Below are 144,179 nucleotides of genomic sequence, written 5' to 3'. Positions count from 1 at the left end.
CAAAAGCAAGTGATTGACATTAGCTACAACATCCTCATTATGATGCATTAAAACATGGCCTTAATTAATCATCCACTACATCATCATCTGCTAGTTCCATGCTGACGCAGTCTATGTGGAGTCTTAGCTCATCAAAAGCAGTGATAGCTGGCTTTCGGAAAATCAAAGAAAAAAAGAGAAAAAACTCATTTCACCCCCCCCCCCACTCTCAGTACCCCCCCACCGTAACTCATCTTTCCCTTCCCTCCCCACGGGCATCAGATAAAACTCTCGCACTCTCTCCCCCCCCCATTTTCTTTACATACCATCCTCCCCCTCTTCCCCCCCCCCCGATTTACCCTCCCCAACCAGGCAGAAATTAGGAAGAAACCCCTCCAACCCCTCTCTCGTGCTCCCTCGGTGTGAGACGCGTGAGACCACCCCCCCCCCCCCTCACTCTCCCTCACACACTCTCTCTATCCCTTATCCCCTCACCCCTCACCCTCCCCCTCTCCCTCTCACGCCTTACGGCAGCACACCAACTCTCTCTCTCTCTCTTTCTCATCCGGATGCCGCCAGCGCAAATGTCTCTCTCTCTCTCGCCTTGCAGCAGTAGCCACACACACACACACCCCACCACACCTTCCCCCCACCTCTCCTCTCTCTCCCATGCGCAGTCCGCAGCATACCACACACCCACACACACTCGCCTTTCGGCAGCAGTTGAAACACACACACACACCCCCCCCACTACACTCCTCCCCCTCTCCTTCCGCCATGCGCAAACAGTCCGCCATCCGCCACAGGAAAAAAAGAGAGAAAAATATATATAAATTATATATATATAAACATTATATAACCCCCCCCCCCCCCTTTCCCGTGTTCCCACGCACGCATGCCCACATACATATACATATACGCACTCACCCACAAAAAAAAAAAAAAGATATACACACACACATGCTCCCACACATACATACATACACACATGCATAAATGCCTACCACATCGACAAAGGGAAGAAGAAAGATCCAAAGCACGCGCCGCCAACGACAAAAACAAAAAATGCGTCGAAGGCATGCCCCGGCCGACTCCGAAAAGAAGTACGCTCGACACCAACGCACCAGCAGCTCGCCATTCGCCGGCAACATGCAACCTCGATGCCATCTCAGTAATTTTAGGTTATTTTACCATTATCTTCAGTTTTCATCCAAGCCATTGTAAATTTCCCTTTTGTAAATATCCTCTCTCTAGGTGAGGATAACAAAGGCCCACCTAGAGATTCCCATCTTTTAATAACCATCCCCAAAACAAAGCAAGGGTCAACCACTCCGGGCCCACCACTTGCTTTGTCTCCCCGATTAAGATTACCCTAACCACACTGGGATTACCATAATCCAAGCAGCCAACACCTATAAATTGGCACTGAGAGGTCACTATCGGGGGGGGCGGCACTCGGGGGATTCACTAAGTTTTACCGTATGGTATCACGTGAGTGTACAATAGGGGGGTTATAAAGCGGAGAAAAGGTGCATTTTACAAAGGATGGTCCCGTATATAGGGGTTAAAAAGGGGAATTTGGTGCACGCAGGTGACATGTCCTTATTATAAGTAGTGAATCCCCCGGGTTATGGCAGAGGAAGGGAAGCTCAAGATTGAGAAGTTCAATGGAAAAAACTACCAACATTGGAAGATGCAGATTGAAGACTATCTCTACCAGAAGGACCTCTATTTGCCACTAGGCGGTCTTGCAAAGAAGCCCACAATGATGGCAGATGAAGCATGGATTGTCCTTGATCGAAAGGCACTGGGAACAATCCGGTTAGCTTGCCGTCAATGGTGGCCTTCAATGTTTTGGAGATGAAGACCACGGAGGACTTGATGAAGTCACTTGACGACTTCTACGAGAAACCATCGGCATCCAATAAGGTATTTCTTATGAAGCGCTTGTTCAATCTAAAGATGGCAGAGAAGGTTCAGTTGCAGAACACCTAAATGACTTTAACACAAACATAAGTCAACTTAGATCGGTGAAAATCAATTTCGACGAAGTGCGAGCTCTCCTTATACTATCATCTTTACCAGATAGTTGGGACAGCCTTGTGATGGTTGTAAGTAATTCTATCTCTGGTACAAATACTCTTAAGTTTGATGATGTTGTGGGTGTTCTCCTAAGCGAGGAAATACAAAGGAGAAGCACAGGAGAATCATCAAGTGCTGCATTGTCAATGGAAACAAGAGGAAGGCCTAAGGAGAGGTTCAAAAGCCAAAAGGGTCGTGATCGCTCAAGACGGAGCAAGTCACGCACAAAGTCAGTTCTTGAATGTTGAAACTGCGGCAAGAAGGGCCACGTTGTCGAGAAATTTGCGGTCTTGCCAGGAAAGCACCGGGCTTATGGCTGTGAGAGTTTGTGAGAGAACTCAACAAAAACTATATGAAGGAGTTAAACCATAGATGCCATGAAGACTAGGGTTTGGAAAGAAGTGCAATCAAAGAAGACTCACCCTTTCTCTCTTGCACTCACACACACACACAAAGAAAGAACGCAAAAGAGAATGTCAAAACAATACAAAGATGAAAACATCAAGGCTATGGTCATATCGTATCATGGGTAATATGAAAGGGTTAATGGATGAGTTAATGGCATTCAATCTTGACTGACCAAATAGGCTACGAATTGTTCTTTGGAATTGTAGTTTTGTGCTTACCATAATATAGATATTTTGTCTAGTGATTGGGATTAATTGTGTGTACAAATCCTCTTGGTTCATAGCAAGATAACTACACTTACATCAAAAGAAAAATTATAGTCTATGAGAGGTAGTATGATGGGATCCGGTGATAGAAGTATTTCATTGAGCCTTTCAGGGCCGAAGAGAAACACCATACGTTGTTGAAAGTGTATTTTACGGCTAATCCATACGTTAATTCTAATAGATCGTACAGAGTGAAAGCGATAGAAATGATCATCATGTGGGTTATTCATCTAGGATAGTATGTGAGAAATGTAGATATGAGAGAAGTGAAGAGATGAGAAGTTTCCCTCCCAAGCCCTATTCTTGCCCGTAAGCAATAAGGATACTGCGGGGAGAGATGTACCTGTAGCAAAGAGAACCTAGAGAGGATGAATTACTAAGAATGAGAGAGATAGGTTTGGTTAAGGAGATGAGATTAGATACATATATATATGTTGGATTAGAGATGAAAACGAAAACAACAAGAAATCAAGAAAACATCAATGTAGAACACATCTTACTTGAAACCCTTTGGCACCATTATTGATGGGAGAGAGAAGAAGAGTGGATAATTCCACTTTGATTGATACACCAAGTGCAAGACCTTCTTTGATTAGAGTTGATCTTCCAAGGTTAGCTTGTTGCAAGAATGGCTAGTCTCCCTCTAGGAGAAAGTGTAGGCTTGGGCTTATGTTAATGGCTAAGTACAATTAGGCATTACTACTCACTCCCTCAAGAATTCCTCTCATCAATGGCTTGAATGCTTGAGTTCCTTCCAAGGAAGAAGAGGTCCCCTTTTATAGGTGAAGGGAACCCACAAGGGTTTACACAAGAAGAGAGGAGCCAGTGTGAACAGGAATTGGAAAAGTTGGAAATGAGCTGTCCCTACATGATGTGGGCAGACTGGGGTCCAGTATTTTTATCATATCTCCTCAACCGTAGCTCCAAATAAAAAAATAAAAATATGGGCAGAAACTTCAGCTCATTAGCTACGATTTTCATTTTAAAATCATTCTCCAATTCGGATTGGAACCTTGTGTAAAAAATTCATCAAAATAGGGTCCATTTATGGCAGCAAAAGTCTTCGTGTGGTCTCCTTAGCCTTGACTTTCATTTAATTCCCAAGGACACCTCATGCCATATGAAAGCATGACATTTCTCCTTGACAAAGTTTTGTAACCATGCTTGCAATAATGCATTAAAATAAGTGTATCTTTGAAATCATGCCACCTAGTGTCCCACTAGGATTTGATTCTCTCCTAGTAGCTATTTAAAAAGAAATATAAGAAAAGTATAAAAAATACATAGAATATATATATATATTGGAGTTTACCCTAGATATAGGATCTAGCTAGGGTGTGAGATGATAATGAAATAGTAGAAATAAAGAATCAATGCTTTTTGCCCCAAGTTAAAGAGGTGGAGCTATTGACACTTTTCCCATAGTATTTTTTGATGGTAAAGTAAGGATATGTTACCCTTGAGAAAAATAATAGGATGAGATAGAAGGCTCATTATTATACTTAAATATGCATATGTACATTATAGGAAAGATAATTATGTATCTAAAAAATTACAAGATAACTCTTGTAGCATGCGTTCCCACTATGTACGTGTCACAACACGACAACGTCAAGAAGGATTGCTGGTCCAAGAAGAAGAAGGAGACAGAGTCTCAAGACAACAAGCCAACATCGGAGGCCAATGTGGCAGGTAAAGTAGAGAAAGATGTTCTAATTCTCTCATTAGACAATGTGTCTAATTCCTAGATAGTAGATTCCGGGGCTTCATTCCATGCGACACCACACAAGCAACATTTCCAAGACTACACCAAAGGTAATTTTGGGTATGTATACTTGGGAGATGATGAAGCTTGTGAGATTGTCGGCAAAGGTACAGTTTCTGTCAAAACTGCTAATGGAAATGAGTGGAAGCTTAAAGATGATAGGCATGTTCCTTCTCTTCGCAAAAATTTGATCTCTACAGGACAATTGGATGATGAAGGTCACAACATTGCATTTGGAAACAAAAGGTGGAAGATCTCAAAGGGATCTTTGGTGGTTGCCAAGGGAGAAAAAGTCAGTACACTTTACTTGTGTACTGTTAGCACGCAACCTTCAGCTTGTGCAGCAACTACAGAAGTTGACAATGTGGTGTAGCACTATCGACTTGGGCATATGAGTGCCAAAGGAATGCAAATCCTTCAAACAAAGAAGCTTCTACAAGGTTTGAAAGAAGTGGACTTGAAGTTCTGTGAAGATTGTGATTATGGTAAACAAAAGAGGGTAAAATTTCAAAAATCAAGAAATGAAAGAAAAAATAAAAAACTTGAGTTGGTTCAATCTGATGTTTGGGGTCCTGCAAGTACACCATCTCTTGGTGGCGCATTGTACTATAGACGATATTGTGACTAGAAAAACATGGGTTTATGTCATGAAGAATAAATCCAATGTATTTTCCATATTTCAAAGGTGGAAAGCCTTTGTGGAGAATGAAACAAGTACCAAGGTTAAATGCCTCAGATCCAACAATGGAGGCGAATATTGCAGCCAAGCTTTTGAAAGTTTTTGTGCTAGCAACAGCATTCGGAGGCAAAGGACAACCCCAAGGACACTTCAACAAAATGGGATTTCGGAAAGGATGAACAGGACAATCATGGAGCGAGCACGAAGCAATGGCATTCGGAGGCAAAGGACAACCCCAAGGACACTTCAACAAAATGGGATTTCGGAAAGGATGAACAGGACAATCATGGAGCGAGCACGAAGCATGCGGCTACATGCAGGCCTATCGCTTGAGCTTTGGGCGGAAGCTGTAAGTACGTCTGTGTACTTAATCAACCAGTCACCCTCAACGGCATTGGATGGGGAGTTCCAGAAGAGGCATGGACAGGTAAATCGAGAATTATGCATTTCTCAAAGTGTTTGGGTGTGAGGCTTTCATGCACATAGATAGAAGCCTAAGATCAAAGCTAGATGCAAAGTCCAAAAAGTGTTTCTTCATTGGCTATGGAGAAGGTGACTTTGGGTATCGCCTATGGAATCTTGAAGATGGTAAAATCTTAAGGAGTAGGGATGTAATTTTTAACAAACAAAATATGGACAAAGATTACTTGGAAAGAAAACAAACAAAAGAAACAGGTGATGAGTACATGGAGCTTGAGGACAGTGAAGACTCAAGGTCTGCAAACGGTGACAATGTGCAACAACGTCAACCAAATGAGGAGCCTCAACCTATTCCCCAAAGATCTACAAGAGCAAGTAGACCTCCAGAAGGTTTGTTCCTTCTTTCAACCATCTCTTGATCTCAGATTTTGGAGAGCCGGAATCATACGAAGAAGCTATGCAACATGAATCCAAAGAAGAATGGACGAAGAGCATGCAAGTGGAGATGGACTCACTACATTGCAACCAAACATGGGAGTTGGTTGAGTTGCCTAAAGGTAAGCGGGCACTTCAAAAAAAAATGGGTGTACAAGCTGAAGGAAGAAGAAGGTGGGAAGAAAAGGTACAAGTCTAGGCTTGTGGTAAAAGGGTTTTCTCAAAAGAAAGGTATTGACTTCAATGAAATATTTTCTCCTGTTGTAAAAATGAACTCAATTAGGCTTGTCTTAAGCCTTGTGGCTTCTCATGATCTAAATCTCGAGCAAATGGATGTAAATACGGCATTCCCTCACGGTGACTTAGAGGAGGAAATCTACATGCTTCAACCAAAGGGGTATGAAGTAAAAGGTAAGGAGAAAATGGTTTGCAGATTAAAGAAGAGCTTGTATTGTTTAAAACAAGCATCAAGACAATGGTACTTGAAGTTTGATCGATGGATGCTGGATCATGGATTCACAAGATGCAACTCGGATCACTGCGTCTACACGAAGAATTTGGGAGATGGGAAATTCATCATCCTAATATTGTATGTTGATGACAAGTTGATTGCAAGTGTTGACATGCAAGACATCAAAGACCTAAAAGAGGAGCTGTCTAAATATTTTTCAATGAAAGATTTAGGTGCTGCAAAGAGGATACTTGGTATGAAAATATCAAGGGACAGGACGAAGAAGACAATAAAGCTATCTCAAGCAAATTACATCAAGAAGGTACTAGAAAGGTTTGCAATGCAAAATGCAAAACCAGTTTCTACACCTTTGGCTGGTCATTTTAAACTAACGAAGGATATGTGTCCAAAGACACAAGAGGAGATAGCCTATATGTCTAAAGTTCCATATGTTGCAGCGGTAGGTTCTCTAATGTATGCTATGGTCTGGACAAGGCCAGACATTGCACATGCAGTGGGAGTTGTGAGTAGGTTCATGGACAACCCAGGTAAAGAGCATTGGCAAGATGTGAAGTGGATACTTAGGTATCTAAAAGGGACAACAACAAATGCTTTGTATTTTGGAGGAACTGATATTTTTCTAGAAGGATATGCTGATGCAGATATGGCAGGTGACAAAGATACTCGAAGGAGCACTACTGACTATGTGTTCACGATTGGAGACACAGTAGTAAGCTGAGCTTCAAAGCTGCAAAAAGTGGTCTCACTTTCTACCACGGAAGCAGAGTATGTAGCAATGACGGAGGCAAGCAAAGAAATTCTATGGCTTCACAGATTCTTAGAAGAGCTTGGATTCAAACAAGACAATTGTGTCTTGTACAGTGATAGCCAAAGCGCTATCTATCTTGCGAGGAACTTAGGCTTTCATTCAAGGACAAAGCACATTGAGGTGAGATATCACTTCATACGCACTCTTTTGGAAGAGGGACAGCTAAAGCTAGGAAAGGTGCATACAAGTGAAAATCCTGCAGACATGTTTACAAAGGTGGTCAACAAGGAGAAGTTGAGCTTTTGCTCATCTTCAATCGGCATTCAAAGATAAGAAGCCAGGATGGAAAGCAGACACAGGTTTGGTTTGAAGATCAGTCTCCAACTGGGAGATTGTTAAGTATGGAGCCTGATTTACCCTTGTAATTTTCTGTGGTAAAAGCGCACATTTGTAAGGCCCCCATTATGAGGAGAAGCTATCGTACGTGAAGGTAAATCACTCACCGGAAACCAAAATTTTCACAGTCAAAAACCAGGGGCAACTTTAGGGGCCTCGGGGACGGAAGCCCTCGAGACTTTTTTTTTCCCTCGCTGGAATATTATGGCCGGACGGCGGGCGGCGGACGGCGGCCGGAAAGTGGTCGGAAAAAAACCGGTCGGTTGGCCGATGGTCGGTAGTCAATGGCCGGTGGCCGGTGGTCGAAATTCAATGGTTGATGGTCGGTGGCCGAATTCAAAAGCGGACTTGTCTTCTCAAGGGCGGCCACACATGGGCGGATTGGAGGATCCGATTTGGATTTATCTACACAAGGGCGGCTACACATGGCTGCCTCTCATGAGAGAGGGCAGCCCTTTTGGCCTATAAAAGGAGGCCATTTCTACACACATTTCATAGAGTGTGAAGTTGATGTAACAAGGTGAGTGTGAGGTGGTGAGAGTGAAGCAAGGCGGGAGCTCCATTAAGGGTATAATCCCTTTGTAAACTACTTCTTGTTTTGAAGTACTAAAGCCATTGAGTGGCTGCTTTCCCATGGACGTAGCCCACATTGGGTGAACCACGTATATCGTGTGTACTCTCTCTCTCTCTCTCTCTCTCTCTCTACTCTATAATCTCGTGTATGTAAATCTATCTCTCTCCATTAAGTAATCTACTCAATTATCTATTTAGCTATGTCTTATTTCCTAACAATAATGGCATACGTATTATTTTTTCCAAAATTCCCAGACAAAGTGCTGTCAACAGAAGCATTAGGAACATGTGATTTACCACTCACAGAAGGACCATGAGAAGTGGCTACATTGCTATTACCACTTTTTCTTTGAGCATCAATAAAGGCCTATTCAATTGCACATTGGCATGTTCAACTGCACACTATTTAGCCCTGTTTTTTCTTGAAAGTGACTCTTACAATAGCAATGTGCATAATGCATCAAACTTGACAACATCAATAGCATTGTGCATAATGAATCAAACTTGACAACGTCATGATTTCCTTGTGTCATAAGTCTCCAAGTACTAGCAAAAGTATGGTAAGAATTTGGCAAAGCATCAAGAACAGTTTGCACAAGGGAACTATCAATTTGCCTACAAAAATAAGTTGCTCACTTAATATCCTTGACACCAGCAAGGAAAGTTTTCATTTCATCTTCCTCATGCATAATCTTCAACTCCAGCTCTTTACACAACAATGCAATTTTAACCTCATTATGACTTGCATAAAGACCATCAAGAATATCCCAAGCATGTTTTGCAGATTTAGCTGAGCGAATGGAGGAGTAATAGTGTGCTTTATAGATAACGCAAGTAATTCATGAGCTTGCACATCTCTAACATCCAAATGAGCCTACTGAGTTGTAGACAGCAGCAACCCTGCCACCAAAACTTGCAACATCGTCAACATCACCTGTATCCAAATAACTAGGCCATACATCATTGCCTTGCATAACATTCCAAATTCCCTTTGACCCAAGAGTTGCATCATGTAAGCCCACAAGGGGTAATTGTCCCCATCTAATTTATCCTCAACAACAAACATCTTGAACATATCTCTGTTGTTGTCAGCCACGGTGGCAAGTGCCTGCACTTTAGGTGAAAACTACCCAAGAAGAGGAGAAACAAAGCGAGACCAACACATGCTATATGGAAAAACTCAAAGAAGAATGTAAGGGACCTATTGTGAAAAAAATGTCACTGACAGAAATTTTGCACAAAAGGAGAAAATTGCCCGTGCATGACTGACTGTAGTGGAAACGGAGGCCAAAATGAGTCTGACTGGAAATTTTGAGAAAGTGAGTAGGCATGGGTTGGCGATGCTGGAGACTAAGCTCGACAGGATGCAACATGCTCTGATACCAATTGTAGGAAATATGATTGCAAGGAAACACACACAGATTGGAGAAGATGAAGAAGGTCAAGGCACACTATAGAGAGTAGTATTGCTTGGTGCACAATGAAAAGATAAGTTAGCCCTAGAACGATGGGCATATGCATGGGAGAAAAAACCTCTTAGTGAGAGAAAAAATGCCTCGACGGTCCTAAGTGTGTTCACACACATCACTACCACATATGCATGGTAACAAAAGTGAAGGAAGCTTTACTTTGCTTCAAATAATACATAGAGATATGTCCTATGAGAGAGTTGCCACAAGATGAGAGGCTATCAATTTCTTTTATAGAAGGCTTGAAGAATGAAACTCTCAAAAAGGTATGCACTTGAAAGCATGCACAACATTTGAGCAACTCACAAGAGAAACTCTATATTTAGGGGACAATTGTAAGGCTTGCGGAGAGGTAATGGAAGATGAAAACAATGCGACCAGTAGTAGTGCCTCTTGTATGAGGAGTGAATCCACAATGAAGAAAAGTGTTCGAATTCCAAACTTTTTGAGAATTGATCAATTGGTCGACAAAGTGACTAGGAAAATGAACCAAGTCAGTGGATCGAACCCAAATGTATCACAACAACAACTGACAAAGAGATGTGACACATGTGGAGCGGATCATCTCCCTACATGGTGTAATGCTCAGCCAAAACCAACAATAGTTAATACACACAATGTGTCTTGAAGTGGTGTGCGATTGAGCAAAAGTGGACCAACTACAAGACCAGTGAGTGTTTCTACAAAAATAACTATGTGAGGGAAAGGCCATATAACTCTTTGCGGGTGCAACCATTGTCCACACTGCTGAGATACCAAATAAGCCCAATGTCAGGGAAAGGCCATATGACCTCCGGTGTTGCAACCAATGCCACCACCTTCAAAATACCAAATAGGCCCAAACAAAACAACCGAAGGGGGAGATAAGCCTAAGCCAATTTTGGTCCAGTGATCTCATTTACCTCAAGAGAACCAAGCAATTTTTAGATACACATAGTTGGTAAAAACACTTGCAATTTGAAGAATGTTGCCATCAACTTCATATTATGAAGAAACAAGTGAGACCTACAAGAGAGAACCTGAGAGTAATGTATATGTTGATGAAGTTCATCTTTATTGGCCTAGTACAAATGATGTTGCAAAGCCACCATATCTTGTGAAACCAACAAAAAATCATAATACAATGAATGAAAATATACTCATGTTCATAGCAAACCAAAAAAATTTATAAACCTAGAGGTTATCCTCTTAGGTTTGGACAGCCAATGGGGCCCCATAGCATCCTTGCTAGTGGGTCAAATGGTATGAATGTGGAGGTGATCATAGGGCAAGATTTTTTCAAGACAAAGGTGAACATAAACAGGATTTTGAATTTTGTGATGGATGTGCAATCGATTATGTTCTTCCACACTGTCCCAAAAATCTTGATATAACAAGGGGAAAGCGACGATGGAAATCATTGTGAATTTTCCATGCTCAAGTGTATATGAAACTAAGCCTACAATTCCAATAAATGTGGTCAAAAGAGCTCAAGCTCAAGAAGCTTCTAGAAACATGCTTGTTGAGGATGAACACAAACTACCTGTTCAAATAGAATTTGAGAGTTTAACAATGAGGACTCAAATAAAATTATGGAAACCAAACGAGACAAAATGAAAGCCAAAAGGCTAAAAGAGAAAACTGCTTTAGAAGAAAGTTGCAACAAGCTACGAAGTAGCTAAAATATGAAAAAGAGAACAAGAACCAAACGAAAGAAGCAATGTCATCCAAAATACCATCGAGAGGTTCAATTTTGGTGGATAAGGTTATAGAAACTTTAGAGGCTCTCTTGCAAGCGTATGAACCAATTAGAAAATGGATTAGAGATGGTTGACATATCTTCATCCTGAGATAGAAAAACAAAGACTAGAAATGTGCAAAAGGCTCATAGAGATAACTCGAGCTCAAACGGAGCCAGAGAAACTAGACATCCCTAAATGCGAAGGGTTAATACACAAAAGGGATGAAGAAATTGAGCATAAAAAAATTGAAACAAATGATCAAATGAAGCCAGAAAGAGAAACACCATTGGACACAAGGGTAGTGGCTAATACCACATATGACTCCAAGGCACAAGTGATGATGCCAATTATTGAAGTAGAAGAGCTGTGGCCACAAACCTTATGCGAAACAATACAGACTAGAAAGGATGGTAATGCAATTTTAAAGTCTGCACCTATCATTGAGATCAACATGGATCACAAGTTTTACCTAGGAGACATAAAATCTCTATACAATGATGCAAAAACAGAAGCATCTGGAGAGAGTTAAACAACATTGAAAACTTTTCCGTCTTTCATAGGAGATCATGAAATAGAATTGGAGGTTAAGGTAGTTCCTTCTTAGTGGAAGCCAATTTAAAAGATGATGGACACCAAAAGACTACATGAACTAATGTCAAACTCCTATATAATGCACGATAACTCTCTTTGAGTTATTACAAATTAGATCGCATCTATGGAGAGAAGTGGGAAAAAACTTTGAGAAGATGGGGCTAAAAATTTCTCATTACAACATTCCCTTGGATGAAACAATGGGTAACTGATACCATATAAATCAAAGGCAAAACGAGTACCTTTGAACAAGGTGGGTGATTACTCTGAAGGGGAAGAAGGAAATACCACCTTGCCAATGGAGCACAAAGCGGTAAAAATGATATCTATACTTGAAAGTGGGGCTGGAGCGGCCATTTCCACAAAGAAGATATGGGAGAAATGGGGAAGACTAGCTCTCAAGAAAACAAGAATGAAATGGGAAAATGGGGAAGACCAACTCTTAGGAAAACAAGAATGGGAATTGTAATTCGCAGACGATTATGTTGAGAGACCTATGGGTATGTTGGAACAAATTATAGTAACCTCTTGTGGGATAGAGTATGAACATACCTTTGCAATAGTGGATTTTGGCAGGAGGAACAACTTTGATGTCATTTTAGGGATAGCATTTATGTGGAACTTCCAAATGCAAGAGCTTGGCAAGAGACGATTGCATCTTAGAGATACTAATGGAAGACAAAGATTATATCCTAGATCCATTTCTTGAAGAATTGGTTGAATCTTTTGGCTAGAATCAGATGTTGGCTACTCTAGACGTATGTGTGAATGAAGTAACCTCTATGAAATGTTGTGATGATGAGGGCTATGACATAGTACCCTTCCAAATGGTGAGTGTTATCTTGGAATCAGGGTTAGATATTGGGGATCTAGATACACGAGAAAATGTTGAGTGTAAATGCATAATTGATGAGATTTTTATCAGGGATGTAAGCGTCAAAAACAAGGAAGAGTTCCAAGATTTACAAGATGATGTTCTTCTAGAGGTAGATGCAGAGGATGAGCTATCAAGTAGCTATGAGAACAAACCGGAAAAAAAAGAGGTGATCTTCTATGATTTAAAAATCTGGAAGACAAGAAAGGTAATGCTCAAAACAAGTAAGGAAATGCCCCTTCTTGTTGATGGAGGAGAGAAAGCCTTCATGAAAATCTTCATCATGTTGCAACAAAAAGTAAAATTTGAAGGGCGACAAGCCTCAAATTACATTATCTCAAAGGTCTTGAACTTGCGATACTCAATGTCGGCATCTACTTGAAACATCGATGCTAGTAAGTTCTCAATCTTAAGTCTACATTTCATTTTTCCAAATTTTCAAACAGTAACAATTTTTACAGTTTCGTAACCTATGCTCTGATACCACGTGTGAGGTTCCAACCCCATTGCCAAAACCTTTTGGCAATTTGAGGGTACCTAACAAGTTGGTAGACCCTAATCGCCTGAGAAAACAAAGTCAAGAAAGAATTGATTTCCAATGGATGGCCTCTCATCACCAAGTAGCTTGTGTCCAAACCATTGAGGAGAGTTCCTAGCTCTGTCTCGTGGGGAAAGCATGAACTAATTACAAGAACCTTTTGCATCCCTAATCCACACCTTACAAACGAGAGAAAATCCAGATACCTTTTTTCCCATAGCTTTCAAGGGCACGTATATTTTGGACTTCTCAACTCTTGGCATATGGAGTTTCTAATTTCACTTCTCCTGAGGGAGTGGAGAGTTTCTTGACTAATTGAGACTACTCATCGTTGATTGGAAACCTGAGCCAGTCCCCACTTTCCACCCCACACTCACACTTTTTGCTTGTTTCCTAATTACAACCACATGATTGTTCATACACACGATTCCTTTTTAACATGTTTGTTAAAACAACATACAACTCTTCTTCATTAAAATATCCAAACCCCAAGAGTTCATTCCTCTTGGCAAGAGTTTATTGCTCCCGGTGTCTTTAGTTGCCCATACAACTAAATTGTCCTGCAACCTGGGTACAAACCCGTAGTGACTAACTTGCAATTTGGGCACTAACGTGCAAGTACTATCTTGCATTTTGGGCACAAACCCGCAAGATGTGTGCATCCATATGCACTTTTTTGCGTTCACTCCAAGCTGATGGTTATATTGTCTTGTGGGTGACTACCATGGGTCTATACCGTCTTGCACTTTCCTTTATGGGTGAATCTGGGCTTTGATCTAGGTATATATATATAATCATCAATGAAGTCACAAAGTATAGGTAATTTCCCAAGGATGGAGTTTGCATGTGCCCACAAATATCGCTATGCACAAGCTGGAACTTGCATGTGGCCCTAACTAAACTATCCTTTGGAAAGTTTGAACGCTGCATTACCCAAAATACAGCCTTCATAAACATGCTTCACAAGTGCTTCAAGACGCAGCAAAGAATAAACCATATCAGATTTCTACAAACGCAGCAAACTAGCAAAATTCAGATGCCCAAAACATGCACGCCAAAGTTTTGCAACTGAAAAGACAGCCTTTGAATCCGTAACTGTATTTGCAAAAAAAAATCACACTTGTCATACAAAGTGATCCTATACATCCCACGGCATAAAATGCAAGATGCAACACTTTCGTCACCAAAATTAAGATCATGGACTATACATTTGTCATCCACAAATTCGACAACAAGACAAAGTATAGAAAGTGCAAATACAGACAAAAGGTTCTTTTTTATCCTAGGAATCAACAATGCATCAACAAGTGTGAAATATTTGCCATTCGTGGCAATTAGCACAATATTTTCAACTCCTTTGACTGGATAAGAGGCATTTAGGTAAGATTGAGGAGCTCAATGTGTTACAGTCTCCTAAGATTAGAAATGTTTCTAGGGTCCATATGTTCTAGTCTTTAGAGTAGATTAGTCTATATTCTCAATCAGCTCATGGATTCTAGAGTCGGTTTCTACTGATAGCCGTTTTTCGGCTCTTTGTAATTGCCACAGTGAGTTACCTCACCCTACCAAAATCACCCAAACACTGTGGCTATCCCTACCATTTCACTGTACATAGGCGTGCGTGAGTCACGGGACTTTTCCCATATCTTCTTAAAAAAACCCTCAATTAGCTAGCCATTGGGCTAGTTGAGCCAAAAACATAAAAAATATAAAAAATATAAGTATATTATGGCCCATGCGTATGTAAATATTTCTTTGTATATAGTGCCTAAATAAAAAAAAAATTCATAATTATTTTGGTATTTATTTAAATATTTTTACCTAGGTGTGTGTTATTTATGCTCTGTACATTGTCTCACCATTACCACAATTTTTCTTACCATTTTTCATACTCTTTATTCCATATAGAAATTTTTTCATGTAAGCTTCTCTTATATTTGGTGTAACTCCACCCCAACAAAAATCCAAAAAAACTAGTTTTATTTATGTGTATATTTTTTCACTATTGTGATTTTTCCCTTCCTACATCTATTTTGTTTTTTTTTTTCTAAAAAATTAGAACACCAAAAATATTTATCTTTTTATGGTAGCCTCATAATGAGAGAGATTTCTTTTGACCCCTTTATATTTTTTCCACTTATATTATTTATATTTGACATGTACATATTTTTTAGACCCCTCAATATTTGATTTTCTTAGTTGTACTATTCACTTATATCATGATCTCAACAATATCTTCAATTATAGATCTACCAAATAAGGTCAAGGGTAGGTGGCATGCATACATGCACTATGGAGGGCTCACCCTTGGAGGTATTCAAAAGAATCATCCAAAGAAGGACCCCACAAAGACCTTGTGCAGTGGAAAAAAACGGTCGGTTTTGCTGAATTTTTAAAGTTCACTTGCTCTCCGAATTTGAAAAGGTGATACAAACAAAAGTTGTAGCTCGTGGGCTAAACTTTTGCCTCAAATTTTTTCATATTTTTTTGAGCTACGAGCTGTGAGCTATGATTTTATTAGTGGACCCCATTTTTCCCATGCTATGCAGCCACACTCTCTCTTCCACTTTATCATTTTCCTCTTTCACACACACTTCTCCACTCATCATCCCCACCTCTCTCACCACTCCTCTCTGCACCCTACTCACCTTCTCCTCAACCTTGAAGAATAAGAGAAACCATGGTGAACTCATACCTCCCACACACAATTCCATTCCAAAATTGACCACCTAGTCTCATTTTTCCTCCTCCAATTTACCCATATCTATCAAAAAAACCACAAAATTCAGCCTCTTCTCTTAAAAGACAGCATCATGGTGGTTGATTACTCAGCTTCAATTACCTTGTCTCTCAAGGAAGGTCAAGAGTGGAGAAAAAATGTACCGTCAAAGCTAGTGGACCGTCAACAAGCGTCAAAATTGGCCCTACTCAAGACACTTGGAGCATCAACCTTGTAAGAAATCCACCTTTTCTTACCTCTTAAGAGTTTTTCTTCCTTATTTGTATCCTACATGGATACTCCCATTGTAAATATCCAATTCCATTTGTAAATTAATACTAACTCTACTAACACTAACCCACTATGAAAAGTCCTATCACCTCCATTTCTCTCCTCTCTCTTTCTCCACCAACTTCTTGATAATTCCAAGCAAAAGAAATTAGATAAATTGCTGAAATTCTAACCCAACCATGGTTAGAGGAGTAACCCTAGCCTTCAAAATTGCTATAAAAGGAGGGTGTAGCTAGCACAAAAGGGGGAGCCATAAGCAAGAGCACTATGCTATAGCTTGAGAAGCCAAGCTCACAACCTCTCTAGAAGGAGCTCTTGAGTGGAAGCTCATTGTCTTATGCATGTGCATGTGTTGTAATAGGGGATTAGCAAGGGAACTCTATGCCATTGTAAGAGAGAGAGTGATCATTCAATTGAGAGTAGGAAATCTATCATTTCTCCTACTAGTGTAAGCCCAACATTTGCTGAATCAAGGAGGGTGGATTTGGACTAAGCTTGGATACTTTGTCTCCCTTCCAACGTGAAGTAATGGACAACAATGATGCGTAAGTGTCTTGGTGTTTTTTGTTAAGTTCTTGATAGCTTGTCTCTGGTGTTGTCATCAATCTAGCCATAAATCCCACATACTGTAAGAGGGCGACAGGGTGGAGAGGACTCCCCTGGCCTTAAGACAGTGATTGGGGTGGCTTTTCTTGTGATGTGTTGTGGTGAAATTTACGCAAGCTATGTTGAACAAATACTAATCTCACTTTGATTTGTCATGACAGATTTGTAAGAAGGCATTAGTGCAACAAGCACCCCCTTCCCCCTTCTCTCTCTTTCTTACATATATATATTTATGTTTGCTTGATCATTAACGATACACTTCAAAGCAGCCCGAGCACCATCTTTCTCTCTCTCTCTCTCTCTCTCTCTCTCTCTCTCTCTCTCTATCGTGTTTTAGTGTGTAAGAGTGTTCCATTGGTGTTAGGGTTAGTGTAAATTCCTTGCTTGTTTGTGGGTTGCTCTAACGATTCTCCTCTTTTGCGTCCTAGTTCGCTCTTAAACTAGGTGGTGCCCCTTGTGTAGTTGGGATTTGGCTGTGGGTTTGTTGTTTTGGTTTGTGTTGTGTTGTGCCCCAGCCCCATTGAGCAGCACGGGAGCCTTGAAGGGTGTCTAGAGGCCACTCTTCTTGTTGCTCGCCCCGGACCGCCTCAAATTGGTGCCCCCACTGAGGACAGGCTTGTGTATGTTTTGTGAAGGCTCAACCTTTAGCATAATCAAGTAGCTTGCATGAATCACGAGAATTCGTATGATCCCTTCATTCCCATTGCAAGGCAAAAGGTACACATAATTGTTAGTACTAAGTTGCAATTTCAGCGAGTAATTCGTAGAATTTTAGGTCCTCTTAGGTTAGCCGAGATAAACACTTCGGTAAATCCTTTTAGTTTGCCTCTCATTAGGTACAATATTAGCTTGGACGTCTATATTTTTGTGTTATTTTAAGCATTAGGCCATGGATAATGGCCCAGGAATAGAGGTTTTTCCCTTTCATTTTACTCCACACATTAGAATAAACGTTGCAATTAGTAGAAAGATCCATTTTCAACAACAAATGGTGTTCATGTTTGGTGCCCAAAGAGCAGGAGAAATTCTTGCATCACCAAACCCTGTCATTCTACCTCTCATCAACTACCACACTTCTTTTGATGTACATGTGTTCATTTTATTTTAAAATGAAGTGCAGCTCGGCAAAATAGTGTGTATGTTTGTTTTTTCTTTGTCCAAGTTGTTACAAGAAACAAAAAAACGATCATTTGTTCTAACTGGGAATGTGTGTGCAGTGAAAGTTCAATCCTTAGAGATCTAGCTCTATTACCAATTGAGTTGCAGGAGCAAGTAGTAAGGCGTCTCCCTCATAACAAGAGGGTGGTGAAGTTAAGACGGAAGGTCCTACGCGTTGATTCCATTTTCCTCTTGTTGTTGGGCACTAAGGAAGACCGCGCATTCATCCAACTAGTGTGTGCCCTAAGATTGGTAAATAGAGTGAAATTTGGCGTTTGGCGAGTGCATTTCACCATTGAGGAAGACTCTTCAGGAAACTTGCGGCCAGAGTTCATGCTTCATAGACTCACATTTGGTTAATTTTTCCCTCATTTGCGTCTTATTAATAGTCTTCCTTTCGCTTTCAACAAAGGAGATAGGGAGCTATTCAGAGCTTGTCTTAATAAAGAGAGCATAGAGAAGATTGCAAATTTGTATAAATTCTCATCCTTCTCTACTTTCTATGACACTTTGTTCATAGAGACATTGTAAATCTCTTTATGCTTTTGAATGATTTAACCATAATCCTAAGGAGTTTTTGTCCAGGAATTTTGTAGCACAAGTGGAGTCTTTAAATCTTGCAAACTTGATTGGACTTGATGAGGATGTTCTTTATGAAATTGTGAGAAGGTTTCCTCACTCCGACTGTGTGGAACTCGAAGGAAAGGAGCTCCTAGTCAATTGCTACTTTCTCACGGCCTTCGACGAGCATGAAGATCTAGTTTTTATACAAACCGCTTGTGCGTTGGGAATTGTAGAGCAAGTGCAATTTATCACTTGGGACGTGGTTGCTCTTTTGGATCCAGAAAATGAAGTTCTAGAGATTTCTATTTATCGCCTTAGCTTTGAAGAATTTCAACCCTTCTTAGAGCTCATCAATAGTCTACCTTTTTGTTTTGATCAAACAAATCGAGACCTTATTGAAGCTTGGATAGCTGAAGAAGAAAACCTAGAGTGGTATTTTCTTACTTCTTCATTTGCAGGCGAGTGGTTCTAAATCTCTATTGTATCCCTTATTGTAACTCGTGTTGTAATCTTTCATAATAATGGAGAGCCAACGCCAAATGTCTGGATATCCTCTTTTCTTTGGAGAGCCTGGAGAGGATGCAGAATTATTTTTAGCAAATTTCAAGATGTCTTGCCGTATCAAGAGGATAATAACCGATCAAGAACGTGTAGAAATGTTTGAGGTGGTCCTTAGGAAAGATGCTAGTACTTGGTTTGACTCTTTGCCTGAGGAAGTTAAGGGGAATTACACAGAAGTTTTGAATCGTTTTAAGAGATACTTCTTTGATCCCCAAAACACTCAAAAACTATGGCAAGACATTGTTTCTCATAAGCAAAAAGACTTAGATGACTACTACTTGTACAAGCAAGAGTTTCTACGTCTTTGGGCTCTATGGATACGAAATGTTGCTAACCCTGGTGATGGTGCAGAATTTTTAAAGAAGGAGAGGTTCATAGCCGGACTCTTTCCTGACCTTCAGGTAAAAGTTGAGGCGGGTGCACCTGCTACTTTTGATGCAGCTGAAACTAGGGCTGCTGAGAAGTATAGGAAACTCAAGTGCTTAAGGGGAGAGGTTCCAATAGAAGGTCTTATACCCAAAGGTAAGTCACAAGCATCAACATCTAGGGAGCTTCCTGAGGTAACGGTTGAAGTGATTGAGAAGTTAAATGAATCTTTAAGCAGCCTGTCAATTCACCTTTCACAAGCTGTAGGTCCAAAGTGACAAGCAAAGAAGTCAGAAGAGAGAGAGCCACGACCTAGGAGAGTCTTGCAATGTTGGAATTGCGGAGAGTCTGGACATGGGATGTATAATTGTCCTTGGCCCCGTGGGGAGCCAGGGAGACCTAACTTGAATTACCCAGTGATGAATGCAGGTGAAGGAACTGGTCAACAACCAAGGCTTCTACAAAGGCCAAATGGACCAAGACCACCTCCACAAGGGGTAGAAGGAGTTCCACCTTTGCCAGATCCAAATGTGCATGTGGTAGAGGTGACAAACTCAAATGAGGTTGACATGGAAGCAAATGGCATTAAGCGTGGCCGAGGAAAAGGTAAAGAGAAAGAGGGTGTCCCATCACAGAGTGACCATGGACAAGGCAAGAAGGCAAAGGAGACCAAGGAAGCTAAGAGGACTCGACGTCGTATCAATCTCCAAGACTTCCCTCTTGGGCATGGTATGGCTCCATACAACCTGTTGGAAGACATGAGGTAAAGGTCCTGATATCTCATGGCCTCAGTTTCTTGCATTATGCCCACAAGTTAGGAGGGATTTAACAAAGGCAGTTAGCACTAGGAGAAAGGTAAAAGAGAGTTTTCCTGTTGTAAAAATTGCACATGCTGAAATGAACGAGGATATTACACCTGTGCTAGATTGTTACATAAAAGGAAGATTGGTTAGGAAAGGTCTAGTGGATGGGGGTGCACAAATTTGCATCATGACAGAAGGGCTCATGCAAAGACTAGGCATGCACATCCATGAGACACCTGAAATCAAAGTGAAAATGGCAAACAATAGCAAGGCTAGGTGCGTAGGCATTTGTAAAAATGTTTTTGTGGAGGCCTTTGGCATTAAGAAGGCAGTGGATTTCTATATCATGTCTACCAAGGGAAATGGTTACCCATTTATCCTAGGAAGACCATGGCTAATGAAAATGCGAGCTTTGCAGGATTGGGAGAGTGGAAAGCTAATTTGTAGGAATGACAATCACAAGAAGGTTGTCTTTGACATGAAGGAGCAACGCCAAGAGGAGCTCCATGAAGAATCATCTCGAAGTGAGACGGAAGAAGATTGGACTGAAAACACTTCAGAAGAAGAAAGTAGCGGCAGCATTACTGAAGAGGAGTCCTCCATTGAAGTCATGGGGGTAAGGTTTAAGCCAAACAACCAGGAGACCTCTTCTCGAGGTTTGGAAGAGGTAGGTTCCCAAGAGAACCAAAAGGTGGAAGATGAAGGAATGTTAGAAGGTATGTTGTCTACAACACTTACAAAGGATGAAAGAGAGGAGTTCAAATGTGTGCTAAGGAAATTTCCGAGGCTTTTTGCTAAAGACTACACCGATGTGCGTGGAGTAGATGTTGTTCAACACAAGATTGAGTTGAAGCCAGAGGCCACACCTAAGGCTCAAAAGCTACGAAGGCTAGGAGTCATTAAGAAGCAGGCTCTACTCAAGGAGGTAAGAAAGCTTCTAGCAGCAGGTTTCATTTATCCAGTGGAGAATTCAGAGTGGGTCTCTCCTGTTGTTGTCACTCCTAAGAAAAATGGCAAGTGGAGGGTGTGTGTGGATTACCGTCCCCTCAATGAGGCAACAAAAAGAGATCACTTTCCCCTCCCATTCCAGGATGAGATACTAAATGAGGTAGCTGGTCATGAGAAGTACACTGTGTGCGATGGTTACTCAGGTTACTTTCAAATAGGGATTGCATTGGAGGATCAATTGAAAACAACCTTTATCACTCCTTGGGGTTGTTATGCTTTTAGAGTCATGCCATTTGGTCTGACAAATGCTCCTGCAACATTCCAACGTTTCATGAATATGGTGTTTCAAGCATTCTTTGGAAAGTCAATTAGGGTGTTCATTGATGATTTCTGTATTTATAGCTCAAAATCATTGCATCTACACAGGGTAGAAGAAGGTTTAAAGAAGCTCTACGACATGGGAGGTCAACTCAACCCCGATAAGTGCCATATAGGTGAGGATGAAGTAATCTTGCTTGGTCATAAAGTTTCTTACAAAGGCATTGAAGTGGATCCTTCAAAGGCAAAGTCTCTTATTGAGCTACCATCACCCAAGAGTCTTAAGGAGGTCATCTCATTCATTCAAAAGGTGAAGTATATGTCACGCTTCATTCACTTAGCCTCGGAGTTGCTTCATCCTTTGCAAAAGTTGACACAACAAGTAGAATTTGCATGGTCTGATGAGCTTGAAGAGTATTTTTGTAACATTAAAGTCATTTTGTCAGAGCTACCAACACTCATGCCTCCTTGTTGGGAGTACACATTCTTTGTTAGCTCTAGTGTTGGAAGGGAAACAATTGGTGCTGTGTTGCTACAACAAGATCCCCACAGTACAAGGATGCGACCCATCTACTTTGCTAGTAGGGTCATGAATGCTTTGGAGAGAGACTACACAGAAGCAGAACTCATGATGCTTTCTCTCATGTTTGCGGTGAGAAAGTTTAGATCCTACCTGCTACCAAAACCTTTTGTAATTCTCACTGCAGAGAATTTGTTCCCTTGGGTGTCATCTCAAATGAATCTTAGTACTAGGATCTCAAAGTGGATTATGGAGTTGCAAGAGTTTCAATACTCTTTCAAGGTAGAAGATAGTGTGCGTGCACAATTGGCAGGGATTCTCACTTATAGGGTGCATGAAAAGGAGATTAAGGTTCCTGAAGTAAAGACCCTACCATTACCACCACCAAAAAGTATTCCTAATGCTTTTACCTTGTTCTTTGATGGAGCTTTTCGTCGAGCCACAGGAAAAGCAGGGGGAGGGCTAGTGTTGCTCAACCCAAGTGGAGAGGTGGTCATGAAAGAGAAGGTCAATCTACCAGGTTCAACTAGCAACAATGAAGCAGAATAAGACACACTAATTCATGGTTTGAAGATGTGCATTGGCCAAGGGATACAACGCCTCATGGTAAAGGGAGATGCACTTCTCATTGTTAAACAGATTTTAGGCATTTGGGCATGCAAGAATGAAAGCTTACGGACAAAAGTTCATGCCATTCGTAGATTGTTTAATCAATTTGAAGAAGTGCAACTATATCATATTCTTAGGAAACAAAATGAAGATGCCGATTTACTTGCACAGCAAGTAGTTACATGTGTTGAGAAAGAAGTGCAGGTCATCATGGTGGCAGCAACTGTCAAGCAACCGAGATACCAGGGATTGGAGTCATTGACTCCCATTATTAGCTACATTTTGGAGGGCGAGTTTCCACAAGACTTCACGAAGGCTCAGAAGAGGAGACTCATGAAGAAGGCAAGCATGTATCTCTTCCTAGAAGGCTCCCTCTATCAAAGAGGGAGGGATCAAGTATGCAGAAGAGTACCAACTATTGAGGAAATTCCAGCCATTCTAAAAGGTTTGCATGAAGAAGCATGTGGTGGTCATTTTGCCCAAGAATTAACTGTGAAGAAGATTTTGCTTGCGGGGTATGTTTGGCCAAGTCTGCATGTGGATGTCCAACATTGGTGTAAAAGTTGTCACAATTGTCAGGTAAATGGGAATAGAAGATTGGTTTATGGTCCAAGGCAAATCGTGCTTGCAAATGGACCGTTTGAAAAGTGGGGCATTGATGCTATGGGTCCTCTGCCTAGGACAAAAAATGGTAAACTCTACATTCTAGTGGCTGTAGACTATATGACTAGGTGGGTGGAAGCACAAAGTGTGGCAAAGGTAAATGAGAAGACAGTGAGTAAATTCGTCTACACTCACATTTGTTGTAGATTTGGCACACCTTTGGAGATTGTTTCTGATAATGGTCCAGGGTTTAGAAATGGATTGCTCACAGAAGTCTGTGAAGAACTTCACATTCTACATCGTCACAGTACACCCTACTATCCCCAATCAAATGGTTTGGTAGAAAAAGCTAATGGTTTCATTGCAGGCATCATTAGAAAGATGGTGAAAAACAAGACAAAGTTGTGGGATGACTTCTTGGATGGTGCCTTGTGGGCGTATCGAACCACATATAGGGAAGCCACGGAGTTCACACCATTTCACTTGGTCTATGGTCAAGAGGCTTTACAGCCAATTGAGCTAAACATTCCAACAATGAGCCAGTCCCCACTTTCCACCCCACACTCACACTTTTTGCTTGTTTCCTAATTACAACCACATGATTGTTCATACACACGATTCCTTTTTAACATGTTTGTTAAAACAACATACAACTCTTCTTCATTAAAATATCCAAACCCCAAGAGTTCATTCCTCTTGGCAAGAGTTTATTGCTCCCGGTGTCTTTAGTTGCCCATACAACTAAATTGTCCTGCAACCTGGGTACAAACCCGTAGTGACTAACTTGCAATTTGGGCACTAACGTGCAAGTACTATCTTGCATTTTGGGCACAAACCCGCAAGATGTGTGCATCCATATGCACTTTTTTGCGTTCACTCCAAGCTGATGGTTATATTGTCTTGTGGGTGACTACCATGGGTCTATACCGTCTTGCACTTTCCTTTATGGGTGAATCTGGGCTTTGATCTAGGTATATATATATAATCATCAATGAAGTCACAAAGTATAGGTAATTTCCCAAGGATGGAGTTTGCATGTGCCCACAAATATCGCTATGCACAAGCTGGAACTTGCATGTGGCCCTAACTAAACTATCCTTTGGAAAGTTTGAACGCTGCATTACCCAAAATACAGCCTTCATAAACATGCTTCACAAGTGCTTCAAGACGCAGCAAAGAATAAACCATATCAGATTTCTACAAACGCAGCAAACTAGCAAAATTCAGATGCCCAAAACATGCACGCCAAAGTTTTGCAACTGAAAAGACAGCCTTTGAATCCGTAACTGTATTTGCAAAAAAAAATCACACTTGTCATACAAAGTGATCCTATACATCCCACGGCATAAAATGCAAGATGCAACACTTTCGTCACCAAAATTAAGATCATGGACTATACATTTGTCATCCACAAATTCGACAACAAGACAAAGTATAGAAAGTGCAAATACAGACAAAAGGTTCTTTTTTATCCTAGGAATCAACAATGCATCAACAAGTGTGAAATATTTGCCATTCGTGGCAATTAGCACAATATTTTCAACTCCTTTGACTGGATAAGAGGCATTTAGGTAAGATTGGGGAGCTCAATGTGTTAGTCTCCTAAGATTAGAAATTTTTCTAGGGTCCATATGTTCTAGTCTTTAGAGTAGATTAGTCTATATTCTCAATCAGCTCATGGATTCTAGAGTCGGTTTCTACTGATAGCCGTTTTTCGGCTCTTTGTAATTGCCACAGTGAGTTACCTCACCCTACCAAAATCACCCAAACACTGTGGCTATCCCTACCATTTCACTGTACATAGGCGTGCGTGAGTCACGGGACTTTTCCCATATCTTCTTAAAAAAACCCTCAATTAGCTAGCCAAAAACATAAAAAATATAAAAAATATAAGTATATTATGGCCCATGCGTATGTAAATATTTCTTTGTATATAGTGCCTAAATAAATAAAAAATTCATAATTATTTTGGTATTTATTTAAATATTTTTACCTAGGTGTGTGTTATTTATGCTCTGTACATTGTCTCACCATTACCACAATTTTTCTTACCATTTTTCATACTCTTTATTCCATATAGAAATTTTTTCATGTAAGCTTCTCTTATATTTGGTGTAACTCCACCCCAACAAAAATCCAAAAAAACTAGTTTTATTTATGTGTATATTTTTTCACTATTGTGATTTTTCCCTTCCTACATCTATTTTGTTTTTTTTTTTCTAAAAAATTAGAACACCAAAAATATTTATCTTTTTATGGTAGCCTCATAATGAGAGAGATTTCTTTTGACCCCTTTATATTTTTTCCACTTATATTATTTATATTTGACAGGTACATATTTTTTAGACCCCTCAATATTTGATTTTCTTAGTTGTACTATTCACTTATATCATGATCTCAACAATATCTTCAATTATAGATCTACCAAATAAGGTCAAGGGTAGGTGGCATGCATACATGCACTATGGAGGGCTCACCCTTGGAGGTATTCAAAAGAATCATCCAAAGAAGGACCCCACAAAGACCTTGTGCAGTGGAAAAAAACGGTCGGTTTTGCTGAATTTTTAAAGTTCACTTGCTCTCCGAATTTGAAAAGGTGATACAAACAAAAGTTGTAGCTCGTGGGCTAAACTTTTGCCTCAAATTTTTTCATATTTTTTTGAGCTACGAGCTGTGAGCTATGATTTTATTAGTGGACCCCATTTTTCCCATGCTATGCAGCCACACTCTCTCTTCCACTTTATCATTTTCCTCTTTCACACACACTTCTCCACTCATCATCCCCACCTCTCTCACCACTCCTCTCTGCACCCTACTCACCTTCTCCTCAACCTTGAAGAATAAGAGAAACCATGGTGAACTCATACCTCCCACACACAATTCCATTCCAAAATTGACCACCTAGTCTCATTTTTCCTCCTCCAATTTACCCATATCTATCAAAAAAACCACAAAATTCAGCCTCTTCTCTTAAAAGACAGCATCATGGTGGTTGATTACTCAGCTTCAATTACCTTGTCTCTCAAGGAAGGTCAAGAGTGGAGAAAAAATGTACCGTCAAAGCTAGTGGACCGTCAACAAGCGTCAAAATTGGCCCTACTCAAGACACTTGGAGCATCAACCTTGTAAGAAATCCACCTTTTCTTACCTCTTAAGAGTTTTTCTTCCTTATTTGTATCCTACATGGATACTCCCATTGTAAATATCCAATTCCATTTGTAAATTAATACTAACTCTACTAACACTAACCCACTATGAAAAGTCCTATCACCTCCATTTCTCTCCTCTCTCTTTCTCCACCAACTTCTTGATAATTCCAAGCAAAAGAAATTAGATAAATTGCTGAAAATCTAACCCAACCATGGTTAGAGGAGTAACCCTAGCCTTCAAAATTGCTATAAAAGGAGGGTGTAGCTAGCACAAAAGGGGGAGCCATAAGCAAGAGCACTATGCTATAGCTTGAGAAGCCAAGCTCACAACCTCTCTAGAAGGAGCTCTTGAGTGGAAGCTCATTGTCTTATGCATGTGCATGTGTTGTAATAGGGGATTAGCAAGGGAACTCTATGCCATTGTAAGAGAGAGAGTGATCATTCAATTGAGAGTAGGAAATCTATCATTTCTCCTACTAGTGTAAGCCCAACATTTGCTGAATCAAGGAGGGTGGATTTGGACTAAGCTTGGATACTTTGTCTCCCTTCCAACGTGAAGTAATGGACAACAATGATGCGTAAGTGTCTTGGTGTTTTTTGTTAAGTTCTTGATAGCTTGTCTCTGGTGTTGTCATCAATCTAGCCATAAATCCCACATACTGTAAGAGGGCGACAGGGTGGAGAGGACTCCCCTGGCCTTAAGACAGTGATTGGGGTGGCTTTTCTTGTGATGTGTTGTGGTGAAATTTACGCAAGCTATGTTGAACAAATACTAATCTCACTTTGATTTGTCATGACAGATTTGTAAGAAGGCATTAGTGCAACAAGCACCCCCTTCCCCCTTCTCTCTCTTTCGTACATATATATATTTATGTTTGCTTGATCATTAACGATACACTTCAAAGCAGCCCGAGCACCATCTTTCTCTCTCTCTCTCTCTCTCTCTCTCTCTCTCTCTCTCTCTCTCTCTCTCTCTCTCTCTCTCTCTCTCTCTCTCTCTCTCTCTCTCTCTCTATCGTGTTTTAGTGTGTAAGAGTGTTCCATTGGTGTTAGGGTTAGTGTAAATTCCTTGCTTGTTTGTGGGTTGCTCTAACGATTCTCCTCTTTTGCGTCCTAGTTCACTCTTAAACTAGGTGGTGCCCCTTGTGTAGTTGGGATTTGGCTGTGGGTTTGTTGTTTTGGTTTGTGTTGTGTTGTGCCCTAGCCCCATTGAGCAGCACGGGAGCCTTGAAGGGTGTCTAGAGGCCACTCTTCTTGTTGCCCGCCCCGGACTGCCTCACTACGTGATGTCTCATAGAGAATGATTCTCTACATATGCATATACTCGTGGTAAAGTAAAGCTCAGTGATGTTGATAGCCCTTTTATGACTATCAGTACATGCCATAGTGAGTCTCCTTGCCTTAGAAAAATCACCGAAACACTATGGCTATCCTCAATTTTTCATTGTAAATATATGTGTGTGCATTAGGGGACTTTTATACACATCTCCTTGAAAACCCTAAACTAGATAGTCAATAGGATATCCTCACTTTTTCAATGTACATAGGTGCATATACGTTAGGAGACTTTTCCTATATCTCCTTGAGAACCCTCAGCTAGCTACTTACTATGCTAGTTGAACCAAAAAAATTAAAAATTATATTATGACCCATTTGTATGTAAGTATTTCATCATATGAAGGACCTAAATATAGGGCTTTGTAAGGTCTCTACCACCCTTAGAGAGGGGATTCCCATGTAAAGGAATAATATCAAGCCATTTTGGTCATAAATAAAAAGTTTCTATTTTTGACAGTTTTTCCACCTCCGACGAGCTACTGATGTATATATTAATGTAAGCTTTTCAAAACAGAAATTTTTACTTTTTTGTCACTTTTGTCCAAATATAGTAAGTTTTGAGGTGCTTACACCCACCTATACGTGATCATCTCGTCTAAATCTACCTTGTCCTGGATTTCCATAAAAATAGTTGTTTGTTTCAAAAACTCCTAAATATAGTAGGTGTGTACATCTGACACCTTAATTTGTTGGCCCAAGCCGACAACTAAATCTACCCTGTCCTGAATTTTCGTAGAAATAGCTGTTTGTTTCAAAAACTCCTAAATATAGCAGGTGTGAACATCTGACACCTTAGTTTGTCGGCCCAAGCTGTTTGTTTCAAAAACTCCTAAATATAGCAGGTGTGTACATTTGACACCTTAATTTGTCGGCCCAAGCTCATCTTTTAAAAGAAACTTCTAGAATTAAATTCTGATAAGCCAAGCTCACTCTAGATAATTAATTTTCATCTTAATGTTAATAATTAAGTCCTAAGTCTAAGGTATATATGTGTATGTATGTGCATGTGTATGTATGGATGCCCATGGATGACCCGAAGCTATGAATTCATCTCTTATGGAATATTTGACTATGAGCATGGGGAGACTACATGAGGTGTATCGCCTAATGTGGCATGGAAGGAGACCTTGTGGTAAGTGGGGAGCTTGTGACCCCGGGGCGGTCACTTATCAAAAGCTTCCTATATCACGTGTGTTCAAGAGTTTATTAATAATACCTCAATATACATACTATATTTACACTACCTGCTTATTTAAAAAACCCCCACCTCCCTCTGTATGTATACATTTTGATCTTTTAATAATCCTCTTCGGTTAACTCACGTGATAGCATACACATTCTAAAAAGTGACCGCCCCGGGCTTGTGACACCTCTACTCATCCTTTTAGCAAGAGGGGTCTCACTCCTTGATTACATAATCATTTGTGTTGACTACATGCGCAATTCTTTATTAATGTAGCCTAGATGCTTGCATGAATTAGCTAATCATATTCAAAAATTGTATCCAACTAAAATGATGGATTGTACTTGCAAGAAAATGTAAGTGATTAATCATGTGATTAGTGCATAAAGGGATGGTGAAATGTGTATGTCCCCTTAGACCTTACATAAATTTTTCCTACCATAAGCATAAATCATTAGAATAGAAGTGTAAAAGTCGATCTAATTTACATTCCATCAACCTTATTATCAAATTGGTTTTTGCACAATTCGTTCTTACACATTTTCAAGTTATCTATTAGAGGTGAGATGGCCCCAAAAAGGACCCATGTTAGCGAGACTCACAATGATGAGACTGGCACTAGCCGAGAAGCTGATAAGGAAACAAAAATTGCCTTGGAGGATGTGCGACGAAACTCGCTAGGCACTGGTCCTACATTAGACAAGGTTAGAATTAATTTAGCTAAGTATTTGCATTCATGTCATAGACACCCCATAGACGATAGAGTAGGAAAAGGAAAAACAATCTCTATGGATCATAAAACCATCACAAATTACGGCATATGTTTTATATAGTTTTCTTTGTAGTGAAAGATTGTTTGGAGTGTAGTCTATTTGCTTGTAGGAAAGAAATGTTTGCCTAGTAGAAAAACTCTCGAACGTTCTTCATTCAAAAATCCTATATTGATATAATCAAACTCCCTTTCATATCCAGGGAGGAGGGCATAGTATTGACAAAATACCACGACATCCCCACTAGCGTCATCAGTGCCCAAATAGGGGGTGTAGAACTAGGTACTAACATATGCTCTCAAACACAACACCACACACACACACACACACACACGCACGCACGCACATGAGCATACATCAACACAAAGCTCAACGTACTGAGTTTCTGTCATGACTCCGGAGATCAAGGGCAGACTCAGCCATAATGAAGCCTAGCACTAAAAGAAGCATTACATCGGAATGCATGGGTATATCTGCTTAAAGCTTAGTCCAAAGTGTTTATGTGCTTCAAGCAATTTCTGGCTATGGCTGAAAATGTGTCTAAATGCACTATGGGCACCCTCCGTTCCGATCGAGGGGGAGAGTATATGTCTTATGAATTCAATGCATTTATGGTTAGTCATGTGATAAAACACCAATGTATAGTGTCATATACACCTCAACAAAATGGTGTTGCTAAAAGGAAGAACAGGTCGCTGACGGAGAAGGCATGATGTAGGGTCAAGAGTCAGGCTTTTCCATATTTGTTTTGGCTCTAGGCTATCATGTGTGCCACTTATGTACTTAACAGGTGTCCTACAAAATCTTTGCAGTCTATGACTCTATATGAAGCATGGCATGATAGAAAGCCTTTTATTGATCACATGCGCGTGTTTGGTTGTTTGACTTATGCTTTGGTGCCACACACACATTACGGAAAATTTGATGATAAGGCTATCAAATGCTTTTTTTTTTGTTATAGTGCTAAAATCAAAGGTTATAGGTTGTACCATCCACAAACAAAGTGTATCTTGATTTGTATCTTGGTTTGACGGGATGTTGTGTTTGTGAAAGCTTATGTTCAACCCTTGTTGTCATGTACTAGAGATAGTAATGTAAGCTCACACAACATTTATGATAGTTTGTTGCCTCTTTTCACTTATGAAAATTTGAATCTAAACTCAAATGAGGCAAATGTACAATGTATGGGATGTTTGAAAAATGTTACAGATCGGCCTATTACTGATGAAGATATACATGATGTACTTGATGTGGAAAGGGTTGAGAATGAGCAGGCTAGAAGTATGCCAAAATGGCAGGTGCATACTTTGTGTGACAATAAATTGGATGCACTTTTCTCTAGTCATACTCGTTCAGGTTCTCAGCATGCATCTTATGCATTAGATTGTTATGCTTTGGTTGTTTTCAATTTATGTGATGTTGAGGAGCCTCTGTCTTTGGATGAAGCACAGAATTCAAAAAGTTGAATGACTACCATGCAATCAAAATATGATGCACTTATAGAAAATGGCACATGGACTTTATGTGATTCACCTCTTGGCAAAAAGGCCATGCGTACAAAGTGGGTTTACGAGTTGAAATGCAAGCCAGATGGTGAGATTGATCATTATAAGTATTGAATTTTGCAAAAGGATATGCACAGTAGAGAGGCATAAATTATGAAGAGACTTTTTCTCCCACTTGTCGTATGACTATTGTGCATTTTCTATGTGCATTGGCAGCTCATTTTGATTGGGATGTACATCAATCATACATTGTTATTGCTTTCTTGAATGGTGACATATTTGAGGACATTTATGCAACATAGCCTCGAGGCTGTCATTAAAGGGCAGGAAGATAAAGTGTCCAGATATAAGAAAGCTTTGTATGGGTTGAAACAATCTCCTCGTGCTTGGTATGAGAAAGCTGACACTCATTCGATCAAACAAGGCTTTCATTACAGTCCAACAAAAAGCACATTGTATGTAAAGCGTGAGGGCGATGTACTTCTCATTGTTGTTCTATATGTGGATGATTTGTTGATCACAGGTGTAAATGAGGCACATATTGTTGAATTTAAGGCTGATTTGAATGCTACTTTCAAGATGAAAGATTTGGGGTCGTTGCATCATTCCTTGGGCATACAATTTAAACAGTGTGATGATGGTATTTCTTGTGTCAAACAAGTTACATAGAGACATTGCTAGGTAAGTTTGGACTTGGCGATTGCAAACCTATTGCCACTTATGTGCTAAAATAGAACAACCTTGCACATATTTTCACAAAGGCATTGTCTCGTGAGAAGTTCGAAGCTTTTTGTAAATATTTATGACACTTTCCTATACTCTATGTGCCAGCTCTCGTTCACTGTATCACTCCCAAGGAGTATTTGTTACCATATACATTTGGTAGTGATGTGTGTGAACACACTTAGGACCGTCGAGGCATTTTTTTCCTTCACTAGGACGTTTTTTTCCTCGTGCATTGTATTTACATCCATCACTCTAGGTCTATCTTATCTTTCACTTTACACTAAGTAATACTACTCTCTATTGTGTGCCTTGAGCTTCCTTCATCTTCTCCAAGTTATGTGCGTTTCCCTGCAACCCTATTTCCAACAATGACTTTATATGCAAATATGCCCCATTCCATGGTAAAAGCCACCTTATGCTGATCTTTTGAATCAATGGCTAGTTGGTTGTAGCCTAAGAATCCATCTAAGAAGTTATTACCTTCCTTTTCAGCCACTCTTTCTAGAAAATGACGAGTGATATGACTAGGATAATTACCCATGTTATCCTTTTTAAGGTTAACACACACTCTTAGAAAAAACACATCCCTATATTCCTCTAAGTTCTTGATGAGAGTTTCTTCTTCTTTCTGAGACAAGAAAATGGCTATATATATAGGATTTGGTTTCTCCCTATGTCTTTCTAGGTCAATCTTTTTGGCATGCTTTAGTCCTTCACAAGATTTTTTTGGTTCCCTAGCTATCTCGACGTGGGTTGTTCCACCATGATTATTTTATCTTGTAAAGTATATTTTTTATAATGTGATGGGACACTAATAGCCTCAGTGCCTTTGTTGTCTCTTTTTGACTCCATCTCGGTGGTCCAAACCTCTTTCAAGGTCCATTTCACCTCCCAATATTTAGCTTTTGTTTTTGTTTTTATGACGGTTTTTATGACGAAAGGTTTTCTTTATTTTAATTTATATGTTTTTGGAGCTTTTTGTATTGTTTCAGTATGTTGCCTCAAGCTTCTCCTTTTTTTGAGATGAGGATATTTATCATTGATCTTGTCATTAATATAACATCTTTCACATTAACCATCTTAAAAAGCTATGTTTTCGTGTATAATTTTGTTTCTCCATAGGGAGGGGGTCACTGTGTATAAATTGTGTATATCGTGTGCATTCAGGACCATTTTTAAAAATCCTAATTACTAATTTTTGATAAAATATATATCCTTCTTTATTCAATCCATAATTTTTTTTTCAATTTCATTTTACGATACCCTGAATATGTGAGAAAAGACGAAATTTAGTAACCCCTATTGTTATCATGAATATAAATTTCTAACCTTCTAAAAGCATTTTCCAACTTAAATTGGATATTTTTAACTTTCATAAGAGTAGAATAAGTAGGATACATCACTGACAGTGTGTACAAGCCCCAAATCCTTTCAGAGAGTTTATAGAAGGTTGTAGCTTTGAAGAGTAATCTGAATATTTGTCTGATATTTTATAATGAACAAAGTCTCAAAATCAATGTTTGAACACACAACAAGCATTGGAAATCTAAAACTCATAATTTTGCATATTTATCCAATATCATGATATTGGACTATTGAGCTCAAGCTGGACTTTGATTTTGCACATAGCTTATACATGTGCACATGTTGCATACCAAATTTTGGGCAATTTGGATTTCAAAACTAAGACCAACAAAGCAAATGAGTTAGAAAATGCAGACAAACCAAAAATTATTGGAAATTGCTCAAAATTGACCAAGCATTGCAAAAGCACATGTGAAGAGGTTCCACACCCAATCCTCAACCTGGGATTAGGGAAACATGATCATGGACGCGTGGCAAGATGAACTACTCAATAATGGAAAATAATGAAAGGTACTCAATTAGTGAGTTGTTAGGATAGTCAACTCAAAGGCAACAAGCTCTCGATGTTCATCTTCTTGTTTTTTTGTGTAGCGTGCTGTATAGCCTAGTACTTTTTAACTCTTGCAACATGTGGCTTGAGGGCCTCTTGACAATTAGTACCTTCATATAAAGATGTAGTTGCACAGCTAAAGGATATTGATCATAATAAATCTAAATAATCCGCACACAATAGTGGAGGAGATAGAGTAGAGGAGTGGGGGAGCCTTTGCAAAATCTTCTACTGATTGTATCTTGATGCCTTATTGTATTGTGCTTTTTTGCAACAAAAACGAGCAATATTTTCTAGCATTGAGAAAAAAAAATCTTGCTTTCACTCCATTAGTCGTCAATTTCTTCTGAACATCCTTTACATTCACCAACCTCTTCTCATCCTGCTCTATTTTAACGGCCCCTCCATACAAGCCCATATACCTACGCACAACCTCTAATGCGATGATGAAACTTTTGTATGTTGGTGCAAGCCAAAGAGTCCACACAACTACTGCTAGTTGAAGAGTCTGCATATGAACAAGTGCATCACCTTTTTTAATGATCCTACACAAGCCATGCATTGTGCTTACAATTAGCCACTTGAAATAGCCTTGTCTAGTCATATTATGTATAAAAAACTCTTGGGTTTTGAACTTAAAAGTGGTTGCTTCCGGGATACTACTACCACCAATCTGTGACTTGATAAGAAAGTCATCTTCAACATGGGTTGCCTCATGGACAATTGAACTATAGACCACACTACGTCCAAGATCCCATTTGTGAACTTTGAGCACATCACGTCCAAACTTTCCAAGGCAATAAAATTTTGGAACGAATTGTCCACACAATTTCTTTCCAGATGCATCTGCCTTAAACTGCGACTCACAAGTTCAAACACTGATAACTTGAACTACGACACATGAGTCAAAATCGTGTATAGGGCCTCTTGCAATTGCCTTTGTTCTTACAACATCAAGACCAATGGATATGCATCTCCCTCGAGGACATCATGTGTCCGCTAATAGAGTACTAGTCGTGTCAATTAAAGAGTTGCTTAAGAATCACCTTTGCTGCTGGATATGTCGAGACCCCACTTTGCAAAGCAAGAGAACCCGCCCTTGGGTAGCATCTCAAAGGGTGAGGCGATTGGACCTCGTCACTATATGGCATGGCTCTGGCTCAGAGGGGATCTAGGGTCCAAATTTTGGGGAGACGAGGCGGCTTTAATCTCGGCTGTCGAATCATGCAGTGAACTGGGGGTGAACTAAGGGCGGGTAAACTAGGGGTGGGTGAATTGGGGGTGAACTAAGGGTGAACTAGGGATGCATAAACTAGGGTGTGATCATGTGCCATGCCCACATGGACAGCGATGTACGCTAGCGTGGTGGTAGGGCATTCGTGTGGAAACCGAGACGTCCCGGGTTTGATCCACACCCCACAAGGTGGGTGAACTAGGGGTGAACTAGGGGTGAACTCGGGGCGTCGTTTTTTACCCGATTTCACCCTTAGTTCACGCCCTAGTTCACCCCTACTTCACCGAGTCGACGAACGGTTGAGATTTCATTGCGGTTTCTGCTTCTCTTTCCCACCATAGATCCCCCTGGCTGGAGTCGTGGCTGGAGTCGTGCCATATAGTGACGAGGGCGATTAGAGGCCTTCTAGTCGATATTGTCTGACTCATCTCAAACACCCTTGCTCAAGCTATCGTTTGCAAAGTAGCATTTCAAAACGCCCTTCATCCGTTGCACAGTTAGAGATCGACAGGGAAAAAAATTCAATGGGCTCACATTGGCCCATTCACTTGAGATGCCTAAACTTTAATAGTCCATATGAGAGAGAGACCTTCAAGAAGGTATCAGTGATCACCAATGCAAACAAAAAGACTGTCCTTCAAGAGTTTCATACATGCCAAAAGAAATAATCAATACTATTTAAGGTGGAAACGAGATAGATGCAACTTGTAGGGTAAGGGGGTCAACGGTCTATTGCTTGGACAGGCGACCCCCCAAAAATAAGTAAAACCGGGACCACTGAAGGAGCATCGAAATGTAGGGGTCTTCGTGCCTAGTTTAGTTGAGAAGGGCTTTCCATCGTGGATTCGTGCTGTCAAAACTGACCTCTGATTTGGGCCATGGCAATTTTTCTTTGGGTGCGACTTTTTGGTACACGCGATTGTAGAGAACCCCATCGATCTCAGCCTATGAAGGGTTATTTGCACCAATTTTTATGTTGTAAATCAATTTTGATGACAATTACAGATTGCGTCCCTCCATGCCCAAAATGGAGGAACACAGGAAGAATTCGTTCGTCGCGGGAGCTTAAGGTTAAACCTATATAGTACACAAGGCGGATAGGTGCGATAAGTATGGTACATAAAAAAATGTTAAAAAATGTAGTGTAGTATGGGTACTCACTGAGTGGGAAAAAATTGTTAGGTCTTGAATAGAAATAAGTGTGCATGTCTACTTATGCATGCTTGCGTACATGTAAATGCATGTATACATACATACGTACATGTATATACTACACACATACGTACACACATCAAATATATACATACTGAGTGGGAAAAAATTGTTAGGTCTTGAATAGAAATAAGTGTGCATGTCTACTTATGCATGCTTGCGTACATGTAAATGCATGTATACATACATACGTACATGTATATACTACACACATACGTACACGCATCAAATATATACATACATACATGTACACAACCATAGATATATGCATGAATACACACATTTATGTGTATTTGTGTGTGCATTTAAATAGCAATAGTACATAAAATACTGAATGTCGATATGCTATTTATCGTACGATATAGAAGAATGACAAATACGGATTTCGAATGCAACCTCCATAATAAGAATTTATTGCTTTACTTGGGTTTACTTACTATCAGTTAACGCATGTTTGCGATTAGGTTTAGTCTCTTCATGTATAAATCAGGTTCTCAACCTTGAACACTCGTTAGGGTGGGGTTGTTTACTGATGATGAAATTTGGGAGCAAGTCAAGGACTTAAACTTGGCTGATGAGTTATGTCAGCAAGTTACTTTCATGGAAGTGACAAGAGGTACTCTTTTTGGTACATCTTTGTTGTGATAAACTCGTTTACCTTGCTCATGAACGTTCTAAATGGAGTCTAGACACTATGTTTGGATAGGAACCGATACCATCAGATGGTTGCAAATGGACAACAATGTAGAAAATCAAAATGTTACTCCTGGTTTCATTGAACCTCCTACTGAACTGGGTTCCGCTCAAATGAACCGTTGGATCCATGAGGGATGTCACGGTGGAAAACATTAGTGTTCTTATGAAGATACCATCACTTGTGTTTTCGCGGATGAAAACGCTTCTCCAAGGGGGGAGTAATGTCAAGACAATGGTAGAACCGAGCAGCAGGCAAAGGGCCAGGGAGTGAATGGCTTAGTACGGCTAGGAGCCGAGGGCTAGGCATGCGTTAAGGGGACCTACTTGCAAGGGCCAAGGGCTATAAGTAGGGAACTTCTCTGAAACCCATGGTATGTCTTTACCACCTCTTGTTTGAACAAAATATGCATCAAACAATTGTCCCATAATTATAAACTTGATTGGACCAGCATGTACATCGAAGATCCAAATGCCCTTGAATTTAAGAATGTCATCGTGAGCACCAATCGCCTCTCAAAAAATTGAATTGTAGACCACACATGTCCAAGAATCTGTTACCATATACATGTGGTAGAGATGTGTGACTTAGGATCGTTGAGGCATTTTTTCCGTCACTAGGAGGTTTTCCCCCCATGCATTGTATATACGTCCATCACTCTATGACTAACTATTTTTCCACTGCACACTAAGTACACTACTCTCTATTGTGTGCAGGCTTACATGATGCAACATGTTTTTGTGTCAAAGGGCGTGTGGCATGTTCTGCATCGCATTGATGTACGTCATGGTTCTAAGGATACAGGGATATTCTGGATGTTGCAAGTTTTGATGGCAAGGTTGTAGCTGCCAGAACTGAGTAAGCTTGTTGGGATGTAAGAGATATGAAAGCTCGTGCATTGATTGCATTATCTGTGAAGCACACTATTACTTCTCACATAAGTTCAACTAAATCTGCAAAACAGGCGTGGGATATTCTGGTTGGTGTTTATGCAAGTCGCAATGAGGATCAAATTGTTTTGTTGTGTAACAAGTTGGAGTCAAAGATTATGCATGAGGAAGATGAAATGAACACTTTCCTTGATGGTATCAAGGATATTAATAAGCAACTTATTTCTGTGGGTGAAGTCATTTCTAATAGTTCCCTTGTGCAAACTGCCCTTGATGATTTGCTAGATTCTTACCAGACTTTTGCTAGTACTTGGAGACTTATCACCCAAGGAAATCCTGAAGTTGTCAAGTTTGAAGCATTATGCACATTGTTGTTGCAACAAGAGTCGCTTTCCCAAAAAAACAAGGAAAAGCAGTGTGTAGTTTAACATGCCTTTATTGTTGCTCAAAGAAAAAGTGGCAATAGTAATGTAGCCACTTCTCATGGTTCTTCTGTGAGTGGAAAGGCACCTGTTCCTAATGCCTCTAATGGCAACACTTCGTCTGCAAATTCAAGTGAAAGATGAGTTTCTATTATTGTAAGTTCAATGATCACTTGATCAAGCAGTGTCTGAAATTGAAGGCAAAAGAGGCTAAGAAGAAAGAGGCTACTTCCACTACAAAAGCAGAGATCGTTGAATCTTATGTGAAAGGAGCTTGTGATGCTAATGTAGATGCAGAGTGGGCTTTAAGTGTAGAGTGCACTTATGATCCTTCTATCCATGATGCATGTATGTCAGCTGCTGCAGATTCTCATGTGTGGTACTTTGCAATGGTGCTACAAAGCACATTATCTCTCATCGTGACTTGTATACCTCTCTCGAGGATGTTTGTTACGAAAATAAGTGTAGAGTGCACTTATGATCCTTCTATCCATGATGCATGTATGTCAGTTGCTGCAGATGCTCCTGTGTGGTACTTTACAGTGGTGCTACAAAGGACATTATCTCTCATCATGACTTGTTTACCTCTCTTGAGGATGTCCCTTACAGGAATATAGTCACTTGTGCAAACAATGCCTCTAATCCAGTTAAGGGAGTTGAAAATATTGTTCTAACTGCTGCAAATGGCAGTTCTCATAAGGATCGATCACAATTGAGCAGGTGATTTAGAGTCCTATTTTTCCACATATGCTCAATTTCATCATTGTATTAGACAATAAATCTTTTGTCTTATCCTTGTTCTTCTCATGACCTTAAGTTTGTGAGCATTTAATGTCGAACTTGGAAACATTGCTTCTTCATTTGCTTTCAATTGTGCACTTTCTAGAATCGGAGCCTTTAAAATAGCTTATGTCAATATATCAATAATAACATGCTCTCATGGTTTCTTTTATTCCTTTATTTGCACTTTTGCATCATGACTGATGACAAATTCATTTGTCCCAGCTTTTGCATTAACAATTTTCACAAGCTTTCTTCAACATGTGATGCATTGTATGTACCTGGGATAAAAAAGAACCTTTCGTTTATATATGCATTTGCTTGGTCTTGTTGTCAAATTTGTGGATGACAGATGTACAATTCAAGATCGTAGTTTTGGTGAAGAAATTGTGGCATCTGGCATTTTATGTCATGGGCAAGCTCACTTTGTATGACAAGTGTGGGCAGAATTTTGCAAATGCAATTGTGGATTCTAAGGCTAAACTTTAGCATGCACGTTTTGGGCATTTGAATTTTGCTAGTCTATTGCATCTGCAAAAATCTGATATGGTTGCTTCTTTGCCGCCTCTTGAAGCACCTATCAAGCATGTTTGTGAAGGTTGTATATTGGGTACGATGCACCGTTCTAAATTTCCAAAGGATGGTTCAGTGAGGGCCACATGCAGGTTCCAACTTGTGCATAGTGATGTCTATGGGCCCATGCAAACTCCATCCTTGCGCAACTACCTATACTTCGTGACTTTCATTGATAATTACTCTCGGCAGGCATGGTTGTATCCGCCAGAAGCAAAGTCCGAAGTGTTTATGTGCTATGGCTGAAAATGTCTCGAAATGTACTATGGACACCCTCTACTCTAATCGAGGGGGGAAGTTAATTTCTCATGAATTTAATGCATTATGGCTAGTCGTGGGATAAAACACTAGTGTATAGTACTGTATACACCTCAAAAAAATGGTGTTGCTGAGAGAAAAAATAGGTGACTTATGGAAATGACAGTGTGTATGGTCAAAACCTAAGCTTTGTCACATTCGTTTTGGTTTGAGGCTACTATCATGTGTGCCACTTATGTACTTAACATGTGTCCTAAGAAATTTTTGCAGTCTATAACTCCATATGAAGCATGGCATGATAGAAAGCCATCTATTGATCACATGCGCGTTTTTGGCTATTTGGCTTATGCTTTGATACCACAAACACGGTGTAGAAAATTGGATGATAAGGCTGTCAAATGCATTTTTGTTGGTTATAGTTTGGAAAGCGAACGTTACAAGTTGTACCATCCGCAAACAAAGTGTATCTTGGTTTCACGAGATGTTGTGTTTGTGGAAGATTTTGTTCAGCCCTTGCTGTCATGTACTAGAGACAATAATGTAAGCTCACAGCACATTTATGACAGATTGTTTCCTCTTTTTAGTGGGTAGAAAATTGAATGTAAATTCAAATGAGTGAAATGTACAGTCTATGGGGTTTCTAAAAATGTTACAGATCGCAGCCTATTACTGATGCAATGTACACGATGTACTTGATGTGAAAAGGCTTGAGAATGAGCAAGCTAGAGGTATACCAAAATGGATGGTGCATACTTTGCATGACAATAAATTTTGTTTGAAATTGAGTCTTCATGATGGTAGTGATCCTGCCGATGTCACTCTTTACTAAATTTTTGTTGGATGTCTTATTTATGTATGCAACACGAGATTGGATATTCAATTCGCAGTCTCACAAGTTAGTATATTTATGCATAGCCCACGGTCTAAACATTGGCAGATTGTCAAGAGGATCTTTCGCTACTTGAGTGGCACTTTACATCTTGGGTTGTTTAATCCCAAGGAGGGATCATTGCCCCAAATTTACATGCTTTTTCGGACTCATATTGGGCTGGTTGTTATGACACGTCAGTGTCCACAAGTGGTTTTTGTTTCATTCTCCACAGTTCATGCATATCATGGTTGAGCAAGAAGTAACCTATTGTGGCCACTTCCAGTTGTAAGCCTAAGTAGAGGTCAGTCTTCACAGCTATGGTTAAGTGTGTATGCCTTATGGCTGATTTGGGTGTTGTACAGGACACTGCCAACATCATCTACCCTAACAGTCATAGCGCATTGGCAATTGCGCCAATGCGGCCACTTCCAATTGTAAGCCTAAGTAGAGGTCAGTCTTCACAGCTATGGTTAAGTGTGTATGCCTTATGGCTGATTTGGGTGTTGTACAGGACACTGCCAACATCATCTACCCTAACAGTCATAACGCATTGGCAATTGCAAGAAACTCAATTTTTTATGCCAGCACAAAGTACATTGAGGTGCATTACCACTATATCAGAGAGAGGCTCTCAATAGGAGAGATCAGCTTGGCTTATGTGCAACACAGGACAACCTCGCAGATCTTTTCACAAAGGCACTGTCTCGTGAGAAGTTTGACGCTTTCCGCAAAGCTTTGGGCTTACTCCCCTTTGTGAATTGATCATGTCCTCAGGGCATGGCACTTCCCTATACTCTATGTGCCAGTTCTCATTCACCGCATCACTCCCGGAGGGGATTTGTGACCATATACATGTAGTAGTGATATGTGAACACAGTTAGTACCACCGAGGCATTGTTTCCCTCACTAAAAGGTTCCCCCCCCCCCCCCCCCCCCCCCCCCCCCCCCCCCCCCCGTGCATTGTATATACGCCTATCACTCTAGGGCTAACTTAACTTTCCATTTCACACTAAGGATACTGCTTTATGTTGTGTGCCTTGAGCTTCCTTCATCTTCTCCAAGCTGTGTGTGTTTCGCTGCAACCCTATTTCCATCAAAATCCCCATTCGAAATATGACCACATCACGTCCAAAATTTCCTAGACAATAAACTTTGAAACACATTGTATCCATAATTCAACCAACAACAATGAATTTGTATACATCTCCATAGTGTTTTGTATATATCATGTTGGTTCCTTGCCAAATGCATATTCCTTGAACTCCGACCCACGGGTTTAAACACCGATAACATGAACTCCAACACATGGGTCCAAATCATTTGTAGGGAGCTCCTTTTGCCCCTCGCTGACACTAGCAAGCCTTTCTCTAGATGAAGCAAGTGGCAGCAATGACCACCTGACTAGAAATCTAGTATTATTGCCTCTACGGCCGCCACCGTGTGTGCCATGCCGATCTCCTCTACCAAATCTTTATCACCGCTATCCCGATCAAGCTTTTCTTTGCCTCTGTCTATTGCGAGCTCTTTCCCTTGCCTTCCAATTTGCACTCCTGAGACAACCATTATAATCTCCATGGTGGGTCATTGATTCAATGATCGTTCCAAAAGGGTGTGGTTCAAATCTCACTCTGGAGCCACATCTTTCTTGAGGACTTCAAGTGAGTTGAGGAAGCTAACTCAGTACTAGTCCATGCACTTTCCAAAGCCAAGTTGATTGAAGCGATCACCTTTGCCAATGGAGACTACCACAACAACAATACTAGAGGAGCTTTTAAAACAATGTCCAAAGGAAGACTCTCCACAGAACATATCAAAATGCTACCTTAACAAAGTCTCTCCAAAGAGCATAGCAAAATGTTTCCTTGAACAAAGTATCTCCCCACACATATCAAAATTATGCCTTGAACAAAGTCTCTCCACACAACATATCAAAATGTTGCCCAAGCTAATTAGCACTAACCGACAACTCACTTGTGCATTTCAAAACGCTATCCTGTGAAGAGCTCCCCGACTACATCCTTTCAAGATGTTGCCGTGTGAATACCTCCTATAATTGCAACGTTTCAAAATGGACCGATAAAATGGAACTGCCACCGCTAGTGTCTCAAGGCGCTATGTCCAATTTACCCACCTCTGTAGCACGAGTAGCAACATTTCAAAAAGCTAGCACCAACAACTCTCCCACCATGGTAGCTTCTCAAAATGCCAACCTTGAGGCTTCAAAAACATCATTAACCCACAGATTCTTCTTCATTTCTTCCTCTTAACGCACTTATCCTCTAAAGATCAACGAGCTTGGACTCTTAATGCCATGTCAAAGAATTGTAGAGCAATCAAGGAGAGAGAGAGAGAGAGAGAGAGAGAGAGAGAGAGAGAGAGAGAGAGAGAAGAAGAAGAAGAGAGTTTTTTCGTCGTAGGAAACTATCTCAAGAGACCTTATAGATCTAGCCATCGGGGGGCTGAAAAGATCTGTTAATCAAGAGGGAAATGGCATAACCAATCTACCACACTTGGGTGATAGAAAGAGAGAGGGAGAACTTGTGCTTATATACCCCCCTTAGCACAAATTGCCCTACCCGAGACTTTGACAAGTAAAATAAATACCTCAAGCCAAAATAAATCTTGGGATCACAATGTTGAAATGCTATAACTTTAACAACTTGTGCCTGTGCTTTCTCAGCACAAAATGTTTTCCCATAGACAACGGCCTTTATCATAGAGAGAGCATATCATAATTGCAAATTTTTCAAACAAAAAATAAGAGTTACAAGCTGGCCACTCATCTTGTCTATGACTATTATTTTGAGAGGGCAAAAAAAGAAAGAACTCTGTGTCTAGTAGATGCCAAATTTGGAGTAAGAGACAAATCAATGTACATGTTTGTGTTCTCCAGCCAAGGAGAATTTGCTCACATATCATTTGCTTGAATTTTTATGATTGTATGACCTGCGAATTTCGTCTCTGATCTGCAAGGTCACATGGTAGGTAGCAACCTCTCATGAATTCCAACGAGTGGGGAGATGGTCCATGGAGAGCTAAGGTACACTATACATAAGACATGATGTGTGAGAGGGCGGATGCAGCTCTAGTTTTAGGGGTAGAAATGCATGTCTATATGCTCAGGGTCATACAATCATGAGAGTGAAACAAAGTAGCTAGCTTCATCCTGTAGCAAGCTGGATGAGAGCTGTTGGTTGGCTATGGGTGGCTATGGGGTGAGAGCCGCATGTATGAGAGCTGTTGGTTGGCTCGTCTCTCTTGAGCAGCCTGGTGACACGGAGTCTAGATCTCCTAGATATAGAACCCCCAGGCGAGAGAGAGAGAGAGAGAGAGAGAGAGAGAGAGAGAGAGAGAGAGCAAAGACCAGTGAGTTCTAAAACTATACATTTTCCATCTTTTTACTAGACTCTTTTAGATGCTTTTGAGCCATTACCAAAGCATAGTTTATAACAATTGAATTGTTTTACAGCAAGCTGTATTTAAGTTATCAAAAACCTTATGCCTAAGCAGTTTCCATCTTTTCTTTCTTTTGCCTTTCGTTTTAAAGCCCTGTTCCTCTTTCGTTTGCAAGTACATCCACTTCCTCATCGGGTTAACCTCGTACAATCGTCATACCATCAACTACAATAAGACATAACACATTTTCTTTATATTGCATACAAATGTAATATATCACATACACTCTGCATGACACCCAATTGCCACAAGACTCTAGAAGTGATTTCTTACTGTGCAGGGTTCGAAGCATCTCTTCGAATTCCTCAGGTTCATAGAGCTCTCCCAACTCCTTGAAAGATTGTCCCACCCACTCCCCTCTTCGCCAGCAAAAATCTTCCGCCTCATCATCTGGCAACCTGCAAAGGAAACCATGATGCATATATTCTGAAGCATAATACAATATCAGCCGTGGAGTAAAACCAGCTTACACAGAAGTACTGGGCCGCCCGATTTTTATAAAATCTTTCGCTGCTTCCTCGAACTCTTGATCAGTCATACTACAATGAATAAGCAAAACCATAAAATCAGTTTGTTTGAGAAATCAATACATAATGCTAGTTAAGAAATCAATTCATAACTATAAACTCAGTTTGGTCGCTAGTTAAAAAATCAATGCATATTTTTGACTCATTGTTAGCAGATCACCTTCTCCAATCCCTCTTTTTCCTGGGTCTACTCGGAAGAGCCTTGACAGTAGGAGACACACTACATATGAGATAAAGCAGCAGCCAATTTCAAAACAAAGCACTGCATCTCTATTGAAATTCAACAGCAACAGTAAATTTTTGCTTACCAACTCCAAGGTCTATCTGTCTCAATCAAGGGTGGGCAGTAGTATCTTGTCCCTTTTGTACAAACAAAACCAATTTAAGATACCCCAATCAAAGAGTGATAAATTATCCAAACTTCAAGCATGTTCTCACAGTAAGTGGTATCTTGTGAAATTATAAAACTAGAAAAGTACCCCCGTCCACAAATCAACAAAAACAAACCAAAGTTTTGCTATGCACATAACATTGCTCAAACAAAGCTGCAATCATGTACAGCATGGGAAAAGAGAGCATCCAGCAAAAGCAATTTTTATCACTAGCTACGTGGGCAGAAGCACATGGTTCAGCCAAGGGTTAATAAGAAAACAATACACAAGTACACACCGGTTCTGACTGATACGTACGTAAATGAAAGTACAACACACCAAGGGACTTAGGTTCTAACAATGATCCACATTTTAGGGAAGGTCTATCTACCAAGTCTTTAGGCCTCAACATCTCCCTTACACCATATTACTCTCAAGTCGATTGGTGTCAAGAATGGTGTTAAGAAGAAACCATTGCACGGATCATCCAGAAGCTGGTAAAGAACAAACCATAGAGAAAATTTTCTCTATGATGGAAACTTTTCGGGCAACAATAATTACTCCTCATTTTTAGTACATGCGAAAGAAACCTTGTTCAATCAAGTAGCATTGGAGGGACAAGGACAAGGTGAAGGGCTACAGTTTGATAGGATGTAGTCTTTGGTACAGCCAAACTGGTATATGGGAAAGTGCTCTCAAATCTTACTACATGAAGGCTGTTAACATCTCACACAACATAGTGTGATTCTTCACAATTAACCATAATTTCACAACGGGAGAGAGAGAGAGAGAGAGAGAGAGAGAGAGAGAGAGAGAGAGAGAGAGATAAGGAACAAACACCACGTGCCAATAGAAAAGAACAGATTGAACAACTTTAAGCACTTCAAATAACAACTGAACTGAAAGAGATGCACGACACGAGACAGGGAGTGGCGGAGTTCCACCCCGAGAGAGCACTCGCCCCAAACCTTGGCGCTCCTTTCGGTATTTCGTTACATTGCTTGAACTGTACAATGCCGGTACTCGCGCTCTGCGCCTTCACCCAGAAGCGTGCTAGAGACTGAGCCCTCTACACATTTAAAGGGCCTTGGCCTATGAATAGCAGTTATATGAAAAGCTTCGAATTCAAAGCATCTGGCCTCAAAGGAATCTTGCCCAAAAGCTGCCAGCGCAAATAAGGAATTCCATACATTGCCATGTCTGCACCTGTCAGCGCAAAACACGAAAATCCGTACAGGTGCCAAGTCACACAACCAACGGAAAATGCAGGTTTTTGTACAATTCTGCCACGTCATCGGTCTTTACGCAAGAGTGTGTTGGTCCTACTTTATTTAATCTCTCAAGTTCTCACTTGGGCCTCCTCGGACGGGGTCCCATAAGTTGGTGGGAACTCTTCTTTAAAAATAGGTTATTCGGCAAGACTTTGTAAGTTGCTTCTACTTCTTATGCTGCTTCTTCTTAGGGTTTAGACCCCTCCACCAGGATCTGCAAGTCTGGTCTATTCTTTAGTGGCTTGGCATGTCAGCAGTTTGTGACATCCCTCCTTGAAAGAAAGTAATCGTCTACGATTACATCATATCTACAAAACAACTCAAGTTAGCTCAACAAAATTCTGAGGGTCATTCGGAGGGACGCTCCGACGGAAAATCCAAGGGACAATCAGTTTTCTCATTCTAGATTGGAGCTCTTGATATCTTGGGTCGTTGGCTTCCCAAAAAAATCTCATCCAATAAGGAGTCTCACTCTTGATTGGAGCTCTTGATATCTTGGGTCGTTGGCTTCCCAGAAAAATCGCATTATTCCAGACTGGAGCTCTTGATATACTGGGTCACTGGCTTCCTAGAAAAATCTTATCCAATAAGGAATATTTTCAGTGTTTGGCACATCACAATGCAACACAAATGCTCACATATGCATGTTACAAGACACAATGAACAGCACCTCTGAGCACTCCCCTGAGATATGAAGCTACTCAACGACTACCTCATCACTCCCCCCACATGTAACCTAAAAAGGTCGGGGCCATGAGTTCAAAGGAACCGTACAACCAAACACTCCCAGGACCCCAGCCTGCGTCGCTTGGATGTTCAAGCATACAACCATACGCTCCCTAGACCTCCCGTCTGCATCACTCGGAGGTTTTGTAGCATACAAAATAAAACGCTCCCCAGACATCCCGTCTGCGTCGTTCCGAGGTTTTCAAGCATACAACGAGACACTCCCCAGACATTGCATCGTATCGAGGTTCAGACAATACCAAAGCAACATTCCTCACTACTCCACTCGGGAGTAAAAATACCAATCAATGAAATCAATATTAAAACTAGAGCCAAATAATTCAGATCGGCACCAAGACAGGGTTAAAACAGATACCATCCATTTCAAACAATACTTCCTCAAATAGAGTTGAAAAGTATCCAACTACAAAACATTGAACAACTAGAAAATTCATTCGGGTTTTTGTTCGGACAGCCGAACTTTGAGGACGACTAGCTTGTCCTTCTGCATCAAGGTAATGGTTCGGTTCCGGATGTGGAGAGTCGCATCATTCTTGTCGTGCCAAGGCATGCCCAAGAGAACGTCGCAATTGCCCACCTTCATAATGTGGTCCATGATAATCTTGGATAGTGACTGGAAGAGCACCAATGAGCGGTACCACTTTCTGAGTTGCCCGTGGCTAGCTCGGCTTCAATCTCTTCTTCAAGAATTCTGGATGGATAAAGTTCTATGTAGCTCCGGGGTCAAAGAAAATAACGGCTTTCAAGCCGTTGACTTTTCCATATACTCCACACAATTCATTTTTACTTTCAAGGCATATTCCATAGATATCAAGGACTAGTTCAATAGCGGGTCTAGCTCCCTTGGCTGGAGGTGGCCCTAAGGATCTTTCTGTCATGGGAGCAGAAGGTTGCTCTAGAGACGTCGAGGCTCGCTCAAGACATGTAGTGAATGTATGCCTTGTTTGAAAACATTCGAAGCATTGGCCTTCTTCTAAAAGGGTTTCTTGTTGACACTCTGTTAAACGAGGCCTTTAAGGTTAAGTTTCACGAGACTCCCGAGAATTTGTTAGTTGTTGCCAAGAGTTTTGGTTGGTGGCTAGAGTTGGTTCTTTGGTAAAATTCAACTTTCCCTTCATTAGTTTGTAGCATGGTCCATAAGTTCTTGCATGGTTGAGACTTGCTTGGATAGACAGTATTCCTACAACGGTGATGGTAGTGCAATGGTGTATCGCTCGCGCTGGTCCTCCAAGTAAATGAACTTAAAGAAGGACACCGGTAGGTAGACATCGAGAAATCTTTGGTTATAATCGTCCAAGGTCTCTATGGAAAGCCCAAAATCCAGACTTAAAAGAGAGAATTCATATAACTACGTGCAACTATTGTCTTGAAAGCTTGCCAAGTCCTTGGAGCATGCGGTTGCTTCACGATTGAACTCCACCATTGCATGACATTATCTTTAAGAAATCCCACTTCTCTAGAAAACTTGGATTCTTCTATATAGTTCCCCAAAGCATAGTGTCGAAATGCTATACGAATTGCAATGCTTTCTTTTGATCTTTCATCCCGGAAAAGGTGAAAATTTTGATTATCGAGCCGCCATCCTTGAAATCTTTCGGTTGGTTAGGCCCGTGTCCCACGTATGGATAACAACGTTAACAACGTTATCCATACGGGCTCCAACCATTGTAACCTAGTGAAGGTGGTAGTGTGGGAGGTGGGGGCACAACGGTGGCAAAGACGGTTGTACTGGTTTACGGTCAGATAGCTGCACCATATTCCTGAAGACTCCCCCGATCCAAACAGACAGCTGGGACGGTTGCCGGTTGGAAGCTCTTGTATTTTCAGGTATGGTGCATCAGAGGAGGTAACGTGTAATTCAAAAACTGTTGAAAACTTTGAAGCATCGGGAGATTCTGTTGAGGATGCTGCGAAGCTCGTCAAGGAGAAAAAGCAAGTATTTTGCCGAATCCATGAACCCCATGTCTTGGGTTCCTAGTGGCTTATTCCCTGTAAGATAGAGCGATGATGACGGGAGTGCGCTCGATGCGCGATGAAGTAAGGGTGGGAGTGGCTTATAAGTCTGGGGTCGGGACATGAAGATTCTTTATTGAAATCTCGAAGCGTCGGTTTGCTTTGTCTGCTCTTTTATAGGACCGGTATGCTTTCAGAAAAGCACACGCCTGCAACTCTGATACCACTGTCACGGGGATGGGCACCACGTGCCAACAGAAAAGAACAGATTGAACAACTTTAAGCACTTCAAATAACAATTGAACTGAAAGAGATGCACGACACGAGCCGGGGAGTGGTGGAGTTCCACCCCGAGAGAGCACTGGCCCCAACCCTTGGTGCCCTTTTCGGTATTTCTTTATGTTGCTTGAACTCAGTACAATGTTGGTACTCGCACTCTGCACCTTCATACGGAAGCGTGCCAAAGATTGAGCCCTCTGCACATATTTATAGGCCCTTGTCCTATGAAAACCAGCTACATGAAAAGTTTCAAACTCAAAAGCATCTTGCCCAAAAGCTGTCAGTGCAAAATAAGGAATCCATACACTGTCATGCCAGCACCTCTCAGCGCAAAACGTGGAAATCCGTACAGGTGCCACGTTAGCATAACCAGTGAAAAATGCAGGATTCCGCACAACTCTACCACGCCATCAGTCTTTACGCAAGAGAGTGTGCTGGTCCTCCTTTATTTAATCTCTCTAGCTCACTTGGGCCCATCGGACGGGGTCCCATAAGTTGGTGGGAACTTTTCTTTAAAAATAGGCCACTCGGTAAGACTTTGTAAGTTGGTAAAACTTCTTCTTAGGGTTTAGACCCCTCCACTGAGATCTGAAAGTCGGCTCCGTTCTTCAATGGCTTTTGACACGTCAACAGTTTGTGACCCAGAGAGAGAGAGAGAGAGAGAGAGAGAGATGGAATGTTATATTAATGTCTTCAAAAGGCCAAAATGACGTGGATGAATGCTCGTTGCTTGATGTGCTCGTCCACCCCTCATGTCACGAGGACGTGGCAGTTATTAACCATGTCACAGAGATGTGGCAACTGCTAACCTTGGTTGTTGGTTTCTTTCCAATGGGGTTTATTTTATTTGTTTTGAGACCCTCTTTTTGAAGTAGCAAACGGTCGGACATTGTATGGCCAATGTGAACGGTAGATTCACCCGCAGACGGGAAGTGGTCGGCACTGGAATTCGTATGGTAAGAGGATGTCTAGGCTCAGAGCAAGATCATATAGGTCCCCCCGTCGCACTTAGCAAGTTGGTGGATACTAGGAAGTGAACTCAATTAAGGCGTAAAGTCAAGGTGGGACTACCAACAAAAAGTATCCGACAGTTGGGCCACATTGCATTTTTGGATGCGGTCCCAATGAGGATAGATGGTCAGAAGACCAGTGGGAGCCCAACGGAAGCATCTCCTAAAATTTAGGGAACTGCTATTTTGGGCCGTGAAATGTGTTCGCGTCATTACCTCCGGTATGACTAGGGGAACACTTTATAACTCTGCCGCGAAGTCAACTGACGCGTCGGTTGGGATATTTTTAAGCGGCGAACCCGAAACGGGAAAATGCTTGAAAATGCGCCAAGTGTCACATTTTCGTGAACTTTCCTCTTGCAGAAAAATGGGCGCTGATTTTTATGCTGGGAGAGGCCTCATTTCAGCTTTTGTCACAGGTTAAGAGCTATGGAGTGCTTCCTTTCCCTCTCATGTACAGTGTGGTGCTAGGAGTGATGCCCTGCACACTACACACTGCTCTCTCTCTCCCCTACGTGCAGTTATGTGATGCCCCACAAGAGGGCTACTCATTTGACTGATGTACAGTTGTGTGGGTTCATGCTTTTGTGCTGAGGCAAGAGCCTCCTTGAGCAGGAACAGGGGTAGCTAACTGCTGCTCCAAAGCAGGCACTGGTGAGGGTCATAACCTCACCGTACAGGTGCAAAATCAGCGCCGTGTATGCGCTGTAATTTCACTGTTTTTCAGCCATACGGACGCCAGGACCATTGGGAATCGTGCCCCACTGGCAAAGGACAGTTAGGGGACTGTTTGGGGCTGAAAACAGGGCAAAAACCAGTAAATACAGCGTGCTGAATTTACTGTTTTTGGACAGGAATCAGAGGGTATACGACAGTGCAAGCGAGTTCCAGCAGGGGAATTGGTTTCGCGCAAGTTTTGGGGCTGTTATGCTGCCGAAATTTGGCCAAATCAAATGGTATCTAGGTGGATACACGTGAAGGATTCCCAGGACCTTACCTTGTAATTTACCCTCCTAAAGAATAAAGAAATACCTAAAGGGGCGCCAATTTTGGGGCCTACAGGTTGTCAGCGTCTGCTCGGGGCATTCTAGCTTCCGAGCTGTGCGTGTGATTAAGTGTTAATTCCCATTACAGGTTCTCATTGCAAAGTGCTCTGTGTGTGTGTATAAAGTAAAGAATTTCGGGTGAAAGCCAACGCCTACCGCCCTACGGGCCGGTTTCATGGTTCCATTGCCGGGATATCAATCACTTTTTCCTCAAAGAGTGAGCCTAGATTGTTCAGGGTAAAGACACACAGTGCAAGAACGCGGGGATTACACTATGGCCGACAAGGGGAAGGGAATTATGGAAGAGGGTTCCTCTCCAAAGGACAGGCATGAGATTCCTATGGTTTTTGAGATTGGCGAGAGCTCACGGCCACGTCAATCTATACCTCCTGTCAACGTGAATGTCCCTCCAGTAGTACAGGGCTTTATGACAGGGCAACTTGAGGATGATGCGTTTAAGACTCAGTTAGTTGCCGCGGTGAATGTCTTTTCGCAACTGGTGCAGAATCCGAGGTTTATGGAATTCTTGCAAGCGCCACCAGTGCAACAGCAAAATAGGCAACCTACACCGCGTACGGAGCTTGTTGAAGCTCAAGCCCAGGTACTTCATAAGGCGCAGGAGGAAAGGGAACACTCGCATGTTGCGGAGTCGGGGGCTCCAAAGCAGGTTCCTCCCGTGCTTGAACAGGTGGCTAGAACGCCTATTCCACAGGTTATGCCAGTTCAGCCCGCCACCTTTCAGAGCCAGCATGCTGTCTTGAATGGACAGGGAGCTGGATACCAGGCTATGCACTCAGTTTTTCCACCACCCACGGTACATCCTGGGTATTTCGGGGGTGGATAAGTGTTCCAAAGTATGGCTGGTTATGCGTCTGGAAGTCAGCCGTACATGCCAGGAACAGTGTTCGGGGGTATGCAAGGCATCATGCCGAACCCCATGTATGGTACTATCGGCATGCAGCAAGGTTTCCACGGCAACCAGGGCCAGTTTGGGGTGCCACAGGGTCATTTTGGCATGGCTGGTTTTTCTGGACAGCAGCCAGATATCGCACCTCTTACGCAAAATGTGAATGGCCAAGGCGTGCCGATCATGCCTAGTACAGTGCCCATGTTGCAGACCATTCCGTATGACAACTTGGGGGCACTAGAGAAGCCGAAGGCTTATAAAGAAGGTGGTGCAGCGGTAAAGTTCAGTACCTTCAGTGGTTTCGAGGACAAGACAAAGGCACTCACTTTCCTCCAGCAGTTTGATACAGCTTATGCGGGAGGGAATTTTACAGAGGCCTCGAAGGTTAGGAAAGCTGCCACTTTCTTAAAGGACAATGCGCTTACATGGTGGACGACATTGTTAATGCAAGGACAGGCACCCGCCACTTGGGTTTACTTCAAGCAAATGTTTGCATCTGCTTGGCTATCAAATGAATTTGAAGCCGATGTCTTGACAGATTGGCACCAGCTTACGGCAGCTTCGTGCAAGAGCTTGCTGGAGTACAATAGGAGGTTTTGTAAAGCATTACTCTCAGTGACCTCCTACAGATTTGTGCCACTGACAGAGCAGATAGAGAAGTATTGTTGTGGGTTGCCTAAAGGGCTTCGTGATTACTGTACAAAGAACAGAGTGGCTACCCTTACTCAGCTTATGGAAGTTGCGAACACTGGTCTTGCCCTGTTGAAAGGAGAGGACAGTGGATTTCCGAGCAGTGATAAAGGAGGGCAGCAAAAGAAAAATTCAGCAAAGAAGCCCTTTGTGAAAACGGGTCCTGATGCGTCACAGGGGTCAGAACAGGTCACCAAAGACAAGGATTCAGCTGGGACTTCTGGAGCACAGGCAAAGAAACAGAAAAGGAAGCCTTTTGTGCGCAAGTCGCTCGAGGAAAAGAAGGTCCTAATGGCTGAGAACAAATGCTTTATATGTGAGCAGCCTGGTCATATTTCTATCAATTGTCCACACTCAGAGTGTGTTACTCCCATCATTGGAAAACTGCGTCTGCATATTCAGTCGTATGTGGACACTGAAGAGTTTTACATCATGCCGCTGGAAGGTTGTGACGCCTTGTTGGGGATCCCGTGGATGTTCCGAGTGCATGGAGTCTTGGATGCCTACAACAAAAAGATCACTGTACAACATAGGGGCAAAACTCACATCTTGGATGTTAAGCTTAAAGGAGAGTCAGTCCCTATTGTATCTGCTTCTGCTATCACTTCTGTAATAAAGAATCATCTTTCTGTGTACTTGATTTTTGCACGTGATGTCTCAGATAGTGATCAGTCAAATTTATCTGTGTTAGATAAAGAAAGGTCAGCATTTTTGCAAAAGTTTAGTGACTGTTTTTCTGATTCATTACCGTCACAATTGCAGCCAGAGAGACCTGAGGACCATCGGATAGATTTGGTGCCAGGGTGTAGCCCACCAAATAGACCTCCCTACAGGGTTAGTGCGGCGCAGCAGAAAGAGATTATGGGCCAGGTTGAGGAGTTATTAGAGAAGGGGCTGATTCAGCCTAGTTCTTCACCCTTTTGCTCCCCAGTGCTCCTAGTGCAAAAGAAGGATGGCTCATGGCGCATGTGTATTGATTACCGTGTGTTGAATAAGAATACCATCAAGAATAGGTTTCCTATTCCTCGCATTGATGATATTCTCGATCGTTTAGAGGGTGCTGCAATTTTCAGCAGGATAGACCTTAAGAGTGGGTACCATCAGATTCGTATAAGCCCAGAGGATGTGCACAAGACTCCATTTAGAACGACATTTGGTCTTTATGAGTTTCTAGTGATGCCGTTTGGGCTAACAAATGCTCCTGCCACGTTCAACAGAATGATGGACCGGATTTTCCGCTCGCATCAACAGTTTGTTGGAACATTCTTCGATGACATGATTGTGTATTCGAAGAATGAAGAGGAGCATAGGCGTCACTTGACCATTGTGTTCGAAGAGCTGCGCAGTCACAGGTTACTTGTCAATCCTAAGAAAAGTGAATTCTTCCTCGAAGAGATCCACTTTCTGGGCCACATAGTCTCAAAGGATGGTGTTAGAATGGATCCCGCAAAGGTCGAAGCTATCAAGACATGGCCAGACTTGAAGACTGTGCACGATGTCAGAAGCTTCTTGGGATTGTGTTCCTACTATAGAAGGTTTATCAGAAATTTTGCAGAGATAGCATCGCCTCTTCACGCATTGCAAAAGAAAGAGGTCACTTTCAGATGGACCCAAAAAGAGATTTCAGCTTTTAGTCTCTTAAAGGAAAAGTTGACTTCAGATCCAGTTATTGTTTTGCCAGATCTCAGGAAGTCATTTGTGGTCCAGTGTGACGCGTGTGGCAGTAGCATCGGAGCAGTGCTAATGCAAGATGGACGGGTAGTAGCCTATGAAAGCCGAATTTTGCAAGGGCCAGAGAGGACTATGCAAGTCTATGAGAAAGAGCTCTTGGCCGTGATTCATGCGCTTTCTAGCTGGAAGCACTACCTCTTAGGTGCTGATTTTGTTGTCCAAACAGATCATCAGACCTTGCGATAATTCTTGACACAGTCAAAGTTATCCGAAAAGCATATGCGATGGGCAAACATTCTTTCCATGTTCCACTTCCAGATTATGCATGTGGAAGGCAAGAAGAATGTTGTGGCTGATGCGTTATCAAGAAAGCCACAAATTTCAGCTGTGTCAATTCCTTATCATCATGAGTTAGATGACATGAAGGAACAGTATACTGCTGATGAAGATTTTGCAAGGATCTTTGAACAGTTACAAGAGGGGCAACATCACGAGCACTACCTCCTCAGAGATGGTTTTATGATGATGCATGGCAGACTTTGTGTCACTATGCCACTGCGACATAAGGTCATGGAAGAGAGTCATGTCCCACCGTATGCAGGGCATCGTGGCATTGATGCAACAGTTATAGCGGTAGAGACGTTCTTCTATTGGCCTACCTTGAGGAGAGATGTGGATGCCTTTGTGCGAGCATGCATAGTTTGCCAAAAGGTCAAGTTTGACAGGCAAAAGGCACCAGGGTTGTTACAACCACTCCCGATTCCGGATAAGCCATGGGAAAGCATTGCTATGGACTTTATCTTTGATCTTCCAAGAACACCAACAGGGAATGATGGTATATGGACCATTATCTGCAGGTTCAGCAAGCAGGCCCATTTTATCCCTGTCAGGAAGAAGATAAAATCTGATCAGATGGAATGCTTGTTCATGTACAATGTGTTTAAGTACCATGGTATGCCACAATCGATTATCAGTGATCGTGATCCTCGCATGACCAGTTTGTTCTGGAGAGGATTGTTTGAGAACATGGGTACTACGCTCAAGTTCTCGTCTTCGTTTCATCCACAAACTGATGGACAGTCAGAAGAGGCCAATTCTACTGTCTTAGATCTGCTGAAATGCTATGTGTCAGATAATAAGGGCAAGTGGGAATAGTATTTGCCTATGCTTGAGTATGCGTACAATAATACGGTGCATTCGTCTACTGGCAAAGCACCTTTTGAAATTGTTGAAGGCGGCAAAAAGGTTCCTCCCATTTTGCACACAAAGGACAAGATCTTTGAGACAGATCGATATGTTGAGAACATGGATGAGATGTATAAGAAGATTAAGGTTGCCTTGGAGAAGACTCAGGCAAAACAGAAAAAGGCTGCTGATCGTCACCGTCGTGAATTGTTACTATCACCTGGTGATTGGGTTCTCTTAAGGTTCGAAAAGGCAAGGTTAAAGAAGATGAAGGGCAAGGAATGACTGTTTCCTAAGCTCAGCATGCGTTACTATGGGCCTTTTCAAGTGCTTGACAAGATCAGCGATGTGGCTTACAAGCTGAAATTGCCTGATGCATGGAAGATTCATAATGCGTTTCACGTGAGTCTTCTAAGACCCTTCGTGGGTGATGTGCCAGAAGATATGCCAGTTGAGGATCAGCCAGAAGTTGAGGAACTTGATGAGATCCTGGTACCTGAGCAAGTTTTGGCACATAAGGACAGGAAAGTTAAAGGACAAGTTGCAAGACGCTATTTGGTGAAGTTCAAGAACTATCCGCCTATGGATGCAAAGTGGATGGAAGAGCATGAACTGTCAGAGTCACCAAATGTATTGCAGCTTTACCTTGAAGCCTTTGGGTTACAGCCTACTTATGCCCCAACCCAACGTGTGCAAAGGAGGGGTAATGATAGAGCTAGTACATCAGATGTACATATGAATTCAGTGCCATAGATGAAAATGGCAAAAGTATGAAGGCCTCATTAAGTCATTTGTATCTATGTATGTTACGACCTTTCTTGCGGATACATGCGATGATAAAAGAGTGTTAATAGCACAAGATCATCACTGGCGTGTATTTATGGTATGCAATCGAGGACGTTTGCGATTTCAAGAGGGGGGTATGTCACGAGGACGTGGCAGTTATTAACCATGTCACAGAGATGTGGCAACTGCTAACCTTGGTTGTTGGTTTCTTTCCAATGGGGTTTATTTTATTTGTTTTGAGACCCTCTTTTTGAAGTAGCAAACGGTCGGACATTGTATGGCCAATGTGAACGGTAGATTCACCCGCAGACGGGAAGTGGTCGGCACTGGAATTCGTATGGTAAGAGGATGTCTAGGCTCAGAGCAAGATCATATAGGTCCCCCCGTCGCACTTAGCAAGTTGGTGGATACTAGGAAGTGAACTCAATTAAGACGTAAAGTCAAGGTGGGACTACCAACAAAAAGTATCCGACAGTTGGGCCACATTGCATTTTTGGATGCGGTCCCAATGAGGATAGATGGTCAGAAGACCAGTGGGAGCCCAACGGAAGCATCTCCTAAAATTTAGGGAACTGCTATTTTGGGCCGTGAAATGTGTTCGCGTCATTACCTCCGGTATGACTAGGGGAACACTTTATAACTCTGCCGCGAAGTCAACTGACGCGTCGGTTGGGATATTTTTAAGCGGCGAACCCGAAACGGGAAAATGCTTGAAAATGCTTGAAAATGCTTGAAAATGCACATGATTTTGTTGAATTTTTAAAAAATACTTCCACTTCGATCCAAGAAAAGTTGTCTTCATCAAAGTTGTAACTGACGAGCTGAAGATTCTGGCCATATTTTTTTTATAATTTTTGCATCTACGGTCTAGGAGATATGGCCAAAATGGTGGACGCCAGTTTTTTCAACTGTGGTGGAGACCACCCCCCTACCTTTACACACACACACCCTTCCTTTTCCACATTGAGACCTTCTTTAAAATCAGCCATTAGTCTTCTCACCCTCCTCTCCTTCCTCCTCTCTCTCAAGCTCAAAAACCCATCAAAGTTCCTCTTCTAATCACCTCTCAAGTCATGCTTAATCTTGTTGTAATTCATAAGTTCTCATTCAACCCCTTTCTATTATTACTAGATATGTATTGATTTTATGTAGATTCTTTACATTTTAAAATAAGGAAGCTCTTGGACTCAAGCTATGGAGGAAGGAGTGAAGACAACAGAAGTGATGATGGAGCTAATTGGTCAACAAATCACTTGGAAGGAGCTTCTTCATTGGTTGAATGTCCCTAATCAAGCTTCATTTGTACAAATTACACTTGTATCTTAACCTCACTCCTAATCACTCTCTTTCCTATATAAAGAGGCCTTCCCCTTTGTAATTTCAAGCCTCCCTCAGCCCATTGAGCCTTTGTATCACTCACCATGGGGCCGTAAGCTCATTCATTCACTCTATTCTTGCACATCCTAGAGTGCAAATTGTTTCATGCTAGTAACCTCTCCTCCTCTTACTTATGTTAATTAAGAGAAATGTTTTATATGCGTGTGAGAGTGCTTGATGTAATCTTGGCTAATCCTTGAGTGATTGTTTGGTAATCTATATGCTATTTGTGTTGGGAGTGTTTGAAGTCATCCATTCCTTGTACACACACCACGGTTAATGCTTCATTCATAGTGATCTCTCTCTCTCTCTCTCCTCTCTCTCTCTCTCTCTCTCTCTCTCTCTCTCTCTCTCTTTGTGTAGCGGTCCTAGTCCACGCTTCCAAGACTAGGTGGCGCCCTCATCTCATTTCCCTTGTGGCGCAATGGAGTTTGTTTTGGTGTAGAGGCCGCCATTCCAAATTTCCTTCGTCTTAAATTGGTGCCCCCACTGAGGAGTTCTCAAGCAGCGCTCTATCAATCCTATGAAGGAAGATCCATCAAATTCTCCGAGACTTCCACTATGGTCTCCCCAAGAAGCTCGAGAAAAGAAGCGTCTTTATCTACAAACGGCACGTATGCGGATAAAGAGAGTTAACTACACACACCCTTCTTTGCTTCAAGGAAAATCTTGTAGTCATCAAGTCCCTAGGTCAAAAAACTGTGTTGAGTGCTTTGTGGCTAGTGTGAAGACACTTCCTTTGAAGCCTCGACTTCAGGTGGTGAAAGCACTCTCAAACTCGGGTATTAACAAGTTTTTGGAGGGGGAGCTACACATCAATGGGGTGCGGTATTGGCAAGAGGCTACATATGGTGATGCACTCCAACTACTACTAGCAAGAAGGCTCAAGGTGGTTGAGAGGGTAGCCATCGAACCCTATGAACTCTACAAAGCTGAAGATGGTCACACCAAAGCTAGGCTAATCACTGGTGAGCAAATTCTTCGCATCTCTCAAATGGTGGGATCCAAGAGAGCCCAACTTCAATGAAGTGCTTCATGGAAGTTTGTAATTAATGCACCAATGAATAATCCCATTTTCTACAACTTTCAATCAGTTCAGAATATTAGGGTGAATGTGCGCATTGATAGAAAGATTTTTTTCCAACTAAGATTGGTCTTCTATTTTGGAGCTGAGAGGTTGAGAGAGATATTACTGTCCCCTGACCCTATAATATTTCCTATGTTGGAGTATAATGTATCTTTTGATGTTCACATCTTCATCTTGCTTTAAGCATACTCCATGAATCATAGGGATTTATATGGACCTTTCCAACCTCTTGCTAGACAAACTGTGCATATAATAGCTAGCACAAAGCTTAGGTTCCAAAACATCATAAGGGACTTACTAGGCCCTCGTCGTCTAGCTGAGATTAATGCATCTATCAATCCATTTATTCTACCCTTAATAAGATATGATTTGGGCCTAGACGTTTTCATCTTTGTGCTGTATTGAGAGGAAGGCAACCCACTTTTATGATGGCTTTCCCAAATTTTTTTGGGCGTAGTGGGGAAAATGCTGGGGATTTTTTGGATAACTTGGAGATGGCTTTCCTTGTCTCCGGAAGGGATGACGAAGCATTGAAATTGAGAGCTTTTCCTTTGGTGCTCAAAGAAGAAGCTAGGGTATGGTTCCAGGCTCTAGATCCAACCCAAAGAATTGATTGGGAGGGATTGAAGGTGGCTTTCCTACGAAGATTTCAACGAGCCAATTCGGCAGAAGAACTATGGCAACGGCTTCTGTCCCTTCATCAAGTTGACCCTCATGGTTATGCAACCTATGAGGAAGGTTTTCTGAAACTTTGGGGGCAATGGTCAGACTCACTAAACCCTGGTGAGCGAGCTCCCAATTGCCTCCAAAAGGATCGATTTATCTCAGGTTTGTACCCCTTGCTAAGGGAGAAGGTAAAGGGCAAATTTCCAAATGCTTTTGAAGATGCCTTAAGAATTGCTAGGGAAAAGAATAGAAAGATTCTCTATCAAGCCCAAGCTGGCCAGCTAGATTTGGGAGGCAATATCACAACTATGGAAGCTTCTCACATACCTCCAAATGTGCCTAATGCACCAGACCTCAATAGAGGTCAACAAGAAGATATGCTCCAACAAATAAACAATTTTACAAACCAGCTAGAGGGGTTGAGAGTAAATCTTGTGCAGGGTGCAAGAAGGCCTATTGAGGGAAATGGTGGGAATCGGCCACCAATGCGACGTCAAGCAAGGGAAATGTTGTGTTACAATTGTGGGGAAATTGGCCACGGCATGTATAATTGCCCTCATCCCAGAAGATATGACTACCCTGTCTGAGGTCCTCGACAACAAGTAAGTCCACCCCGTGCTAGAGCTCAAGCACAAGAGCAACCGCAACCTCAAATTTTGCAGCCACCTCGTGCTCAAGCTCAAGCCCCTGATAATCAACCAAATGTGAGCATCATAAGGATGGAGGAGGTCCTCAAGGGCAGAAGCAACCAGGAAGAAATAGCTAAAGGGAAGATGAAGATAGATGAAGTGGCTACAATGCCTATCAAACGTGTGCGTGTCCAAGATGAAGTAGGTAAAGAAACAAGCAAGGATGCAAGCAATGAAGCAAGTACATCTCGGGCAACTAAAGATGAAGCCAAGAAGAGAAAGACCCGTACTAGGTCTCAAATTGACATCTCTGATTTCCCTATGGGATCTCGGACACAACCTTATGACTTGACAGCTGATGTGAGTTCTCAAGGACCAAAGATTACTTGGCCACAACTACTTCATATCTCCCCAAAGCTTCGACGACAATGGTCAAAAATGGTGAGCACGAGGGCAAAGCGAAGTAAGCTAGTAAGTGTAATCAAAGCATATGGTCTCAAGGATATAGTGCCTTTGGTGGAGGCTCAAATCAAGGGACTGTGTGATGGCTACTCTGGCTACTTAAAAATACGCATTGCAGAGGAGGACCAGAAAAAGACTACTTTCATCACACCATGGGGATGTTTTGCATTTCGAGTCATGCCTTTTGGTCTCACCAACGCTCCAACCACCTTTCAACGATTCATGAACATGGTCTTCCAACCTTACTTTGGTAAGTCCATAAGGGTTTTCATAGATGACTTTTGTATTTACAGCTCCAAAAGTATGCATCTCGGCAAGATTGATGAAGGATTTACTCGTTTAGCTAAGCTGGGTGGACAACTAAACAAGGACAAATGTCACATTGGGGAAAGCAAGGTTACACTATTAGGGCATGTAGTGTCCATTGATGGAATCGAGGTAGACCCTGAAAAGATAGAAACATTGCTAAATCTACCTTCCCCAACTTCCATCAAACAATTAATCTCCTTCTTGCAAAAGCTAAGATATTTGAGTAGATTCATACACTTACTCTCCCAAGTGATATTTCCTCTACAACAACTGACTCGTCAAGAGACGTTGGTTTGGAGTGAAGAAAGTGAAGGGCATTTTAGAGAGATTAAAAAAATGTTAGGGTCACTCCCTGTAATCCTCCAACCTTGTTGGGAAGAAACATTCTTTGTAAACCCTAGTGTGGGAGAAGAAGCCATTGGTGCTGCCCTCCTACAAAAAGATCCAAAAACCTCCTTTATGAGGCCTGTGTATTTTGCTAGCCGTCTCATGGAAAACACAGAGAAGGCCTACACCCTAATGGAACAGCTAGTGTTAGCTCTCATGTTTGCGGTAACCAAATTTCGGCCATACTTGCTGCCGAAGAGGTTTGTAATTATCACTGTGGAGGATATGTTTCCCTATGCACTACAACATATGGAAATCTCTGACAAAATAGCAAAGTGGGTGGTGCGACTTCAAGAGTTTGATTATACAATACAGGTTGAAAGAACAACTCGAGCATGCTTAGCCGACATTTTAACAAACAAGTGCTATGAAAAAGTTTGCCATTTGAAGAGAAAGGAACTTCCACCACCTCCAGCTCTAGAGGCTTTGGTCAATGCTTATAGCCTCTACTTTGATGGAGCATACAAGAGAACCAAGGATAAGGCAGCTGCAGGCATCGTGGTCTTATCCCCATTGGGAGAGAGGATCCATGGTGAAGGAATCACTCTAGAAGATGTCCACTCCAACAATGAAGCAGAATATCATGCTCTAATTCATGGCCTTTGTTGGTGCCTCGATAATTCAATTAAGAGATTTAAACGCTTTTGGTGACTCCGTGCTTTTGGTAAGGCAAATGCAAGGTACATGGGCTTGCAAAAATGCCCGTCTCTCTACTAAAATGAGAGAAGCAAAAGCTCTTATGAGGAGATTTAGGGAGGCACAAGTACATCATGTACCAAGAGACCAGAACAAGGATGCAGACCACCTAGCATCATCAAAGTTAAATGAGTCAATAGTGGGAGCAGTGGCCATCAAACTTCCACTTCAGCAAGGCAAGGAGGACTTGGAAGATATTATGTACATTCTGGAGCAAGGAGAGGCTCCTAAACACTTGAATGCAGGGGAAAGGAGATGGTTAGCTAGGAAGGCTACCAGGTATCGCATAGTAAATGATGACTTGTATTGTCTTGGTAAGGATAGTGTGCTTAGGAGAGTTCCTTTGAAGAATGAAATTGAAGAGATTTTAAAAGCTTGTCACGATGATATGTGCGGAGGACACTTTGCACACGACGTCACTAGTAGAAAGGTTTTACAAGCTGGGTTTACTTGGCCAAGTCTTCATCGTGATGTCAAATATTGGTGTCAAACATGTGATGAATGTCAGAAAGCAGGACCACGACGGCTCATAGCTGAACCTCAGAACCCAATAAAGGTATATGGGCCCTTTGAGAAGTGGGGAATTGATGCCATAGGGCCTCTACCACGCACTCAGTCAAGTAAAGAGTACATCATCATGGGAGTAGACTACATGACTAGATGGGCTGAGGCTATGCCGACCAATAGAATTACTGCTAAGGATGTGAGTCAGTTCATCTTTGACCACATCTGTTGCCGGTTTGGCACCCCCCTTGAAATACTATCTGATAGAGGACCAGGGTTTAGAGCAGACTTGGTAGGAGAACTCATGAAGAAGCTAAATATTCAGCATCAACACTCTACTCCTTACTACCCTCAGTGCAATGATTTGGTGGAAAAGGTAAATGGAATCATTTGCAAAATTCTCACCAAACAGGTACATGCCAGGCGCCAAGATTGGGACAAACACCTGAATGGAGCTCTATGGGCCTATAGAACCTCCTTCAAAACCACATTAGGGTACACACCCTTTCATTTGGTTTATGGAAAGGAGGCACTTTTGCCCATTGAAGTGAAGTTAACAAGTCTTCGAATATTGGGTAGCCAGGTAGGCTCTCAAAAGGAGAAAGTACATCAAAGGATCATGGATCTAGAGAGGCTGCAATTGGATCGTGAAGAAGCCATCAACCACTATTCTCAAGAAGCAGAGAAGCGCAGAGAAAAGTTCAACAAAAAGCTAGCATCCAAAGACATCAAAAAGGGATCTCTGGTGCTTCGATATGACAATCGCTTCGACACTCGTAAGGATGGAAAGTTTCTTTTCCGATGGGAAGGCCCGTTCTTGGTCACCAAAAAGTTCAAAAATGGCTCTTACAGACTTCAAGACATTGATGGTAAAGTGCACAAGACCAGGACAAATGGATGGCGTCTAAAGCCTTATCACATCAGGATAAGGTTAGCTCAAGATCAAAGAAAGTAGGCTAGAGGCATAAATACCCCTAGCCAGGTTTGGGGGGGCTATGATCCGAGCCTATCACAAATTTTTGTTTATCATATTTTGTTGGTTTTCCTTGCTTCTAGAGGTTTACAATAAAAGAAAGAGTGAGAACAACCTCTTGGAAAAATTTTAAAAAAATGATTTTTTCTTGACTAGTTCACCGGAGGTGAAAGGTAGAGGGAGAACCTAGTGGTAAAGGGAAGGGAAAATATGTAAATGTGAAAAGAAAAGATATGATGTGGTTGTGGAGCCATGCACCCATGATTCAAGGGTCATGAGTGGCTCATATCATCATGGCTTTGGAGCCATATGATGATTCAAACAAATGGGACCCAAGTGGAAGACTTGGTAAAGGAAGAAACCAGGCACATGATTTTGTTGAATTTTTAAAAAATACTTCCACTCCGATCCAAGAAAAGTTGTCTTCATCAAAGTTGTAACTGACGAGCTGAAGATTCTGGCCATATTTTTTTTATAATTTTTGCATCTACGGTCTAGGAGATATGGCCAAAATGGTGGACGCCAGTTTTTTCAACTGTGGTGGAGACCACCCCCCTACCTTTACACACACACACCCTTCCTTTTCCACATTGAGACCTTCTTTAAAATCAGCCATTAGTCTTCTCACCCTCCTCTCCTTCCTCCTCTCTCTCAAGCTCAAAAACCCATCAAAGTTCCTCTTCTAATCACCTCTCAAGTCATGCTTAATCTTGTTGTAATTCATAAGTTCTCATTCAACCCCTTTCTATTATTACTAGATATGTATTGATTTTATGTAGATTCTTTACATTTTAAAATAAGGAAGCTCTTGGACTCAAGCTATGGAGGAAGGAGTGAAGACAACACAAGTGATGATGGAGCTAATTGGTCAACAAATCACTTGGAAGGAGCTTCTTCATTGGTTGAATGTCCCTAATCAAGCTTCATTTGTACAAATTACACTTGTATCTTAACCTCACTCCTAATCACTCTCTTTCCTATATAAAGAGGCCTTCCCCTTTGTAATTTCAAGCCTCCCTCAGCCCATTGAGCCTTTGTATCACTCACCATGGGGCCGTAAGCTCATTCATTCACTCTATTCTTGCACATCCTAGAGTGCAAATTGTTTCATGCTAGTAACCTCTCCTCCTCTTACTTATGTTAATTAAGAGAAATGTTTTATATGCGTGTGAGAGTGCTTGATGTAATCTTGGCTAATCCTTGAGTGATTGTTTGGTAATCTATATGCTATTTGTGTTGGGAGTGTTTGAAGTCATCCATTCCTTGTACACACACCACGGTTAATGCTTCATTCATAGTGATCTCTCTCTCTCTCTCTCTCTCTCTCTCTCTCTCTCTCTCTCTCTCTCTCTCTCTCTCTCTCTTTGTGTAGCGGTCCTAGTCCACGCTTCCAAGACTAAGTGGTGCCCTCATCTCATTTCCCTTGTGGCGCAATGGAGTTTGTTTTGGTGTAGAGGCCGCCATTCCAAATTTCCTTCGTCAGCGCCAAGTGTCACATTTTCGTGAACTTTCCTCTTGCAGAAAAATGGGCGCTGATTTTTATGCTGGGAGAGGCCTCATTTCAGCTTTTGTCACAGGTTAAGAGCTATGGAGTGCTTCCTTTCCCTCTCATGTACAGTGTGGTGCTAGGAGTGATGCCCTGCACACTACACACTGCTCTCTCTCTCCCCTACGTGCAGTTATGTGATGCCCCACAAGAGGGCTACTCATTTGACTGATGTACAGTTGTGTGGGTTCATGCTTTTGTGCTGAGGCAAGAGCCTCCTTGAGCAGGAACAGGGGTAGCTAACTGCTGCTCCAAAGCAGGCACTGGTGAGGGTCATAACCTCACCGTACAGGTGCAAAATCAGCGCCGTGTATGCGCTGTAATTTCACTGTTTTTCAGCCATACGGACGCCAGGACCATTGGGAATCGTGCCCCACTGGCAAAGGACAGTTAGGGGACTGTTTGGGGCTGAAAACAGGGCAAAAACCAGTAAATACAGCGTGCTGAATTTACTGTTTTTGGACAGGAATCAGAGGGTATACGACAGTGCAAGCGAGTTCCAGCAGGGGAATTGGTTTCGCGCAAGTTTTGGGGCTGTTATGCTGCCGAAATTTGGCCAAATCAAATGGTATCTAGGTGGATACACGTGAAGGATTCCCAAGACCTTACCTTGTAATTTACCCTCCTAAAGAATAAAGAAATACCGAAAGGGGCGCCAATTTTGGGGCTTACAGGTTGTTGGCGTCTGCTCGGAGCATTCTAGCTTTCGAGCTGTGCGTGTGATTAAGTGTTAATTCCCATTACAGGTTCTCATTGCAAAGTGCTCTGTGTGTGTATATAAAGTAAAGAATTTCGGGTGAAAGCCAACGCCTACCGCCCTACGGGCCGGTTTCACCTCACCTCCTCGCGCTGCCCTCCCCACAACCCTCGCGTTGCCCTGCCCTTCCGACTCCGACTCCCACACTGATCCCCCCATCCCTCCAGCTACAGACCGCCATCCCCGTCGCCCGCTGTCTCTCAGCCCCCCTGCCCGCCCACCCCCTTTGCGCACCATTCATTGCCCCCCCTCCCCCTCCCCGTCTAGGCCTCACTCTGTTTAGCCTCGATAGTGGTGTTTCTTGAACATTACTCGCCAGAGATTCTCAGAGGGTTGTCTTCACTCAGCTCCTTTCCATCATAGCAGCTGACACAGATGGAGGCTCATGCTCCCTCCCAGAGGGACTCTCAAGAAGCCCCCTCGCTTGACCCTGCAAAGCCCACCATCCGACTTGCTCTTTCGCCAACAGAGCAAGCGAGCCTCGGAGCAGAGGTAGAGCGCCTCCAGGCGACCTCCGTCATTTGCAAGATCATCCGCACCCGGCCTAGCAAAGGAAAGGTGTGTGATCTCCTCCATGCCCATCTTTTAGCAGAGGTGGATAAGATCCTCGATGTTCAGCTTCTCCGACCTGGCTACTACCAGATGGAGTTTGAGACCCCCAAGATGACGTCCAAGCCTCAAGGTCATTGCAATGTCCTCTCGCCATCCGAGCAGTTCGAGCTCATTTTCGACAGTGGCGCCATGGTTTCGACCCAGCTACCGATGTTCTTGTCGAGGAGGCAAACCCTCCCATCTCAATCGGCTTCCACGGCCTGAGGAGAGAATACCTTCTGCTCTTGTCTAAGATTGGCACAGAGATTGGGACTATCTTGGAGACACCTCATACTACAGCCTCTGTAGTTGCCAAGGTAGCTGGCATACCCACAGTACGGGCTCTGGTCCCAAACACCCACATTGTCACAAATTGCTGACGTGTCAAGCCACTGAAGAACGGAGCCAACCTTTAGATTCCGGCCAAGGGGCCAAAACCCTAAGAAGCAACAGCAGCAGAAGAAGAAGAAGTTTTACAGACTTACAAAGTCTTGACGAGTGGCCTATTTTTAAAGAAGAGTTCCCACCAACTTACGGGACCCCGTCCGATGGGGCCCAAGTGACATAAAGGCATTAAAAATAAAGCAGAACACACTCAGAAGACTTTGCACAGCAAAATATGATGACCTGACACCTGTACGGACGTTCCATAATTCACGACCGATTTTTAAGAAAATCCCGAGATTTTAGGAAAGTGTTTTTTTGCGATCAGCTTTTCATATTTGATGCTTTTAGGCTTTGAGCCTTTAAATATGAGCCTTGGGCCCTCTCTGGCACACTTCAGCATTGCTCCCTGACTGTTGTACTTTGCGAATCAACAATAATAAAGAAATACCGAAAGGAGGGCTAGCATTTGGGGCCAGTGCTCTCTTGGGGTGGAACTTCACCACTCCTCGTCTCGTGTCGTGCATCTTTTTCAGTTCAATTGTTATTTGAAGTGCTTAAAGTTGTTCAGTCTATTCTTTTGTATCGACACGTGGTGCCCGTTTTGTGACAGTGGTATCAGAGTATCAGGCATGTGCTTTCTGAAAGCATATCGGTCCTACAAAAGAGCAGACAGAGCAAACCAAAGACTACTGGAATTTTATTTCAAGTATCTTCAGGTCTCGGCCCCGAACGTATTAGGCACTCCCACGCTTACTTCATCACGCATTGGGCGCGCTCCCGTCTTCATCCCTCATGTCTTATAGGGCATAAGACAAAAAGATCACTTGCAAGAGAAGGATCCAAGATTTGTTTCGAGTCACTATTTTCTCAAAAGCAACCATGCAGATGTTGATGTCTATAGCTACCAAGCCGCACGCTCCAAGGACTTGGCAAGCTTTCAAGAATTTTTTTGCCCGAAGTTATATGGTTTCTGACATCTTCCTTCGGAGTGCAACTTCTGGCAAAGGGGGTATCCGAAATGCTTGCCATGGAAACCCTAGCAGATTATAGCTTGAAATTTCTAGACATCTCTCAACAGGTTGATAACATCGGAGGTCCGATGTGACTGCTATGTCTTGGGACTACCATCACCGCCACAACAACACTGTCTGTCCAAGAGCTTATGGACCATAGTGCGGTCAGCTACAACCTTGTGGAAGGAACCTAACCCTAATTTTTCTGGTGCATGTTTCGGGATGGAAAGTCAATCGAATTTTCGAGCTCGACTGATGTCGAGATTGCTTTTTAAGTTTAAGTTTTGTTTGAGAACTTGTTTGGTGATCCTGTTGTTGGGTTCAAGCCTTTTTACGGTACTCGTGGAAACGCCTCTTATAGGCATGCAGCAGAGACTCAGTTAGAGTAAAGTTTGCATGGCCTTTTTGGCTTAATATATACATTGTAAGCATCAATCAATATAGCGTATCACTTTTTCTATTGTGTGTCGAGTCTCTTCTCTCTCTCTCTCTCTCTCTCTCTCTCTCTCTCTCTCTCTCTCTCTCTCTCTCTCTCTCTCTCTCTCTCTCTCTCTCTCTCTCTCTCTCTCTCTCAACCTTCTCGTTCTCTGCAACTCGCATAGCTTCTCGCCATGGCCCTCAGGCGGCATCCCCCATAGACTCGTGCCCCAACATATGGTATCAGAGCTCCCAGGCGAGTGGGCATCTCTCAAGACGCTATGGGCCGCCAAGGGAAGCTGCAGGCCAACCGGCCGCCAAGGAAAGCTGCAGGTAATTTTGCAGCTGAGCATATCAACAAGAGGCCAAGTCCTTTTGTAGCGAGCAGGGAAACTAGCAGGACATTGGACGAAGGCAAAGAAGTACAGCAAGCCGGCAGAAGGTCACGCCACTGATTTTATGGCACTTGCCATAAACGGGTTTTTTTTCGCAATCAAGATGTTGCAGCTTGTCCACGCATCTCGGTTTTCTTCTGTAATGATCGTCGGCGCTGCTATCTGCTTCAGAAATCGCCATTTTTTTATTTTTATTATTTCACGCTTGTTTACAATGGCCTCCCATTGAAGCATGGATTCCCACCCTCGGGTAATCTCGGCTGCAGCATGGTTGCGTGCAAAAATCTATTGTGTTCAAGGATATGCTCGTGTTCATGTGGTGTATCCGAGTGGCAAGATGGCGTGTGATGTGGAGATGAAGAAAGGTGACATGATGATGGTGCCCAAGAATTATCCTGTCATGATGCAAGCAGGAGATGAGGGATTCGATGCTGCTCTTGTCATGAATAGTCACATGCCAATATCGATACACCTGACAGGGAAGGATTCGGTGTTCAATATGATGAAGCAAGAGGTGAGAATGGGAACGTTCAAGATAAGTAAGGAACTAGACAAGCGTATACATGAGGAAAGCAGTTCTCGACACACGCTCTCCTGCCAACTCGGCCTTCCCAGCCCGCTACAACCCATCAGCTTCTTCGCCATCGCTGTGTTTGTCTGCAACAGAAAATCGTCAACGGGATTTTTATTTCCACTTCTCCAGAACCTGCTCAAGCAACAATATGCTGAGTTCAAAATTAGTTTTACCTATTGAGTCTCCTAAGTCTACCAGGATTTTGTTTATATCATCATCTATATTTTGTCAAAGCTTTGTTTTATTTTGTCAATTGTCATCATGTCGAAATTTGTACAGGTTATAGACACTGCCACACAGATCAGTGGTAAGACCTCCCAATTTTTGTCAGTTCTCAGCCTATGTTTACCGCTTCTCATGAGGTTACTGGGTACACCTGAAACCCAAGGTTTGGCAGTGAACCAAAAACTCCATCTATTGGTAGCTAAATTTTTGACCTACACCCTATCTGTTCAAGGGGGGGTTACTGACATAGCACCAGGTTATGGATATACCAAAAATCCTTGGTTGTGAGAAAACCTAAAACTCACGGTTGACGAGTACACCAAAAACTCAAAGTATCATGAGTTGCTTGTCCAGTTCAGGCTTGAGGGGGGGATTGTTGGGTTCAAGCCTTTTTACGGTACCCGTGGGAAACGCCTCTTATAGGCATGCAGTAGAGACTCGGTTAGAGTAAAGTTTGCATGGCCTTTTTGGCTTAATATATACATTGTAAGCATCAATCAATATAGCGTATCACTTTTTCTACTGTGTGTCGAGTCTCTTCTCTCTCTCTCTCTCTCTCAACCTTCTCGTTCTCTGCAGCTCGCACAGCTTCTCGCCATGGCCCTCAGGCGGCATCCCCCATAGACTCGTGCCCCAACACCTGTTTGGAATTTGTTTGAAATGGATGGTATCTGTTTTGAACTTGTCTTGGTGCCGATTTGAATTGTTCAACTCTGGGTTTAATACTCGTTTCAATGATTGGTGATTTTACTCCCGGGTGGAGTAGTGAGAAATGATGTTTGAGAATGCTTGTTCATACTCATGGACCGGACCCTTGTGGTTATTTGCGGAGGGAAGTATTGAATGATGGAAAAGTGTAGTTTTTACTCATGGCCCGGACCCTTGTGGTTATCTACGGGGGGAGTATTGTTGTTGTTACTCATGGCCCAGACCCTTGTGATTATTTACGGGGGGAGTATTAAGAAGTCTGAGGAGTGGTTACTCTCAGCACCTCCAAACGACGCAGGCGGCGGTCTGGGGAGCGTTTGGTTGTAAAAGACCTCTATATCACATGGCTCGGACCTTTTTAGGTTATTTGCGAGAGGAGTGATGAGGGAGTCGTTGAACAGCTCATGGCTAGGACCTGGATGGTTATTTGCGGGGGGAGTGTTCATCGGCGGCTTTATGTTTCTATAGCTTGTAACATGCATATGTGAGCATTTGTGTTGCATTGTGATGTGCCAACCACTGAATATTCCTAATTGAATGAGATTGCCTAGGTAAGTAATTTTAATGCATCAAGACACCCGTGGAAGATCAGTGCGGTCTAGATGTCATGACTAATTTTACTACGCCGAAATATCAAGAGTTTCGATCTCGACGAAAGGTGAAGCCAACTCCTTAACAAAAGAGCCGAAAGGAGAAGTCAACTCCTTAACAAAAAAAAAAAGCAAACTAATTGTCCCTCGGAATGACCCTCGGAAATTTTTTAGCGAACTTGAGTTGTTTGCAAATATGTTGTACCCGTGGACGATTACTTTCTTTCAAGAAGGGGGGATGTCACAAACTGCTGACGTGTCAAGCCACTGAAGAATGGAGCCAACCTTCAGATCCCGGCCAAGGGGCCAAAACACTAAGAAGCAGCTGCAGAAGAAGAAAAAGAAGTTTTACAGACTTACAAAGTCTTGACGAGTGGCCTATTTTTAAACAAGAGTTCCCACCAACTTACGAGACCCGTCCGATGGGGCCCAAGTGACAAAGGCTTTAAAAATAAAGCAGAACACACTCTGAAGACTTTGCACGGCAAAATATGATAACGAGACACCTGTACGGTCGTTCCATAATTCACGATGGCTTTTTAGAAAAATCCCGAAATTTTAGAAAAGTGTTTTTTTGCGGTCAGCTTTTCACATTTGATGCTTTTAGGCTTTGGGCCTTTAAATATGAGCCTTGGGGGCCCTCTCTAGCACACTTCAGCGTGAAGATTGCAGAGGAGGTGCTCCCCGACTATTGTACTTTGCGAATCAGCAATAATAAAGAAATACTGAAAGGAGCGCCAGCATTTGGGGCCAGTGCTCGCTTGGGGTGGAACTTCGCCACTTCTCATCTCATGTCGTGCATCTTTTTCAGTTCAGCTGTTATTTGAAGTGCTTAAAGTTGTTCAGTCTGTTCTTTTCTATTGGCATGTGGTGCCCGTTTTGTGACACACCCTCGCCAAGGTCATTCTACTACCTCGGGTGAGTGGTGGTTAGCTCCGCCAGAGTGTGGAGTACTCGGGCATCTCAAATCAGTGCTTCATTTACCGACAAATCACCGAAACCAAGAAACGCGTTTCAGCAAACCTAAAACACGAAACGAGTGTAACGGCCGAAACATTTAACCTGCAGACTGAAATGCCCGGAGTGAAACGCCTTTTTAAAAAAAATCCCTTCAAGAATTTGGGCATTAAATAGTTATTTATTTATTATGTATATGCTATTTCAAGGTTAACATAGCATGTGTCTCTACTCACTGCATTGTGAACACCTATTTTGTTTATACATAACACTATGTATACACAAAATTGGCGTTTCGATCAATGAGGCCTTAGCCTAGGGTGAAATGTTTCAAGGTGAAACGCCACGTTTCAGGGTGAAACGTTTCAGGTCTGAAACATTTAGCGGTTACGCTACGACAGATGGGCCATCTTGCAAAGGCTTGTCCACAGAGGAGGACCCAATCTTCACCTCAGACTCAACCCCAGCCTCCTAAGGCTGCCAGCATCAACAGACAAAGACACAAGGTACTCAGGCAGATTCACCCTCCGAGCATGGGGCCCAAGCAGAGGAGAGCTGGCAACTTTTGCGTGGTCGATATGAAACATTTTGGTCAGCTGCATTTAGACCTGGTGGTATCCAGGGAGGGGTATGTATGACTATTGCGGACTCATGGCAGCAGGCCATTGTGGACAGAGGTATTATTGTGTCTGGCAAGGCTCAATGCATTACTATGCAGGTTCACGGTTGCCTCATGGGCTTCCTGACCATCTATGCGCCCAATGTGGCGAGTGTACGTGCAGAGTTTTGGTCTCACATTGTAGAGTCTCTGTCGCACGCAGAGCAATGGTGCATTGGGGGTGACTTCAACATGCTAGAGGACCCCTCTGACAGGATTGGAGGTAGCCATGCTACTGTGCATGGGGCTGAGTTGGCAGCTTGGAAGAGGCTATGTATGACCTTGAGGGTTTCGGATGTTTGGCAACATTCTGGCTTTGTGAGGCCCCCAGACAGCTTGGCCTTCTCTCGCTCACACCGCAAAGCAGGAGGAGTGAATCTATCTCGGATAGATCGCTTCTACGCTAGTGACCACATCTGTGACATAGGTAGATCTGTTTGCATTTTGTCCGAGACATCTTTTTCGGACCATGCCCCAGTGATCCTCACTGTGACAGACAGACATAGGAGGGGGAGCACGATGCTACGCATCCCTGAGAGGATCTTCTTGGACTCAGAGCTCATAGAGCGAGTGGTGGCTCTTTGGACAGAGGGCATGGACACGCAGGATTCCCCTGCTAGCAGAGTGGCCATCTGGATTTGCTTAGTCGCTTCTTCCTCCAGGAGTCTACGGCTCGCCTGGCTGCAACGAGGGGGGAGGAGAAGCGTCTCCAACGGGGCGTTGCCTCCTTGCAGAGGATGCAATAGCAACACCCAGACAGTCCCTGGTTGGAGGAGCAGTTGCAGCAGGCTCGTCAGGAGTTGGCCAACATAGAGGAGCCGCCCCATGAGTTTGCTTTCCATCGATAGGCGTCTCAGTGGACCCAACTGGCTGACAGAGTGATTGGGGCATTCTTTGAGACAGTGGAATCCCATCATGCGCACACCAATGTCAGCCATTTGAGGAGACCCAACGGGTCAGTTGCTATAGAGCCAGAGGATATGCGTGCAGTTGCTACTGACTTTTACCGTTACCTGCTGTCAGCAGAGCCTCAGTCAGAGCATCGGGATGTATGCAGAGAGCAAGTTTGGGCACATATGCCTTGTCTTGTGACTGAGGAGATGTGCCAGAGGCTTGAGCTGCCTCTACAGCTAGAGGAGCTCCATGAGGCCCTCAGAGAACTTCTCCGAGGTAGTTGTCTTGGTGAGGATGGTTTGACTCCCAGTTTTTTCTGGGAACACTGGGACTTGCTTGGCTCAGATCTTTGCAACGTTTTTCAGTTCATCTTGAACACAGGAGAGATGCCCGACAACATCAGTGAGGGCTTGATCTACCTCATTACCAAGGAGGGAGGCTCCTTTTACGAGATTCGCCAATGGCGGCCCACTCCCTCGTTCCTCTCTTTTTATTGCAATCCTCCCTATTTAGCAATTCACATTCCCATTACCGTTCTTGTTCCCAAGTATCTATGCCTCCACAATACGACCATTGCCACAATAGCAAAAATATTTTCAACTCCAGTGTGAAAGACCAATGACAATTAATGCTGAAGGGCAACCATGTACCACAGTCCCACATGTTCATAAAGCGATAATCTATGATTTTAATAGACGAAAAATATTTGACCTATCCTTCCAAAGCAAGACATGTATAATCGTCAGATGAGTTCATACACCATCCTTTCAAACCACGCAATAGTCGGTGAAGACATCAGATGTTACCCAAGTACATACTACAAATATACCATGAAAAACAAAATGGATCTAGCCTTAAGCCAACCATAGACAAACCAACCAATACTGAGAGTTAACACTAACCGATTTTATAATGAAGACATTGAAGACCCAATGAAGAAACCTCAACATTAATTGCTTCCTGAAAATGAATCATAGAAAGAATCCCCAAATCAAGCTTGATTATAAGACAAACCATTCCAATTCATTGTAAGTCAAGAAAGCCTCAAACATTTCCAAAGAAGACACAAAGCCCATGCATGTCAACCACCTTTAACTCTGACAACCTTTTAGAACTAGGACAGAAATATGCGTCCAAAGGCTAGAACACAGAACACATCGACTAAAAGGGTGGCCAGCCCACATACAACCTCTAATTCTTAATCCGTACAATCCCCTAACCCTAGGCAAAAAGTACCACACCCAAGATACGACAAACAAAATTTAACAGTCCCTCCCACATCCTGGTTCACAAACAAGACCATAGACCAAGGTGACAAGATGTAAGAGGAATTAGCAATCCAACGAACCAATAAATTTAGTCAATCTCCAATTATTCCAACAAACAAGCCACTGCCAAAGAAGCTGGAAGGATCCAAAATAGAATATCTTGTGCCACCAATGGTCAGTTAATAGAACCCATCACTGCTATCAACCTCTGCAAGGTGCTAGAAGCCTATGAGAGCCATATAGGTTACACATATAAAGTACTCTCTCTCTCTCTCTCTCTCTCTCTCTCTCTCTCTCTCTCTCTCTCTCTCTATATATATATATATATATATATATATATATATATATATATATATATATATATATATAGGTTTCATAGTCTCCAAATCTCTCTTGTCACGGGACAGGCACCACATGCCAATAGAAAAGAACACACTGATTAGCACTTCAATAACAACTGAATTGAAAGAGAGAGAGCACATGCGACACAAAGTGGCAAAATTCCATCCCAAAGAGTACTGGCCCCAAACCTTGGCGCCCCTTTCGATATTTCTTTATAGTACTTGAACTCGGTACAATGTCGGTACTCACGCTTTACACCTTCACCCATAAGATTGCCAGAGAATGAGCCCTCTGCACATATTTAAAGGCTCTTGGCCTATGAAAAGCAGTTTACATGAAAAGCCTTCAAACTCAAAAGCAATTGGCCCAAAAGCAGATGCCCAAGAGCTGCCATCGCAAAAGGAGAAATCCGTACGACTCTACCACGTCAACAATCAACAAAAAATGTGGAAATCCATACAGCTCTACCACATCAGCATGTCAACGTAAAATCCGACAATCCGTAGAGGCCGTCAACACGAATTCCAGAAATCCGTACAACTGCCACGTCATCTTCACCGCGCGCGTGTGTGTGGGCTTGCTTTATTTTAATGCATTTATGTCACTTGGGCCCCATCGGGCGGGGTCCCATAAGTTGGTGGAACTTCTTTCGCTTCTGCTTCTTTACTTAGGGTTTAGGCCCCTCGGTTTGGATCTGAAGGTTGACTCCGTTCTTCAGTGACTTGTCACTTGACACGTCAACAGTTTGTGACATCCGGCCTTCTTGAAAGAAAGTAATGTCCGCAATTATAGCATCCCTGCAAAACAACTTAAGTTGCCTCAAAATTTTCCCAAAGGGTCATTTGGAGGGACATTCCAAGGACAATCAGTTTTCTCATCCAAATTGGAGCTCTTGATTTCGAGGCCATTGGCTCCCCAAAAGAATCTCATCTAATAAGGAGTCTCATTCCAGATCGGAAATCTTGATATCCTGGGTCGTTGGCTTCCCAGAAGTATCTCATTCAATAAGGAATATTCAATGGTTGGCACATCACAATGCAGCACAAATGCTCACATATGCATGTTACAAGACACAACGAACAGCGCCGCTGAGCACTCCCCCGAGACAGACAGTCTGCGGTATGAAGCTACTCAACGACTACCTCGTCATTCCTCCCTCAAATAACCTAAAAAGGTTCGGGCCATGAGCTCAATGGACTGGTACAACCAAATGCTCCCTAGACCGCAACCTGCGTCGCTTGGAGGTTCAAGCATACAACCAAACGCTCCCCAGACATCTCGTCTGCGTCGTTTGGAGGTTTTCTAGCATACAACAAAAAGCTCCCCAGACATCCCGTCTGTCGTTCCGAGGTTCGGACAATACCAAAAAAGCATTTCTCACTTCTCCACCCGGGAGTAAAATCACCAATTATTGAAACCAGTATTAAAACTAGAGTCAAACAATTCAAATCGGCACCCAAGACAGGTTCAAAACAGATGCCATCCATTTCAAACAAATTCCAAACAAGATCACCAAACAAGTTCTCAAACAGAACTTAAACTTGAAAAGCATTCTCGACATCAAACCAGCTCGAAAAGTCGATTGATTTTCCATCCTGAAACTTGCACCAAAAATTAGGGTTAGGATCCTTCCATAAGGTCGTAGCCGACCGTAGCATGGTCCATAAGCGCTTGAATAGTCGAAACAAGCCTCGACAAACAGTGTTCCTGTGGCAGTGATGGTAGCCACAAGATATACCAATCACACTCGACCTCCAAGGTTATCAAAAAGAGACACCTGCTCAAAGATGTCTAAAGACTACAAATTGTTATCTGCTACGGTGTCTGCAGCAAGCATTTCAAGATACACCACTCTGCCAAAAGCTGCCAAAAACCATATAACTTCGGGCAATAAAAATCCTTGAAGCTTGTCAAGTCCTTGGAGTGTACGGTTTAGTAGCTATAGACATCCACCACTACATGACACTACCTTTGAGAAAAACAGCGGCCTGAAAAAAAATCCTTGATCCTTCTTCGCAATGGATCTTTATGGCTTATGCCCTATTAGACAAAGCGATGAAGATGGGAGCGCGCCCGATGCGCGATGAAGTAAGGGTGGGAGTGGCTCCTAAGTCTTAAGGTCCGGACACAAAGATTAAATGAAAATTTCTCTGTGAAACTTGGAAGTGTCATCTTGCTCTGTCTGCTCTTTGGTAGGACCGGTATGCTTTCAAAAAAGCACACGCCTAAAGCTCTCGTACCACTATCACAAGATGGGCACCACGTGCCAATAGAAAAGAACAGACTGAACACAGTTTTAACACTTCAAGAACAACTGAACTGAAAGAGAGAGAGCACACGCAACACGAAGTGGCGACATTCCACCCCAGAGAGTATTGGCTCCAAACCTTGGCACCCCTTTCGGTATTTTTTTATATTACTTGAACTACATACAATGTCGATTGGACTATAAAAAGCCTTCAAACTTCAATAACAATTGAACTGAAAGAGAGAGAGCACACTCAACACGGACTCGCGGAATTCCACCCCAGAGAGTACTGGCCCCAAACCTTGGCACCCCTTTCGGTATTTCTTTATATTACTTGAACTAGGTACAATGTCGATTGGCCTATGAAAAGCAATTTACATGAAAAGCCTTCAAACTCAAAAGCAATTGGCTCAAAAGCAGATGCCCAAAAGCTGCCAACGCAAAAGCACAAATCCGTACGGCTCTGCCGCGTCAGCAGTCAACGTAAAACGCGAAAATCAGTATAGCTCTGCAACGTCAGCATGTTAGCTTAAAATTCGAAAATCCGTACAAGCTATCAGCGCGAATTTCAAGAATCCGTACAGCTGCCACATCATCTTCACTGTGTCACGTGTGTGTGTGTGTGTGTGTGTGGGGCGGGGGAGGGGGAGAGGAGGGGGGGGGGGGGGGGGGGGGGGGGGTTGCTTTATTTTAATGCCTTTATGTCACTTGGGCCCCATCGGACCGGGCCCCATAAGTTGGTGGAAACTTCCGCTTTTGCTTCTTCACTTAGGGTTTAGGCCCCAGCAGTTTGTGACATCTCCTCCCAAAGGATCCTTGGTTCCCTCTGAATCTCGATGAGCAATGTGTGATGAAAATTGAGCTCTCCAAGGGTGTGCCCCACAACATGTGATATGTAGTGATCCATGTATAATGGTCTCTCAAATAACCAAAACTCGGTGAGATGCAAAGAGTGATCATCGTGGTAATGTGTATTAATGGAAAGAATAAGAGTGGGATCAATCCATGTCTTCTGAATGTATAACTATTGTAGGTCACATCTCATATCTCGCTTCACATCTTCTATATGTAAGGGGAGAATGGAGCGGGGAAAATTCCTCTATAGTATGATGATCCCCTAGATCATCTCAAGTGAAATCCCTAGTAATTGTAGCATGTGCGGAACTCGTGTGTGAGAAACCATGCCCAACACTTTGTGGAGAGCCACAAATGGTGACAAAGTCATTGTCGTTCCCGTTACGTAGGGAGAGACCCTAGAGGTGGTCCATGCTAAACCCTAGGCAAAGCAGGAGAACTCGTGTGTGACACAATTATTTTTTCCCTTATATTAGGTGAGATCTATGCTCCGTACCAAGTCACAATCCAAATGTTAATGTGTAATGGTTCTTTCTTCCCTTTAAAGAGACAGAGAGAGAGAGAGAGAGAGAGAGAGAGAGAGAGAGAGAGAGAGAGAGAGAGTGATGATGATGGTAGTGTATGTGAGTGAAAGATATAAACAGAGACAAGACATTGTGACGGGGTCCCAATCACCCTATGAGGGCCCCCACTCTATTACCGGATTGTTATTGATTGCACGAATGGTAGTACAACATTGATATACTTGATGCTCATGCACTCACGCCTTCAATGGGATGTAGAGGATGGGGGCTAGGAATGGTGGCTCTCACAAGGCTGTCCAACAAGCTGAAAACTGAGGCTACCAAAACGCTAGCCAAAAGAGTTGGGCCTGATGGTGAGGTATGGGGTTGGTCGATGGTTGCCATTAGCGCACACCCAAGTGCTAGATCTGAAACTTCTTCGTGATGAAGGATGGATCTTCTGATGATGAAGATGTAGGGTTGCAAATAGGGGACGTGGCTGCCCTAATCTTGCAAAATGCAAGGAAATTGTAGACCCTCCACTGAAACGTGGACTTCGAATGGTACCTCTGCACTAGGCTTATGTTCCGTTTGATGGCCCAAACGGTGTGGCTAACCCACGTTATATTGCTACCTTGATCCAAGGCTGCTGTCACGAGATTGTGAAACACTAACCTTGTTTCTTCGATCACCGTCTCCTTCCCTTTATTTTTATTTAATTTAAGGACCCTCTTTTTGAAATCACAAATGCCCGGACATTGCATGGCTGAAACGGCCGTTGGCCCAAGAGTTTCATCCGCAAGAGTCAAGGCCAGGCAACCACGAGATGGTTGGGCCAATTGGCACTGAAATCTAACTAGTAAAAGGGTGGTTAGTCATTTAGGCCCCTCAAGGAGACTTCGTAAGTTGGTGGGTACTAGGAAATTGAACCAGCATGGGCAAAGTGGACATCTGCGTCTACAATTGCTGGAGATGGCTTTTGCTGTCAGAAATATGCGCAATCGTCGACAGAGCTGTATTTTCCAGAGCGGTAAACCGAGTGTTGAACCCTTGCATGGCCCCTTCAAGAGAGGTCAAGCGACGTCCACGTTTTCCAGAGTGGATATACGCTGATCGAGACTCTAGAAAGTACCTGTGATCCATGTGTGTAGAGCATGTGTGAACGGGATTTGAATATTACTTGGTGCATCGTCATGCTACACATCCGAGCTTGATGGGTCCATGGCGAAATCCGGAGAAAAACTAGGAATTTCATGCGAAAAGGGGTCTTTTTTCCACTTTTTGATCACGAAAAGTTGAACTATGAGGAGCTCTACACGTCGGTGTGAGCAAACGGGTGATGGCAGGAGCACGCGAGCGCGAACGGATGGAGGAGAGGAGCATTGAGAAAGAAGCAAGAAACTCAAAAATGAGTTTTTCGTAAAACTTTCACTCTCTGTAAATGAGTTGTAGGTTTCAAACTTTATTAAAGAAAACTCAAAGTGTCCTTGGCCACTTCAAAATAAAAGGGCCACTTAATACAAGGATAGCATTAAAAAAAATCTCAACGCAAAAAGAGGTAGCGTAAGAAAGATCGACGGGCTGCGAGAGCTGCAATCAACGCGTGGAGAGAAGAAAAAAAGCAAGGGGCGTGTTCCCACCCATGGCCAGCACACAAAAAGCCACGCTGGCTCTACCTTGCCCTTCAGGTCGGTTTTTTTTTTTCCATCTTCGATTCTTTCCTATGCAAGAGTTCATGCTATTGAGAGGGAGGTAGTTCTCTCTCTCTCTCTCTCTCTCTCTCTCTCTCTCTCTCTCTCTCTCTCTCTCTCTCTCTCTCTCTCTGTGTGTGTGTGTGTGCAAAACACAAAGGGAGAGGAGGTTCCAGAGAAAGATTTAAAAACATGTTGTATGCCGAATTTTAGTCTAACTCAGCAAATTAATGAGAAATCCACTGATTTTCATTGAAAATCAGCAAACTTAAGAAAAAATCTCTGATTTTTAGCACTTCCACCTGTTAAATCGCTGATTTTTGTCAAAAATCAGCAAAAGAGCGCTAATTTTCACCTACAAACAAGGTTCAACAATTAATTACTTCAAATTACGTGAAATTGAGGTTATCCGACTCGAACCGATCCATAGGTGTGAATGCAGCCAAGCCGGCCCTGATACCATGAAACGAACACGAGGGGAGGATCTCCCGGCTACACGGACCGCCGCCTACAGACACACATCGGACAAACCACCCGACCATAGCCACCATCCGGTAGCACCCCCGTGCTAGGGCTAGCGCCCGAGGACGTAGGCGTGCACCTGTAAGACCGAGCGTCCCATACCACCTCGCCTCACCTCCTGGAGGTGACCGAGCGCACTCCTAGCCTCACGGGCTAACCAATGGCACTCTACCATTGGGGGTCGATAACTACAAATGAGGCCTTTGCCTCCCTTTTATAATAATGGCCGACCACACTGGCCAAGTTCACACTACGTCCGTCCGCCACTGGACGCCCATCCCAACCGCATCTCGACTAGATCTTCTCTCTTGTAAGCAGGACATAGCAGTATCCAAGCAAAATAAGCACCACCACCGCCAAAGATTTTGCATCAAAACTCCGGGAGAGAGATAGCCTCACAACCACAGGGCTATGACTTTCTACAACCTGCATTAGCAAAAACATAGCATGGAACAAGCTGAAGAAGAGGCTAAAAGCTCAATCGTCCAACCCTTCATGACCACCACATATCCAAAACACCGGATCCTATTGAGAAAAAACAGGGGAATTAAGCAAACGAACACGCAGCAAACATCATGCAATCATCCACACACACCCCACCCACAAGCACACAGGCATACACATGCATATAAACATGCAAACATGCACACCTAGCTGACGACCTTCTAAGTCTGTCACATATGCATTCCATACAAGTGGCTGCCTCGCTGTCTCCTCGAGACACCAAGGTAGGTGGCGAATCAAAGCAAGACGTAATTCCTTCCATATCCGTAGCAAACAACACATAAATGATGACAAATGAGACGTATCCAAGAGTGCATCTGTGAAGATAAATATGATGGTCAAGCGCCAAACACCTATAGTATCTAGAGATCCAAAACGAGGAGAGGTATGTGACAAAGCATGGTGCAGAAACTGTTTCCAAGGCTATGTCCCTGAAAACAATCAAGCAATTCCGTAAAAGGAACCCTTGAGCACAGTTTGGAGCACTCATCTTGAGCAAAGTTCAACATTCACTTCCGCTGCACCTTAGAAACGCGTTTTACGAAAATCGGCTTCAGGGTTTTAGCTTTGGGTTTTTAGGGTTTTAGGCCCACGGCCTGTGCTCCATAAGTTCTTCAAGTTGGTTAGTTCAGTTTCTCTTATCCACTCGGCCATTTCTCTTCCATTTGGTCATGCCACGTTGTCATGAATTTTTTGGATAAGCATGAAGTCACTAAATCATGCCAAAAAAGCTTGCCCACTAGCCTCATATATATATATATGTGTGTGTGTGTGTGTGTGTGTGTGTGTGTGTGTGTGTGTATGTGTGTGTACATAGCCCTGCAAGTTTTGAAAGTGGCTTTGTAAAAATTCATGTACAAAAGTGTGATTTTGCCAAGCTTGAATGATGATGTTTTGGGTTGTTTGAAACTCCAAAATATGGTTTTTAATAAGTATTTTCAGCCGTGCTTTATAGCTTGTGAATTGGACTTGTATATCATGAGTTATGAGCATCCGAAGCGGGCAGTCTCAACTTAGAAGGTGATTGCAGGTGCATGCGAGAAGGACAACTAAGCCAACTTGGGGGTCTAAGATTAGAAATGCTGAAGTTTTATATTTCTGGAGATAGCCGAGGTGATGGGCTTCGAGCCATGTGTTACGGTGTCATTCGGTGACCGGAGCAGCAAGGTATGCCTCGGGGAAAATTGTCCAAGAAGTCGTCTCATGCTTTGAGAGAAGCTTGGAATTTTTTGGGAAGTTGGGGAGGTGGGAGGATGGTGCCAAGTGGCAATGGAGTAATCCCACATGGGGGGAGCAAGTGGAAATTGGAGGGTATAAGGGGGGGAGTGGGTACCCCCTAAGGTTGTATCAAAGGGGCTAATGGAGCTTCCTTGCCTTGCTTGTGGGGGCTCGTGGGTGTTGGGGGAGAGAGGGGGTCCCATTGTGAGTTCCCACTGCCTACACAGGCGCCTGGCCACTTTTCTGATCCCCGAACACTTGCCTCCACTCCATTCTTTGGTCAAATGGTCACTGACAACTCATTTTTGACCCAACAAAGGCCAAAATTAGACCAATTAAAAGGTGCTCAAGGAGAGAACCATGTCGGCTAAGAGGAGAGAGAAAATCCCTTGGGATAAGAGCCAAAAAAAATCCCCTTTTAATAGCTGCGATTCCCTGCACACCCTTTTTCCTAACAAAGACTAGCTTTTTTGGAGCTTTTGAAAGAGACCCCATCTTCGAAAGCTTGGAACTCTCTCGTCTGTTGTCGGAATCAAGCATATGGATACTCTACGGAGGTCTACAAGACACGAGCTTCGTCTTTATGATCTTGGTTTTCAGTAATTTTGATCATGGTTTGGGTTAGGGCTGTTTCCCGCCCAACTTTACAGGTGTTTGACATAGGTGTTTGACATAGGTGTTTTCCACAGCTTAATAGTGTTTCCTTCCGACGGTGTGGTGTGTGTAAGGCTATAGAGGTTCTTGTTTTCCTTCTTGTTTGCACGCTAACATCGTCTATAGCCTTGCACACACCACACCGTCAGAAGGAAACACTATTAAGCTGTGGAAAACACCTATGTCGAGCACCTGTAAACTTGGACAGGAAACAGCCATAACCCAAACCATGATTAAAATTACTGAAAACCAAGATCATAAAGACGAAGCTCGTGTCGTGTAGACCTCCATAGAGTATCCATATGCTTGATTCCGACAACAGACGATAGAGTTACAAGCTGGGATCTCTCTCAAAAGCTAGTCTTGTTAGGAAAAAGGGTGTGCATGGAATTGCAGCTATTAAAAGGGTGTGCATGGAATTGCAGCTATTAAAAGGGGATTTTTTCTTGCTCTTATCCCAAGGGATTTTCTCTCTCCTCTTAGCTGACATGGTTCTCTCCTTGGGCACCTTTTAATTGGTCCAATTTTGGCCTTTTTTGGATGAAAAATGAGTTGTCAATGACCATTTGACCAAGGAATGGGGTGGGGGAAAGTGTCCGGGGATCAAAAAAATGGCGAGGCCCCTGTCCAGGCAATGGGAACTCACAATGGGCACCCCCTCTCTCCCCCAACACCCATGAGCCCCCACAAGCAAGGCAAGGAAGCTCCATTAGCCCCTTTGATACAACCTTAGGGGGTACCCACTCCCCCCCTTATAACCTCCAATTTCCACTTGCTCCTCCCCATGTGGGATTACTCCATTGCCACTTGGCACCATCCCAACTTCCCCAAAGATTCCCAGCTTTTCCCAAAGCATGAGAGGACTTCTCGGACAATTTTCCTCGAGGCATACCTTGTTGCTCCGGTCACCGAATGACGCACCGTAACACACGGCTCGAAGCCCATCACCTCGGCTATCTCCAGAAATATAAAACTTCAGCATTTCTAATCTTAAACCCCCAAGTTGGCCTAGTTGCCCTTCTCGCATGCACCTGCAATCACCTTCTAAGTTGAGACCGTCCGCTTCGGATGCTCATAACTCATGATATACAAGTCCAATTCACAAGCTATAAAGCACGACTGAAAATACTTATTAAAGACCATATTTTGGAGTCTCAAACAACCCAAAACATCAACATTCAAGCTTGGTAAAATCACACTTTTGTACATGAATTTTTACAAGGCCACTTCCAAAACTTGCAAGGCTATGGACACATATATACATGAGGCTAGTGGCCAAGCTTTTTGGCATGATTTAGTGACTTCATGCTTATCCAAAAAATGCCTAACAACGTCATCACTTTTTGACATTCCCCCCTCTTGAAAGAATTGTAATCACACCTGTAGAGAGGAGTTACTCCGCTCCTTTGTCACAGATTACCCAGATGGATTAAAGTCACTGTTTTCTTTTGAGATTTCAAGGGTATTGATGGGCTGACGATATTCTGTTGTATGACTTTATGAAAGAAGTACTACGTAATGGGAACTCGTTAACTGAATTGGACATATGTGCTCGCTAGAGATCGGTGAGATCTGGATGTGATTGCTAGATACGTTACAATGATCATGATTCTCCTCTAAGATCTCTACAGGGATAGTGATGTGAATGTTCAATGACCATCGTCTTTGTGCAAGCACTGGATATGTGTTGTCTAGTGCGTCGGTACTTAAGAGTCAATGCCTAATGAGCTGGTTTTTGGCTTATGTTGGTTTTGCATGCGTAATTGAAGGCGATTAGATTTCTTTCACGAGGGGGGTATGTCACAAAGTGATGACGTGGCCTGTTGAACTACATGGAATAGACAGGGAGAGAGTACCTCCCTTTCAATAGTGAGCGACATAGAGCCCTTAGGATTTGTGGCACCTATATAACAGAGAGACTTGAATCGCACCTAGACAGCCTCTTCCCACGAAGATATTGTACTACAGAGAGCAATTTTTGACCATACTAGCAGACAGTTTCATCTAGCGGCCACGGCATATGGACACTTACATGCCACACCCCTCACGAGTGACGATTGGCCACCGCAAAGTCTCATCATACATACTTGATATAGAGACAAGTAGAGCCCCACGAAAGGAGAGGACATATCGATTATGCTCGGCAGAGATAGAGAGTAAGGAGCACCATGTATGCATATGTGCAACACCTGAGGGTATCACGACCAGAAACACTGAGAAAGATCTTGGAGTCTAGAGACCAACTACATTTGGGACAGTTTTTACTAGAGGCAAAGAGAGCGTCTTCTACAGACACCTGCTACTAGAGTGACAAACAGTCACAGCTCCCAACTATTTTCAGCATGACATCAACTCAGTACCCACCTCACAATGAGGGGTGACACTCCAGCAGGCAGAGAAGGTGAGCGAGACACGCACCCCCCCGCTCCAACGACGTCATCACCAAGAGATCCACACTCCGCACTACCAAACCATGACGGCAGCACGGAAGAGAGCGATGCAGCGATACTCAGAGGACTTCTAATCCCCGACCCCCCAGTATCACATACTTCAACCATATTATGGCACTAGATGGAGCTAGTTAGATTGATGCATCTCATGTTTTGACCTCCATGGGCATATAGATCCTTCACATTTTCTCCCTTTGAGATAGAGCTCCATCCCCTCATACCTTCTATTGTACACCCATGGATCACCACCCCCCTAGTACTCCTAGCAGCAACACTATAACAGTTTTTATTTTGTACCTTCAATCCACAGATGCCACACTATCATGTACATTGTTTTGTCTCATAGGCTGATTTCGGACTCTATGAATGTAAAACATCTCTCTCTCTCTCTCTCTCTCTCTCTCTCTCTCTCTCTCTCTCTCTCTCTCTCTCTCTCTCTCTCTCTCTCTCTCTCTCTCTCTCTCTGATTGTGTTTGAAGTGGTTTGTTCAAGTTCTGTTCTTTCAATTGACATGTGGGGCCCATTGGTTTAAACAAACCACTACAAGGCTTGCTGCTCACAAGAAAAATCCTCTTACCGTAGGTGAAAATGCACTACCCCTGGGCACACCTCGAACATGTATGATGTGAGCTACCAAACCTCTAACAACCACAACACCTGATGCAGTGAATCACTTGATGACCTTTATGTCAACATCAAGAGACAAGCTCAGGAAGAAATAATTTGACAGGTCCAAAAAGCAAGAGAAAGTCTAACCACAATCTTTCGATTTAGTGTGTCAATCTCTTCAAAAATTTCATCCAATGTAACTTTTGCCACTTCATTTTGCACGATAGATTGAGCACAGTCATTAACAACATTTAATGGATTCTCAATACAATATGATGCTTTGAAGGCCTCCACTATCTGAAAGAAAAAAAAGAAACTACCAAAGTCCATACTATTGCACCAAAAAAGAAATTTAAACAATCAAAAAAGTGGGCTACCTTAATGTGAAGAATCCCATCTAATAAAATGCTAACATTATCTTTTGTTGTTGCACGCTGGTCCCGAATAGCAATTGCTTTCTCCTTCAATGAGTGCACATAGGCTACTCTATCAACAAAAGGAACTAAAATGTGGATGCGAGAATCCAATGTCTTCAAATATTTCCCACAACGCTCAATTACATAAGCTGTCTTCTCAGGCACAATGAGAATACCCCAATTTGTCGGGTTTGGCATTGCATACCTTTCAAGACATGATAACATACCATTAGCAACTTCTTAACGAAGCATGAATTGGACAGTTCCAAGCATAACCCATTTGCATACACCGGAAATGCAAAAAGAAGCATAAAACAAAGGATAGTCCATTCGCATATACTCCATTCGCATACAATAGGAATGCAAAAAAAACTTACTACGGAACAATGGCAGCCTAATGTGTGATATTTTGTAGAGAGCTAAATTTTTCTGGAGAAAAACACCAACTCACCGCATAGTGTCCTCGTTGTAGGAGCCACCTTGGAAGCCTCTCACAAAGGTGCGCTGGCAAGGGGAGGATATAGGAGCAATCGCAACACGACTTGCACGTAGCCAAGGAGATGGCAAAGACAAACCACGAAGAGATTGGAATTTTTCTTTGAAAATTACACCATTCCTGCTGCTATCTGTAATACATGTATACATTTTTAAGGTCAAAAAAATATAAACTTTCCAACTACGAAAATGATGCAAAATATGAACACAAAAATTACTAACAATAAAATATAATAATATAGATGCATCAAAAAGCAAACTTTAAATAAACTTGAAATTAGCAAAAGAGACACAAACAACACGTATAGTTGACAAAATTGAAAGCGGAAAGAAAAACAAACCAAAAAGGCAAGTTATCTCCCAAAATCATCAATAATTTTTAGAAGCCATCCACAATCTAAGTATCCAATCTTAAACTCAATCTTGAAATCAAAAGACGAGACTCAAAAACAAATAATTTAACTTCAAACTCTTTAAGAACAACAAAGGGCCGAGATAAGATTGACTTCAGTTCATTCTTAACTAATATGAGACCTAAAAATTAAGGTGATAATATACAAAACTAGCAACATGCATCCAACAAAGTTAAATTTTGAATTTAACAATCTACTGTCTATGATAATTATGTCTGATTGTCGTTCTCTTGTGCATTGAAAAACAACAATGAGAAATCTCAAATGCTCCCCACTTGTGACTCTAATTGTAAAACAGATATCCATTGGAAATAGCATGATACCTTCAGATTCAAGACTAGGAGCGAGTTTCTTTCTCTCAGTTTCTGCTTGTATTTCTGAGACTTGCCAAACACCACAAGGAGATGTATCCTCTGAAGGAACAACCACAAAGACCTAGTTAAACATTGAACTCAAAGAGGGTCTGAACCACCATAAAGAACAAGCAAACCATTCTTGAGAGTGGACATTAACTAATTTCACAATAAAGACATCGAAAACTCCATGAAGAAGCAGCAATATCGATCGCTTCCTGTCGATACATTAAAAAGAGTTATCAACTTAAACTAATAAAAAAATCATCAAAACCAAGTGCCTGGAAGTTAAGGAAGCTTGCACCACTTTGCAAAGTAGAACATGTCTGCAAACACAACCATATTTTTAAAAGCAGCTGTCCATACATGTTACATTTTGAAAAGAGGTAATCCCATATAGTAAGTTAACTAGATTACACTTAAGACACATGCACTCATATGGACGCACAAACGCCATACTCATATGTTAGGAAGAGCAGAACGATGACCTGTTCCAGAGAGCTTACATAAGTTACAAAAAACACAACCCTTATGGTGAATGTTCCTACTGGATTCTTTGACCCTTAGAAATTGAGAGAGGAGAGATGGAGACAAAGACATGTGATGTCAGATGGAAAGAGATGAGACAAATATGATAGAGACAAATTACAATACCACAAAAGTCCCCCCCCCCCACTTCGTTGCCATAGAAGTATTTACTTCTTATTGCACAAAAAGCTAAGTAGAAGAGGTAGTACATTATGCTTATGCAATGCTAGAGCCTTCTAGGTAACCAAATTGAGGCAGCCTTCACCGACCGTCTAATGCACCTTCCTGAGCTGATGTAGATGTTGATGACAAGGAGGCCATGGGTGCTAGGCTTGATGCTAACCAGCTAAACTGATGGGGCTGATGTGAGGCTACTATAGAAGATTGTGTAGGGATGAGAACTCGAGATCTAAGGCTGATGTGATGACCAAGCACTATACTACAGAAAATGCAATCTGAAGGAGGTGATGGGGCAGAGCAGAGACTCCATACTACATAGGGGGGCGCCTATGCCAAGGCGGGAACGCAGCTACCTAAAACGCAACTGCAGGAGGAGAATGGGCTGAAAACACAAGCCCTCAAAAGAGATGGCAATGGCTAGTTTGGGGCTACTCCAATGCTAGAAGAGGCTAGAGATGAGACGCCTAGTATGTTGGTGGAGAGGGGCTGCCAAGGTCCTAATGATGATGGCCCAAACTATGGGAGGGAGCCAACCTAGTAAACTCTAATCTGCTTGTAATGGCTCCACAAGGTTCTTTTATATGTTTTAAGCATGAGGTAGGGCATCAATTAAATAATCCCCCATTATAAAATACGAGTTATTAATATGAAGGCTTAATAACGGTGCAGTGAAATGTTTGCATATCTCCTATCTCATTGGCATGAGACCAAGCAAGCTTGTAGTGCCTATGCATGGCTATGTTGATGACAATGCTGGATGCCCATGAATGTGTACTAACTCACCAATTGCAACCACAAATGATGCCTTGATGTAGCGGTACCATGTTCACATAGCGCAGAGAGCACGTGTGCATGTGACATCCCTCCTACTTATGATGAGGCTAGGCTGAACTTTGGCCCCACACGTCGGAAGAATAGCTATGCCGATGACGTGGATGATGGGATGTTGATGAAGCGAATGTATATGAAGCTATTGTGCCCATAATGATGGTACAGAGGACAAACTTTGGCAATGGTGGATGATGGAGACATACAAAATGGGTGCAATGGGGATCAACAATGTCCTGCATATTTAACTGTCACAAGTAAAACTCTCTACCTCAAAGGATGAAGTCAATAATGATTGTTGATAAAACGAAGATGATGGCAATGCTAACGTTAAGGTATAACATGCCAAAAGTACAAAGAGGGGGAGGGGGGCTGCCTATATAGGCAAACTCCCAGTTTGCCCTACCTCAGCCTGAACCCCACGACCTTGGTAAAATGACCTAGAATGTAAACTCACTGAAAGTGACCTGGTACACATATTTAGTAGCAGAAATACTAAAGAGTCGAGACTTTGACCCCGGGAAACCCTAGGAACGAGAGTCCCGCCACGTGCCAACCTACCGTGTGAGCAAGACAATGAAGTGCAACGTCGTGAACAGGTACGTCTACCTCAAATACGGCTGAGCACAGCCACAAAACAGCCCTCACTCCCTAATCTACTCCTGGGAGATATTGGAGCTGCCACAGGACAGGAAACTAAACTCTGACACCCACTCTCAGTTCCTGAACGGGAAACAAGTCCAAGGGGCTAGCATGAGAGGATAATATCACGAGACGGGCACCACGTGCCAATAGAAAAGCGCAGACTGAACAGACTTTTGGCACTTCAATAACAACTAAACTTAAAGAGAGAGACGACACGCGACACGGAGTGGCGGAATTCCACCCCAGAGAGTATTGGCCCCAAACCTTGGCGCCCCTTTCAGTATTTCTTTATATTGCATCAACATAGTACAAGCCGGTACTCCAGATTCTGCACCTTCTCCAAGACGCATGCCAGAGAATGAGCCCTAACCTCATATCTAAAGGCCCTTGACCTAAAAAGCAATTCACATGAAAAGCCTTCAAAACTCAAAAGCATCTGGTCCAAAAGCAAAGCCAAAAAGCTGCCAGCACAATTTACGAAAATCTGTACAGCCTGCCACGTCATCATCCCAACGCAATTTTCGGAAATCTGCCACATCATCAGTTTTTGGCGTGTGTCCGGATCCTGCTTTATTTTCTTCCTTTATGTCACTTGGGGCCCCCTCGAACGGGGTTCCCATAAGTTGGTAGGACTTCTTCTGTTACTTGTTCTTCTTAGGGTTTAGGCCCCTCGGCCGACACTGCAAGTTGGCTCCATTCTTTAGGCTTTGACACGCCAACAATTTGTTACATCTCCCCTTCTTGAAAGAGAGTAATCATCCGCAATTACAGCATATTTGCAAAACAACTCAAGTTAGCTCAAAAATTTCCGAGGGACACTCCGAGGAACAATCAGTTTGCTCTGTTGATCAAGGAGTTAGCTTATCCTTTCTGCACTTTTGATCAAGGAGTTAGCTTCTCCTTTTGGCTGTTTTGATCAAGGAGTTACCTTCTCCTTTCTGCTCTTTTGATCAAGGAATTAGCTTCTCCTTTCGTCCATATCGGAACTCTTGATATTCCGGCGTAGTAAAATTAGCCATCACACCCAGACCATATTGATCTTCCACGGGTGTCTTGATGCACTAAAATATTACATATCCAGGCAATCTCATCCAATTAGGAATATTCAGTAATTGGCACATCACAATGCAACGCAAATGCTTACATATGCATGTTACAAGACATAGAAACATAAAGCCGCCAATGAACACTCCCCCCGCAAATAACCATCCAGGTCCGAGCCATGAGCTGTTCAACGACTCCCTCATCACTCCTCCCACAAATAACCTAAAAAGGTCCGGGCCATGAGATATAGAGGCCTTTTACAACCAAACCCCCCCCCCCCCAGCCTGTGTCGTTTGGAGGTGCTGAGAGTAACCACTACTCAGACCTCTTAATACTCCTCCCGCATAACCATCCAGGTCCGGGCCATGAGTAACAACAACAATACTCCCCCCGTAAATAACCACAAGGGTCCGGGCCATGAGTTAAAAAAAACAACACTTTTTAATCATTCAATACTCCCCCCGCAAATAACCACAAGGGTCCGGGCCATGAGTATGAACATGCATTCTTAAACATCATTTCTCACTACTCCATCCGGGAGTAAAATCACCAATCATTGAAACCAGTATCAAACCAGAGTCAAACAATTCAAATCGGCACCAAAACAGGTTCAAAGCAGATACCATCCATTTCAAACAAATTCCAAACAGGATCACCAAACAAGTTCTCAAACAGATTTGAAACTTAAAAAGCAATTTCGACATCAGTCGAGCTCGAAAAGTCGACTAACTTTCCATCCTGAAACCTGCACCAAAAATTAGGGTTGAGTTTCTTCCATAAGGTCGTAGCCGAGCACAGCATGGTCCATCAGCTCTTGGATAAACAGTGTTTCTTTGGCGGCGATGGTAGTCCCAAGATAGCAATCGCATTGGACCTCCAAGGTCATCTACTCATGAAGAGACATCCACTGGGAGATGTCGAGAAACTTCAAGTTATAGTCGAGAAACTTCAAGTTATAATCTGCTAGGGTTTCCATGGCAAGCATTTCAGGATACCCACTCTGCCAGAAGTTGCACTCCGAAGTAAGATGTCAGAAACCATATAACTTCGGGCAAAGATTTCTTGAAAGCTTGCCAAGTACTTGGAGTATGTTGCTTGGTAGCTATCAACATCTGTATGGCACTGCCTCTAAGAAAAACAGCAGCTCGAAACAAATCTTGGATCCTTCTCTTGCAAGTGATCTTAACCCGCCCGATGAGCGATGAAGTAAGGGTGAGAGTGGCTAATAAGTCCGGGTTCGAGGGCAAAGATACCTCAAATAAAGCTCTGTCTGCTCTTTTGTAGGACCGGTATGCTTTTTAAAATGCACACGCCTGATGCTTTGATACCACTGTCACAAGACGGGCACCACGTGCCAATAGAAAAGAGCAAACTGAACACTTCAATAACAATTGAACTTAAAGAGAGAGACGACACACGACACGGAGTGGCGAAATTCCACCCCAGAGAGTATTGGCCCCAAACCTTGGCACCCCTTTTGGTATTTCTTTATATTGCATCAACAAAGTACAAGCCGGTACTCCAGACTCTGCACCTTCTCCAGGAAGCATGCCAGAGAATGAGCCCTAACCTCATATTTAAAGGCCCTTGGCCTAAAAAGCAGTTCACATGAAAAGCCTTCAAAACTCAAAAGCATCTGGTCCAAAAGCAAAGCCAAAAAGCTCCCAGCGCAATTTATGAAAATCAGTACAACCTACCACGTCATCAACCAACGCAAAACGCGGAAGTCCGTACAACCTGCCACGTCATCATCTCAGCGCAATTTTCGGAAATCTGCCACGTCATCAGTTTTTGGCGTGTGTCCGTATCCTGCTTTATTTTCTTCCTTTATGTCACTTGGGGCCCCATCGAACGGGGTTCCCATAAGTTGGTAGGACTTCTTCTGTTACTTGTTCTTCTTAGGGTTTAGGCCCCTCAGCCGACATCTGCAAGTTGGCTCCATTCTTTAAGCTTTGACACGTCAACAATTTGTTACAGATAATGTCGCATGTGGAAGAGGTTTGGTGAAGATGTCAGCAAGGTTATCCGAAGTCGAGATGTACTCTAGTCGGATAGAGTCATCCTGGGTCTTCTCACGAACAAAATGGTATTGTATCTCTATATGCTTAGTCCAGGCATGGAACACCAGGTTCCTGGCAATGGCTATACAACTTTGGTTGTCAGAGTACATCATGGTCGTCTGCTGGGGAAAGCCCATCTCCAAAAGTGACCTCCGTATCCATACTAACTAACATGTAGCAATGCAAATAGCATGGTACTCTGCCTCTGTGGAAGACAAGGCAATTGTAGATTGTTTCTTGTTGCTCCATGAAATTGCTCATGTGGCAAAAGAAAAGGTATAACCTGTAGTCAACCGTCTCCATCTGGATCTACAACCCAATCCGAATCACTACATCCTTGTAGAATGATCTGGGAGTCTGTACTTTTAACCGCATAGTGTATGCCTGATGACTTAATCGTCTTCAAATACCGCAAAGTCCGAAGAGCCTGCTCCAAATGTGACTTGGCGGGTTTCTACATGAAAGAACTGAGAAGTCCCATTGAGAAACTGACATCAAATTGGGTGTTGAGTACAAAATGAGAAAACCAACCAGTTTCTGAAATTGTGTAGCATCAGCTACAAGGGGGAGATCAAACTGTGACAACTTTTGATTGGGATCCATGGGAATTGAGATATGTTTGCACTCGGACATACCAAATGCTTCCAACAATTCTTGGATGTACCGCTCTCCTGAGAGAGAAAGAGGCCTTCCTATAACTAGTCTGTCTAGAGTAGAGGGTGGTACTAATCCAATTACCTGTTAACTTTACACAGAGCACTGAGTAGAAAAGAGAGCGCAAATGCATCCAGCTGCACACATAAAGACCGACACCTTGTAGGCCCCAAAGACTGGCGCCCCTTTTGGTATTTCTTTATTCAATTAGAACACGTAGATCACAGTCTAAACAAAGCTGTCCAAACCTGGCGAGGGCTGAATTGCCACTTTTTGACCCACTTTCGGTAACATAACGATGCCAAATACCCTTTAGGTCAAAAGTACATGTCTAGGATGGTTTCCCTTGCAATTTAGAAACTTTCTGGTGAGCTGTAACGGAATTTCAGCATGCTGTAATTCCCTGTGTAGAAGACGAGGACAATCCCAGCAGGCGGGAATTATCCCTTAGAAGGCCGAACAGCGGGGAGCAATCACACTAGCAGTAATTACCGCAGGTAGTTACTACAGTAACTCCTGAGAGCTATAAATAGGACCTGCTACATTGTAATTGGGCTTCTTGGCTTCTTAGCTGCTTGACTTTTTGTCTTTTGGCTTTAGCTTTCTAAGCACTTTCGGGTTTACGAGCTCTTCGCCTCTAGCTTCACCCTGTAATCATTGCTTCTGTAATCATCTGGGCTTAAACCCAGTATACACTGTACTAGTTATCCTTGAGCTATTAAGCTGAATCTACAAACACTTTTTCCAGTCTTTCAGTTATGTCTCTCGTTTCAATATAACATTCCAGTTCAATTCTCTGTTTCGATCCAGTACTCTGTTCCAGTCTCACTAACTGAATTGACGACATAACTGGCCAGTAGCTCTAAATTCTAACACTGGAATCAACTGTCTGAAAAGACCAGCTCCAATTCCATTTTAGCGATCACGGTGGTTAGAGTTGTTCACTCTTCGACCAGAAAACTCTTATCTCCCACTTAGAATTTTCAGTTGCACACATGGCGCCCAAAGTCAGTCGTGGTCGCAAACCGTCAACCCGGTTAGGCACTAATTCCAACCGCGTCGACCCTATTGTTGAGGTATCAGAAAGAGAGTCTGATCCTAAGAAGGACCCTGAGAGTGAGACTGAGGCTCAGGAGGAGCACAGTTAGGTTGAAGAGGCCAGGGACTCTCAGCACTCCAGTCATTCCAGGAGGAGAAGGGCTGAATGTGAGGAACGCAAAACCAAGAGTTCTCGGTCCACACACAATGCAGTTGAGGCCAACGGCAATCGTCACAATTCCAACAGGAAAGCCAAAGAAGAGACAGAGACTGAAACTAAAGAAGAAGTTGACTGGATGCTGAGACAGATCACTACAAGAAGTCTTCAAGACGAAGTCAGGCTCCCAAGGTTAGAAGAAGCAGAGACGATGCCGACCAGCATGATTATACTTATTGATTGAAGATCTCTTTCCCAGTGTTCAAAGGAGGAAAGAAAGATGATCCAGATATTCATATTCAAGCTTTTGGGCAGTATGCTGAGTTGAAGAATATTGATGAAGATGACTAGGGAGAATATTTTCCTCACACTGAAAGATGTAGCAAGGAAATGGTATTACCATTACCTAGCTTGCCAACTTAGGTCATATAACAATTGCTCAAGGCTTTCAGACTGAAGTATTCAGACAACAGGGGTGATGAGGACATCCTCTGCGAGCTAGATAAGATTAGACAAGGGAAATTCTCAGTGAGAAGTTATGTTAAGAAGATCAAGGAGTTAACCACTTTTATTACCGAATGGGGTACATTTATGTATTTAGTCATGCCATTTGGTCTTTGCAATGCTCCAGCAACATTCCAACGTTGCATGATGGAGATATTCAGTGAATTCCTGCATCGATTTCTTGCCATATTTATGGATGACTTCACTGTATTCTCAACTGAGGAGAAGCATTTGCTCTTACTGAAAATGGTTTTCCAACGTTGTAAGGAGAAGAGGATCTGTTTGAATCCATTCAAATCTGTTTTCCTGGTCTGAAAGGGACAATTACTGGGGCATATAGTGTCCAAGAATGGCATAGAGATGGCCAATGATAAAATCCAGTGTGTCCAGCAAGCCAAGGCACCCCGCACAGCATCAGAATTAAGTTCACTCTTGGGATATATCAATTTTTATAGAATTTGTTCATATGTTTGCTTCCAAGGCATTACCTTTATATAAGCTCACCAAGAAAACGAGTAAGTTCATCTAGACTGTTGAATGTGAGGAGAGCTTCCAATGTCTTAAAATTGTCATTATTAGTAACCCAGTACTCCGACAACCGGATTGGGGATGTTATCTTCCATGTGCATGCTGATGCTTCGGGACTGGCAATGGGAGCGATACTGGCTCAACCAGAAGGGAGGACTGATTATCCAGTGTATTTTGTCAGTCGAAGATTCAGTCAAGTTGAACAAGGATATACTACTACAGAGAGAGAAGCCTTAGGAATGATTTTCGATACCACCAAGTAAATAATGAAATAGCTTGTCGACTAAATGGATAGAGGCCTTGCAAGGCTCTTCCAAATAATACTACGAAGTGCTATTTTCCTATTTGACAACATTATTTGCCGCTATGGATACCCCATTGAGATTGTGACTGATCAAGGGACACATTTTATAAATGATACCATGGAAATTCTGATGGAGATGCTCTCAATTAAGCACAGGAAATCAACTCCTTATTATCCCAGGTGCAATGGTCAAGCAAAGAGCAGTAACAAAACCATCAAAAACATTTTAACCAAGATTGTTCAGAAGGAACCACATCAATGGGATCTTAAGCTCTAGACTGCTCTATGGGCCTACAGAACAGCTTATGAAGTTACCACTGGAATGATACCTTTCAGAATGGTGTATGGTAATGAAGTTGTAGTGCCTATTGAATTCGTGATTCCCAGTCTCAGAATGGCAGTAGAATATAGATTAGATTTTAATCATAATCTTAAACATAGACTGGAAGAATTAGTGCAGTTGGATGAATTGCGACAACGTGCCATGCTCGAACAGGAAATTGTTAAGCAAAGAAGAAAGCACTGGCATGATAGAAGAATCAAAGTTAGGGAGTTCCAGAAGGGAGACTTGGTTTTGCTTTATCAATCCAAATTGGGCCCTAAGACTGGGTATTTTCCAATGGCACAGTGAGGTTGAAGAACTTATCTGGACTACTGCTGCCAGGTGTTTATAATGGGGCCAAAATTAAGCTATATTATTCTAATGAGAAAGAGACGTGCAAAGAAGAAGATACTGGCATTCTGGGTGCTGATAACCAGGAACTTTCAGAACCAGCCATTCTAAACCTCTTCCATGTACAACCAGTACCAGAACCAGAGACGGAGCCAGAAAAGTCTCAAAGTGATAAAATAGTGCCAGTGGCAGAGTTTATAAAGTGTCAGAGCCAATATCAGTTCTTATGGGGAAAAGGGCCAGTGGAAATGCATGTGACAATCATGAAAGGGAACATGGGACGAAATAGCCAATGCATGTATGCCACGTCGCCGACGGTGCACCAAACTCTAGGAACGGTAAGTAGTGAAATTTTTATGGCGCGAACGCTTATAACAGTAAGGCGAGTAGGCAATCTTCCTCACAAATCTCCTGCGCGACGCCTACCTGCTGTTACACACTCGCCATCACCAAGCTCTAAGGACTCTTCACTACAACCACAAACCTCCTCGTTAGAAGAATCTGTTGATCACTGTCTATCCCTACCCGACACACCTTGCTATGGCTTTGAATATACAAGTCTTCTTCCTCTACAGAGTTACCGTCCTCACAGTGTATAGATAGAAGGAAAATGTCGGAGAAGATACAGGATACCATAGATGAAAATGCAGCAATCATCAGCTCTCTTCAAGCTTCCCTACCACTTATCCCACATAGCAAGATACAAAGGTATGTGTTTACTAAGCAGGCCGAAGTGTTGCTGCAGCTATGGGATTTGCATGTGGATGCACAAGCTACAAGGATAGATTTTGACACGGCCATAATCAAGCAGGTTCTTGATTCTTTTAATGCTGAGGATGGCAGTGTTATTGTCAATGGTGTAAGAGTCAAAGCAACACCTGACGACATTGCCTATGCTGTCAAGATGCCCAATGAGCCAAAGCCGACCACAGCGTTTGCACAGCAAATAAGTTTGGCTCTAAAAGAGGATGAAGCATCCAAAAATAAACGAAAGGCTAGCGCACAAGGGGTTCCAGTAGCAGGACTGGACGTCCTCAGCCTACAGGTTTGTTGTTGAGGCCGTTAGCATGAAGAACAATTCCACATATGTGTCAAAAAAGATGTTTGCCATGCTGCTTGAAAAAGACTAAATGCTACAGCTAAAATCAATTTATGTCAGATCTTGTCTCACAATGTGCTCAAGCAGATTGGCAAACTCAAATCTCAGAATGTATTCAAAGCTTGGTATGTCTGGCAATTTCTATATTGGGCAACTACTCCAGAAGCTAGTTTCCATGTAAGGATGGCTTGGAGTCCGAAGCCCATTCCAACGACTAACAATGTAGAGCTATCTTCAGACGAAGAGGCTCCAGGCAATCGGTTGGCTCTAACTGGACAGAAGAGGAAGGCCACATAAGTGGTGCCTGGTGGTTCAAAGAAACCAAAGATTACGTTGGCCAAAAGTAGTGCTTTACTAAAGCAACTAGAGAGTCAAGTCAAGTCCTTGCCTACTGAAAAGTCCTCAACAGACCAGACTTCAGTCATACCTGAAAAAGAGACTCCAGCAGACACCAGTGCTGGAACAGGCCAGCAAGAAACGCCAAGAGTTGAACAAGTGGAAGTCAATAATGACAAGGGAAAGGGTTCAGCACCTGCCAATCCAGCCAACAAAATTCCTTTCACTGAATTGGCTTTATCAATAGCCAAGAAGGATAGACTACAGTAGTTACAGCATAACCCTCTCAAAGGCCGACTGATTTTTCAAAAACCGGATTTGGTAGCATTACCATACATGGCTCCCATCATGGTTTATGAGCCAGTCCAATCTGACCCGGCAACAGTAGCTGATGGCTGCTCGGTGCTTCTCCAGTCATCATGGAACACCATTGTCAACACTTTAGGACAGATGATGGATGTGTCAGCTTCCAATGATGAAGTGTCTAAGCTAAAAGAAGAACTGGAAAGCAGCCAGCAGCAAATTCAAAAACTCCACCAGGATATTGGGGCACAATCTCTTAGGCATGGTATTGCTGAAAATCAGTCATCAAGAACAATTAAGGAGCTACAAGCAAAGCTGTGCAAGGTCGAAACAGCGAATCGGCAATTAAATGAAGATAAGGCAGAAGCTTTAAGAAATGCTGACAGATTTCAGACTATGCTAAGAATGAAGCGGGTTGACTTCAACACGCTGCTGACAACCCACACTACATTGAAGGCTTCCCTTACAGAGAGATATATCTATAATAACCTTGTTGATATTCTGACTCCACAAGGCAATGTAACCATGGATATGGACAATTTGAAGGCACTTATGAAGACCATGCAGAGTGATTTGCAAGAAAAGCTCTCTGAATACAACACGCCTTAGCCAATCAAGCCATCATGGATTATATTGATAAGCAAAATAATCCTGATGAGGATTCTGAGAGAGAAGAAGAGCAGGATGAGGAAGGGGAGGACAACCCAGCAGATAAACCTGATGATGATGATAATATTCCTCCTTCCCCACCCTCAGGCTCTGGAGCTGGGAATCAGCTGCTACAGGGGGCAGTGAACCCAACAAAGACCAGCCAGACCAGCAATCGGGTGACCAACGATCTGATGAACAGCAGCAAGGCAGTGGACAGAAGGGCAACACTGGAGATTCTCCAATACACCAGTCATGGCACAGTCCAGACAGCAAAGGAAAAGGCAAAGTTGTGGCTGAATCTTTGAAGGCTGATTCCTTACAACTGAGAGAGAGAGAGAGAGAGAGAGAGAGAGAGAGAGAGAGAGTCCTGAACCAATCAACCTTGACAATGAATAACTGAATGTGTATACAATGGAGGCAAGGGGTTACTTATATAGCAACCTCAGTAAATTGCCCTGCCAGACTTTGACAAATAAGTAAAATAAATACCTAAAAGCCAAAATAAATGGGATCACATTGGACAGTTCACTTGAGATGCAAAAACTGAAACAAGCAAACCATCCAGCGTTCTCAGATACAGCCAACGTTTTTCGGTTTTCGACCCATCGCCGACATCGCGACAACAGATCAGCCCAGAGCCTCGTCACAATTGCAGATCCCATTCAACATTCCTAGCGTTTTGCATTTTCAGCTCTTATTAGCCTTGCAGATCCATCAGTAGCAAGATCCCATCCGCATCTCAACATCTAGGACCATTGTATCAACATTTGTGCAATCTAAAGCAAAAACCTCTCTAGCAATAGAGAGGGGGGCCTGGGACCCCATCTTGTGTTAGTCTTCTCTCACTGTCTCACTCACAGAGCCTTCACGCACAGTATCATTCTCTCTTTTCTCTCTAGTTTTTGCACATCTCTCATGAAGTGAACGAGCTCTATCATTCAGTATAAGGAACCTTGAGTACGCACTGAGCACTCATCCTGAGCATTCACCACCAATCACTTCCGCTGCACCTTACACCTCAAAAGAAGGCTTGTTCTCATTGGAATCTCCATTGATTCCCTCCATTCCCTCACTAGGATTGAAGTTTTCTTCATCTTTCCGCAAACCTATAGTCAGAGAGGGGAGTCTTCTCTATTGGATTCACTTCTACAACCCATGTGTGCTGTAGAAAAAAGAATCGGATCCTCCATAAAAGAAGAATTGCATAAGCTCTGATACCACAGTCATAGTAACAGGGAATGGCCGTTTTCAGGTCTCCGTTCCCCGTTCCATGTTTCAAACGTGAGTACCCGTAACAAGGAATGGCATTTTGTTCCGCGTTCCCGTTCCGTTTTCCCGTTCCTGGTAACTATGACCACAGTAACAAGCTTGGACACTCCAAGCAAGAAAATAGCAACACACATGAGAAACCTGGAACAACAACCTTGCAATATATATATATATATATATATATATATAGAGAGAGAGAGAGAGAGAAGAGGAGGGTCAACATGAAGGGGAGGAGTTCCTTTCCACATGCACTGGCCCCAAACTCTAGCACTCCTTTAGGTATTTCTTTCTTTATTGCTTCTTCACAAGGACAACTCCCGAGGATCTTCTCTGAGACTCCTCCCACGCAAGCTTGCCAAAGAATGACCCAAGGGCTCATTATAACGGTACATAGGTAGGCCCCTACAAACAAGGTGCCCCAAAGGCAGATGATGCCTCCAAACGCAACTCTTCTAGTGCATAGCCCATCTGCTAGCATTGTTGTCCATACACTGCTGCCACGTCACCCTATCAATGCAAATCGTTGGCCAGCCTGCCATGTCACAGTTTTGCTTTTGTGGTTCAGGTTGTTTAAGGTTGAGTTTTATTGCTCTCTAGGCCCCCTAGGGGTTATGTCACATCATCACATTTTGTGACAGAGGACACCACGAATGGGGTCCAATCACCCTCTTGGGGTGTAAGGTGCAGCGGATGTGACGGATGTGAATATTGAACTTTGCTCAAGATGAGTGCTCCGAACTGTGCTCAAGGTTCCTTTTACTTACGGAAGGGGGAGCCTTCTGTTCCTTTAGTGAGAGTGCAAGTGATCACAAACAAAGTGGTAAACGTTGTGAATGAAGGTGGATGCAAAAATGCTAGGCTGAATGCTAGAATCTGCTACCGCCAGGGCTGATCTGCAACTGCAAAACGCCAGGGCTGTCTTGATGAAAAAAATTAGGCTTGATCTTGGTTTGCTGGCTGAAAATGCTAGGTTTGCTGACGGAGGAGGTCTTGCTGAGAAGGTGCCTGTTGAACACTGGGTTCCTGTTGCCTCTTCTGCCAGAAAGTGCTAGCGCTAGGTTTCTTATATAGTCACTTGTCGAAATTGCCCTACCCAATTTCCCAATAAAAGTCACTTAAAAATAATAAGTGCAAATTGGCTAAAATAGGGAAAATAGGTCTATGCACTGTAAAAATGCTCCTGATGGGTTCTGACTGTAATCTGATGATCATGCTGTGCAACCAGAGGATATGCATCTACCCTAAGTGCCTGGGCATGCACGGTCTGCGAACACTCACAAAAGTGCCAGAACACTTACTAAGCTAGGCTAGCTGAACTGAACCCATGTCATGAAGTAGCTTGTCCACGTTCACATAGGGTTAAATGTGCACGTGACATCCCCTCCTTTTTAAAGTGAGGTACTGGTACCAAACTGTATGGCGTCAAAGGAAATCGCCAACAACGTCTGGAATCCTGGGAAGGACTCTTCGCCGGCCCACTCTGATGCGTGGGTCATACGATACTTGAACTTCATAAAGGTCTGCAATGCTTGCTTCTCTGGGCTGCGCCGAAAGCGACACAAAGTCATCTGTGGCTCCTTCAATGCTTCATCTTCGTCTATAGCCATGCGTCTACCTTCTTCCAGAATCTCCGAGAATGAAAATTCCTAAAACCACTTCCAACACAAAAACATGAACACACCCATTCCATGTAAAGTGACTGGAAAAATTCTAGTCTTTCGAACAAATTGTGCATGCAATGCAGATGAACAAAGTGACAGATTGGCAAACTGTTCATCCAACATACGCAAAAAAAGGGGTCGAATCTTGACTTTCTGATCTAAATCAATCAACTGTGGCAAATCACAATGGAAATGTCGATGCTTGATGCTCAATCCTTCTTGTCCTCTTTCGGAGACTATGTCATGCCAAGGAAGAGACATGGAATGTGAATTCCTTGGGTGCAAACATTTCATCTTTTCATGAGTAATCCGCATACATCCGTGCTCATTCATGAGTGAATCGTGTTCACCGTGCAATATGACATGCCTATGAAAAGGGATCACATAAGGACGGTGACTAAAATACAAGAAAGCATCACAAATGAAACACTTGAACAATGCGTGCTGACTGATCATTCGAACATAGAATACTTCCTGAAAGGGTTCGTTGGACCTCGACTTGAGAGCCAAGATCGGTTCTTTGTGATTGATTAAATCTGCAATGAGGTTAGCTTCACTAGACAAAGTATCAACTAAACCATCACCCTTGTGAACAATCCCATCTTTATCCTGCAAATCATCATGCTCGTGAATAATCACATCTTGATCATGCAAATCATCATGCTCGTGAATAATCACATCTATATCATGCAAATCATGTGTGTCGTGCTTTGGAGAAGAAAAGACTGAGAGAGTCTCCTTCGCCAGATTCTTTTCAATCTTCGCCTGCACATTAGAAATGAGAGATAAAGAATGAACAACTTGCTCTCCACGAATGACAATGGGAGAGTCACTTTTAGCATTGAAAGTGAACGTATTAGCTGCCCAATCAATGAGAGGGTTATGCTCACGAAACCATCGAATGCCTAAAAGCATCACATCTTGAAAGAGGAGATACTATAAATTTAATGCGGAAGGACAATTGTTGAACACTCTACAAAACATCAAAGCACTCTTGCGTGATGAGAGAGTCCATACCGGGAGAGAAGCCCGACATCTCGAAAGGAGATGTCTTGCTAACCTCCAAGCATGCTCTTTCGACAAGAGAGTCACTAATCACATCATGCATACTACTTGGGTCAAACAATATGACAAAACGCTAACCGTTCACATGACCATAACACTTAATGAGAGACTCATCAATGGGAGGATCATAAGAAACTTGGGTCACACTAGTGTTCTCATTTATTGCATTGACAGAGGAAGTAGGTTCTGTGGGTTCTTTAGATTCATTAGATTCAAGCTTAGGATGAGTTCTTTTTATGTGACCCCTGATGTGACAATGATAACAACGACCTTCCTTAGAATAAATGCTTTGTTCTTCCGACGTGATGTATCCTCCTAAAATTCATTTTTCTACCTTTTCATCTGGGGTGAGCTTAGGTTTAGCAATTGTGTTAGCTTTACCCTTAAGTTCATTTGGAGAGTTCTTTTCTGAGAGACTAGAGGAAGATTGCTTGGAAGAGTTACCGTTCTTACTATTCTTACCGTCCTTACCATTCTGAGGGTTCTGAGAGGTCTGGGAGGTACTTTGAGACGACTTGTTCTCCTTAGGCTTTCCCTTGTTGTGCTTCATCTCTTGGGAGAGAGCAATTGCTACCGCCTTGTTGAGATCCACGGGGTCGAAGACTTCTACATCAAACTTGATATATTCGTCCAACCCAAAAAGGAAAGCCTCTTTACACTCGTCATCCGATTTGCATAATTGGGTGCCGAGCTGCAAAACACAATTAGAAAAGGACATGACTAGCATACCACTCTGCTCGAGACCGCGCCAACCGTCCTTCAATAGTGCTAGGTATTGGGGTGGCATAAACCACGCCTTGAGCTTGTCTTGGAAGTGGGTCCAATTGAAGGAAAGGGGGCGCGTCTTCGTCGGCTACCTCTAGGTGCGCGGCCAACTGTGCCTCTTGCCATGAGTGGTACCAATTAATGGCATCACCGGCAAGGTACATAGCTGCTGTCAAAACCTTGCTATTTCCTGTCTTCTTGGTTGTCGCAAAGTAAGCATTAAATTGATGCAACCAAGAATGAATAATAGTAGCATCCATCTTACAGTCATACTTACCGAACGTGAGCTTCTCTGTGACAGGGTTGTTGAAGTCCGAATCCCTGCTTGTGCTACTTGATGAACTACCAACTTCTTTGACCGGCTCGGACTTCGAGGTGAGTACATATCGGACCAACTCTTGCATGCGTTGGTCTCTCTGCGCCTCACGCTCTCTTAGCCACTCCCATGCTCATCACTTCCATGCGAAGTATCCATTCCGCTTCGGGTAATGACCATACACTGAAGTCTTGGATTCTTAAGTTCACGAGGAGCTTGGGTTCTTGTAGGTCTTGGGTTCTTGGGTTCTTGAGTCTTGACGTTCTAGAGTCTTTAGGTTCTTGAGGTTCTTCTTTAGCTTGCAATCTGTGTTAGAGAAGGATCTTCTCTTATCGTGCTCTTCTCTTTTCTGCAGGCGCACCCCTTGGCGGCCTTGCGCTCACACCAAGGTTGCTTTTTTCCACCTCACGTCAATTGGCCGGCCGCTAAGTGCACGGTCCGCTCTCAATGAGTGAAAAGAGGCACAAGGGGAGGCTGGACAAGCCCTTCTTTCTTGGGTTTCCTGTCACTCTTCAAAAACACGATCAGGAATCGACACGCCCAAGTGGACGTGGATTATGTGCGACCGCAACAAGCAAAAAAAAATTATGTGGTTCTTTTCTTGAGTGATACAGAACACTGTCAAAGCTCTAATACCAATGTAAGGTGCAGTGGATGTGAATGTTGAACTTTGCTCAAGATGAGTGCTCCGAACTGTGCTCAAGGTTCCATTTACTTACGGAAGGGAGAGCCTTCCGTTCCTTTAGTGAGAGAGTGCAAGTGATCACAAACAAAGTGGTAAACACTGTGAATAAAGGTGTTGAGACTGAGAGATAGAGAGAGAAGAATACGACACCAGAAAAGTTGTCAAACCCTCCTCCGAAGGCCCCACTCTCTATGGCGAGAGCAATCTATTATTGATTGCACAAATCTCTACAATGCAATGGACTTGCCGACAATGTCGATGACGGTGAGGACGACGACGAGACGGGCTGAAAACTGAAAATGCTATAGGCTAAAAACTGCAAATCTTGTATCTGCTGAATTCTGACTCTAGGTCGGCGATGACGACGATGCGACGACGAGGCGCTGAAAATGTAGATGCTGAAATCTGCGTTTTCCGGGCTGAATCTGCAAACCTTGGCTGATCTGACCGTGCGGCGAGAATCTGCTACGGGAAGGTGAGAACTGCGAGGGTTGGGGGCTGTGGGCGGAGTCTAAGTGCTGAAAACTGAAAACGCTGACTCAATGGGCTGATCTAACGCCATGGATCTGCAAAACGCCGAGGCTGATCTGCAATGCAAAAACGTTGTGCTGATCTTATGCTTGATGCAAAAACGCTAGGCTGAATGTTGGAATCTGCTACCACCAGGGCTGATCTGCCAAACAACTGCAAAACGCCAAGGCTGTCTTGATGAAAAACGCTAGGCTTGATCTTGGTCTGCTGGCTGAAAACACTATGTTTGTTGACGGGGGTCTTGCTGAGAAGGTGTCTATTGAACACTAGGTTCCTGCTGCCTCTTCTGCCAGAAAGTGCTAGCGCTAGGTTTCTTATATAGTCACTTGTCGAAATTGCCCTACCCAGTTTCCAACAAAAGTCACTTAAAAATAATAAGTGAAAATTGGCTCAAATAGGGAAAATAGGTCTATGCACTGTAAAAATGCTCCTGATGGGTTCTTACTGTAATCTGATGATCATGTTGTGTGCAACCAGAGGATATGCATCTACTCTAAGTGCCTGGGCATGCACGGTCTGCGAACAGACTCACAAAAGTGCCAGAACACTTCCTAAGCTAGGCTAACTGAACTGAACCCATGTCATGAAGTTGCTTGTCCACGTACACATAGGGTTAGATGTGCACGTGACATAGGGTCCCCCGCACTGTTATCGGAGCAGTATTTGCTTTATTGATTGCACAAATGATTGTTCAACAATAAAGTACCCAATGCTCATGCGATCACACCTTCAAAGGGATGTACAATATGGGAACAACGGTGCGGTGAATCTCTGATAGGCAGTCCATATAAAGATAACTCAAATCTTATGGTTAATACCTTCAAGTATGATTCAGATCTGACCCAATTTGCACATCCTAGATTGAGGGCGATGATGTAGGCTAAATCATTGATGTGGATGGTTGATCTCCTCACATGCAAACGCAAGGGTTAAATGGTTCTTGTGGAGTGGGCTGATGGTCCTAATGATGGCCCAAATTGTGTGGTTGCCCCAGAGTATATTGCTATCTAGATCCAAGGCTGCCCATGGAGGATAGTTGCCACAATTAAGGGGCTTATGTCAGAGAAGAGATGGCAATAGCAAACGATGGGCTACATGCTGAAAACACACCTAGAGGGCGATGGCATAGGGATAGGTGCTAGCCAGCCAAGATGGTGGCAAAGAAAAGCGGCCACCAACCAAGGAGTTTATAGGTTAGATCGGTCTTAGTTAGCTTAGGATCTAGCCTGGCATTTTGTGAGCCTCTAGAAGGACGTGCATGATCGGGTAGGCAATAGTTGCATATCCTTACTTGCACGGTACAATCACTTGAGCATACAGGCATACGGACAGTCACTCAAATCATTTATTACAAAGTGACTTTTTGACATGACATTTATTAAAAGTAGGTAGGGAAAATCGCTAAAAGACCTATATAAGAGTCACTTGGCCTTTAGTTTAAGGACGGCAAAATCAAGCACCCGCAGCACAAGCACCCACAAGTGTTCCATCGCGAGCACCTTCATCATTCTCAGTACCCTTAGCACCAGCATTTTCAATATTTAGCACCAGATCTGCCCTAGCATTTTGCATCACATTCAGCCCGTGTTTTTTCAACAGATCAGCCAACGTTTTTGCAGCAAATCAGCCTAGCATTTTGCATCAAGCATTCACCCCAAGAGTTTTGTAATTTGTCAGCATTTAGCACTCAATATTCAGAATTTAGCCATTGTATCAGCATTTGTGCAATTAATCTAACGCAAGTACTTGCTCTGGCAACAAAGCAAGGGGACCCTTGAGGGTGGTTGGGACCCTACATGCCGCGTCTACTCTCTTTCGTCTCTCCTTTCTCTCTCTTTGTTCTCTCAAGTGAAGTAAAGTAACCTTGTGTTTGTGCGAAGTACTAGATCCGAGCTAAAATCCTTAAACCCTTCCGCTACACCTTACAAAGAGAGGGCCCACAAACCATGGTGAAGGGAGGGCACCAATCTTGTAAGGTCTAATATGCCTATAATTGCTCTAAAAGGTTCTGTTGTGGGTTTTTGACATGAGGTAGGGCATCAATTTATAATGATCCCTCAATATAAACTATGAGTTATGAATATGAAGGCATCTCAATGGTGCTCTGAGATGTGTGCATATCTCCTAGATGACTTGTCTAATTGGTCCGAGACCTAACAGGCCTATAGTGCTTATGGATGTAGCATGGCTACATAATGACGGTGCCACATTCCCACAAATGTGCAACAACAGTCGCCAACCGCAACTACACATGATGCCATGATGTAGCAATAACATGTCCATGTAACGCACAAAGCAAGTGTGTAGGTGACATATAAAAAGCACTAGCCTTAATGTCAACAACAAAAGACAAGCTGAAGATTAATGTCTCTAAAGCAAAAATGAGTCTTACCGCAACCATCCCATTAAGTAAGTTTCTTTCTTCAAAGTGTTACGTGATCTAGATTTTCCCAATTCATCACACATGAAACTTCAGCAAGTTGAACACCAACATGAAGTAGATTCTTCATACAATACGTCCATTTGATGTTTGAAGGCATAGACTAATTCTAGACGAGAAGAAACATGGGTCAAAGTCTAAATTGAGCTGGCCATGAATCCTTCAAACAATGCAAAAAGAGCAAGCCTTCACATATAGAAGCCAAATATTAAATGCTGACATTACTTTTTGTGATTGCTCTCCAACTAAAAAACAGTCTCTTCTTTAAGCGAGTGCGCATGGGGTAGCCAGACAATAAAGAGAACTAAACATGAATGTGTGGAACTTATATCTTCACACGTCCTCAAAATCTCAGGACTACATAGGTTGCCATTAGTGTGAACATAGGATAGTTACACATAATAATGCTACATAATTGTGAAGATAGACGACTCGGACACAAAAATGTCTATGTTATCTTACAAGGGAGGAACCAAATGCATCCATCAGAAGGTGAGCTTAAAGAAACACATGTTACAGACTTCTCAAGGAGTGCTCACATGACCTTGTTTGTAATGTAAAATTCCCAAATTGATTACAATTTTAAATGATCCTTTTTTTTTAATATGTGAGGAATTATATTAGAAAAGGCAAAAGAGTTACATTTACGCGAGACGGAGCTCGGTGAAATGGAACCTTGATTTTTGAGGTCAAATTTGAGAACTGTAATTATAAATCTTGGTAAGAGCTTAGGGTCACTATCACTAAGGACATTATTGGTATTTATGATATATAAGCGTCACACACCACTCCATTTTAGAATTAGGAGTATTGGCAGTTTCATCTCGACAAACAAATATTTTAAACCCAATTTTTCGTGAGAATTCGATGCATTACTAGTGTTAAGGTGAAATTTGCCCCCTTTCCACGTATAGAAAATATCTTTATACTACTAATACTGAGCTTTTAGATTTTTGCATAAATGCCAGTTCTGTATTTAGTTTCCCCTGCTGAAAAAATGGTTCTTTTTGTAGCAATGCTCTCAAGGAAGAAATTTGAACACGAAGGCAAAGCAAATAAAAGCTACTATGTGATACGTCTCCGTCAGAGAGATAGCAACATTTTGCAAGAGAAAATCAGCAGTTACCACCTGTAGCTGTCGTAGAGAAGCGGCTTGCAGGAAGCATGTGCGATGGCCAACATAGTGACCGCCTAGAAAGTTCTGCTTGACGGGAATGCGTACTACAGGGTAAAGGGCTTGAACGGCTGCAAAATACACTGCTCTTCTGCGCTTTCGAAAGCTCTGTGCTTTCGAAAAGCCCGCTCATTAACTAGTGTGATGTACTGTTTGATGGAAGTTGGCGTTGTCATGGTGGTGAATTGGTGTAAATGTAACCTCCCAAGATTTGAGAAATAGAGAGTTAGCACAGGTTGATAGTAATACAAGTGATAAAATCACGAGGCTTGCCCTCATTAGCTTATTAAAGAGTTTTGGGGTCAAACAATGAGAGAGAGAGAGAGAGAGAGAGAGCGCAAAAAGAGACAAGACTCCAAGTCCATGTAAGCGATCAAGGACGCATCTGGCCATAGCTGGATCGACATGCCATTGTTATTGCCGAGCTCGACCATTGAAAGCATCTACTAATAGCGTTGCCATCTTTGACAATCACCTCTCTCTAGCTCTTGCTGACAAGATTGTGAGAAATTTTGAGATAATCATTGCCAGATGTCAAGAAATTAAGTTGGAATCCATTGAGCTATGTGGATCATGAGGTTCTAATTATTGCAATATCACTTTTTAGAGTCAATTAGACTTCTGTAGTAAGTGTTATTCTCCAATTTTTGAGAAAATATCAGCTAGCACAAACATTCAATGTTGTTAAAAGATGCACTTCTTGTCTATATTCTATGACATCCACAACTCTTCTCTCTACATGTGTCCACACTGCCTACTCTGTATTTCGAATCCCTCAACCCTAAAAGCTGTGTCTCATGGACAAAAAGTAGATAATGGAGAAGATCGCAGAAAGAGACAAGATATTGCTGAGCTTGTAAAAGCTCGAGCTAGGCCACGGGAGAATGGAAGTCCATCATTCAACTCCGTCAAGAGGAAGAGAGAGAATATATGTCGGCGAGAGAGAGAGAGAGAGAGCCAGTCACCCTCTTGCAAAGTTGAATCTACTCACTAAGACCCTGAGTAGCTAACCTCAAGCAATCGGCTATTGATGATATTTATGTAGATGCCTATTGCACACGAGCGAGCGAGAGAGAGAGAGAGAGAGAGAGAGAGAGAGAGAGAGAGAGAGAGGACGTGAGCAATGTGTGCTATTGCCTCCTCCCTTCGCTCTACCTCACGCAGTACTATGCTCGCCTCCCTTCTCTCCACCTTAGGCAGTTGCAAGAGATTTGAAGGGCTGCCCTTGACTTGAGAAGAATGAGTTATATGCTGCTTTTGGCGCCCATATGTATGAGCTGCTGCACAAGCTCAAACGAGCCTGAGTCTCTTTACATGCACCACCTTGCAATTTGGCAATAAGTCCAAGCTTACTCAGATAGGAAATACCTGAAGTGAGCTTATACATGTGCAATATATTCTCTTGTCTCCTACCTTCGCTCCACCTCACGCAGCTACAGGGGACTTCAAGGGCTGCCCTAGATTTGAAGTCAGTTTCGCATAATGAGCGAGAAAGATCGACAGGCTTGTAGACTCCATGGAGCAGAAGCTTCCACACAAATACAAAAACACACACACACACACACACACACGCACACAGGAACACGTCCTATTCTAGAGAGAGAGAGAGAGAGAGAGAGAGAATCTTCTTCCATCGCAAAACGATCTCCATGATTCACAGTGGACGTGAATATAACTATTTGTCTTTGCAATGAGTAGCTAGAGTCTGGGATCTTTTTCAATCTATCAAAATATGTTCATTTTTTAAAAATAACCTCCTATTTTCATTAGCAAAAAGGGAAACCATCACTAAGGCCTCCCCCCTTTGGGGCAGGCCAAAAAATGTGCAAACATGGCTTTCAGAAGATCATGCAAAATTATGTGCTTGCATGCTTGTGCCCCCCGAAAAAGAGAAAGAACCATACGTAAGTATGGTGGGGAGGTGGCATCGTTCTCACCGAGATATTATAAACCGTAGGGAATGTGCCCTTCTTTCGTATAGTTGTGTTCTTCTTCAATATTGAAGGATCACAAAATGCTTCTCCTCCAATGTTGGAGGACCGCTTTTTATTTTTGGCATTTAGGGTAAAAGCACCAAGTTAAGGACAGCGAGATTGTGCACAACCGTTGGAGAGCTATGGCGAGAGATTTCAAGCTTACATTCCCACCATCGAATTCGTCGATTGGGGTCCCCGCACCAACTAGGGGAGCCTTGTTTTCAAGATCAAAGAGGACCGCATGGCACTCTTAAAGCAAACGCATCGTCTCAAGGGCACAACCTTATGGATAAGTGAGGCTCTAACCCCCTCACAACTCAAGATAAAGAAGCAAGAGCTGCAAAAGGTACCAGATGCATGGGTCGTAGGTAAGTACGTCGTCTATCGTGGTGGTAGAGCCATCACATTGAGGAGTTTCGAACACGGAAAACCACCTGGCACCCCTCCTCCCCCTTAGCCACCCCTATAAGCAATATTTGTTGTAGTTTTGATGTATCACCCCCCTATCCCCTCCCCCCACCACATCTATATGTGCCATTGCAGACATTGTACCCTCTTAGATAAAGGAGCCTCTATTGTACACATTTTCTTGGTCCCATAGGTCATATTTGACCTCCAAGGATGATAACGAAATCTCTCAATCTCTCTCTCTCTCTCTCTCTCTCTCTCTCTCACACACACACACACACACACACACACACACACACACTCACACACATATGTCACTTTCATTTGTGGCTTACTGTTTTGAGAATGAATATTTGACACTACATGGATTGTAGGTGAAAGTTAAAAAGGTTTTAAGTAGGACATGGATAACATCTGATAGGTTTGTTGACGCTTGTAATACGTATTCAAGGCTAACAAATCTGTTGTTTTGTTTATATGGATGCAAGTGAGGACTCTATCTTTACTTAGGATCTTTTTGACTAAGCTGATGTCCATCACTATTGAACCTGGCCTCTTTTACTTTAGAATATGTTATTATTGACTATCTTATGTACAAAACACTAGAATGATACCTTATTCTCACTATGATGTACAAAAATGAATCAAAGACTGAGTTGTTTTTGTGCTAATTATTGTCCTTTGTCTAAAGCCAGTTGTGTTTTGAATTGTTATGTTCTTTTGTGCACAAGTATAAGTCTAAAAACAACAACACACATGTCCTAAACACAAGGTTCTTCCAGAAAGCTGGGAAACCAGGACGCTGGATTTGGAGATTTTTGTCTATAGGCTTTGATGGACCCATTGTCTATAATTCCTTATTAGGTTAACAGGTGTTAGGTGGTCTTTCCTGTCTATAGATCAGATTCCTGCTCATAGGTATTGTAGTCTCTGACTCAGTTGGTTTTAGGTTGTAGGTAAGTGTCCAAGAAGTCTCATTTGGTCACTTCTCTAATTGGACATGTAGTGTTAGGCCAGACGAAGTCTCCATCGCCTTTACTATGCCTAATGATAGCTGGATACTTCATTCTTGTGTGTACAGGTTTCACCCAGCAATGGCCATCATACATCTGCTCCATTCCTGCCATATTGGAGACACCATCAGGTATTGGCTCCAACTCATAGACATAATTTTCATTGTATTCTTGTGGCACCTCCTTTACCCTTTTCCTAATTGAGCACCTTGCTATCATTTTGTTTAACTTGGGGTATTGGTGTCCATTGAGTACTATGTGCTCTATGTCAATCGACTCTCTTGTGTACTCCCAATAGTAGTGGATCCAATGCTCTCTTCCTTTATCCAAACCTCCTTTACAAAAGGCTCACTATCATATGGAGATTTTCCTTCGGACAAATTGTCAGACAACTTAACATTTGGAGTTTTACCGATAGAATTCCCGATACTATTGCTTGTGATATTTCCCAAGACCAACAGGAATTTCATGGAAAAGGCTGAATCTAGAATGTACCACATTTGGTTTCTTAATTGCGTATGTATGTCTCCATCCATCATAGACAAAACAACAAATATTTCACTATTACTGGTCCCCCCACATTGTATATCTTGTTGGACAATCCAAAAGAATGGGCTATTGCAAAGAGTATCCATAAAGAAATTAACCTTGATGGACGATGAAGAAGCCATGTCTCAATGAATGTTTGTTTGTTGTAAAGTGGTCATTACGAGGGTGTATTGATAGACAACTCAAACTCTCAAGCACACACACATAGATCTATTGAGCACCACACTCCAATCAAACCTACGTGCACACACAAGCAAAAGAGGGCAATCACACAAGATTAGAGAGGGATTAACCACTAATTAGTTAAGCTCTAGCTAATCTAAGCATCATAGGCAATCATAATAAACATGAGAGAGGCATAGTGACAGAGAATTTAGCATTGATTAGTGTTAACCAAGTCTCATGAGCAAGGAGAAGCTCAAGGACTCCATAGCCACACACCTCAAGAGCTCTCATCAAAGAGTGCTCTCAACAAATGAGCTTGAGAACCCTAATTTCTTTTACACACTTCCTTATACACCTAGGGTAAAAATATGCAATGTCAGGGCGCCGAAGGCCTTTAGGGCTCCACTACTTACTGAATCTACTACCTAGGCACACTAACTGACCTATTCTTTACAGCTTGGAACTCCCATTGAGCCCGTAACACATTGAAATATTACAATGGCTTGAAATAAATCAGGAATTTACAATATGTGATCATTTTGGGAAAATGTGAAAAAATGCGTAACTCCAATCTTTACTGATTCTTCATGTTGATCTTCGATGTGCATCCGTAAAGCTCGGCCTTTAGTAGCTTCTGTTAACTGACATTGGCTCAATTAACATTCCCCCCTTCTGATTTTAGTGGCCGTGCTAGGGCACTATTGAAAAGTGTCCGTGGAGGCTGTGGAAGTTTTTTGACTGGTTGTTGATGGGCTGATTGTCTTCATTTGTCGTTGAATTTGTTAATGAGGTCCAATTTGATGCAGTTGCTTGATTGGTCCAAATATGGCTGTTGTGAGAGATGATATTGCATTTGTCCATTGTAATAGTATAATGAGGAGGCTTCTGTTTATTTATGAAAAGTATGTACAAGGGAAGTAGAATGATGAGGTTCTAAATTAGGGTCTAATACCTGGATTACTTATAAAGGGGAAAAAACTCAATGGGAAAAAAGTGCCTTTGGGATATGCGCATTATTGGAGTACTTATTAGCATGAAAAATAATAATAAAGTACTCAAGGGATTATTTGCTGATAGATATGGAATTAAAAAGGCAGCAAATATAAAAGGGTAGCATGATGGAACGTTGGTTTACCTGTTGTAGTCCACTTAAGGTGCATAGGTGGAAGCAAAAAAGAGTGTCTAATGCATATGTCCAATGATGGGACATCCTATTTATGCATACATGAAAATGCATGGAAAACAATATGATGTGCAAGAAAGATTTTGAGAGGTTCTTCAAAAACATGGTGTAGCTATAAAAGCATATGACATGGCTTTGCAAGCTGGCACCCCTTTAAGAATGGTTTTCATTTGACAAGGATATGTGCTCTCATCTTACTGTGCACTGTGTGTGAGTGTTGGACTCTACGACACTCCACCAATTGTAAGTTAATACACTTCGACTCTTATGCTCATCTCATCCAGCATGAGTGACATGACATAGATATGCTCAACTCTTCCAGCTTGAGCGTAAGCCTAATAACTACGACTCTTAACACAGAGTTTAATATGACTTGAAGCTTTGGGACTAATGCTTTGCTCATTTTATGGCTCAGAAGTCCGACTTTGACTATGCCAAAGAGTTTTTTTTTTTTTTTGCACTCTAGCGACTTGACTTTTTACATTCTTATGCTTACTACTACAAACATTTCTTCAAGTAAAAGGTAAGCTTGAATCCTCAAAAAGAGGATTAGTGAACGACCAAGTTGGCATTGAAGGTTTCTTTTGCCATACCTATTTTATCATCTTTGAATCTACATTCGCCTGGTCAGGTTGTCCTTCTTTGAATTTGAAGACTCCATTGTCTGCTTGATTCTCCAATTGGGAATGTTGATAGGAGTCTTTGATGTTGTTGTAGGCCTTTATTCACTATCGGCATTTGGCTTTTGACTAGGAGCATTGGAAGACTTATGAATCCAAATCTCTTGATGACCTTTGTATCTCCTTTTTTGACTTTGTTGAGTTGTAGGTCTTGTCTTGACATCTTTATGCAGGTATGGTGTAGTTGCATTTGGCTTGTGGTTGACTGGTAGCCAAATCTTTGTATACCCTGTGTAAAATCCTTGTTTAAGAGGAACATTCTTTGCGATCCATCTCTGTTCTGTATTCTCTTGAGAGTTGTGGCAAACTTTTGCATCTTTCGATGTTGTTCTGTTGTATACTTGCTTCTTAGGTATCCTAGGATATTGTCATGGTTGATACCTTGTGGGCCTTCTTTCTTGGGAGGGACTTGATGTTACTTCATATGCTCTAACCTGCGGTTTTGGTGCCTATATCTAAATGTTACCTCCATAGTACTCATGTTCCTTTAAGCTCCACTGTGATGCTATCCATCCCATGTGTTTGTTTTTTTGTGTTGATTTCCTGTCCTTAATCCAAATTGGATCATTGAATTTGACTAAATTGCTCGGAACAAACACTTGCTTGACTATCTTTTGCTTTCTTGAGTACTTGGGCTGATATATCTTTACTTTTCTGGGTGTCTCCTTAGAGGTTTCAGTTGGGTCAGCAATTGACTTGAAGGTTTGAAAGCCTGACGTGCTAGAAGCATCTAATCCACGAGGGTTCTTTGATGTAGAGGCATACGATGTCACACCTTCTTTCATAATCGGTGGAAGGTCCACTTTGGCTTTACCTTTGTCGGCAAAATTTGTCTTTGATTCTGTGACTTTTGCAACTTTGATTGCAACATTAATGGTACCTGTAATTGTTGCTTGTTACCTCTTGGAAAAGAGAGTATTAGCATTTTATCTTCTTTGTAGGCCTTGTGTTGGTCTAACCACTGATGTCCAAGGATGACATCTGCATGCATGTCTTTTGAAGGCTTCACCTAAAACTTTACCTGCTCGTCATGATTTTGGATGCTAAGGGTAGCAACCATTTCTTCTTAACCTGTATGCATACCTATCATTATTTTGCTATCATGCTTGCATGGAGTGATCTGGAGGATCCTTTGGATGTTCTCTACAATCATATTGCACTTTGCTTCTTTATCCAATAGAGCATTGCATCGGCCACTTACTCCTTTTGTACTGTTGAGAATTATAACTATTCTCATTGCTGGTTCTATTGAAAATCTTTGTTCTGCTTTTGCCATGGTCTCATCTTGATCTAATTGTGTCTCTATGGAGGGTAGCTTGAGACTCTGTTTTTCAATCTGACTTACATTGGTTGATTCAACTGGCAATGTCTAGATCTTTGGACTTCCTATTGCTTCCTGGTTGTCCGCAACCTTGGTCTTCTTTACCTTTGGCTTTGGTGGCATTCTCTGCTCAATAGCTATTGTGGTTGCTCTTTGCTCTGTTTGATCTGCGCTTGCTATTGCCTGATTTGCTTTAAGCTCTTTTTGATTGATGGAGATGAATCATCTTCAATAAGCTTTGCTTTGGCATCGGTTTCCTTTTTAACTGTGCTTGAGGACTTTGTGCTGTCATCCGTGGGTGACCAGTCTTGGTTTTCATTCTTGATTGTCTTTGAAGACTGCATCTTCATTGAAATCTGTATCTCTAGGACCTTTTGGGCCATTGGCATTCCCATTATGATGTTATCTGGTACATCCTTTGCTGTGATCACATGAAATTGAGCTATGATGATCTGTGGACTTACTTCAATGGTGATGGAGATGATTCCCCAACATTCTGCTCGTTTGTCTCTTGATATGCTCACAAATTCAGGAGAATCTTCCAGTTGTGGTTGGCCATATTTTTTCCAAGTGTGAAAAGACATGAGGTTCTTGTCTAACTGAAAATCTAGCTTTACTTCACTTGACAGCTTTTCTTTGTTTTCACCAACAATGTTGCACTTGATTGTCTTAGGATTCGTGTCTAAATTGACTACTTTTGCTGTGGCAGTGTACTTTGGTTGAGCTTTATCTGCATTTTCTTTGCTTTGATCACCTGCTTCCGTTGATGTCGACACGTATGACTTTGATACTGCACTTTTTTGTAATTGTTGAGCATTATCCACCTGCATTTGAGTAACCTTTTATCTTAAAAGATCCATTGTACTTTCTGGCAGAATCTGGAGATTTGGTGGTGACCTTTGTGTAGCTTTCTTGACTTTAGCTTCTATTGACTTTGACTTTTCTGTCACCTGTTCTGGCAGCTCGAGGCTTTGCACCATCTTCAGATAGTCTTTGACTTCAGTTGGGCCATCCATAGGTTTTGTACAAGGTCATGAACCTGCTGATATTCGTTACCATGTGCATCTCGATATGCATATGTGAGCTTGATCACATGTAACTATTTGAACACTATGAGATTTGTCAGCTTTTGAATCTGACTTGTGGAGATCAGCTGAAACTTCTGTCCTTGATGATCTTCATAGAGGCATTTGTCTGTTGATTCTAATGGAATCTGGGTCAATTGGAAACTTCCAACAACCATATGATTTTTCAATGGTTTCTGCTTTGAAGGAGTTTGTCAGCTAGAAGCTCTAGGGCTTCTAACTGGTGTAGCATTTCCTGGTACATAAACTGAGCTTGATGGATTGACTGTGAAGGTACACTTTGGTTAGCATTGTTGATGGTTGGCATCTGTAAACCTTCTACATAGTTTCCTATGTACATGAAACATGACAAATTATTCCCCAAGTCAAGCTATAGATAGCATTATCTTTGCCCTGACAATGTTTATCCCATGGGTCTTCTATGATATGAGCTTCTGTGGTTTCAGGACCCAAGGCATCATAGATGCTAGACTCTTGTGTATATCTACGACTGTTTTGGTAAAAGTATATGCTTGTTTGGTCACAACATCGAAGTTTGATTTCCGATGGAGGAGATTTTTGGCTCTGAATAGATTTTTGAGTTCACTCGGGTAATATCCTTCAGCTCTAGAGAGGATAGGCTATAGTAGATTCTTTCCTCTGAAGTGAACCATCCTTTCTGATCTATCACTGGACGCACTTCTATGAGCTAATATGTGGGCCGTTCAAACACTGGTTGATCCTTTTTGTACAGTTTCCCTTTTTGGTCTACATAGTGTGCATATGAATTATGCGTGCCGTACAATGCTAACAACATTTTGTTTGATGTGTCCCTTAGACTCGTGAATGATTTCACACGTGGTATTGGATGAAAAATTATTTGCAAATCTAACAGTCTTTTCAACATTCGGTGGTATCTGGACACCTTGACCAAATTCATGCAAGAATTTGTTGTTCAAAGGATCAATTTTAAGCTTTTCAGGTGTCGGTGCATCTTTAAGCTGATTTTGAACTTGCAGTGCTTTTACTCGTGCTTCTAATGGTAATGCAGAATCATTTGATTGCATTAAAAGTGACAAGTTAAATGCACTTACATCAAGATTCGCATTTCCAATTTGCTATGTACCTTACTTGGTAGTTGATGTGTCCCTGTTGGCTTGGACAATTTTCAAAAAAATGTCCACCTTTTCGTCCACAATCTGAGCAATACGCCATGACTGGTGGTCTTTCATTTGGTTTTGTCATGTCAAGCTCTACCTGAGGAGCTTCTGTTTTTGTGCTTGCCAAGTTGTCGGCATCTTCTTTTAAAACCTCGAGCATCAAGTTGTAGAATGCTCCATCTTGACCTTTGTACCGTCTTTGGGTTGGTTCTCCAATTAGACTGGCTTCTATTGGTTGATCCGTTGGATCTTGCATTTTTGGTTCTCGACTATAGATCTGACCACTGTAGTCCATGTACAATGACCCTGATTGCATATGCACCAATTGTATGTTTTGATGGCTTGTGCAGATTTCTAGATAAACACTTGGGTTGATTTTTTGCACCTCTATCTGCACTTCATCTTTGAGCTTGCAATACCTGGCTCCACTGAAGTCTGTGAATATCTGGGAGTGCTCTGAATCTGGCTTTACTCTGATCAATAGGATTTTGTCTCCTGTGCTGCTTTTACTGCTCATCAAGTATCTATGGCCTTCTGAATCTGCATATAAGACTTTATCTCCATTGTAGCCATATAGCTGTAAAATATGCTCTTTTGCACTTGTGCATGATTTTCCACGGCTACTAGCTTGCTTTGTTGTACTTCAACTCACGGCTCGATTTGAGTCCATGTTGGCTTGTTCTGTAAAATCTGTCTCCTAGCAGATCTTGGTATCGATTAGAAGAATTTCTGTTGCTTCGGCTTGATAAAACTGCTTGTGGCAAAGCACTTTTGCAATTGACTACTCTTCGGACTCCCAAGAGTTGATGAACTCTAGCTCAATAGTGTCAGAATTGATTGCAACCTTTTGAAATGATAAAAATATGGGCCTTGAATAGCCTAATTTGCAATCCACCGAGATTTGTGCCTGTTCGTGGAAGCTCAATTCACAATGCAATTATTGCACTAGCCAATTTCTAGCTTGCAAAATTTTTGAAATTCGACTGACGCTCCACTGCTTCGAGTTGGTCTTTTTGCTCGCTTTTTTTTTTTTGGCTAGTCTAGTTTGCTTTGCGCATTGTAGTTTTCTCGGCTTCGCTTTTTTTGGCTTGCTCGTTTTTGCACGGTCTGATCGGTTTGCGGCTCTTCTGGCTTTTTCGCGGTTTGTTCGGTGTGATACTTCAGCTTTGCTTTTTTGCTTTTTTGGCTCTTTCGACAACTTTCTTTTTCTTTTTATTAATTTTTTATGAAATTTTGAATTTTCTAAATTTTTTGGTATTTTAATAAATTCTTATGTTTTTTGGGAAAATTTTGATTTTTAGTGAATTTTTTTTGGTAATTTTCTAACTTTTTTGTGATTTTTTTTGAAGGTTTCATGAATTTATTGATTTATTGTGTTTTTTCCAAACAATTTTGGATTTTTTTTTGAATTTTTATGATTTTTTATATTTTTAGGAATTTTTTTGTGAAATTTTTGAATTTTTAATGAGGCTTTTACTTTCTTTGTTGATTTTTTGAATTTTTTAAATTTTCTATGTTTTTTTTTGTGAATTTTCTATAGTTTTTTTCTATTTTTTATTATTTATTTTAAAAAAATAATTTTTAAAACTCCTTTTGATTATTTTAATGAGTTTTTTGTGACCTATTTATTTTTCTATTTTTATGTGATTTTTCAAAACCCTTTTAAATTTTTATTGAAATTTTTTATTTTTTAATTATCTTTATGGATTTTTGTGATTTTGATTTTTTATTCCTTTTTATTGTTTTTTAAAAAAGATTTTCTTTTTGTTTTGTTTTTTTAAATGAAAATAAAAATAAATAAACTTAACCTAACTAACTAATGTAACTAACGACCTAAGGCTTTTTCGAGCTTACCTGGCAGTTGACCAGTGCGTGCGACAGCGCTAATGGCGGACAACAGAGGTGGGCGGAGGCTGGCTTGGCGCGCTGTACGAGACGAGGAGAGACATCGACAATGGCGTGGCAGGTGCGAGGAGAGAGAGAGAGAGAGAGAGAGAGAGAGAGAGAGAGAGAGAGAGAGAGAGAGAGAGAGAGAGAGAGAGAGAGAGAGAGAGAGACCTTGACGACGCTCACAGCGGGATAGTGAGAGAGAGACTGCACGTTAGTGTGCAGGCGTGGTAGGGCATGAAGGAGACGGTGACGTGGCTGGGCAGGTGCAAGCGAGCGAGAAAGAGAAAAGAGAGATGGTGCACGCTCAAGGATAGTGTTGATGTGGCGGGCTCGACGACGTGTCTGACAACAACAACAGAGGGTGGGTTGAGGCTGGCAGCGTGTGCAGTGGGTTGCAGAGCCTTAAAGGCGGCACTGTTGGAGGGGGTGTGTGTGTGTGTAGTGTGTGAGTTACGAGACAAAGTAGGCTTGGCGGTCGTGCGTGTGTGTGAAAAACGACAAAAGGGAGAGAGAGAGAGATCACGCTGGAGAGATACTGAGAGTTAGAGAGAGAGAGTGAGGGGGTTAATAATCGCGCTTGTGGAGGGGGTGGGGAAGAGAGAGAGGGATGATAATCGCTAAAAGGGAGAGAGGGAGGAGAGAGAAAGTTAGAGAGAGTGAGGGTGTTGGGTGGGTTCACACAGAGAGGGAAGAAGAAGAAGAGAATTTAAATGTCGACATAAATTATCCCAGCAGACCGTAAAGATCTATCCACCAAGGAATTTTATGCGCTGCAAGGCACGGACGTCGAATCTCAAACCGGGTATTTTTAACATTTAATTTAATTTAATTTCCAAACGTCCAAAATGCCAAAATAGACCGAAAATTAGTCGAAAACGCTAAAATTCACTCGAAAATCCCAAAAAGGGTAAAAAATCCAAAAAGTTGCCAGAAAAATTCAACAAATTCTTGAAAAATTCTAGAAACCTTAAAAAATCATCCTCATTTACAACCAAACATTTTTGATACGCAAAAACACACAAAAATAGCAAATTTTATTGAAAATGCCATATTTGACAAAATAGTCAACCTGACCCCCGAAAATAGTATAACGCCCAAAATTTGACGAGCGAAAGCCTAAATGCGCATGAAATCAAGCCGTAAACACACATTCAAAACAGCTTGTAAAGATCGCAAGATATCAAATTTTTATGGAATTAAGCAAAAATTACAAAAAACAAAAAAAACCCCATTTTAAAAATTAAAAATTCTCCATACATAAGGAATTAATGCAACCAAATAAAATCACAAAAATACATGAATTCAATTGCTAATTAATTTGATCAATAAAATCCAACCTAGGCAATTAAACCGACAACATTAGCAACAAAATTAGGTCAAAATTCGTTGCAATTGGAGTGTGTAAATCTCTGTTTTGAGCTCAAAAACGTAGCAATTAACCATTACACACATCAAATATGCAATCAAAAATTGAATTAATCATGCACTTTTTAGTCACACACACACACTAATACAATTGGCAGTTTTTACCAATCTTTAGGTGCGCACACAAAACGGTAAATCTTGTCAAAATTGCAATGTGATTTCACAAATCATTAGTTGGGCATGACCACAATACAAATCAATCATCACAATTGAAAAATCATTAAGCACACATTGATTTTTAGGTGCCCAAACATATGCAAAATAGTGCGCACACACACCTAAAATTAGACATACACACACTCAATTAGAATGCACACACACTTGATTTTAGTGCACATACACTTGCAATTGACCATCCAAGCATGCAATTAGATCAATTAGGCACCCAATTAGCAATGTAAAATCACTAATCAACAATTAGACTTGTCAAATTCATATGCCACCAAATCTTAAAAATTTCGGCATTACGACGGCATGAAAACGAATAATCCAAAAAAATTCAATCCAACATAGCATCAACATTGCATTGCAATAACATAGCATCAACATTACATTGCATCATGGTAGGATCTCTACACATCTTTAGATTCTAGGGAGGTTGAGAATACCACCTTGATTACCTTTCCAATGAAGATTGATTGACGGTTGAATGCTCCAATCCTTAATAGCAAATTAGTAAATTAGCATGGGGTTAGCAAAATAGTAAAATTAGCAAGGGGTTAGTGTGAAATTAGAGTGTGTAAACACACAATTGGCAAGATATGGTGACAAATTAGGAAATTATGAACACATTGCTTCATGGACACACATCCAAAATCCACAAAATCATAAACACACAAGTGAAATTAGTGAGGAAACACATCCGATTATGCCACAATTACACTAGCATAGGCCATCGTCCCTGGCAACAACGCCAAATGTTGGGGGTTCCATCGTTGCATAGCTCCAATGACCAACAAAATTATCAATCCAAAGGGATGAGCTACCCGGCTAGGGCATGGAAACACTCACACGATTAGTGAGCTAATCATGGCAACACGAATGGTTAACTCTACGAGGTGAGCTTCTGGTCTATGGAGGAGCTAAGCCACAATGAAGGGCAATCTCCACATCCACTTCTCTTCACCTCCAATCAATCCAATCACACACTAACGATTGCAAGACGCACACAACACTAATCCTATCATGCAACACACTAATCGCAAGCACATACACATAGATCTATCGAGCACCACACTCCAATCAAACCTACATGCACACACAAGCAAAAGAGGGCAATCACACAATATTAGAGAGGGATTAACCACTAATTAGTTAAGATCTAGCCAATCTAAACATCATAGGCAATCATAAGAAGCATGAGAGGCATAGTGAAAGAGAATTAAGCATTGATTAGTGTTAACCAAGTCTCATGAGCAAGGAGAAGCTCAAGGACTCCATAGCCACACACCTCAAGAGCTCTCACCAAAGAGTGCTCTCAACAAATGAGCTTGAAAACCCTAATTTCTTTTACACACTGCCTTATATACCTAGGGTAAAAATATGCATTGTCTGGGCACCCAAGGCCTTTAGGGCTCCACTACTTACTAAATCTGCTATCTAGGCACACTAATTGACCTGTTCTTTACAGCTTGGAACTTCCATTGAGCCCGTAACACATTAAAATATTACAATGGCTTGAAATAAATCAAGAATTCACAATATGTGATCATTTTGGAAAAACGTGAAAAAAGTGTAACTCCAATCTTTACTGCTTCTTCATGTTGATCTTCGATGTGCATCCGTAAGGCTCGACCTTTAACAACTTCTGTTAACTGACGTTGACTCAGTTAACAAGTAGTGGTCCATTAATGATGTCAATTGATTAGCATTATTTTAAAGTGGTCATTACGAGGGTGTATCTATAGAAAACATGAAGTCTCAAATATCTCCATACTTTAAAGAATGTCTCTCTCTCTCTCTCCCACTGCTCTTTTCTCTCTCCATGGGGTCTAGTAGTGGTCCATTAATGATTTCAATTGATTAGCATTATTGATTTAAATTGCTTTAGTATCTCTTTTTCCAAGGCATAAGATGTGCCTAAGTATATATCTTTAACTTTCTTTTAAATGTCTTTTACTTAGTCATAAGTTGTGCCTAAGTATATATCTTTAAGCTACTTTTGATAATAGCAATCAATAGAAAACCTTGGATAGCTCTCTAAAGCTATATAGGCTCACATTTCCTCCTCTATCACATCCTTACCTAACCTATTCTCCTTACCAATGGTATGTATGGCATATTTACCTTGTTAGGCTTGGTTAGAATCAACCCCATTACCTTGACCTATCACCCTTCGTGGTTGCTTGCTATTCTCTCTCTCTCTCTCTCTCTCTCTCTCTCTCTCTCTCTCTCTCTCTCTCTCTCTCACACACACACACACACAGTGCCTATTATGTTTTGAAATGATTTATTTGAAATGTAAAAATTTAAACAATTACACGTGCTGTGGGACGCATGTTTAACTTCACCATCCTATCTTATTGCACTATTAGCGAGAACCACGATTAAATTGTCAATCCATGGGACGAAGCTGCTTCGACTAGTGCATAGAGGCTACAAGAGGTTGTCAATCTCTCGGAAAACAACTAACAACTTGCATCTAACTCAAGCTACACTCAAGTGACTGAAATCACCAAAAGCCAATCGCTCATCAGCAAACAAATCACATCCGTTACAGCATCAGATGATATCCAAACATAACGAAACTTCTAGGACATGTTTATAAGACCTAAGCACACATGCTTATGATCTCAAACCCCACTTTATGTCAAGTTCCAAAATCGCGATTATTAACAGTAATGGATTTTTGACCTAGTCGTTTTCGACCCAGAATGCATCTAAATGCTTAGCAATGATGCCCCAATACCCCGCCTATGCTTAGTTTTTGATTCGAAAGTGTAAATTCTTAGTTATGATGAAATTAGGCCACGGGTCGACGACGCCAAAAGCTACGAATTACTGCAATGTGCTTAGAGCTCTTACCTACGGTTGCAATGCAACAAACGCGACTGCAATGTGACAATCGGGGAGGGAGTAGGAAGCGCGAGAAGGAGAGGAGTGAGCGCCGTTAGCTCACGGTGTGTATTTCATTATCCAAAAAACTTAATAATAACTTACAAAAATTGGCTTTTATACCTTAGCCAAGGTTTTTAGTGGTCAAAACTAATAATCTGGAAGTTCTACCAAAGATGGGTAATGACAGGTTGATAAAATCTGGAAGCTTGTAGCCCCGGCTCATTAATTACAGAGTTTATACGAGAAAATAGGAGTTACAATATTTTCGATTTATCAAAATAATAAGTGTTTTACAATGAGAACTTCAAAAAATGGTATCCGTATTAGCTTGCTGCTAACATTCCCCCCCTCCTCACCTATGTCGTCCCTTGACACAGCTTTATGGGTTGAAGTAGTCTTCGGGTTGGCGGCTGGCGAGGTGGTCTTTAAGCGCACTTAGTGCCTTTTGGTATCTGATCTTCCTTTCTTTATCTGGCACTTGCAAAAACTGCATAATTACTCTGTTCTTCAGCTCCACTGATGAGTAGCCTACAAACCTTGATGTGAGGTTGCTGATCACTAGCGCAAATATCTTCGTTCGCCAAGTGAAGAATCCCGTGTAGAACGCTTCCTCGAACGCCAGCATATTGTGAGAAGGTAAAAACATGCACCTGGCATAAAATCCATAGAATACTTCTTCGGAAGGTTGGCCACTAAGATCATAGCACAAACCTTTGTTACCTCGAGGAATGAGGGCACCTACTTGCTCTGACTCATTGAACACTTCGATGCATGTGAGCAGCATTTGGCAGATCTTATATAGCATAACACATGACAAATCTGGTAGACTTTTAAAGAATGACATGGCACCCTTTAGGGTTTTTACCATGTATTCTTCAGTCGCTAGTCCCTTTTTTGGAGCAGGCAATATGGGGTAGTTTAGCCAAGTTGTCCGCTTCTTGAGTAGTGCTTCATGTGCGATCCAGGTCCTTATTCTTGGTACAGGACAGAAAGTCGGTTCTTTTTGAAGGGCTCCAGGTGCTCTTGTGAACAAAATCAAGTATCTTGGGTTTTTGTTCAACCAGCTCAACCTCCACTTCGGGTGGTCTTTATCTGCGCCCTCGATTAGCATGTCTGTGTAAAGCCTTTCTTTTACCTGTAGCAACTCCACTTTTATCAAAGGGTATGGCACGGACTGTTGGTGCCATTGCGCATTGATTTGATTGGGAGTGAGTCGTGTAACGTTGACGGAGTGAAGAACTCTCAGCTCCCAATCCATCGCTGCCTTCCAATGCTCATCTACCTCTTGTGTAATCTTTTCTTTCAGTGCATCTTCTTCAGCCTTTGAGAGCTGGACCATGGGACCATGGGCACTGCGTCTTCTTCTGTAATGGTCATCTGAAAATCTTCCTTGCCACTCAGCTCTACTGTGGACTGTGTCTCCATTTCAACAAATGATACTGACGGTATTTCTATCTGAGGCTGCTCTGAAGTGCCTACCTCTTCTTGTGTTTCTGATCTTTCTTCCCTTAGTAGCTGGTTGACTCGTTTGAGTTCCACTATCTCCTTCAGCAATTCGTCTTCTCTTTGGACCCGCATCAAGGCCAGGTCTCTGTGTTGAGATTTCTCTAACTTCAGCTCCATCTCGAGGTCTTTATTTTTCTTTTCTAGTTCCTTGTAGACCTTGTCTGTACCTTTAATCGAGGCGATGGTTGGATTTTCTTGTATTTTCCGCAAGAATATCGCCTGATCATTGATTCTTTGTTCCGAGTATTGTAAAGAAGCATTGGCTACATCTAACTGTACCTGCACTTTTTGAGCTGATAGGGTGGTAGTGAGAAGTTCATTTGTAATTTCCGTCAGCTGATCATCCTTGGATTTGCACGCATCTGACAATTTGGTAAGCAGCTCACCCAACTCTTCCATTTATTTTTGTTGCTTATCTCTATCGAGCTGATGTTGTTCAGCTTCTGCTCTCAGCTCCTGCACTTGCCTTTGCAGATCGGTGATGACATTAAGTCTGTCGTCTAACTCCCCTTGGAGTGTGTCGATCAACATCTCTAACTCTGTGGCCCGTGTGTTACGGCCAAGTGCTACTGAGCGAAGCCTTTCTGTCATCTCCTGCATTTGCTTAGCATATTCGTTAACCTGTAGGAAGACTTCGTCATTGGATTGCCAATCTTCATTGTGTGCCAACTGAGTTGATGTTTCTGCAGCCTCTTATGTGTCTTTTGGCTGTGTTAGGATGGTTGGTTGCTGTCGTTCTTGTAGTTGTGGCCGTTCTTTTTCCGTGGAGGTAGAGACTTGCTGCCTTGTCTGTCTATAGCTCTTTCTCTATTGGCTGCTCTTGAGTATATCCAGCTGCTTGTTGTGTAGATTCATCTGCTTTCTCTTGTTCAGGCTCTTGTGTAGCTTCAACTGCTTTCTCTTGTTCAGGCTCTGCTTCTTTCGTTGGCTCATTTGTTGTGTCTTTAACTGCCGATAATGGTGGTGGGCTGGGCATTGGTTGATCTTGGTGTTCAGAGACATGAGAAGAGATGCGGGGAGACACATCACCTTAGGCATATTGTGCTCTCCTTGTGCAGTGGTCTCCTTTGCATGCTCTTGATGTTCTTCCGCCTCTTTTGCCTTCCTTGCTGCTTATTCGGCTTCCTTTAGCTTTAAAGCTTCTACTTCTTGGTACATACGTTTCAGTACTTCAGCGGGTTCTTCAGCCTCTTTCCTGGTGTGATGCTTGGTCCTTGGTCCCTTGAGTCCACTAGGCACCCATTTTTCCGGGTCCTTTCCTTGTGCTTGTCGGTTGTGTTGGTATGCATGTTTCTCTCTTTCAAACAGGGCTTGCTTTTGCACGGGCTCTTCTTGGTGTGCTGCCACGCCTTTTTTCTCTTCATTTCCTCTCTTCGTGCTCTCTTTTCTTCATTATCCGAGCTTTCACTGCTGTGCCTCTCCGGCGAGCTTTCAACCAATTCTTCATCAGCTTTGTAGGATCTCTTGGCCGATCTTGTAGCTCGAGGAGATGGTTGAGCTAACACTATTCAAGTGTTTTGGTATGGGGAAGGTGGTAGGTTGTTGGCCATGCCGATGGCATGGTATACAATTCTTGTCAATACCTCTGGTGCACCCAAGCAAGTAATCTTTTCTTCTTTCTTTATGCCTTTCAAAGTGGTCAAGACATATTGTGCGTGGTCCACCGGTTGCCTGGTTGTTGACTTGAGGATTTGCGTGAAGGTGGCAACCACATGATTTGGCATGGTATACCGTGGTGGCCTCTTAGCCAGGAAGTGGAAGTGTTGGTGGTATAACCTGGCTGGCTCTTCCACCTGCTTCTGAATAAGGTCCACAAGGGTGGCTGCCGCAGTTTCTTTGGTGAAAGTACCTGACGTTTTCCTGTCCCTTGCCCTCATTGTCATTCTTTCTGTGGGCAGTCTGAGTGCTTCTGCCACTATTTCCTTGGTTATCACCACTTCAACTTTATTCCCCTGAGGGTCAGAAAACTGGGCATTTCCATCTTCTTTTTGATCGTGGATAAAAGCTCGTAAGCTTTGTGAAAAAGCACACCGCACGCTGTCGTGCAGCTCCGCTGCCATGTAGAGAAAAAGAGCAGAGAAATGCAAGCTAAGCTTCTTTGAAGCCTACACATTTACTGAGCAGTGATCAGGGCTTGATAACAGGCCAGGTTTAATGATTAATGGATGCTAGATGCGGCTTAAAAGGGCCAATAGATGCCTTAATTATGCCAAAAATGATTATGCTTGATGTGAGAATAAATGGAAGATTATGATCTAAAACTGCAGTGCTTGAAGTGCTCTACCGGCCTGTCTTTACGGCTCGTCGATTGGAGCTACGGTCAAGAAGTTATGGCAGTTTAAAGTTCAAGTCGATTGTTTGCAGATCCGTACCGGATTGGGCAATTGCAGCTGAGCTGACAAAAATGGAATGAATGCACCGGGCTGAAGTGCTCTCTTTGCAAAGTGCGTTGGTCTTTTCAAATCAGCGACGATCGAAGTTTCGGTTACCAAGATATTAGCCGTTAAAGATTCACCGGGGACCGCGGCTCCGTACCAGTTCGGTCCTCTCGGTCAGGGTGCCATCTAAGAATTTTTGAGCTTCATCTAGGTTGAAGTGCGAGAGCAGTAAGTGCTTTGGGAGTATCATGTCCGGAATGACGTCTTTTGGAATCCAATGATTGCGGGATATACCCAGTCGGAATGTGATCTCTTGGAATGCATTGACTGCGGGATATACCCAACAAGGCAAGACCATCACCCTTGATGTGGAAAGCTCTGACACCATCGACAATGTGAAGACCAAAATACAATGGTCGTGGCCGCCCACTGGAGATGCTTGGCGGTGCCTTGGCCAAAATGTATACCAAATGTGGTGCCCACCAAATATTTTCCAAGGGCCATAACTAAGGCCACACTCACAATGTTGTAGCAGTTCAAATGCCCAAGTCAAATTACCTTGGCCACCCAAAGGCAAGGTGGCCCAAAGGGTATTTGTTTTAGTGGGAAAGGAAATAAAATGGATGGAGCATGGCGGGCGAGCAGGAAAGCGGCACAGAGGCGGAGTTGAAAGAGCTCGCGCAGCGCTCTCTGGTGCCAGAACGACGACGTGCATGAAGGAAAGTTTGCTCAGCTCTGCAATGTGACCACATTCGGTGCTACACTTGCAGAGTTTTGTGCCTCTCGACGGCCAGAATTCCACGTCATCGAAGGGAGTCCCATGCCACGTCAGTCACGGCGCCGTGACTGCGTGGTGGGGCAAAAACATCGAGAGGGCTAATAATAGAGAGATAACGAAGGCAGACGAGGGGATTGCAAGCAAGGGAGAGAGGAGGGAGGAAAAAGTTAGCTAAGGAAGGGCTTCTCCCGCTCTCTCTCGCTCTCGTGTTGGAGAAGCAAAGCGAGGGCTCATTCCCGCTCTCTCTCTCGGATATCTAGGAAGCAAGCAAGGAGTGGAGATTGAGGAGAGGAAGAAGGTTTTCGGCTCTCTCTCTCTCTCTTTGAAGCCAAGGCAAGGAAAGTCTCTCGCTCTTGGAACTAGGCAAGAGAGGCTCGGTTGAACAAAGGCAAGAGAGGCTCGGTCGAACTTGAACAAAAGCAAGAGAGGCTCGAGCTCTCTCTCTCTTTTGAGCTTGAACAAAGAGCTTTGCTTTTTCTCTCTCGAGCTTGAACAAGAAGCAAGCAAGTAGAGTGGAAGCAAAGCAAAACGAGGGAGAGGAAGTAGAACTAAGGAGAAGAACTTGTCGAGGCCAGCAAGCAAAGCAAGGGAGTAAACTTGAAGCAAGCAAGGGCGAGCTTGGTCGAAGCAAGCAAGGGCTTGAAGTAAGCAAAGGAGAGCTTGGACGACTATAAACCCCTAAGCTATCGGGGCAAGTTTGGCAGATCCCTTAAGGGAAAGTGAAGAAGTAAAACTGAGGAATCTGTGAAGGAGGTGAAGACCGAGAAAGACGGGGGGGATGTTGAAAGATCTCTCTCAATCTTTCTCTCAATTAAGCAAAAAGGACGACAGAGGTGATCAGAGGATGCTACATAGAGATAGTTTGTAGAGAATTTGGCAATAATTGAAGCATAAAGATTGAGGCACTGAGCAGAATTAGGTAAATGAGGAAGATAAATCGACAGAACGTAATCTCTATCACCGTCATCAGCTTGAAGTTTGATTAATTATCTTGTTGAGGCCCGGTGTCGTTAAAGGCCCGGTTAATTTTGTAAAGCCGGAGCTTAAACTCCTCGTAAGCAGATGATCCAAGTGACGGTGCTGTTAACAGCCCGCCTTGGCTAAGGACTAAGTTGTACTCAAAGTAATATTCAATTAATTGATGATTGCGATGATTGGTAGAGCTGTTAGTGTCTCTTGTTCTCTCTCTTTAACACCTCCCTTAGCCAGAGGCCGGGCGCTTGCCCGGTTGACGTAGCGAACACATATCCCCCAACATCTTTGGTGAACCCGACGCGAAACGAGCCGGGGTGGGAGGTAAAGATGGAGAATTTAGAGCAGATGATGAAGATGATTGCAGAGTTAAGTGCGAACGGTTTTGATGATAAGTCAACAGTTCCACATTTTGCAAAGATGCTTCAATTGGTTCAAGAATCTGTGCTTGAAATAGAGACCGTTGTCGAGAAATTTGCGGTCTTGCCAGGAAAGCACCGGGCTTATGGCTGTGAGAGTTTGTGAGAGAACTCAACAAAAACTATATGAAGGAGTTAAACCATAGATGCCATGAAGACTAGGGCTTGGAAAGAAGTGCAATCAAAGAAGACTCACTCTTTCGCTCTTGCATTCACACACACAAAGAAAGAACGCAAAAGAGAATGTCAAAACAATACGAAGATGAAAACATCAAGGCTATGGTCATATCGTATCATGGGTAATATGAAAGGGTTAATGGATGAGTTAATGGCATTCAATCTTGGCTGACCAAATAGGCTACGAATTGTTCTTTGGAATTGTAGTTTTGTGCTTACCATAATATATATATTTTGTCTAGTGATTGGGATTAATTGTGTGTACAAATCCTCTTGGTTCATAGCAAGATAACTACGCTTACATCAAAAGAAAAATTATAGTATATGAGAGGTAGTATGATGGGATCCGGTGATAGAAGTATTTCATTGAGCCTTTCAGGGCCAAAGAGAAACACTATACGTTGTTGAAAGTGTATTTTACGGCTAATCCATACGTTAATTCTAATAGATTGTACAGAGTGAAAGCGATAGAAATGATCATCATGTGGGTTATTCATCTAGGATAGTATGTGAGAAATGTAGATATGAGAGAAGTGAAGAGAAGTTTCCCTCCCAAGCCCTATTCTTGCCCGTAGGCAATAAGGATACTGCGGGGAGAGATGTACCTGTAGCAAAGAGAACCTAGAGAGGATGAATTACTAAGAATGAGAGAGATAGGTTTGGTTAAGGAGATGAGATTAGATACATATATATATGTTGGATTAGAGATGAAAACGAAAACAACAAGAAATCAAGAAAACATCAATGTAGAACAGATCTTACTTGAAACCCTTCGGCACCATTATTGATGGGAGAGAGAAGAAGAGTGGATAATTCCACTTTGATTGATACGCCAAGTACAACACCTTCTTTGATTAGAGTTGATCCTCCAAGGATGGCGTACAAGAATGGCTAGTTTTCCTTTAGGAGAAAGTGTAGGCTTGGGCTTATGTTAATGGGGCTAAGTACAATTAGGCATTACTACTCACTCCCTCAAGAATTCCTCTCATCAATGGCTTGAATGCTTGAGTTCCTTCCAAGGAAGAAGAGGTCCCCTTTTATAGGTGAAGGGAACCCACAAGGGTTTACACAAGAAGAGAGGAGCCAGTGTGAACAGGAATTGGAAAAGTTGGAAATGAGCTGTCCCTGCATGATGTGGGCAGACTAGGGTCCAGTATTTTGATCATATCTCCTCAACCGTAGCTCCAAAAAATAAAAATATGGGCAGAAACTTCAGCTCATTAGCTACGATTTTCATTTTAAAATCATTCTCCAATTCGGATTGGAACCTTGCGTAAAAAATTCATCAAAATAAGGTCCATTTATGACAGCAAAAGTCTTCATGTGGTCTCCTTAGCCTTGACTTTCATTTAATTCCCAAGGACACCTCATGCCATATGAAAGCATGACATTTCTCCTTGACAAAGTTTTGTAACCATGCTTGCAATAATGCATTAAAATAAGTGTATCTTTGAAATCATGCCACCTAGTGTTCCACTAGGATTTGATTCCCTCTTAGTAGCTATTTAAAAAGAAATATAAGAAAAATATGAAAAATATGAAAAATACATAGAATATATATAGATTGGAAATTACCCTAGATATAGGATCTAGATAGGGTGTGAGATAATAATGAGATGGTAGAAAGAAAGAATCAATGCTTTTTGCCCCAAGTTAAAGAGGTGGAGCTATTGACACTTTTCCCATAGTATTTTTTGATGGTAAAGTAAGAATACATTACCCTTGAGATAAATAATAAGATGAGATAGAAAGCTTATTTTTATACTTACATATGCATATGTACATTATAGGAAATATAATTATGTATCTAAAAAGTTACAAGATAACTCTTGTAGCATGTGTTCCCACTATGTACATGTCAGAGCACGACACCGTGAAGAAGAAAAATCAAATCGATGAAGCTCTGGATGCAGTGTATGACCAGAGACGACCAGAGGCGACTCTTTGATGGATACCATCCAAAGGGCTACCTAGAGTGCAATGAGCTGGAGACGAAGGTAAGAGGGATACCAGAAGAATTGATGATCGAATCTTTTGAACAGTTAATGAGTTCAGATGTGAAGAAGCAAATTCAAGAGGTTACCAGAGCTTGCAACGACAACTGGGAGTATTTTAAGAAGCTATTGTGCAAGTACGTTATGAGCAGTATGAATGCTATCAAGAACAGAGTTCAAGTCTACCGAACTATGCAGATATTCGAGGACAAGTACGATCAAAGTTAGAAGCTGTGATTGATGAGTTTATTGTGCAGGATGCTACCTTCTTACAGGATAATGATGAAGACATAGTTGAAGCTGTGTATGCAAAGTTGGGTTTTGCAGATGTTGTGCATGAAGTAGAAGTCTTTGAGGGTGAGGCTTTACAGCTTCAGGATACGTAGGGTGAATTTTTCAAAGAATCTACACATGCAGTTCGAGATACACATAATGAATTTTGCAAAGAACCTATGCATGCAGTACATGAAGAAAAGAAATCAGCGAATAAAAACAGTGAAGTAGCTAAAGCTCAAGTGGATACTTTTGCTACTGAACCAAAATTAGTGTTAGGAAATAAGACGTAGCTAAATAGATAATTGAGTAGATTACTTAATGGAGAGAGACAGATTTACATACACGAGATTATAGAGTAGAGAGAGAGAGAGAGTACACACGATATACGTGGTTCACCCAATGTGGGCTACGTCCACGGGAAAGCAGCCACTCAATGGCTTTAGTACTTCAAAACAAGAAGTAGTTACAAAGGGATTATACCCTTAATGGAGCTCCCGCCTTGCTTCACTCTCACCACCTCACACTCACCTTGTTGCATCAACTTCACACTATGAAATGTGTGTAGAAATGGTCTCCTTTTATAGGCCAAAAGGGCTGCCCTCTCTTATGAGAGACAGCCATGTGTAGCCGCCCTTGTGCGAATAAGTCCAAATCGAACCCTCCAATCCGCCCATGTGTGGCCGCCCTTGAGAAGACAAGTCCGCTTTTGAATTCGGCCACCGGCCATTGAATTTGGCCACCGGCCACCGGCCATTGACTTCCGACCACCGGCCATCGGCCATTGACTACCGACCACCGGCCAAACGACCGGTTGTTTTCCGACCACTTTCCGGCCGCCGTCCGGCCATAATATTCCGGCGAAAAAAAAGTCTCGGGGGCCTCCGCCCCCGAGGCCTTTAAAGTTGGCCCTAATTCTTGTCCGTGAAAATTTTGGTTTCCGGTGAGTGATTTTCCTTCACGCACGATGGCTTTTCCTCATAATGGGGGCCTTATAAATGTGTGCTTTTACCACAGAAAATTACAAGGGTAAATCAGGCTCCATACTTAACAATCTCCCACTTGGAGACTGATCTCCAAACCAAACCTGTGACTGCTTTCCATTCTGGCTTCTTATCCTTGAATGCCGATTGAAGATGAGCAAAAGCTCAACTTCTCCTTGTTGACCACCTTTGTAAACATGTCTACATGATTTTCACTTGTATGCACCTTTCCTAGCTTTAGTTGTCCCTCTTCCAAAAGAGTGCGTATGAAGTGATATCTCACCTCAATGTGCTTTGTCCTTGAATGAAAGGCTGAGTTCTTCGCAAGATGGATAGCGCTTTGGCTATCACTGTACAAGACACAATTGTCTTGTTTGAATCCAAGCTCTTCTAAGAATCTGTGAAGCCACAGAATTTCTTTGCTTGCCTCCGTCATTGCTACATACTCTGCTTCCGTGGTAGAAAGTGAAACCACTTTCTGCAGCTTTGAAGCCCAGCTTACTGCTGTGCCTCCAACCGTGAACACATAGCCAGTAGTGCTCCTTCGAGTATCTTTGTCACCTGCCATATCTGCATCAGCATACCCTTCTAGAAAAATATCAGTTCCTCCAAAATACAAAGCATTTGTTGTTGTCCCTTTTAGATACCTAAGTATCCACTTCACAACTTGCCAATGCTCTTTACCTGGGTTGTCCATGAACCTACTCACAACTCCCACTGCATGTGCAATGTCTGGCCTTGTCTAGACCATAGCATACATTAGAGAACCTACCACTGCAGCATATGGAACTTTAGACATATAGGCTATCTCATCTTGTGTCTTTGGATACATATCCTTCGTTAGTTTAAAATGACCAGCCAAAGGTGTAGAAACTGGTTTTGCATTTTGCATTGTAAACCTTTCTAGTACCTTCTTGATGTAATCTTCTTGAGATAGCTTTATTGTCTTCTTCGTCCTGTCCCTTGATATTTTCATACAAAGTATCCTCTTTGCAGCACCTAAATCTTTCATTGAAAAAGATTTGGACAGCTCCTCTTTTAGGTCTTTGATGTCCTGCATGTTAGCACTTGCAATCAACATGTCATCAACATACAACATTAGGATGATGAATTTCCCATCTCCCAAATTCTCCGTGTAGACGCAGTGATCCGAGTTGCATCTTGTGAATCCATGATTCAACATCCATCGATCAAACTTCAAGTACCATTGTCTTGATGCTTGCTTTAAACCATACAAGCTCTTCTTTAATCTGCAAACCATTTTCTCCTTACCTTTTACTTCGTACCCCTTTGGTTGAAGCATGTAGATTTCCTCCTCTAAGTCACCGTGAGGGAATGCCGTATTTACATCCATTTGCTCGAGATTTAGATCATGAGCAGCCACAAGGCTTAAGACAAGCCTAATTGAGTTCATTTTTACAACAGGAGAAAATATTTCATTGAAGTCAATACCTTTCTTTTGAGAAAAACCTTTTACCACAAGCCTAGACTTGTACCTTTTCTTCCCACCTTCTTCTTCCTTTAGCTTGTACACCCATTTGTTTTGAAGTGCCCGCTTACCTTTAGGCAACTCAACCAACTCCCATGTTTGGTTGCAATGTAGTGAGTCCATCTCCACTTGCATGCTCTTCGTCCATTCTTCTTTGGATTCAGGAGGTCTACTTGCTCTTGTAGATCTTCGGGGAATAGGTTGAGGCTCCTCATTTGGTTGACGTTGTTGCACATTGTCATCGTTTGCAGTCCTTGAGTCTTCACCGTCCTCAAGCTCCATGTACTTATCACTTGTTTCTTTTGTTTGTTTTCTTTCCAAGTAATCTTTGTACATATTTTGTTCATTAAAAATTACATCCCTACTCCTTAAGATTTTACCATCTTCAGGATTCCATAGGCGATACCCAAAGTCTCCTTCTCCATAGCCAATGAAGAAACACTTTTTGGACTTTGCATCTAACTTTGATCTTAGGCTTCTATCTATGTGCATGAAAGCCTCACACCCAAACACTTTGAGAAATGCATAATTCACCGGTTTACCTGTCCATGCCTCTTCTGGAACTCCCCCATCCAATGCCGTTGAGGGTGACCGATTGATTAAGTATACAGACATACTTACAGCTTCCGCCCGCCCAAAGCTCAAGCGGTAGGCCTGCATGTAGCCACATGCTTCGTGCTCGTTCCATGATTGTCCTGTTCATCCTTTCCGAAAGCCCATTTTGTTGAGGTGTCCTTGGGGTTGTCCTTTGCCTCCAAATGCCATTGCTAGCACAAAAGCTTGGCTGCAATATTTGCCTCCATTGTCGGATCTGAGGCATTTAACCTTGGTACCTGTTTCATTCTCCACAAAGGCTTTCCACCTTTGAAATATGGAAAATACATCGGATTTATTCTTCATGACATAAACCCATGTTTTTCTAGTCACATCGTCTATGAATGTTACATAGTACAATGAGCCACCAAGTGATGGTGTACTTGCAGGACCCCAAACATCAGAATGAACCAACTCAAGTTTTTTATTTTTTCTTTCATTTCCTGATTTTTGAAATTTTACCCTCTTTTGTTTACCATAAACACAATCTTCACAGAACTCTAAGTCCACTTCTTTCAAACCTGGTAGAAGCTTCTTTGTTTGAAGGATTTGCATTCCTTTGGCACTCATATGCCCAAGTCGGTAGTGCCACACCACACTGTCAACTTTTGTAGTTGCTGCACAAGCTGAAGGTTGCGTGCTAACTGTACACAAGTAAAGTGTACCAACTTTTTCACCCTTGGCAACCACCAAAGATCCCTTTGAGATCTTCCACCGTTTGTTTCCGAATGCAATGTTGTGACCTTCATCGTCCAATTGTCCTGTAGAGATCAAATTTTTGCGAAGAGAAGGAACATGCCTAACATCTTTAAGCTTCCATTCATTTCCATTAGCAGTTTTGATAGAAACTGTACCTTTGCCGACAATCTCACAAGCTTCATCATCTCCCAAGTATACATACCCAAAATTACCTTTGGTGTAGTCTTGGAAATGTTGCTTGTGTGGTGTCGCATGGAATGAAGCCCCGGAATCTACTATCCAGGAATTAGACACATTGTCTAATGAGAGAATTAGAGCATCTTGCTCTACTTTACCTGCCACATTGGCCTCCGATGTTGGCTTGTTGTCTTGAGACTCTGTCTCCTTCTTCTTCTTGGACCAGCAATCCTTCTTGACGTGGCCCTTCTTGCCGCAGTTCCAACATTCAAGAAGTGACTTTGTGCGTGACTTGCTCCGCCTTGAGCGATCACGACCCTTTTGGTTTTTGAACCTCTCCTTAAGCCTTCCTCTTGTTTCCACGGATAGTGCAGCACTTGATGATTCTCTTGTGCTTCTCCTTCGCATTTCCTCGCTTAGGAGAACACCCACAACATCATCAAACTTAAGAGTATTTGTGCCAGAGATAGAATTACTTACAGCCATCACAAGGCTGTCCCAACTATCCGGTAGAGATGATAGTATAAGGAGAGCTCGCACTTCGTCATCGAAATTGATTTTCACTGATCGAAGTTGACTTATGTTTGTGTTAAAGTCATTTAGGTGTTCTGCAATCGAACCATTCTCTGCCATCTTTAGATTGAACAAGCGCTTCATAAGAAATACCTTATTGGATGCCGATGGTTTCTCGTAGAAGTCGTCAAGTGACTTTATCAAGTCCTCCGTGGTCTTCATCTCCGAAACATTGAAGGCCACCGTTGACGCCAAGCTTAACCGGATTGTTCCCAGTGCCTTTCGATCAAGGACAATCCATGCTTCATCTGCCATTGTTGCGGGCTTCTTTGCAAGACCGCCTAGTGGCAAATAGAGGTCCTTTTGGTAGAGATAGTCTTCAATCTGCATCTTCCAATGTTGGTAGTTTTTGCCATTGAACTTCTCAATCTTGAGCTTCCCTTCCTCCGCAATAACTCCCACTCAATTCAAGGAAATCTTTTCCTTGAGATAATTTAGCTACGAGCAAACCTTGCTCTGATACCAGTTGTTAGGAAATAAGACGTAGCTAAATAGATAATTGAGTAGATTACTTAATGGAGAGAGACAGATTTACATACACGAGATTATAGAGTAGAGAGAGAGAGAGAGAGAGAGAGAGAGAGAGAGAGAGAGAGAGAGAGTACACACGATATACGTGGTTCACCCAATGTGGGCTACGTCCACGGGAAAGCAGCCACTCAATGGCTTTAGTACTTCAAAACAAGAAGTAGTTTACAAAGGGATTATACCCTTAATGGAGCTCCCACCTTGCTTCACTCTCACCACCTCACACTCACCTTGTTGCATCAACTTCACACTATGAAATGTGTGTAGAAATGGCCTCCTTTTATAGGCCAAAAGGGCTGCCCTCTCTTATGAGAGATAGCCATGTGTAGCCGCCCTTGTGCGAATAAGTCCAAATCGGACCCTCCAATCCGCCCATGTGTGGCCGCCCTTGAGAAGACAAGTCCGCTTTTGAATTCGGCCACTGGCCATTGAATTTGGCCACCGGCCACCGGCCATTGACTTCCGACCACCGGCCATCGACCATTGACTACCGGCCACCGGCCAACCGACCGGTTGTTTTCCGACCACTTTCCGGCCGCCATAATATTCCGGCGAAAAAGAATATTCCGGCGAAAAAAAAGTCTCAAGGGCCTCCGCCCCCGAGGCCTTTAAAGTTGCCCCTGATTCTTGTCCGTGAAAATTTTGGTTTCCAGTGAGTGATTTTCCTTCACGCACGATGGCTTCTTCTCATAATGGGGGCCTTACAAATGTGTGCTTTTACCACAGAAAATTACAAGGGTAAATCAGGCTCCATACTTAACAATTAGAGCAAATCTTTTCTGGTACAGATTCTACCATAGAGGTGATTGAAGATATGGGTACAGGTTTTGCCAAAGAGTTGATTAATGATACAGATGTCATAGGTCAAAGCAGGGCTATTGTTGAGAGCAGCAAGACCATGGATTTTGATATACAAGGTTTACCAAATTTGGATGTACTAGATTTTGAGGATTTGGCTAAGCAAGAGTATGTGCTTGATTTACAGGGGGTACAGACTCCTTCATTGACAAGTTTTTGTGAAGCACAGCTACCAAATTGGAAAACTGACCTTGAACGTGATTATGATGATTCAGAGGGGGTGCAGACTCCTTTGACACGCTTCTGTGACCTAGAGCTACCAATCTGGCAGACTGACCCTGAATTTGATGATGGTGATGTAGAGAGGGAGCAAACTTCTTCTCTATCGACAATCTGCGACACACGGCTCACACTATGGCAGAATAATCATGAAATTGATGATGCCGATTCAGAGGGGGTGCATAGTAAAGTGCAATCTCTTGTTGATGAATATGATTGGTTTCATTGTGCCGATGATACAGACAGGGTAGTAGATAAAATTTTCAATGTGCATGCTGAACTTTGTGCTACAGAAGTGCAAAGATATTTGGATAAGGGTGAAAGACTTGAAGAGCAGTTTACTGCAGATACGTTTAGTATGCATGTTATATATGGAAATTTTAATTTACAGCAGCCTGAGATGTGCAAGATGGAGGAACCTTCTGAAGCAGTGGACCTAGACCTTATGTGCTTATTGGACGAAGCTTTGGAAGGGTTCTCGAATACAGATGCTAAGGATATCAATCAATCCAGATTCATGCATGAGAAAGTTTATTCAGATGCAGCTGATGATGAACTTATGCAGTTGTTAGATGATGCTCTACTTGATTTTGAGCCTCTACGAGATAGAAAATTGTTTTCAGATGCATCTTTTGAGCCTAATGAAGAGGATACCAGAGACTTGATGTATCCAGATGTGCATGATCGGGATTCCATTACTCGTGAGAGTGAAGGTGCACTGCCAATGATTTTACCTTTGATTGATGATCGACAATTGGATGAGCCAATTGCACAGGGGATATGGCAGTATCTGGTGCTACCTGATGCTATATGGGATCTGATGTTACCCTATGATGTAGGGGATTTTGAGCTAGCTTTTGACCCAGGAAGTGACAGGTATATGCATGATCCTGGGCAATTGACTTATATGCCATATGATCCAGGGGGTTTGCATGAAGATTTGTGGGTTAATGTATGTTTATGCTCTACTGATTGGAAATTCTTGTATATTCCTTATGACCCTGGAGGATGGTGCAAAATTTTTAAAGGAATGTTCACAGTGGGGCAATTGATTGGTTTCCCGTTTGATCCCGGGGCTAATAAAGTGCAAGTTACTGATTTGAAGAGTACCAGTTATCTGTTGTAGCAGGTTGCATGGTACAGGATTTTTGTTTTCTAGATCTATGCTAAATCAGAATAGTTGTGGTTATGCAGTCAATAAGATTACATGGCTGGCTTCCAGTTGATTTCCTTGGACAATGGATGAAGTATCTTCACATCTATTGGGTTGGTTCTGCTAACAGAACTTGAAGTAAAGGACTTGACGGCCATTCCGTGTGCAGACCGAGTAAGACATACTTGATCTTGACAGCGTTCCTTAAAGAGAGCTTAATGGTCAAGCCGTGTGCATCATTAACTGGAGCACTTGAGTCTGGCGGGGTTCACTAAACATGATATTCATAATTGAATGATTTGAAGATATGGCAGATGCAGTTCAAATAATTTTGATGGGCAACTACCTAATGCTTAAGCTAGAACATTGATGATAGGGTATAAGCCTTATTTAGTTTTTCATATGTTTACCACTAATGTGAGTCTGATGATGGAAAGAACTTAAGGTACCTTTAACAGATGCAGATTAAAGTGCATTTGGCACAGACCGGAGGCTGTGCAGGTTCAGAGGGGGTGAATGTCGTGCAGCTCCGCTGCCATGTAGAGAAAAAGAGCAGAGAAATGCAAGCTAAGCTTCTTTGAAGCCTACACATTTACTGAGCAGTGATCAGGGCTTGATAACAGGCCAGGTTTAATGATTAATGGATGCCAGATGCGGCTTAAAAGGGCCAATAGATGCCTTAATGATGCCAAAAATGATTATGCTTGATGTGAGAATAGATGGAAGATTATGATCTAAAACTGCAGTGCTTGAAGTGCTCTACCGGCCTGTCTTTACGGCTCGTCGATTGGAGCTACGGTCAAGAAGTTATGGCAGTTTAAAGTTCAAGTCGATTGTTTGCAGATCCGTACCGGATTGGGCAATTGCAGCTGAGCTGACAAAAATGGAATGAATGCACCGGGCTGAAGTGCTCTCTTTGCAAAGTGCGTTGGTCTTTTCAGATCAGCGACGATCGAAGTTTCGGTTACCAAGATATTAGCTGTTAAAGATTCACCGGGGGCCGGCTCCGTACCAGTTCGGTCCTCTCGGTCAGGGTGCCATCTAAGAATTTTTGAGCTTCATCTAGGTTGAAGTGCGAGAGCAGTAAGTGCTTTGGGAATATCATGTCCGGAATGACGTCTTTTGGAATCCAATGATTGCGGGATATACCCAGTCGGAATGTGATCTCTTGGAATGCATTGACTGCGGGATATACCCAACAAGGCAAGACCATCACCCTTGATGTGGAAAGCTCTGACACCATCGACAATGTGAAGACCAAAATACAATGGCCGTGGCCGCCCACTGGAGATGCTTGGCGGTGCCTTGGCCGAAATGTATACCAAATGTGGTGCCCACCAAATATTTTCCAAGGGCCATAACTAAGGCCACACTCACAATGTTGTAGCAGTTCAAATGCCCAAGTCAAATTACCTTGGCCGCCCAAAGGCAAGGTGGCCCAAAGGGTATTTGTTTTAGTGGGAAAGGAAATAAAATGGATGGAGCATGGCGGGCGAGCAGGAAAGCGGCACAGAGGCGGAGTTGAAAGAGCTCGCGCAGTGCTCTCTGGTGCCAGAACGACGACGTGCATGAAGGAAAGTTTGCTCAGCTCTGCAATGTGACCACATTCGGTGCTACACTTGCAGAGTTTTGTGCCTCTCGACGGCCGGAATTCCACGTCATCGAAGGGAGTCCCATGCCACGTCAGTCACGGCGCCGTGACTGCGTGGTGGGGCAAAAACATCGAGAGGGCTAATAATAGAGAGATAACGAAGGCAGACGAGGGGATTGCAAGCAAGGGAGAGAGGAGGGAGGAAAAAGTTAGCTAAGGAAGGGCTTCTCCCGCTCTCTCTCGCTCTCGTGTTGGAGAAGCAAAGCGAGGGCTCATTCCCGCTCTCTCTCTCAGATATCTAGGAAGCAAGCAAGGAGTGGAGATTAAGGAGAGGAAGAAGGTTTTCGGCTCTCTCTCTCTCTCTCTCTGACGCCAAGGCAAGGAAAGTCTCTCGCTCTCGGAACTAGGCAAGAGAGGCTCGGTTGAGCTTGAACAAAGGCAAGAGAGGCTCGGTCGAGCTTGAACAAAAGCAAGAGAGGCTCGAGCTCTCTCTCTCTTTTGAGCTTGAACAAAGAGCTTTGCTTTTTCTCTCTCGAGCTTGAACAAGAAGCAAGCAAGGAGAGTGGAAGCAAAGCAAAAGGAGGGAGAGGAAGTAGAACTAAGGAGAAGAACTTGTCGAGGCCAGCAAGCAAAGCAAGGGAGTAAACTTGAAGCAAGCAAGGGCGAGCTTGGTCGAAGCAAGCAAGGGCTTGAAGTAAGCAAAGGAGAGCTTGGACGACTATAAACCCCTAAGCTATCGGGGCAAGTTTGGCAGATCCCTTAAGGGAAAGTGAAGAAGTAAAACTGAGGAATCTGTGAAGGAGGTGAAGACCGAGAAAGACGGGGGGGATGTTGAAAGATCTCTCTCAATCTTTCTCTCAATTAAGCAAAAAGGACGACAGAGGCGATCAGAGGATGCTACATAGAGATATTTTGCAGAGAATTTGGCAATAATTGAAGCATAAAGATTGAGGCACTGAGCAGAATTAGGTAAATGAGGCAGATAAATCGACAGAACGTAATCTCTATCACCGTCATCAGCTTGAAGTTTGATTAATTATCTTGTTGAGGTCCGGTGTCGTTAACGGCCCGGTTAATTTTGGAAAGCCGGAGCTGAAACTCCTCGTAAGCAGATGATCCAAGTGACGGTGCTGTTAACAGCCCGCCTTGGCTAAGGACTAAGTTGTACTCAAAGTAATATTCAATTAATTGATGATTGCGGTGATTGGTAGAGCTGTCAGTGTCTCTTGTTCTCTCTCTTTAACA

At 42.5% G+C, this 144,179-nt stretch overlaps 1 protein-coding gene across 3 annotated transcripts; it reads right to left on the bottom strand.

Annotated features, from left to right (window-relative positions):
* Nucleotides 1-44,371: 44,371 nt before the first annotated feature.
* On the bottom strand, nt 44,372-109,899 carry LOC147449137 (uncharacterized). 3 transcript variants are annotated; one of them, XM_086521702.1, is made up of 11 exons: nt 88,405-88,489; nt 88,215-88,304; nt 87,435-87,609; nt 86,945-87,188; nt 86,715-86,864; nt 74,606-74,663; nt 45,294-45,345; nt 45,146-45,205; nt 44,929-44,997; nt 44,732-44,856; nt 44,372-44,623 (listed from the first exon to the last, which is right to left on the bottom strand). In XM_086521702.1, exons 1-11 carry the CDS (start codon nt 88,472-88,474, stop codon nt 44,595-44,597), a joined length of 1,122 nt encoding a protein of 373 aa, XP_086377828.1. In that variant the 5' UTR covers nt 88,475-88,489; the 3' UTR covers nt 44,372-44,594. The 3 variants fall into 3 exon arrangements, with proteins under 3 accessions (XP_086377828.1, XP_086377827.1, XP_086377830.1); XM_086521701.1 differs by lacking the exon at nt 88,405-88,489 and adding an exon at nt 109,638-109,899 and having other exon boundaries at nt 44,432-44,623; XM_086521704.1 differs by lacking the exons at nt 86,715-86,864; nt 88,405-88,489 and adding an exon at nt 109,638-109,892 and having other exon boundaries at nt 44,432-44,623.
* Nucleotides 109,900-144,179: the final 34,280 nt, after the last annotated feature.

This window comes from Adiantum capillus-veneris, chromosome 10, assembly GCF_014529385.1.
Source record: "Adiantum capillus-veneris isolate H3 chromosome 10, ASM1452938v2, whole genome shotgun sequence".
NCBI lineage: Eukaryota > Viridiplantae > Streptophyta > Polypodiopsida > Polypodiales > Pteridaceae > Adiantum > Adiantum capillus-veneris.
This window is presented reverse-complemented; position numbering and strand designations above follow the sequence as displayed.

Bases quoted from the DNA above. Each gene is read 5' to 3' on its own strand.
- LOC147449137 (XM_086521701.1), bottom strand. From the start codon at position 109,815: ATGAGCGGGCTTTTCGAAAGCACAGAGCTTTCGAAAGCGCAGAAGAGC. The intron at 86,865-86,944 runs GTAGCCCACTTT...TTTTTCTTTCAG, and splicing joins ATGGGATTCTTCACATTAAG to ATAGTGGAGGCCTTCAAAGC. The intron at 74,664-86,714 runs GTTAGACTTTCT...ATTCATTTTCAG, and splicing joins CACTAAATCGAAAGATTGTG to GAAGCAATTAATGTTGAGGT.